This window comes from Thalassophryne amazonica, chromosome 8 (assembly GCF_902500255.1).
Source record: "Thalassophryne amazonica chromosome 8, fThaAma1.1, whole genome shotgun sequence".
Taxonomy (NCBI): domain Eukaryota; kingdom Metazoa; phylum Chordata; class Actinopteri; order Batrachoidiformes; family Batrachoididae; genus Thalassophryne; species Thalassophryne amazonica.
In genome coordinates, this window is record NC_047110.1 from 34,191,797 (window position 1) to 34,335,975 (window position 144,179).

Below are 144,179 nucleotides of genomic sequence, written 5' to 3' on the forward strand. Positions count from 1 at the left end.
TTCTAACAACACTCAATAAGTGTTTCGGAATTGAGGGCACTAATTGTTGAAGCTTTGGAGGTGAATTCTTTCCCATTCTTGCTTGACGTACGGCTTCATGGAACTGTGTTCCCATGGAACACAGTGCGAGCAGCTGCTGAACCGTTGCACTCGGATCAGCACGGTGTTTCATGAGCTGTTTCACCGTGAGTTGCCCTGAGTTGTACTTATTCGCACTATGTGTGAAGGAATATAAAGTTCTTTCTTTTATATGATGAAATAAACATGGAGCATGGAAACAAATTCTGACAGAAATTCAGATACGAACAGAGGTTTTGCAGGACAGAGATGTCACAGATGGCAAGTAGTTGGAAGTACTAATGTTACAATGTCAAAATAAAGATTTATTTGTCAAATTAAAGGTTTTAAAAGTTAATCCCCAAAGTTTTCATATTAAAGGATGCACATCATCATGCCATGCACAAGCCACATCTGAAAGCTGAGGTTGATCTGACAAACAGTAATTTGTTTCATTTATAAAGCACCATATCACAACAAAGTTGCCTCAAGGCGCTTCACACAAGTAAGGTCTAACCTTACCAACCCACAGAGCAAGCAGACAGGTGAGAGTGGTAAGGAAAAACTCCCTCTGAGGAAGAAACCTCAAGTAGACCAGACTCAAAGGGGTGACCCTCTGCTTGGCCCATGCAACAGACACAAATTACAAAACAATTCACAAAACAAATATATAGTAACATACTATGCCAGTATGCTAGCCATACAAAAGGAAAATAAGTGTGTCTTAAGTCTGGTCTCTACAGAATCTGACTATTTTATTGACGCAGGGAGATCATTCCACAGAATAGGGGCATGATAATAAAAAGCTCTGTGACCTGTGTCCTGCACCCTGAGAAAGCAAAGCCAAGGCCGGTATGTAGGGTTTAATTAGGTCTGCTAAGTAGGGAGGTGCCAGTCCGTGAACAGTTTTATAGGCTAGTAACAGAACCTTAAAATCTGGCTAATAGGCTAGTAGCAGAACCTTAAAATCACCCACATAATATTGGATTTTATGTGGTTGAGATTACCAGTAGTTATTGGCATGTATAACTGAGTATCATCAGTATAGCAGTGAAAGGTAATCCCAAAATGTGGCAATATGTACCCAAGGGGTGCTATATAAATGGAGAAAAGCAGGGGGTCTAAGACGGACTCCTGTGGAACCCCAAATTTCATGTCACTAAGATGTTAGATGTAATGTTATTGTACACAACAAGAACGACTGGTCAGGTATGATGTCAACCATGCAAGGGCAGTCCCAGTAATCCCAAAATGATTCTCCAGCCTATTGAGTAGAATATGATGATCTATGCTATCAAATGCAGCACTGAGATCTAACAGCACCAGAACCATAGTGGTATCCAAATCCATTGCAAGCAGAAGATCATTCACCACTGTAGTGAGAGCTGTCTCTGTGGAATGATATTTTCTAAAAGCAGACTGCAGTGGCTCAAACATTATTCTCAGTAAAGTGGCCCACGAACTGCCATGAAACCACCTTTTTTCCAGAATTTTAGAGCAAAATGATAAATTTGATATCTGCCTATAGTTTTTCAATATACTACGGTCAAGATTAGATTTCTTAAGTAATTGTTTAATCATTGCAGATTTGAAACATTTAGGAACAGATCCAGAAGTTAATGAGAGATTAATAATTTCCAGCACAGTCAGCTCAAGAGTGGGCCACAAGTCCTTTAACAGTTTTGCTGGTATAGGATCAAATAAGCAGGTTGTGCTTTTTGTAGATGTTACTAGTTTCGTCAGCATGCTTAGTGAGATACGATCAAATTCTAGGTACAATAGTACCTCAGGAATTGCACCCACCTCAATAGCAGAGTATTGTGGCTGGGTTAAGGCATGCTGGGATATGATTAACCTAATGTGTTCTATTTTCTTCTCGAAGTAATCCAAGAAATCTTGTAAAAGGAGAGTGATTTACAGGCGGTTGTCCATGAATAAGTGTTGATACAGTGTCGAACAAAAACTTTGAGTTATGCTTGTTTTTTGTCAAACAAATCAGAGTAATAGGCCCGCTTTGTAGCCAGTAGTGCATGCTTATAGTCTAAGATAGCATCATGCCACGCAAGGTGGAATACTTCCAATTTTGAACTACACCATTTACATTCTAGACCTCTCGTCTTATGCTTGAGGCCACGCAAGTAATCATTGAACCAAGGTGACTATATTTTGGGGGGCATAGTTTTAATAAAGGTGGCACAATCATGTCGAGTGAAGTTTTTAGCGCTGAGTTTAAACTATCCACAAGGCTGTCTACTGATTGGACATCTTCCAAACGTAAAGCTAAGATATCAGGCAGTCTAGCTTCAAGTTCAGTTGTAGTTGAGGAGTTGATGCATCGCTGCAGTGATAAATAAGATTGTTTTTTCACTAAACATGGCAGTGAAACTGTAAACTTAATAAGTTAGTGATCAGAGACCACTGATGCAAGAGGCATGATGTCAATATTTGTGACAGCAATACCACGTGCGAGAACCAAATTCTGGGTATTTCCAGTAATGTGCATTGAGTCCTGAATGCATTTCTGAAATCCTAACGCATCCACAAATTCCATAAATGATTTGCAGACGGGATCAGAAGGTTTATTTATATGAATGTTGAAGTCACCAATAATCAGAATGTTATCTGCACTAGTTGACAAGTTAGAGATGAATGCACCAAATTCATCTAAGAATTCAGGAGGGAGTCAACCTAGCTAGCGCATGCTACCTGCTAGCAAAATGCTAGCCACTCCTAAGATTTACACAGGAGTAAAATAATGACCTAAAATTTCACTGAAATACTAACACAAGTATTAGACTAGTAAAAACAGTCATAAAAGAAATGTCATGGGGGGGGGGGGGGTTGACCTAGCTAATGCAAGCTAACCACTAGGGAAAGCTAACCGCTAATGATTCACAACAGGGGGAGTGTAGTTAAATAAGATTCAGCAACACACTTAAAAACAAACAAAAAAAAGAATTGTTAAACAAAAATAAAAGAAATTAATACAACCTCGTAGGGGTTGGAGAGAGTCACAACAGCCAACAATCCCTCAGAATCAAGTTGCCAGATCTGTGAGCCAGCATGAGCATCAGTCAGAGAGATATGCAAGCCCTACACCCACACACAGACATGTCTTGCTTTACAGCTAGATAATCTTATCATGAGCAATTTAATGGCTGCCCACCACATTTGTCTGTGCAGCTGCTTACACCTTTTTTTCAGCAGAAACATTATTACAACTTTTTCGACCTTCGCTGTGCTTAATTTTGTAGGAAACTTTCAGAGAGTCTGTAGTGCCCTCTGAGCATATTTTGCTAAGCAAGCATCAACACAAATGTAAAGGACATATGGACGGACATGTGTGTGCAGTGAGAGTTTGAAACGCATTTGACTTTTCAATCCCATGGACAGAATTATGGAGCATGGTGTGTGAACAGAGTCACTGACCCTTTCCCTGTTTGTTTGAGATGAATTATGGGTCAAAATCAGTTCAGTGTTTGCATGGACTGGGTGTTTGGTAAGGTTGTGGAGTGCAGTGAACAAGGTCAGATTTCCACATACTGGTTTTGTGTTATTTCATGTATCCATCACATCTTTGTTGTGTTTTTGGTCCGTCTTGTTTGTTGCAGTGCATGTGGGGAATCATTGGGAGAAGAGTAAGATAGAACTTGTGTGTGTGTGTGTGTGTGTGTGTGTGTGTGTGTGTGTGTGTGTGTGTGTGTGTGTGTGTGTGTGTGTGTGTGTGTGTGTGTGTGTGTGTGTGAGTGCATGCATTTGTTTGTGGAAGGTGAGATATGAATGTTTTTTGCAGTAAAGAAGGGAGTGTAGCTGGAATTTTAAGCAGGGAAAGTGGTTTTAGGTTGGCAGTCAAATAAAGAAGCAGCAGAGGGGAAGCCTAAGACACCTCCTGAATGGTTTGATTGATGACGTCACAGACCATTAGAGTTGAGTCTGAACTTAACTTCTTCCAGTTAGTTCCAGCCTGGCCATGTAAAAAACTTCTGCTCCAACCTGCCAAATATCTTGCTTATGTGCACATCCACATCTGATTCGACCATGAACGGCACTGCCAGTGTCGCAGAATGAACGGTCCCCCCCTAAAAATCAGTCCGCCTGCCTTCACTGTGCATGCGTCATTTCTGACCACAGCAGCACATCTGAGATGGAGTCTCTTCACCCAAAGCTATCAAATGGATTACTGGGATTATTAACCATCAGATAACAAGGTAAAACCTCTTAAATCTTAATTCTAAACCCAGTTTTAGGCAGAAACTAGGCCGTTTTAAGCAGAAACTCTGCAAAACTCTGTGACGCTTGAAATGACCAAGGCGCAGTAAACGCATCATCTAGCAGCTCGTCTAGCCATGGCGCTCTGATCGCTTCTTCCGTCTTTTATGATAATGCTGAAAATATGTGGAAATGATTGTTGTACAAAAGCTTCAGATATCTGTCACTGAGATGGATGATGACTGTGCAGTTTGAAGCAGAAATGAGGTGTTAATCCGTGAACCACGGCTAATGACGGATGTGCAGTGAAGGCAGGACGGACTTTTAGGGGAGGCATTCGGTCAGTGACACCGGTTTAGGCATATAAAACATTTCTGATTTGGCCAAATGGGGCACTTCCGGCGACACCCAACTCTGGTTTAATGATCCTGTTGTTAAGCTCTGATGTTACGCATCACGTGATTAATCTGTTTCTGTGACCAAAGACCTGCAAGTTTACAATTAAAGTTACATCTGTATGATCCTTTTAAGGATCTACAGTTTAAGTTTAGTTTGTGTTTATAGTGTGCGCAAACCTCCGTACCTCCCTTCTCCACCTCCACCTCCGTTAACCACATTTGTCTGTTTCTAAGGTAAGAACACTTAATAAAACCTTTTTTCTTTTATTTTATATATTTTATTATGAACAGGTAAAATATACATGTCTGTTTGTTAATAAAAAAAATATTTATTACAATAAACAGGACATTAAATCCCAGCTCACGGCAGCTCCCATTTAAAATAATGGAGAAAACGACCTGCACTTCTGGCATTTTTACATAAACAAATCCAATACCAGCGTCTAAAAACCCAGTTAATATATCCAGGAGAGTTTTAGGCACAATATAAAAGAGTTTTATGTTGCAATGTTCATGTTGTTGTCCGGGTGCATCGGTTTAAGTGCAACCTTATCACGGCATCTCATTGCAGTTCTTAATGTTAATGACAGCGCGCCTTTTTTAGTTTGGACCCGGAAGTTAAAAATCACATGATGCGTTACATCACACTTAACAACTGGATTTATGACAGTTTTGAGCTGCCCATTTCCAGTTTTGCCCAAATAAGGTACTTCCTACCCCACCCATTTCTGGGTTCAGGTATATGTGGCACTTCTGGCTCCACCCACTTTGAGCATAACCAAATGTAGTGTTTCTGGTCTGTGTTCCTGAGAAATGTCTTTATCTCTCTTCTTTCTGCCCGTGTGTGAGCTCTTCCATGTGATCACTCTAATATGCTGTAGGCTAAAGAATACGGTTTAGAGTGGAAAGACAGCATTGAGGATATCCTGTCACCTTTATGGTCCGCCCTTTCCTTTGAATATTGTATGGTGTATGTTGTCCCATCCCCATCCTTCCTCTGTCCAAAAATAGGAATTGTTGTTGTGTATAATGCTCTTCCGGCCTAACCATATTTGGTCTTTCCAGTCCCTGACCTTTCAAATCAAATCAAATCAATTTTATTTATATAGCGTCAAATCACAACAAACAGTTGCCCCAAGGCGCCTTATATTGTAAGGCAAGGCCATACAATAATTACGGAAAAACCCCAACGGTCAAAACGACCACCTGTAAGCAAGCACTTGGCAACAGTGGGAAGGAAGAACTCCCTTTTAACAGGAAGAAACCTCCAGCACAACCAGGCTCAGGGAGGGGCAGTCTTCTGCTGGACTGGTTGGGGCTGAGGGAGAGAACCAGGAAAAAGACATGCTGTGGAGGGGAGCAGAGATCAATCACTAATGATTAAATGCAGAGTGGTGCATACAGAGCAAAAAGAGAAAGAAACACTCAGTGCATCAAGACCTTTCTAATTTTAGAGATATTGCGCAAATGCAAAAAAAGCAGTCCTACATATTTCTTTAATGTGCACATTGAATGACATATCTTGATCAAAAATGACTCCAAGATTTCTCACAGTATTACTAGAGGTCAGGGTAATGCCATCCAGAGTAAAGATCTGGTTAGACACCATGTTTCTAAGATTTGTGGGGCCAAGTACAATAACTTCAGTTTTATCTGAGTTTAAAAGCAAGAAATTAGAGGTCATCCATGTCTTTATGTCTGTAAGACAATCCTGCAGTTTAGCTAATTGGTGTGTGTCCTCTGGCTTCATGGATAGATAAAGCTGGGTATCATCTGCGTAACAATGAAAATTTAAGCAGTGCCGTCTAATAATACTGCCTAAGGGAAACATGTATAAAGTGAATAAAATTGGTCCTAGCACCAGAACCTTGTGGAACTCCATAATTAACCTTAGTCTGTGAAGAAGATTCCCCATTTACATGAACAAATTGTAATCTATTAGATAAATATGATTCAAACCACCGCAGCGCAGTGCCTTTAATACCTATGGCATGCTCTAATCTCTGTAATAAAATTTTATGGTCAACAGTATCAAAAGCAGCACTGAGGTCTAACAGAACAAGCACAGAGATGAGTCCACTGTCTGAGGCCATAAGAAGATCATTTGTAACCTTCACTAATGATGTTTCTGTACTATGATGAATTCTAAAACCTGACTGAAACTCTTCAAATAGACCATTCCTCTGCAGATGATCAGTTAGCTGTTTTACAACTACCCTTCAAGAATTTTTGAGAGAAAAGGAAGGTTGGAGATTGGCCTATAATTAGCTAAGATAGCTGGGTCAAGTGATGGCTTTTAAGTAATGGTTTAATTACTGCCACCTTAAAAGCCTGTGGTACATAGCCAACTAATAAAGATAGATTGATTATATTTAAGATCGAAGCATTAATTAATGGTAGGGCTTCCTTGAGCAGCCTGGTAGGAATGGGGTCTAATAGACATGTTGATGGTTTGGAGGAAGTAACTAATGAAAATAACTCAGACAGAACAATCGGAGAGAAAGAGTGTAACCAAATACCTGTTGGGAAAGTGTAGTGACACGGACCCACAACAGGGGGCGCAAATGAACGGTCAATAGATGAGCCAAAAAGTAACAATTTAATGTTGTGAATGTGCACAACGAACATACAGACAATCACAGAATATCATAACAGTCAATACACAGGAGGTGACGTGTGGGCAGGCTCGAGGATAGAAGACGTCTGTCCTGAGAAGAGCCGGAACCACACGATTTCCGCCGCCCCAGAACCTGGTGAATACTGGGAGCCGCCAAGTCCGAATTCCCAGGTGATCACCGTCCCCGACTGTCGGATCTGGTACTGCTGGCGAAGAACAAAGACAGTCAAGTGTGGGTGTGTGTACACCCAGTAACAACTACGGTGGGAATGCCACCTCCACCTCTCATTCAATATGTTGCAGCGGTCTCAGCTGAAAAGGAGCGCCGTCTTGCACAGCCTCCTCACAAACGACCGGTTCTCCTGCAAATTCTCAAAATAACAGAGTTACAAATCTCACAAAAAGGCTGAGAGTGTTACCTCCTATGAAGTATGATATCTCGGCAACGACGTGGAGATGACGTCTGGTCTTTATGGAGTGAGATGATGTTGAGTAGATGGGTGACAGCTGTCAAGAGGTAATGAGCGACAGCTGTCACCCCGGCTGTGTCCATGGCGGCAGCGCCCTCCTCGTGCCTGAAGCCCGCACTTCAGGCAGGGCGCCCTCTGGTGGTGGGCCAGCAGTACCTCCTCTTCTGGCGGCCCACACAACAGGACCCCCCCCCTCAACGGGCACCCCCTGGCGCCCCGACCAGGTTTTGTCGGTGGTGTCGGCGGTAGAAGTCGGCCAGGAGGGCCGGATCCAGGATGAAGCTCCTCTTCACCCAGGAGCGTTCTTCGGGTCCATACCCCTCCAGTCCACCAAGTACTGGAACCCCCGGCCCATCCGACGGACGTCAGGCGCCGCGCACCGTCCAAGCCGGCTCCCCGTCGATGATCCGAGCAGGAGGCGGCGCCGGTCGGGGAGCACAGAGGGTGAGGTTTGGTGAGGTTTGATGCGGGACACGTGGAAAACCGGATGGATCCGCAGTGAAGCCGGGAGTGGAGCTTCACTGCAGCAGGCACTGAGGACTTTGAGAATCCGGAAGGGGCCAATTGTACCTGTCCTGACTTTCGGGGAGTCCACTGGAGGGGGATGTCCTTCGTGGAAAGCCACACCTCCTGCCCGGGCCAGTAAGCAGGGGCCAGGGATCGCCGGCGGTCTGCATGGGTCTTCGCCCTCGTCCGGGCTTTCAACAAGGCAGAACGGGCGGAGCGCCACACCCGACGGCACTTCCACAGGTGGGCCTGGACCGAGGGCACACTGACCTCTCCCTCCACCACGGGAAACAACGGGGGCTGATACCCCAAACACACCTCAAATGGGGAGAGGCCGGTGGCAGAAGACACCTGGCTGTTATGCGCATACTCGATCCAGGCCAGATGGTTACTCCAGGCCGTCGGGTGCGCGGATGTGACGCAGCGGAGGGTCTGTTCCAATTCCTGGTTGGCCCGCTCTGCCTGTCCGTTCGTCTGTGGATGGTACCCCGGACGAGAGGCTCACGGTGGCCCCCAGTTCCCTGCAGAAGCTCCTCCAGACGTGTGAGGAGAAACTGGGGGCCACGATCAGAGACGATGTCGGAGGGTATCCCATGCAGACGGACGACGTGGTGGAACAGGAGGTCTGCTGTCTCCTGGGCTGTTGGGAGCTTCGGGAGGGCCACGAAGTGGGCCGCCTTGGAGAATCGGTCCACTATCGTGAAGATGGTGGTGTTGCCCTGGGACGGCGGGAGGCCCGTGACAAAATCCAGGCCGATGTGGGACCAGGGGCGATGAGGCACCGGCAGCGGCTGGAGGAGTCCTTGGGCCTTCTTATGTACTGCCTTGCCCCTGGCACAGGTGGTGCAGGCCTGGATATATTCCTGGACGTCGGCCTCCATGGACGCCCACCAGAAGCGCTGCCGGACAACTGCCAGGGTCCTTCGCACCCCTGGATGACAGGAGAGCTTGGAACCGTGACAGAAGTCCAAGACTGCAGCTCTGGCCTCTGGTGGGACGTACTGACGGTTCTTCGGACCGGTTCCGGGGTCCGGGCTCTGTGCCAGGGCCTCCCGGATGGTCTTCTCCACGTCCCAGGTGAGGGTGGCCACGATAGTGGACTCCGGGATGATGGGCTCCGGTGGATCCGACAGCTCTGTTTTGACTTCGTCTTCGTGTACCCGGGACAAGGCATCCGATCTCTGGTTCTTGGTCCCGGGGCGATAGGTGATCCGGAAGTCAAAACGCCCGAAGAACAGTGACCAGCGGGCTTGCCTGGGGTTCAGCCGCTTGGCGGTCCTGATATACTCCAGTTCCGATGGGTCAGTGAAAACCGTGAATGGCACAGACGCTCACCTCCACAGGTGTCTCCACTCCTCAAAGAGCCTCTTTCACCGCAAGGAGTTCTCGATTGCCGACGTCATAGTTCCGTTCAGCCGGGGTCAACCTGCGGGAAAAGTAGGCACACGGGTGAAGAACCTTATCGGTCTCTCCGCTCTGGGACAGCACGGCTCCTATCCCTGAGTCAGAGGCATCCACTTCAACCCTGAACTGGCGGCTAGGGTCGGGCTGCACCAAAACTGGTGCAGTAGAGAACCGTCGTTTCAACTCCTTGAACGCGGCTTCGCACCGATCCGACCAGGTGAAGGGGACTTTTGGAGAGGTCAGGGCTGTCAGGGGGCTAATACCTGACTGTAGCCCTTAATGAACCTCCTATAGAAATTAGCAAAGCCGAGGAACTGTTGCAGCTTCCTACGGCTTGTTGGTTGGGGCCAATCTCTCACCGCCGCAACCTTGGCCGGATCAGGGGCGACGGAGTTGGAGGAGATTATAAACCCCAGGAAAGACAAAGATGCACGGTGAAACTCGCACTTCTCGCCCTTCACAAACAGTCGGTTCTCTAACAACCGCTGCAGGACCTGACGTACATGCTGGACATGGGTCTCAGGATCCGGAAAAAAAGATGAGAATATCGTCCAGATATACGAAGACGAATCGGTGCAGGAAATTCCCGCAAGACGTCGTTAACCAAGGCTTGGAACGTCGCGGGGGCGTTGGTGAGGCCGAACGGCATGACCAGGTACTCAAAGTGACCTAATGGGGTGTAAAATGCCGTCTTCCATTCATCTCCCTTCCGGATCCGAATCAGGTGATACGCATTTCTAAGATCCAGCTTAGTAAAGATTTTGGCTCCATGCAGGGGGGTGAACACGGAATCTAACAATGGCAACGGGTATCGGTTGCGAACCGTAATCTCATTCAGCCCCCTGTAATCAATACATGGACGAAGTCCGCCATCTTTCTTGCCCACAAAAAAGAAACCTGCCCCCATCGGGGAGGTGGAGTTCCGGATCAGCCCGGCAGCTAATGAGACCCAGATGTAGGTCTCCATTGATTCGCGCTCAGGTCGTGAGAGGTTGTACAGCCTGCTGGACGGGAACTCAGCGCCTGGAACCAAATCAATGGCACAATCGTACGGACGGTGCGGGGGAAGGGTGAGTGCCAGATCCTTGCTGAAGACGTCAGCAAGATCGTGGTACTCAACCGGCACTGCCGTCAGATTGGGAGGGACTTTGAACTCCTCCTTAGCCTGTGAACCGGGAGGGACCGAGGATCCTAAACACCCCCGATGGCAGGTTTCGCTCCACTGAACCACCACCCCAGACGGCCAATCAATCCGGGGATTGTGCTTCAACATCCATGGGATGCCCAAAATCACGCGGGAGGTAGAAGGAGTTACAAAAAACTCAATCTCCTCCCGATGGTTTCCAGACACTACCAGAGTTACTGGTTGTGTCTTGTGTGTGAGTAAAGGGAGGAGGGTGCCATCTAGTGCCCGCACCTGCAATGGCGAAGGAAGCGCCACCAGAGGGAGCCCTACCTCCCTTGCCCATCTGCTGTCTAGCAGATTCCCTTCTGACCCCGTGTCCACCAGTGCTCTGGCTTGAAGGGTTAAATCCCCACTCAGGATTGTGACTGGGAGTCGTGTGGCAATTTGTGTGTGTCTCACTTGAATGGTTTGACCCCTCCTTAGCCCAGTCTCTAAGGGCGGTTGTTGTCGTTTTGGCCGTTTGGGGCAGTTTCTCTGTGTGTGCTCAGTTGAGCTGCAGAGAAAACACTCTCCCCGGATCAGCCTCCCCATTTTGGCCCTGTGCGTTTCCCTAACAACGTCAGCAGGGGGAGCTGTTGCCCCACAAAGCGCTACGGCTGTGGAGCGTGGGGAGGGCGGCGCCTTATCGAACCCGGAAGGGAGAGGGGCGGCGCGTATCCGGTCACGTCCTTCGCCTCGCTCCCGACGGCGTTCCTCCAACCGATTGTCTAACCGTATAACGAGATCGATAAGCCCATCTAAATCCTGCGGTTCCTCCTTAGCTACCAGCTGCTCCTTCAGAACCAACGACAGTCCGTTTACGAAGGCGGCGCGGAGCGCAACGTTATTCCAGCCGGACCTCGCAGCCGCGATGTGGAAGTTGACTGCATAAGCGGCTGCGCTCTCGCGTCCCTGTCTCATTGACAGCAGCACAGTTGAAGCGGTCTCTCCTCTGTTAGGGTGATCAAACACTGTTCTGAACTCCCCCACAAACCCAGTGTATGCTGATAACAACCGTGAGTTCTGTTCCCAGAGCGCCGTAGCCCAGGCGCGTGCTTTACCCCGAAGCAGAGCAATCACATAAGCTATTTTACTAGCATCTGACGCGTACATGACGGGACGTTGTGCGAAGACGAGCGAACACTGCATAAGAAAGTCCACGCACGTCTCCACACAACCTCCATACGGCTCAGGAGGGCTTATGTATGCTTCAGGGGATGGTGGGAGGGGTTGTTGAACCACCACTGGAACATTTATATCCTGCACAGGGTCGACAGGAGGACGAGCTGCAGCAGCGCCCTGAGCGCTCGCCGCCATCTGTGCGGAGAGAGCCTCCACCCTGCGGTTCAGGAAGATGTTTTGCTCAGTCATTTGATCCAACCGAGCCGTAAAGGCGGTGAGAATGTGCTGCAGCTCACCAATCACGTCTCCTGCAGACGCCTGCGCTCCCTGCTCTCCCATTGGTCGTTCAACAGCCGGGTGACGCCCCTCGGAGTCCATGACGCTGGCCGAGATATCCTGTTGGGAAAGTGTAGTGACACGGACCCACAACAGGGGGCGCAAATGAACGGTCAATAGATGAGCCAAAAAGTAACAATTTAATGTTGTGAATGTGCACAACAAACATACAGACAATCACAGAATATCATAACAGTCAATACACAGGAGGTGACGTGTGGGCAGGCTCGAGGATAGAAGACGTCTGTCCTGAGAAGAGCCGGAACCACACGATTTCCGCCGCCCCAGAACCTGGTGAATACTGGAGCCGCCAAGTCCCGAATTCCCAGGTGATCACCGTCCCTGACTGTCGGATCTGGTACTGCTGGCGAAGAACAAAGACAGTCAAGTGTGGGTGTGTGTACACCCAGTAACAACTACGGTGGGAATGCCACCTCCACCTCTCATTCAATATGTTGCAGCGGTCTCAGCTGAAAAGGAGCGCCGTCTTGCACAGCCTCCTCACAAACGACCGGTTCTCCTGCAAATTCTCAAAATAACAGAGTTACAAATCTCACAAAAAGGCTGAGAGTGTTACCTCTATGAAGTATGATATCTCGGCAACAAGGTGGAGATGACGTCTGGTCTTTATGGAGTGAGATGATGTTGAGTAGATGGGTGACAGCTGTCAAGAGGTAATGAGCGACAGCTGTCACCCCCGGCTGTGTCCATGGCGGCAGCGCCCTCTCGTGCCTGAAGCCCGCACTTCAGGCAGGGCGCCCTCTGGTGGTGGGCCAGCAGTACCTCCTCTTCTGGCAGCCCACACAACAATACCAGCGTCACTGAAAGCAGCCAAAGATAACAATACGTCTTTGGGATGGTTATGAGTAATTTTTTCTCTAATAAGTTAAAATTTTATTAGCAAAGAAAGTCATGAAGTCATTACTAGTTAAAGTTAAAGGAATATTCGGCTCAATAGAGCTCTGACTCTTTGTCAGCCTGGCTACAGTGCTGAAAAGAAATCTGGGGTTGTTCTCGTTTTCTTCAATTAGTGATGAGTAGTAAGATGTCCTAGCTTTACGGAGGGCTTTTTTATAGATCAACAGACTCTTTTTCCAGGCTAAGTGAAGATCTTCTAAATTAGTGAGATGCCATTTCCTCTCCAACTTACGGGTTATCTGCTTTAAGCTGCAAGTTTGTGAGTTATACCATGGAGTCAGGCACTTCTGATTTAAAGCTCTCTTTTTCAGAGGAGCTACACCATCCAAAGTTGTCTTCAATGAGGATGTAAAAACTATTGATGGAGATACTCTATCTGAATTACAGAGTTTAGGTAGCTTACTCTGCACTGTGTTGGTATATGGCATTAGAGAACATAAAGAAAGGAAGCATATCCTAAACCTAGTTACAGCGCTTTCTGAAAGACTTCTAGTGTAATGAAACTTATTCCCCACTGCTGGGTAGTCCATCAGAGTAAATTGTAAATGTTATTAAGAAATTGATCAGACAGAAGGGAGTTTTCAGGGAATACTGTTAAGTCTTTCAATTTCCATACCATAAGTCAGAACAAGATCTAAGATATGATTAAAGTGGTGGGTGGACTCATTTACATTTTGAGCAAAGCCAATTGAGTCTAATAATAGATTAAATGCAGTGTTGAGGCTGTCATTCTCAGCATCTGTGTGGATGTTAAAATCGCCCACTATAATTATCTTATCTGAGCTAAGCACTAAGTCAGACAAAAGGTCTGAAAATTCACAGAGAAACTCACAGTAACGACCAGGTGGACGATAGATAATAACAAATAAAACTGGTTTTTGGGACTTCCAATTTGGATGGACAAGACTAAGAGTCAAGTTTTCAAATGAATTAAAGCTCTGTCTGGGTTTTTGATTAATTAATAAGCTGAAATGGAAGATTGCTGCTAATCGTCCGCCTCGGCCCGTGGTACGAGCATTCTGGCAGTTAGTGTGACTCGGGGGTGTTGACTCATTTAAACTAACATATTCATTCTGCTGTAACCAGGTATCTGTAAGGCAGAATAAATCAATATCTTGATCAATTATTATATCATTTACTAACATGGACTTAGAAGAGAGAGACCTAATGTTTAATAGACCACATTTAACTGTTTTAGTCTGTGGTGCAGTTGAAGGTGCTATATTATTTTTTCTTTTTGAATTTTTATGCTTAAATATATTTTTACTGGTTATTGGTAGTCTGGGAGCAGGCACCGTCTCTACGGGGATGGGGTAATGAGGGGATGGCAGGGGGAGAGAATCTGCAGAGTGGTGTGTAAGACTACAACTCTGCTTCCTGGTCCCAACCCTGGATAGTCACGGTTTGGAGGATTTAAGAAAATTGGCCAGATTTCTAGAAATGAGAGCTGCTCCATCCAAAGTGGGATGGATGCCGTCTCTCCTAACAAGACCAGGTTTTCCCCAGAAGCTTTGCCAATTATCTATGAAGCCCACCCCATTTTTTGGACACCACTCAGACAGCCAGTAATTCAAGGAAAACATGCGGCTAAACGTGTCACTCCCGGTCCGATTGGGGAGGGGCCCAGAGAAAACTACAGAGTCCGACATTGTTTTTGCAATGTTACGCACCGATTCAATGTTAATTTTAGTGTTTATTTTACGCTTAGCCTTAGCCAGCAGTTTCAAATTTCCTTCAATGTCGCCTGCTCTGGCCCCCAGAAGACAATTGACTATGGTTGCTGGTGTCGCTAACTTCACATTTCTCAAAACAGAGTCGCCAATAACCAGAGTTTGATCATTGGTGGGTGTGTCGCCGAGTGGGGAAAAACGGTTAGAAATGTGAACAAGGTGTACAAGGGGCTTCTGTTTAGAACTACGCTTCCTCCTCAGTCACCCAGTCGGCCTGCTTTCTCGGCTGCTCGGGATCTGCTGGAAGGGAACTAACGGCGGCTAAGCTACCTTGGTCCGCACCGACTACAGGGGCCTGGCTAGCTGTAGAATTTTCCACGGTGCGGAGCCGAGGTCTCCAATTCGCCCAGCCTGGCCTCCAAAGCTACGAATAAGCTACACTTATTACAAGTACCATTACTCCTAAAGGAGGCAGAGGAATAACTAAACATTTGGGACCTTTGGGAATGATTGTGTCTATCTCTCCTCCCACCCCACTCTTCTGGCCTCATCATATTTGAGCATTTTCCAGCCACTGACCTAGAGACAGCCCCTGTCCCTGCCCTAGCTCCTCCTCTTTGACATCCCATTTCGCAGATGTGATCTGGGTGATACCTCTTAGGACAGCTGATGTTAGAGAGGATCGCTTAGTGGCCATTTGTAGAGATATTTGGCTTAAAAGTTCCATGTGATTTAATTTTTTTTAATCACACCAAGATGCTGATGAGGCATTGAAGAATTTGGTGTGAGGCTTCATTTAAGACACCCAGTGACCACAGCAGAGGCTACTCCCTAATCAAGGGAAGTCATTGTGACACTCGGTAAATAGTGGTCAAATGGCTTCCCCAGAAGAACCCTGTAAAAAGCCAGTCCAGCTCTGTAGTGGTCAAAACGATAGCCTAGTTTCCCTCTTTATTGAAAATGCAGCTCAACAGTGAGTTGTTACAGGGGAGAGGCAGCTGAATATGGGCTATATACACACTATTTCTTCAAAGCCCCCAGATCACCACACACAGCTGTTATGTAAATGAGGGCTTCAGCTGTGGAGCATGTCATTAATGTAGGCCTTTATTTTTCTGATTGTTCTCACTGGCCTTCCAGTTTGACAGGAAAGACATAGACCTTAAAAGGAATGTCAACTAGGTGGATATAATAAGTGTGTGTGTGTGGGGGGGGGCTTGAGGTCTAGGAGCTGGGAAAATGCCAAATATAGTTAGGCCATAAGGAGTGGGGTCAGAAGAGAGGTAAACAACAATTCTCAAAGATTTGGACAAGAAGGACCAGATTGGTTAGGCTGGAAGGGCTGGGATTGGAAGACAGACAGACATAATTCTCAAAGTTCAGGGGCTGGAATGACCAAATATGGGAGGTTGTGGATGGACCAGGTGTTTGCCACCTAGGACCACATCATTTTTTTTAGCATCGTGATTGCACAACCAGTGACACAAATGACTAGATCTGATCCAAGTGTAGACTCATAGGAGGTCCCCTTGTGTATTGTAATTGTGAATTCAGTGTTACTGAATTCTGTTTAGTTTCAACAACCATTAAGTATCCAGTAGTTTCAACTCATCAACAATTATCAAACCCCTGACAATATCTGCTGATTTAAAGTCATTATTAAAGTAATTAGTTAAATGTCATTGATATTTCTTGTTTCTTCCAAAGACACATCAAGGTTTCAAAGTCACAATCCCTGGGGTCCTGCATCCTGGACCCATTTCCGTCCTTGGCATGCACCGGCCGTATGGCTTCTGACGTGCCAGAGTGGTCCACGTCATACGGTAAGGTATGGTAAGGCCACAGTAGTGATCGGATATTTTAGCTGTGATTTGGGTGTCTGTGCATGGATGGTTAGGTTTGTTGCCGTTACTACAATTCGGTTTTGGGTGCTCTCAAGGGGGTCGAGACTCTGGTGTCTAGATTAAGGTATGGATGCTCACTAATTAGGCAACAGATTGTTGCTGTCACTGTTGGTTCATGTTGGATTGTTTGTCCTGGTAAGTTGTATTGTTGGGGGCCCGTCTCCTTGGTGTCTCACTTCTCATCACTTCACAGTTATTGCCTTCACCACTTGTCTTCGTTCTTGTCTGTCTTTGTGTTTGTTTGGTGGCCGGCCCTTCCTGATAGAAGCTGTCAGTTGGCATTTGAGTAGGATCGTGTAGGCTGATGGGAAGGGCGGATGGGGGTCACACACGCACACCACGTTCACATCACACACTACATACCTTCTGTCTTGCAAGAATACAATGCATATATGTGTGTGAATGTACATAAATGGTTTCTGCCAGTGTAGCATTTATCATTACTATATATGCAGACGGGGGGAGGAAAAAAAAAATTCTGGGCATGTTTAAACTTTCCCAACTGATCATTACATTATGCAATGCTACCTTTACCATAAATTACACCCATTTTCATGCTATGATTTTTTTTTCAGCCAAAAATGTACACAATAAGTGGTCAAAAATTGGGAGACTGGCAGAAATCTACATCACTGTGATTTCTCTGAACAAAAAAATGTATCTGCTTCTTTGTGAATTCATTTTGGAAATGTTCCAAAAAACACACTATAACATTTTTGTTAACTATATATTAAAAGCCAAGTGGCCTCTGTATACATGTATGTGTGCATGTGTGTGCATGTGTATAGCTTCCATCACAGAGAAACTGGGGATAGCTGACATTTACCATCTGGTATGCTTATGTATTTTGGTCAGGATGAATGCCAGGAAAATGTAAAGTTGATAAGACAAACGTTTTGGAGAAATTGGGGATAATAGCTAATAACAGTGAACAATGGACGTTGATAATTAAATTCTGGACTCACATGCCATTCCAGCAGGGGGCGGTAAAACATCTATATATCAAAAGTCAAGTGGCCTCTGTGTACGTGCATACATGTGTGCGTGTCTATGACTTCGATCACGGACAAATTGGGGAGAGCTGACATTTGCCGTTTGGTATACTTACGAATTTTGAGTCAAGGATGAATGCTGCCAAAATGTAACATTGATAGGACTAACATTTTTTGAGAAATTACAGATATTACATAACAACACAACAATGGACATTGAAAGTATGTTCTGTACTCACACGCCATTCCATCTGTACTCACAGGCCATTCCAAACCATTATATAAACTTTGCATCATTACCAACTTTGAAAAATGTCAGCTACCTATTTTATAAACATTACCCAATCCAGAGCCCATGGATCCCAATGGGCAATGTGATAGTTCACTTTATTTCACTTTTCATCATGCCTGTCATCTTATGTCGGTAAAAAGGTGCTCTGTTGCACCTAATACTGCAATGGCACAAGCTGGCTCCTTCTTTGAACTGGCTTTCAGAAACGTATTCCTCTCAGATGTGCAAGTCCTTTGCTTGTGCATGCTATAGGACATCTACATTTTTAAAGCTTAACATGGAGATCACCCCAATATACTGTATTCCTCACCCCAATATACTGTATTCCTCAACAAGTAGAGAGAGTCCGTAAAGCATGAAAGATCTATCTATTCAGCAGAGCTTTTCAAAACTGTTAAACTTTTTCTTGTCTCCAGAGGATTGTTTGGTGCACCTTCCCTGATGAATGTGTTAAGTATCCTTAATTCCTTTGAGAGTGATGAAAGGTCTCAATTATTAATTTCACAAAGATGAAGTCCCGGTTGACTGAAGATTTTTTTCCAATTTCAGAGAGGCTTATTTTGCTCTTGTCATGCCCCGCCCAGTTCCAGGCTCAGCCCTTATTTTTCCTCTTTATTTAGTTCTGTTCCTTTTGCCCCAGCCTTGTTTTATTAATTGCCTTCTTCATCATGTGTTTATTCTATGTTCTATTTTTGCTTTGGCACATTCTTTTGTTACTTTTATACTTCAGCCATGTTCCAGTTCCATTCTAGGTTTGTTCTATCAGTCTGTGTTTTCATGGTTTATCATTTGGTTATTGTTTGCCTATTGTTTTTGCTGTTCTCATTTCTATTATGTAGTACTGTTATGCCAGGTTTTGTTATCACTTAGTTTCTGTTTTTCTTATAGTTTTGTCTGTCTGTTCCACTTGGTTTTGTCACAATGTGTTATTTCCCATGATTCTGTTTATCATGTTCTGGTATGCTTTTCAGTCCTGATCAAGTTTAGATTGTGCTCATGTTTTCTTTGTATGATCTTTAGTTGTCATGTCCAGTTTCATTGTTATCACAGTCTCTTTTCTTCACCGCTCACTTGCACCTGCCTGTTATTCTCTCTTTGTCTGCACTCCTCTCAGGTCTCTAAGTTGTCATGTTCAGTTTCATTGTTATCACAGTCTCTTTCTGATCACTCATGTCCCACACCTGCACTTTGTCATCACTGTTGGCCCACGCCCCATTCATCTGTCATTACTTGCCCATTTGTCACCGACCGCCTTTCTGCATCTCTTTTGCCTAGTTGTCACCTGACCACGCCCCCTTCCAGGCCCTTCCTCCTCCACGTGCACCTCATTATCTTATTAACAGCTGTTCTTATTTAAACTGCTACAGTTCACTTCCTCCCTGCTCGTTTGTTGATTCATTCACTCACCAGCACTTTGTTTCAGTCCTGTTTTGCCAAGCCATGTTTTTTTTTTACTCTGCTCTGTGTACCGGATCCTGCCTTTTGCCTCAGCCCTGACAACTCTGTTTGCTCGTGTACTGACCCTGCTTGTTTTTGACCACGTCCTCTGTCTTGTCCCTGCCCGGTACTTTTGCTCCGCGGACTGCCTTCCTGTTACTGAACCCAGGTCTGAATTAAACCATCCTTTACGCATACGTCCTGTGGTGAGCCTGCATTTGTGTCCAGCCTCTGTCTGTGTCTCGCCTCCGCTCAGTCCTGTCAGAACAAACGAGCCAGACATGGACGCAGCGGGCTCGAACCCGGTCGACAGGAACCAGGACCCTGACGCCATCAAAGGATTTTTGATGACATTCAATTTTTCTTTGTGTGTTTCCCAGACTGCTACTCTCCAAAGGAAAAATTTGATTTTCTAGAGCAGGCATGGGAACGTTTGGAAGCTAATGTTTGGCGTTATGAGCTCTTCCCTGATCTGCAGGACCTGGACGCAATTTTTTCTGGCCAAAGACTTCCCGACTGGATAAAACATCCAGAGGCCCACCTGTATTCTCAACACCTGCCCTCTGATGACGACGCTGAGTGGAGCGACTGTGATGAAGATGACGATGACTATTCGTCAGAGACAGAGAAGTTTGCAGTCCAGGACACGGTAAATGTGTTATTTAAGATACAGGACCTATTTTTTGAATATCAGGACAATCTGAGTCCACAGAACCGATGTCGCGTTCTGTCGGCCCTTGATCAGCTTTTACAAGCCGAGCCAGACGTGGTCCACTCTTTTCCTGAACTGAAGAACATAAAATCTCATTTTAAGCAGAGCCAGGTTCCTCCATGCATTGAAGATCCGATTGAGTTTTTGTTTGAATCGGACATCACCGCTGCCTGTTCAACCGCACCTCAGTACATAACAATTTCGGACGCAGCCTGGTGCGCATCAGTGCAAAAACTGGCCGCACCATCTCAGCTGGTGAAACCGGGATCACAGCCACGCTCAGCACCCATTCTGGCCCCTTCACGGGCACCACCTAAGCCTGCGCCGCATAAGACATGTGGATTCCATATGCCCGCCAGAGGCCGCAGTGGAGCCGGTCTCCACCGTGTTGACGCCATCAGCGCGTTGGCACCAGGAAGCCCCAACCGTGCTCACGTCTTGGACTTTCTCATGCCTGACTTCTCAGCTTCTCCATGAAATGACAACAGCTGTTCCAAGCCTACCACCTGTACCAGCCCTTCGTAAGCCTCGTGCAGCTGTGCCACGAAAGACCACTCGCACCGCGCCTGCGGCTGAACCAGTCTCCACGCTAGCGGCACCTGCGGCACCAGCGGCTGAACCAGCTTCCATGCGCACCGCGCCTGCGGCTGAACCAGTCTCCGCACCTATGGCACCTCCAGCCGAACCAGTCTCCGCGCGCAATGTGCCAGCGGCTGAACCAGACTCCGCACCTGCGGCACCTGCAGCACCTCCAGCACCTCCAGCTGAACCAGACTCTGCGCACCGCACCAGCGGCTGAACCAGACTCCGCGCGCACCGCGCCAGTAGCTGAACCAGTCTCCGCGTGCACCGCGCCAGCGGCACCTGCGGCTGAACCAGTCTCCGCGCGCAATGCGCCAGCGGCACCTGCGGCTGAACCAGTCTCCGAGCACACTGCTTCTGCGGCACCAGCTGCCGGACCGGCCTCAGTGCATGCCGCGCCGCAGCCTGTTGCGACGCCTGACGGTGCGTCGGTCGTATGCACGCTGTCTGAACCTTCCTCTCCAGAGCCTCCTCATCCTGCTCCTGCTTTAGTGTCAGCTCAGATGACAACGCTTGAGGACACAAACCAAGGGACGGTTAGTGACTTTTCATTTGAACTCTGTTTTTTATGGGTTTATTTTGTGCTTTCTTTATGTGCCTCATTGAATAGTCTGTTAAAGGCCCCACTCCCACTCCTGGGGTGGCCCATGAATGACCATGACACACAATTATTGAAGGTCTTGACTTTAATACTTGAAAAAATAATTTTGTTCCTTGGGATCTCTCCAGGGTTTGGTTGTGGGATTCTGGAAATTAATTCCACCCAACATCTGTTAAAGTCCTCTTTCTGGTCCCTGATTACATCGGGTAATCCTGATTACCCACAGGGTTTGATTAATCATTTTTCGCAATACATTCGGCACTCCGAGAAAGCACAGGTTATTCTGGTTGGTTCTTTTGTTGGTCTGCTCTTGGTTTTAGTTTTCTGTCTGCATCATAGCTCATTAATGTGGGTTCTCTGCTTTTTATGGTTTTTGTTCAAATCCATTTATTCTGCATATGAGTGTTCTTTTTGGTCTCTTTTTAGTTATTTTCTTAGGGTGCTATGCATATACCTGGCTATCATGTGTTATGGGGTCTTACGTTGGTTTGATTTGGTTTGTACCTGGGATGTTGAAGCACTTTGTTTTTCTTTTTATGGGCTGTTCGGCATGGCACTTATCCTTTTTGCCCAGTGGCTTCTCTATTCTGTGGGACTCCTCCTTAGGAGGTTAGTTACTTCACTATGTTGTTTTTGGGTAAATCATCCCACATCTGGCCCAGATTGTCCCTCTGGCACCGCCCTAGGGGTCAGTTCGTCCCATAATTGAATTTCTGATATGTCCTTACAAGATGTTACTTCCCAGGTCCGCCCTCCTGACCCAGTGGTTGATCACGACCCAGTTGTATGTCACGTGCCCAGGCCCTGTGTTACGCCGCATGGTCACCCTCCTGAGCCGCCAAGAGGTCTATTTCCTACCATGGCTATGCACTATTTTGGATCCCACGGCCGCCTGCCAGGTTTTTGTTGTTCGGGTTTCCCTCTGCCTGTATTTCTGGGGCCTGTTCTTGGTCATCCTTGGGGCCTCCTGTTTTTTGGGCCCTGTTATGGCTCTCCTACCTCGGTTTGCCCACCATCCTGGGCCCCGGCCGCCCGCCCGGTGTCGGGTCGTTTTTGGGCGGGTGCCCTGGGGCACCCGCTTGGGGGAGGGGTACTGTCATGCCCCGCCCAGTTCCAGGCTTCAACCCTTATTTTTCCTCTTTATTAGTTCTGTTCCTTTTGCCCCAGCCTTGTTTTATTAATTGCCTTCTTCATCATGTGTTTTATTCTATGTTCTATTTTTGCTTTGGCACATTCTTCTGTTACTTTTATACTTCAGCCATGTTCCAGTTCCGTTCTAGGTTTGTTCTATCAGTCTGTGTTTTCATGGTTTATCATTTGGTTATTGTTTGCCTATTGTTTTTGCTGTTCTCATTTCTATTATGTAGTACTGTTATGCCAGGTTTGTTATCACTTAGTTTCTGTTTTTCTTATAGTTTTGTCTGTCTGTTCCACTTGGTTTTGTCACAATGTGTTATTTCCCATGATTCTGTTTATCATGTTCTGGTATGCTTTTCAGTCCTGATCAAGTTTAGATTTGTGCTCATGTTTTCTTTGTATGATCTTTAGTTGTCATGTCGTTTCATTGTTATCACAGTCTCTTCACCGCTCACTTGCACCTGCCTGTTATTCTCTCTTTGTCTGCACTCCTCTCAGGTCTCTAAGTTGTCATGTTCAGTTTCATTGTTATCACAGTCTCTTTCTGATCACTCATGTCCCACACCTGCACTTTGTCATCACTGTTGGCCACGCCCCATTCATCTGTCATTTACTTGCCCATTTGTCACCGCCTTTCTGCATCTCTTTTGTCTCTTAGTTGTCACCTGACCACGCCCCCTTCCAGGCCCTTCCTCCTCCACGTGCACCTCATTATCTTATTAACACCTGTTCTTATTTAAACTGCTACAGTTCACTTCCTCCCTGCTCGTTTGTTGATTCATTCACTCACCAGCACTTTGTTTCAGTCCTGTTTTGCCAAGCCATGTTTTTTTTTACTCTGCTCTGTGTACCGGATCCTGCCTTTTGCCTCAGCCCTGACAACTCTGTTTGCTCGTGTACTGACCCTGCTTGTTTTTGACCACATCCTCTGTCTTGTCCCTGCCCGGTACGTTTGCTAGGCAGACTGCCTTCCTGTTACTGAACCCAGGTCTGAATTAAACCATCCTTTACGCATACGTCCTGTGGTGAGCCTGCATTTGTGTCCAGCCTCTGTGTCTCGCCTCCGCTCAGTCCTGTCAGCTCTCCCTTCAAATCATCTATCCGCTCTGGTCCAAGTGGGCATTTTGTTGTCCTCAAAAGTGTAACCCTCACCTTTCAAATGAAGGTAAAGTGTAATGTTCTGAGGTGTTGCTTCTTCTCTGCTAACCAATACATTTATACAGTGGCTGTTTAATGCCTTCGCTGTAAGAGTTGGAGTAGTCTTCACTACCCCAAACAGCAGAAACAACATTACTCTGTCTGAAATATGTAATCTGGGCATTAGGGTGTGCAAGAATCTGTGACAGTCTCTGAATGGGTTGGAGAAGAAGACTGACAGGTGTGTTGTCCACACAGTAGATCATAAGATTCTATCCTTTGTCTTGAACTGATCTGTCCAGTGTTGCTTTGGGAGATCTAGATATGAACTTGACAAAGGCGAAGTCTGCATATACGCATCTTCAGAGCCTTCTTTAGATTGTGACCTTCTTTTGTTTTGTATTCTACACTCACGCAAACCTTTTCAGTCTATGTATCCTGACCATTCCAAGCTTATGTGTAGTGGATGGTTGGACTCAAATCACAGATATTGGCCTGTATTTGTGGATTTGCTGTAGATTTCAATATTTTGGTTGCCACTATGATTTAAGTGCACTACGCAGTCCAGGAATGCCAAAATGTCACAACCTTCAAGAGTAATTATAGAATTGTTTCATTGGTTAAACAGATTGATCCTTTGTTTTATAATAAAGCTTCTCCAACTTAAGGGGATACCATACCATCTTACTAAAAAAATGAAGAAGTCACTTCGACGGGAAGGTGAACATCTTGTAGTAGTCCAGTTGATGTATACTTCCAGATATCAGAGGGGTCAAATCCAGCTTCAGAAAGTAAAAGTCCAGCCACACATTTGTTCTATCTTCCCAATAAACCAGCTGATTGTAATTAGTTCAGCTCTTCAGGCAGGTGGATGAGCTAATTATTGAGATCACCTGTTTTAGGTGCACAGGTAGAAGCAACACATGGGATTGTTTTTACTTTCTGAAGCTGGATTTGACACCTCTGCCAGATAGTGTTGGGTTAAAAAAAAAGTATTTAGTCAGTCCCTGATTGTGCAAGCTCTCCTACTTAGAAGGATGAGAGAGGTCTGTAATTTTCATCATAGGTACACTTCTATGAGAGACAAAATGAGAAAAAAAATTCCAGAAAATCACGTAGGATTTTTAAATAATTTATTTGTAAATTATGGTGGACAATAAGTATTTGGTCAATAACAAAAGTTCAACTCAATACTTTGTAACATAATCTTTGCTGCAATGACATAGGTCAAACATTTCCTGTAAGTCTTTACCAGGTTTGCACACACTGTAGCTGGTATTTTGGCCCATTCCTCCATGCAGATCTCCTCTAGAACAGTGATGTTTTGGGGCTGTCGCTGGGCAACACGGATTTTCAACTCCCTCCAAAAGTTTCTATGGGGTTGAGGTCTGGAGACTGGCTAGGCCACTCCAGGACCTTGAAATGCTTTTTACGGAGCCACGCCTTCGTTGCCCAAGCGGTGTGTTTGGGATCATTGTCATGCTGGAAGACCCAGCCACGTTGCATCTTCAATGCACTCACTGAAGGAAGGAGGTTTTGGCTTAAAATCTCATGATACATGGCCCCATTCATTCTTCCCTTAACACAGATCAGTCACCCTGTCTCCTTTGCAGAAAAAGAGCCCCAAACCATGATGTTTCTAGCATGATGCAACTCAGCATTTGTCTTCCTCCAAACATAACTAGTTGAGTTTTTACTAAAAAGTTGTATTTTGGTTTCATCTGACCACATTATATTCTTCCAATCCTCTTCTGGATCATCCATATGCTCTCTGGCAAACTTCAGACGGGCTTGGACACGTACTGGCGTAAGCAGGGGGACACGCCTGGCACTGCAGGATTTGAGTCCATCTCTGCGTAATGTGTAGCCTTTGTTACTTTGGTCCCAGCTCTCTGGAGGTCATTCAGCAGGTCCCTCCATGTAGTTCTGGGATTTTTGTTCACTGTTCTCATGATCATTTTGACCCCACAGGATGAGATCTTGCGTGGAGACCCAGATCGAGGTAGATTATCAATGGTCTTGTATGTCTTCCATTTCTTACAATTGCTCCCACAGGTGATTATTCACACCAACCTGCTTGACTATTGTAGATTTCACTCTTCCCAGCCTGGTGCACATCTACATTTTTCTTCCTGGTGTCCTTTGACAGCTCTTGGTCTTGGCCATGGCTGAGTTTGGAGTCTGACTGTTTGAGGCTGTGGATAGGTGTCTTTTATATGGAAAATGAGTTCCAACAGTTGTCATTAATACAGGAGGACAGAAGTGCTTCTTAACACTCTGGGGTCCGAGGGCATTTTTGGACAGTTCACTCGCCTGGCATAAATGTTTTATTATTGCTGTTAACAGCTCTCTCTGCATCCCACAATCAAGTTTTGTGTCTCTTTTTTTTCAGAACAACCTGTTCTTCCATAATATATATGGTTCTGTTGTAATAAAGGTTTACAATCAGAAATAACAAAGGAAAAAAAGTAAAGTGGAAAATAATTTTCCACAACCATTTATTCAAAACACACAGCAAACTATAATAAACAACTGTTATGACACTTTATAAAGGTAATTTGAGGTCTTGTGTGAAAGACGGTACAACAAAAAGTTCAAACAATAAACAGAAACGCACATTTTGAACAATATGTACAAAACTGTCTATGCGTTTTTGTTTGTCTTCAACTCAAAGCAATTTCTGCCTGCTATTACACAAAGGTCACATCACAAATTTCTATTTCTGCTGTGTTTTGGAGCCTTCTGTCTGACTCTACAAGCAGCTTTCATTTCACACTTTGGGTTCCTTACAGTCTGAGGAGCGGCCCCTCTCCCTCACCTCATTGATATGGTAAACAGTGCTTTACGCCAGAGAGAGAGAGCCACAGAGTATCCAGTAACATTCAAATGCAAGCTAGTGGAGCAATCCTGATAGTTACACACTTTTGTTTGAGCATGTGAGATTGTCATGCGAGGCTCTCCGTCTGCTTTCACTTTCACTGTGCGTAATGGTGCAGGGGCGCATTGGAGGAGTTAGGGGGCTATTCAAACGGGCCAACTAGTAAGATATCACTCCTGAAAATGATCTTTGGTTTATCACGTGAGGTAAATCTGCCCTATGATTGGATTTTGGAAAACCATGTGAGATGGTGAACCAACATTCCGATTGGACACTCGCTTTGCGCACGTCATCACACAGCTTCTATGAAGAGAAGATGGCTGACGGTGGGATCGAAAGTCTGGGGAGTTAACTTTAAGCAAAAAAGAATACGTTTCTATCTCATATCATTAAAAGGTTATTTATAATTTAGTAAAGCTTGGTCCCAGCCGTGATATACAACAGTTTTGGCCCCAGAGGGTTAAAGAAGTTAGAAGTCTGTGAGAGCCAGAAATCTTGCTTGTTTGTGGGTGATCAAATATTTATGTTTCCACCATAATTTAATTTTTTAGGTGTTTTTGAACATTCATCAACTTTCCCAGTCTTTTGTTGCCCCATCCCAAGTTTTTGAAATGTGTTGCAGGCATCCATTTCAACATGAGCAAATATTTGCACAAAAACAATGTTTATCAGTTTGAACATTAAATATCTTGTCTTTGTGGTGTATTCAATTGAACATAGGTTGAAGAAGATTTGCAAAATCACATCAAGTCAGTGGACTCCAATATCAAGTTCACACGTGAGGATGCCAGAAACAACCATTTAGCCTTCTTGGACTGTGATGTTACGATTGGAGAGAACAGGCAGCTCCAGACAGGGGTTTACAGAAAACCCACTCACACTGACCAATATCTGCTCTTTGGCTCAAACCACCCCCTTGAACACTAGCTCGGGGTGATCAGGACTCTTCACACAGAGCCCTACAGGTGCCCACAACTACAGAGGGAAGGGCTAAGAACATAAACATGTCTGGAAAGCCCTCACAGTATGTGGGGTACCCACGATGGTCCCTGGATAAAGTGCAGAAGATCCCATAGAACAAAGAGACCAGACAGACAGCAGACAGAGCCAGAAGAAGAGTGTATCTCCCTTATTTAACAGGAGTAGGGAAAAACTACAGAGGATCTTCAGACAGCAAAAAATCCCAGTTTAGTTTAAGCCTGTTAACACCTTGAGACAGAAATTAGTTCACCCTAAGGACAGGATCCCTAGTTACAAACAGAGCAATGTAGTGTATTCTATCAGATGTCAGGAAAACTGTAACAAACACCACATAGGAGAGACTAAGCAGCCGTTACACAAAAGGCTATACCAGCAATGCAGAGAGGGCACTAGTGGACCTCAGTCTGCAGATCATCTCCACCTTAAAGACACTAACCACACGTTTGAGGATAAGGAAGTTAAAACCTTAGCCAGAGAAAAGAAATGTTTTGAGAGAGGAGTGAAGGAGGCATTGTATGTGAAACAGTTGAAACCCAGCCTTAACCGGAGAGGGGGTCTGAGACACGCTTTGTCTTTTGTTTACAATGGGGTACTCAGGTCTAAGCAGTTTCAGTCTTTTGTTCATGGTAATGAGTCATTTACTTCTCAGGAGAGCCGTCAGGAGAGCCATCAGTCCCCATTGTTAGGAGGGACAGCTACCCTGTCAGTAGGAGGGTGCTAACTAGAGCATCAATAGGTGCCAAACAGAGCATTGTTTAGGTCACTAGCCAATAGCGTCTGCCTCTCGGTAGGAGGGGTCTGGTTAGGTTTAAAACTCCAGCTTTTGTGTCTTGTTATTCTTCTCTACAAGAGACAAGACAGAAGTCGATTACAAGAGCAAGAAGTTAGCTGAGGAAACTTCTGCAATTTGAAGTGAAACATCCTCGCATTAAGCAAAACCCAGTCCAGTCGAAGAGCTTTCACAGAAACACCCCAAATATACAGCAGGTTCATCCTCATTTCTGGACAATAGCCACCTGCCACAGCCAGGTGAAATGTGGGCGTCCCCTTGTTCTTTTCCAGTTGCCTGGGTCCTTAACACTGAGGGGCTACATTGTGGTTCATAGTGATAGTCTTCAGCTGTGACTCAAAAAGGAAGCATTTGTTTCACACAAACTGATTCCAGTGATACTCAAGGGTTCTCTGAAGAGACCTAGTATCAAAGACATCTAGTCATTACATTAGTTAACTAATTATTGTCCAAGTCTCACAAAACATATAGTGACACTGTAAGGACGAGGTCCCTAAGGACTTGTACCTTTATTTTCCCTCCATATTTCTAATACCTCTGTCCTGATGGCTTCTTACACGCTTTCCAGATGTCTCTCAACCTCAAAGACCAAGGACCAAGATACAGGTACTTCAGTTAGTCTCTCTATAGGCTAAACACCATTACTTCACACAGCAACAGTTATGATTACATTAGACTTGATTAGATAGAACTTTATTGATCGCTTGGGAAGACTCTCTCAAAGAAAACTGAGATTCCAGCAGCATTGTATACAAGCCACAAGGTACGTAAGAAGCACACAGAGTATCAAAAGTGAAAGTAAAAAAACAAATAAATGAAAATGAAAACATATATTCCTGGTTCTCACTGTCTCAGTGTAAACTTCCCTTTTGTTTCATTTGAGATATTTCTATTATTCTCGTTTCATCCCAGACAGCAAATGGATCCAGGCCGGATGTAGTCCAACATCTGGTACCATTCCTGAAAGCGGATCCGGTCCAGACAATTTTTGCACCCTGGCCCAGATCCAGCACGGCTCCACTTTACAGTTCAGTCCAGATCTGAACCGGATCCGGAAAAAACAAGAATTTACATCCACATCTGTCCACATCTGACCACATCTGTCCCAGATCTGTGCCAGATATGGTCCACACCATGGCACCATGACAGGAACATGGGTTAGCATAATGAATAAGTAATTTATCTGCACTTGGCAGAAACTATCCATTAGCGGTTATAAACTCAGGGCTGTGAAAAGTCTGTGGGATGCATGGATTCGCGGACAGGTACATCCCTTACAGTGAAGCATGGTGGTGGCAGCATCATGCTGTGGAGATGTTTTTCTTTGGGAGGAACTGGGAGACTCATCAGGATTACAGGAAAGATGAATACAGCAATGTACAGAGACATCCTGGAAGAAAACCTGTTTTATACCTGGAGAAACACACACAGCCGCTGGTGTTCCAAAGAGGTCTCCCATTCAAGTACTAACCAGATCCTGCTCTACTTAGCTTCTGAGATCTGACGGGATCAGGCCTTACACAGAGCAGACCGGCTGCAATATTATATATATATATATATATATATATATATATATATATATATATATATATATATATATATATATATATATATATAATTTTGCCCAAAAAAAAATAATATTCCATTAATTAATTTATTTTATATTATTTTATTTATAAATTAATTTACTCCATTTCAGAATAAGGCTGCAACATAACAAAATGAGGAAAAAAATGAAACGCTGTGAATACTGGACATATGCACTTGTCTTGCTGGAGCTTATCTGTTCTTTTCCAAGATGCAATAAGTCAGTGTCTGCCAGAAAGAAAGGTCTGTTTTCCAGACTTCTAGGATGTAGCCCAGCAATCAACAAGCTACTTTTAATTTTATTATTTATTCTTGTAAACCAGATCTGTTCTGAAGTCATTGTTGTATGCTCTAATTTTCTGCATTGTATTTTTGATTCACAGCACAATGTTCCCGTTGGAATGACCTAAGCAGTGGGTCACCCCTTTCAGTCTGTTCTGCTTAAGGGTTACCCCCCCCCCCCCCCAAAAAAAAAAAAAATAGATCACCCTGCTCATAGAACGCAAACCTCCAACACTCATTTCCAATTCCACAAAATTTTACCTTGGAAAAAAAAATTCTAATTCAAAGTCCTGTTAGAAGTGACTTTTTATGGGATAAATTAGATTTGATCAAATGTCAGTAGTATATAGTTCATGCATGTGAATCAAAGTTTTTGTTTGTTGTGTTGTCAGGTTTTTTGTTTGTTTTGTTTTTTACAGCTTTTTCAGTTTCTGAATTCTATTTCAGGACATTTTCACAGACATCGGTTATCTCTGGTGTGCACAATTTCTCATTGCTTTGGCACTTTGTTTCCGACTGATAACTGGAAGATAGATAAACAGGCATAAAATTGGAACCTGCATCCATTTTTGGTGGTGTAAGTAAATCCATAACAGAAAAATGAGTGCATGGGGCACTTTTGAGTCAGATATAATGCAAAATGTACAGCAAATGGGCTTCTCAATATTAAATTCAAATGTCCACAAAATCCACAATCTGGATCAGAGCTGGATCAAACTTTGACAGGTCACAGTGAGTGCCAGTCTGCACCTTGTTTTCAAATATGAGAGTGATTGGGGCTTGTTTGATTAAGATATAATGTAAAATATACATTAAATGGGGTATTCAATGTTACATTTAAATGGCCACAAAATGTGTAATCTGGATCAGATCTGTACCATCCTACATAACACTGTACAATAAGAAAGACATTTTTTGATAGAGATATGAATTTTTGAAAATTGTTCAGTTATAAACATTGGGATATTTCCATATTCCAAGAATTTTGCTGACTTTGACCTTTGACCTATGACTTTGAACATTGTGTCACTTCTTGCCTATCAGGATATGAATTTTCAGTAAAAATGTCATGATAATATATGAAAAATTGTGGGCCCCAGGCTGTTCACCATCAGACAAACAAACAAGGGCAACAACATAACCTTCTTCAACTTCGCTGGTGGAGGTAAAAATGCCAGAGAGAATTTTCATAACCACTGTTGCTCAGGGGGTTGTAAGATTAGCCCTAACCCATGTGAAGTGGTCTTGAGGAAACCTTGTTGTGATTTGGCTCTATATAATTAAAATAAAACTGAATTGAATTATTAATTTGTTTCTGAATTGGGAAGAGTACCTTGTTCTCTTTATTTGGATGCATCAATATATAGCTACAGTGAAAATGAATAAAAAAAGAAATAAATGATTCCTTAACATTGTTTTCATGACCCTGTCTAGGTCAAGATGACAGAATGTTGATGACTTGAGCTTTTCTGTTATAAAAAATTTAAATACTTTAAATTCTATAATATATTCTTAATAGGAGAGAGTGCATGAAAATGTATGCCCCAGTGCCCCTTTCCCTTCAAAAACCATTCAAATAGGGTTCATTTCCATTATGCATTATTCAAGTGCAGTAATTATTTTTTTCCTCTCCAGAAAATGTAACTGTAAATATTGCAGGTCAACATAGTAACACAAAAGTCAGTTGGGATTGCGTTGTACAGTAAACTGAATTACTTTCACATACTGGTGAGTGGTGATGAAAGGATCAATAAGCAACGTTCTCTTTAAAAGCTGTTATAAAGTTATATGAAGCTGTACATCACAAAACTTCAGTTCACCTATACCTGAAATTGTTCTCCCAGAGTGTCAACAAAAAGCAGGGCTATATTGAAAAAGGAAGGACTTACGGTGGGCTTAGTGAGCTCATTTCCCAGCATTTATCAGTCACTGAGAGAATCCAGCCTCGGCCCTGTTCTGAGTCTTATCCAAATCCACAACAGAATAATATATGCATTTTATAGGTGAATCGCACACTTATTGCAATCATCACATTTCATAGTTCATATTTATGTTACTTTATGTTTCCTACAGCCCAAAAGGAACTGAAAATCAATTTAACTTCTTGAAAGAACATCCAGTTGGCTTTTTTACATATAAAGGATAGACACAAAAAGAGATAGAAATAGCAGTTCTTAGCAGTAGTATTTCAATTGACTGGAAGTTTGTCAATGGACAGTGTAAACTGCATCCTCACAGTACTTGTGCATGCACAAACAACATACTTGCTGTAAAGTAACTGCCCAAATCGTCAAACGCACCTTGCAGTGTAGTGGGGCCAAGAGCAATATAATCTCAGCTTACCCGCAAACTCCAGCAGCCCTACACCATTTATGGGGGCCCTGATGTATTTCAAGCATGCAGGCACACAGGGCACCCCAACTAGCCAACAAAGGACAAAGCTTCTGGGGGAAAATAGGTAAGCTAGACAGATACCACCCCAGTGACTGCCCAAACTCATAAATGGCCTGTTGGTCGTACATGCCCCCAAAAGGATCCTGGCTTGTGGACTTTTCCTGCAGTCAATGCATCTTTCCCAGAGTTATTCCAAGACAGGGTTTTGTAATCTTCAAATCCATCTTGCAGTGCCAGAGTACCATCTCTAGTAGGTATCATCTCACAAGGTCAGCTAAGACAGACAAGTTGAACATTTGAGTCAGTCATGTATGGAACATTAACAGTGTCTTAACACTTGTACCAATTTGATGCCCACAACAGCACACAGTGTGGCATGCTAGTGAGTAAACTTGTACACTGTGCAGTTTACAATAGTTTACAACAGTTTACAGCAGTGCATGAGCTGAGTATGGCTGCATGCCAGTGCACAACAAAACTTTGAAATGTTCAAAACTTCTGGCATGCATTAATTTTGTGAACTAGTCATGAATAGGGATGGATATTGATAAGATTTTATCGATATTGATGCCATTATCGATTCTGCTTATCGATCCAATTCCTTATCGATTCCCTTATTGATACCTCTTGTGAATTTTCTGTGTACTAAACGTAGGCTTTACAGGTTTTCTATGTCAACAACATTTTAAATTGGTCACTGGATCCTTGATCGCTGGACATAAAGAAAAATAAATAAAATCTGTAGTTTTTGTCAAAAGCATTTCCTTTCAGACATTTTGGCATGAATGTCTCTCCATACCTCTGAGCTGAGCTCAGCCAGCTGCTGCACGTCGCAGGACATCTTGTTTTGGGAGGAAAAAAACCTTTTGATCAATTGCAGTTGAACAGAACGATTCTCGTTTCTTTCTCGCAACAAGACAGGAGTCCCAGTTAGTGACTTTAATCTGCACAAAAGTGACTCACGATTGACATATTCAGGGATGAAAGTGGTGAAAACAAAAAAAAAAAGCTGTAACCCAAAATTACCCCCCAACACCACCCACATGAAAATGTTTGAATTGTAGAAGCTCTGAAATGCAATCTGGGACTATTTCAGACAATAAACTGCAGTGAGTGCAGCATCCATTTTGGTGAGAAAAAAAAAAAGCAACTTTATTCCCAACCCAACCTTATTCAAATTCATTCCAGTAGAATTCTGCTCTTACTAGGATGCAGCAGTTTTCTAGCTTGGCAGATACACTCAACAAAAATATAAACGCAACACTTCTGGTTTTGCTTCCATTTTGTATGAGATGAACTCAAAGATCTAAAACTTTTTCCACATACACAATATCACCATTTCCCTCAAATATTGTTCACAAACCAGTCTAAATCTGTGATAGTGAGCACTTCTCCTTTGCTGAGATAATCCATCCCACCTCACAGGTGTGCCATATCAAGATGCTGATTAGACAACATGATTAGTGCACAGGTGTGCCTTAGACTGTCCACAATAAAAGGCCACTCTGAAGGTGCAGTTTTGTTTTATTGGGGGGATACCAGTCAGTATCTGGTGTGACCACCATTTGCCTCATGCAGTGCAACACATCTCGTTCGCATAGAGTTGAAGAGAACACCTCTCCAACGTGCCAAATGCCAGCAAATGTGAGCATTTGCCCACTCAAGTCGGTTATGACGACAAACTGGAGTCAGGTCGAGACCCCGATGAGGACGACGAGCATGCAGATGAGCTTCCCTGAGATGGTTTCTGACAGTTTGTGCAGAAATTCTTTGGTTATGCAAACCGATTGTTTCAGCAGCTGTCCGAGTGGCTGGTCTCAGATGATCTTGGAGTTGAACATGCTGGATGTGGAGGTCCTGGGCTGGTGTGGTTACACGTGGTCTGCAGTTGTGAGGCTGGTTGGATGTACTGCCAAATTCTCTGAAACACCTTTGGAGACAGCTTATGGTAGAGACATGAACATTCAATACACGAGCAACAGCTCTGGTTGACATTCCTGCTGTCAGCTTGCCAATTGCACGCTCCCTCAAATCTTGCGACATTTGTGGCATTGTGCTGTGTGATAAAACTGCACCTTTCAGAGTGGCCTTTTATTGTGGGCAGTCTAAGGCACACCTGTGCACTAATCATGGTGTCTAATCAGCATCTTGATATGGCACACCTGTGAGGTGGGATGGATTATCTCAGCAAAGGAGAAGTGCTCACTATCACAGATTTAGACTGGTTTGTGAACAATATTTGAGGGAAATGGTGATATTGTGTATGTGGAAAACGTTTTAGATCTTTGAGTTCATCTCATACAAAATGGGAGCAAAACCAAAAGTGTTGCGTTTATATTTTTGTTGAGTATAGTTCTGGAGGAAAATCACTGAAGTAATTAACAAATTGAAAATGGTTTGACTGAAACAAATTGTCATTAAATTTAAATAAAGCAGGAGGTTTAAGAGTCACTAGGTTTTCACAGGAAAAAGTTATTTATTTCTATATGTATTTATTTATTTTCATTGTGAATTGGTTTTATCTTTTCTGTTGTGTTTTGTTTTATCAGGTTGTATTTGTCTCTTTCTCTAATATTGTACTGTCGCATTATCACAAAAGGTCCCAACTTGGAATTGGGGTTGTATATACAGTGGGGAAAATGAGTATTTGACCCCCTGTCAGTTTTACAGGTTTTCCCCACATAGAAATAATGGAGAGGTCTGTCATTTTTATTGTAGGTACACTTCAACTGTGAGAGACAGAATTTTTAAATAATTAATTTGCATTTTATTGCATAAAATAAGTATTTGACCCCCTACCAACCAGCAAGAATTCTGGCTCACACAGACTTGTTCATTTTTCTTTAAGAAGCCCTCTTATTCTGCACTTTACCTGTACTTTCTACTCTTTACCTGTATTAATTGCACCTGTTTGAACTTGTTAACTGTATAAAAGACACCTGTTCACGCACTCAATCAGTCACACTCCAACCTGTCCACCATAGCCAAGACCAAAGAGCTGTCTAAAGACACCAGGGACAAAACTGTAGACCTGCACAAGGCTGGGGTGAACTACAGGACAACAGGCAAGCAGCTTGGTAGAAGACAACAACTGTTATGATTATTTATTACAAAGTGGAAGAAACACAAGATGACTGTCAATCTCCCTTGGTCTGGGATTCCATGCAAGATCTCACTTGGTGGGGTAAGGATGATTCTGAGAAAGCTCAGAACTACACAGGAGGACCTGGTCAATGACCTGAAGAGAGCTGGGACCACATTCACAAAGATTAAATTAGTAACACATGATGCTGTCATGGTTTAAAATCCTGCAGGGCAGCAAGGTCCCCCTGCTCAAGCCAGCACATGTCCAGGCCCGTTTGAAGTTCACCGGTGACCATCTGGATGATCCAGAGGAGGCATGGGAGAAGGTCATGTGGTCAGATGACACCAAAATAGAGCTTTTTGGAATCAACTCCACTTACCATGTTTAGAGGGTGAAAAAGAGGAAGAAAAACATCCCAACCGTGAAGCATGGGGGTGGAAACATCATACTCTGAGGGTGCTCTTCTGCAAAGGGGACAGGACGACTGCACCATATTGAAGTGAGGATGGATGGGGTCATGTATTGCGAGATTCTGGCAAACGACCTCCTTCCCTCAGTAAGAGCATTGAAGATGGGTCATGGCTGGGTCTTCCAGCATGACAATGACCCCAAACACACAGCCAGCACAACTAAGGAGGGGCTCCGTAAGAAGCATTTCAAGGTCCTGGAGTGGCCTGCCCAGTCTCCGGACCTGAACTCAATAGAAAATCTTTGGAGGGAGCTGAAACTCCAAACCTGAAAGATTTGGAGAAGATCTGTATGGAGGACTGGACCAACATCCCTGCTGCAGTGTGTGAAAACTTGGTCAAGAACTACAGGAAACATCTGACTTCTGTAATGGCAGACAAATGTTTCTGTACCAGTTGTTAAACTCTGTTTTTTTCGAATAAAATGTAAATTAATTATTTAAAAATCATACAATGTGATTTAGTGGATTTTTTTTAGATTCTGTCTCTCACAGTTGAAGTGTACCTACGATAAAAAATTACAGACCTCTCCATTCTTTGTAGGTGGGAAAACCTGTAAAACTGAGAGGGGGTCAAATACTTATTTTCCCTACTGTACTGCTCAAACAGCTAAAGGGATTTTTTTTACCGGACTAGCAGTAGGCGATCACTGACAGCTGTCAAGCTGTTTGTGCACTCTCTGGATGCGGAGTGGCTGGTACAGTGTTTATGAACACATACACATGCAGCTGAGTGAACATTTCGGCCACACACTCTCACACTGCTTTGATCACCTGTTCTCCACACGCAGGCACAAGGGGCTCATTCAGCCATTGTGAACACACTTGGATCACCTGTACACACTTACACGTGCACACTCCGTCATGTGAGACACACACTGATAAGAGGTCAGTTTAGCAAATGTTTCACCGGCTCTGAAATTATCATTTTATTTTTATATAGCGTGGCATCAAGTGAGACAAAAGCGGGTCACATTGGCATGACAAATTGCACAGCAGTGCAGGGATCAAATTTGTGCAAGTGTCAAGCTTAAGTATTGCCCTTCTTCCTTGTTATCTTAATGATTTTAAGTGTTTTTTAATGACAATTATTGCTGTTCTTCTTCTTCTGCTTCTTCTTATTATTATTAATAATAATGTGTGTTGTGTGTTGTTATCTCGGCTGCTCCAGTTTTTCCGTTCGGGATCGCCGCGGTGGATACAGCCAGATCCACATTGGTATTTTGGCACAAGTGTTACGCTGGATGCCCTTCCTAATGCACCTCCAATTTTACCTGGAGAAACACACACAGCCTCTGGTGTTCCAAAGAGGTCTCCCATCCAAGTACTAAACCAGATGCCACACTGCTTAGCTTCTGAGATCTGACAGGACCAGCTGCATTATAATAATAATAATAATAATAATAATCATAATAATAGTAATAATGACAGATTAAACTATTTGTTTAGGATCTACTGGAGAATAGATCCTAAACAAATAGTTCAGAATACTGTTAATCTCCACACGTGCTTTGTCAGTATTTCATTTGCACCATGGACAGTACAGAGAATTGTTAACCCATATGGACTGTCTTGAGCTGACTAATGACTGCTTGCATCACAGCATGGTAAGTTTTGATAGGCTTAAATTAGCACGAGGTGGAAACACAAAGACTCACAAAATAATCAAACCTGGCAGATTACGGCTCCCCACATCTGTCTGTCTTTTGCATGTTTGTGTGATAAGATTCATTCATTTGTTGAAAGAGATAGATGACTTAGATTAGGCTCCGTTCATCAACATTCTCCCCACCTGCATTACTGAAGATTCCAAGAGTAAATTGGGTCAGGCCTTCTTAATTAGATTGTTTCTCACTGCATTCCTAATATGTGACGAATTAGAGGATGAAAAAAGAAAGCAGTTGCAAAACCTTGCAACAGAAGTGATTCTGAGGAGACAGCCAGTAAGTCAGTCAGCAGTTGTTGAATTCAGATCAATCAATCAATTCAATCAATTTTTTTATATAGCGCCAAATCACAACAAACAGTTGCCCCAAGGCGCTTTATATTGTAAGGCAAGGCCATACAATAATTATGTAAAACCCCAACGGTCAAAACGACCCCCTGTGAGCAAGCACTTGGCTACAGTGGGAAGGAAAAACTCCCTTTTAACAGGAAGAAACCTCCAGCAGAACCAGGCTCAGGGTGGGGCAGTCTTCTGCTGGGACTGGTTGGGGCTGAGGGAGAGAACCAGGAAAAAGACATGCTGTGGAGGGGAGCAGAGATCGATCACTAATGATTAAATGCAGAGTGGTGCATACAGAGCAAAAAGAGAAAGAAACAATGCATCATGGGAACCCCCCAGCAGTCTACGTCTATAGCAGCATAACTAAGGGATGGTTCAGGGTCACCTGATCCAGCCCTAACTATAAGCTTTAGCAAAAAGGAAAGTTTTAAGCCTAATCTTAAAAGTAGAGAGGGTGTCTGTCTCCCTGATCTGAATTGGGAGCTGGTTCCACAGGAGAGGAGCCTGAAAGCTGAAGGCTCTGCCTCCCATTCTACTCTTACAAACCCTAGGAACTACAAGTAAGCCTGCAGTCTGAGAGCGAAGCGCTCTATTGGGGCGATATGGTACTACGAGGTCCCTAAGATAAGATGGGACCTGATTATTCAAAACCTTATAAGTAAGAAGAAGAATTTTAAATTCTATTCTAGAATTAACAGGAAGCCAATGAAGAGAGGCCAATATGGGTGAGATATGCTCTCTCCTTCTAGTCCCCGTCAGTACTCTAGCTGCAGCATTTTGAATTAACTGAAGGCTTTTTAGGGAACTTTAGGACAACCTGATAATAATGAATTACAATAGTCCAGCCTAGAGGAAATAAATGCATGAATTAGTTTTTCAGCATCACTCTGAGACAAGACCTTTCTGATTTTAGCAAAAAAAAAAGCAGTCCTACATATTTGTTTAATATGCGCTTTGAATGACATATCCTGATCAAAAATGACTCCAAGATTTCTCACAGTATTACTAGAGGTCAGGGTAATGCCATCCAGAGTAAGGATCTGGTTAGACACCATGTTTCTAAGATTTGTGGGGCCAAGTACAATAACTTCAGTTTTATCTGAGTTTAAAAGCAAGAAATTAGAGATCATCCATGTCTTTATGTCTGTAAGACAATCCTGCAGTTTAGCTAATTGGTGTGTGTCCTCTGGCTTCATGGATAGATAAAGCTGGGTATCATCTGCGTAACAATGAAAATTTAAGCAATACCGTCTAATAATACTGCCTAAGGGAAGCATGTATAAAGTGAATAAAATTGGTCCTAGCACAGAACCTTGTGGAACTCCATAATTAACTTTAGTCTGTGAAGAAGATTCCCCATTTACATGAACAAATTGTAATCTATTAGACAAATATGATTCAAACCACCGCAGCGCAGTGCCTTTAATACCTATGGCATGCTCTAATCTCTGTAATAAAATTTTATGGTCAACAGTATCAAAAGCAGCACTAAGGTCTAACAGAACAAGCACAGAGATGAGTCCACTGTCCGAGGCCATAAGAAGATCATTTGTAACCTTCACTAATGCTGTTTCTGTACTATGATGAATTCTAAAACCTGACTGAAACTCTTCAAATAGACCAGTCCTCTGCAGATGATCAGTTAGCTGTTTTACAACTACCCTTTCAAGAATTTTTGAGAGAAAAGGAAGGTTGGAGATTGGCCTATAATTAGCTAAGATAGCTGGGTCAAGTGATGGCTTTTTAAGTAATGGTTTAATTACTGCCACCTTAAAAGCCTGTGGTACATAGCCAACTAACAAAGATAGATTGATCATATTTAAGATCGAAGCATTAAATAATGGTAGGGCTTCCTTGAGCAGCCTGGTAGGAATGGGGTCTAATAAACATGTTGATGGTTTGGATGAAGCAACTAATGAAAATAACTCAGAACAATCGGAGAGAAAGAGTCTAACCAAATACCGGCATCACTGAAAGCAGCCAAAGATAACGATACGTCTTTGGGATGGTTATGAGTAATTTTTTCTCTAATAGTTAAAATTTTGTTAGCAACGAAAGTCATGAAGTCATTACTAGTTAAAGTTAATGGAATACTCAGCTCAGTAGAGCTCTGACTCTTTGTCAGCCTGGCTACAGTGCTGAAAAGAAACCTGGGGTTGTTCTTATTTTCTTCAATTAGTGATGAGTAGAAAGATGTCCTAGCTTTACGGAGGGCTTTTTTATAGAGCAACAGACTCTTTTTCCAGGCTAAGTGAAGATCTTCTAAATTAGTGAGACGCCATTTCCTCTCCAACTTACGGGTTATCTGCTTTAAACTACGAGTTTGTGAGTTATACCACGGAGTCAGGCACTTCTGATTTAAAGCTCTCTTTTTCAGAGGAGCTACAGCATCCAAAGTTGTCTTCAATGAGGATGTAAAACTATTGACGAGATACTCTATCTCACTTACAGAGTTTAGGTAGCTACTCTGCACTGTGTTGGTATATGGCATTAGAGAACATAAAGAAGGAATCATATCCTTAAACCTAGTTACAGCGCTTTCTGAAAGACTTCTAGTGTAATGAAACTTATTCCCCACTGCTGGGTAGTCCATCAGAGTAAATGTAAATGTTATTAAGAAATGATCAGACAGAAGGGAGTTTTCAGGGAATACTGTTAAGTCTTCTATTTCCATACCATAAGTCAGAACAAGATCTAAGATATGATTAAAGTGGTGGGTGGACTCATTTACTTTTTGAGCAAAGCCAACAGAGTCTAATAATACATTAAATGCAGTGTTGAGGCTGTCATTCTCAGCATCTGTGTGGATGTTAAAATCGCCCACTATAATTATCTTATCTGAGCTAAGCACTAAGTCAGACAAAAGGTCTGAAAATTCACAGAGAAACTCACAGTAACGACCAGGTGGACGATAGATAATAACAAATAAAACTGGTTTTTGGGACTTCCAATTTGGATGGACAAGACTAAGAGTCAAGCTTTCAAATGAATTAAAGCTCTGTCTGGGTTTTTGATTAATTAATAAGCTGGAATGGAAGATTGCTGCTAATCCTCCGCCCCGGCCCGTGCTACGAGCATTCTGACAGTTAGTGTGACTCGGGGGTGTTGACTCATTTAAACTAACATATTCATCCTGCTGTAACCAGGTTTCTGTAAGGCAGAATAAATCAATATGTTGATCAATTATTATATCATTTACCAACAGGGACTTAGAAGAGAGAGACCTAATGTTTAATAGACCACATTTCACTGTTTTAGTCTGTGGTGCAGTTGAAGGTGCTATATTATTTTTTCTTTTTGAATTTTTATGCTTAAATAGATTTTTGCTGGTTATTGGTGGTCTGGGAGCAGGCACCGTCTCTACGGGGATGGGGTAATGAGGGGATGGCAGGGGGAGAGAAGCTGCAGAGAGGTGTGTAAGACTACAACTCTGCTTCCTGGTCCCAACCCTGGATAGTCACGGTTTGGAGGATTTAAGAAAATTGGCCAGATTTCTAGAAATGAGAGCTGCTCCATCCAAAGTGGGATGGATTGTTATGTGTCGGACGCAGCTCGGAGAACCGACCAGCGTTTGAAGGACCCAGTATGAAATAAGCAGAGCACGGTACAAAGGCTAACTGAATTTAATACATAACTGTGATACAAAAATAACAGAAAGTGCGGTTTGGCGTGGTGCGCTCCCAGCAGCGCTAACGGTCCGGAGCCAGAAGCTGTTCGGACCCAAGGACCCCGCCGACACCCCCCAGGTGGCCGCAACAAACCGAGTCTGTGAAAGAAGGAACCATTATGTGAGTCCACACTCTACACACAGAGAGAACACTTAAAGGTGTACAAACAGCAAACACTTCCTGGCTTGATTACTAATCAGCTTCCCAACCTGCAGGCATGGAACATCCAGTTCACAAAACTCCTCTGCAGTGGAAGCCGATACATGACTAACATACAGCTCAATATAAAAAGGTGTGAGGGACACCACATTTACTGACTGTATAAATGTTAGTCACAAAATCTAATGTACCTCAGGAAGTGTGCTGACGAGCGTGAGACCTCACCCCCTCTTCTTTCACAGACCGTGCATCAAACCCTGGACGTTCTCTGCATCCACTGATGATGAGATGGCTCCCGAGACGACGATCTCACCCGTCTGGTCACAAGGTCGAGTCTCTGGCAAATACACACTGTATACTCCAGTCTTAAATGCCACCATGTTCCAATCCATATAGATGCACCTCAGCTGTGAGTCCTGACGAGCCGCAGGTGATCAGGGTGAGGTCCTGATAACCTCAGCAACACAGCCACTCAGTCCCAAATGCAAGCCACCTGGAAGGAGAAACAAAGGACAGAAACAAAAAGGCAGCCAGCCCCCCCCAGCCATATAACAGTACCCCACCCTCATGGGAAGCCTCCCGGCGACCACACAAACCTGGCCCAGGAGAAACACCCCCCTCCAGGGACCATGGCTGGAAACCGCATCTGCATTCGTCTTCCAACAGAATGGTTGATGTCCTCTCCTCTGGCTGCATCCTTGCCTTTGTTTCAGTCAGTCCCTTAGCACAGGTGTGGCCAGGAGTTCTTAAACCTGTGCAGTCAGCCTTTATTTAACCATGTTCGGTCTTTAGTCATAAAACAAAAAAGACAAACACAAACAACCAAAACATCCCCCCTCCCCAGGGGACCGTCCCATCAAACCCCGGGAAGAGGAGAAAAGAAAAACCCCAAACTTAAGCTTACAAATAAAAGTGCTAAAACACCCCCCCCCCCCCCCCCCCCCCCCCGACCGACATGTAGGGACCAACACCCCCCAGAGGACTTCCCACCAGCTCCAGGAGTAATAACCACAGCCGAGGTCCCTCTGGGATCCAACATCACCCACGGGGACTCCCAGCGCCTCCCAGAGGACCACTCGTCAACCCCAGGAGACGCCTCCCCTCATGACCAACGGACCCAGCCTCGGCCGACTATGGCTAGATGGACCCACAGCCCTTTCCCCCCAGAGGACACCACAGTCAACCCTGAGGGCGGAAACTGGGGGGAAAAAAAAAAAGGAGAAAAAGACCCCCCCCCCCCCCCCCCCGGTGCAGAGGTTACCTGGGAAACGCCCAGCATAACCAAACTGCACCACTCCAGCAATGCCGACACTACGGCTCACCCAGCTGGAGTCAGAGGAGAAGAGAGGGAACAAAAAGAACCCCCCCCCCCCCCCCCAGGTGCAGAGGTTACCTGGGAAACGCCCAGCATAACCAAACTGCACCACTCCAGCAACGCCGACACTATGGCTCACCTGGCTGGAGTCAGAGGAGAAGAGAGGGAACAAAAAGAAAACACCCCCCCCCCCCCCAGGTGCAGAGGTTACCCGGGAAACGCCCAGCATAACCAAACTGCACCACTCCAGCAACGCCGACTCTACGGCTCACCCGGCTGGAGTCAGAGGAGAAGAGAGGGCACAACGAAAAACAAAACAAAAAAAAGAGAAAAAAAAAAAACAACCCAATTACCCCCCCATGACCCCCCAGGGGACCGTCCCATCAAACCCTGGGAGTTGAAACTGAAAGAAATAAAAAGAAAGACTAACAGACTAACATACAGTTGCTCGGGTCCTTTTTTTTTTTTTTTTTTCTTGGCAGAACTGCAGGGTCACGACCCCAGACACTAAATAGTGAAAAACAAAAAATACAATCCCACACAAAAACCAACTCAAAAAACACCCACACAAAATGAACTAACACAAAACAAATAAGTGATTTATACCGTCAAGCTCCAACAAATGGAACACACCTGTTCCAACTTAAGAGCTTGACGGTAATGTGACTCAGTCACCAAAAGAGGGAGCCAAAGTGCTAAAAATGAAAAACCCCCTTTGGTGACAAAAAACAAACGAGTGCATCTCCGTGCGCAGCTGTGTGCAACACACAACCAAAATGTGCTCAACTAAATAACGCCGGAGCTGATACAACAGACGCAGTAGTTATCTTTATCCGGGGAAACGGGGCTACAACTGTAACACAGGAAGCTCAGCGACCCGTGCCACAGAGCTCCGCCGTGCGCGTGCACCCATTACAGACACACTCTTGCAGCTCCCGTTTAAACCTCTTATCCGGTCGGAGCGTGACGCGAAGCCGTCGCCAGTCACACTCCACCACGACCCACGGATAAGGCACAAACACAGGAACACGGCTGCAAGAGAGCACGAATCAGTATTCAGTAATGGGTCTCAAACACGCACCATCCGGGCGGAGAGCACCCGCAACTGATCCGGATAACTACTGAACGTCTGCTGCTGCCTTCCCGGCGCGTTACCGTCTCTGCTACCGCTGGGTCCGTGATGTTTGGCCAGAGACTACTGTTATGTGTCGGACGCAGCTCGGAGAACCGACCAGCGTTTGAAGGACCCAGTATGAAATAAGCAGAGCACGGTACAAAGGCTAACTGAATTTAATACATAACAGTGATACAAAAATAACAGAAAGTGCGGTCTGGCGTGGTGCGCTCCCAGCAGCGCTAACGGTCCGGAGCCAGAAGCTGTTCGGACCCAAGGACCCCGCCGACACCCCCCAGGTGGCCGCAACAAACTGAGTCTGTGAAAGAAGGAACCATTATGTGAGTCCACACTCTACACACAGAGAGAACACTTAAAGGTGTACAAACAGCAAACACTTCCTGGCTTGATTACTAATCAGCTTCCCAACCTGCAGGCATGGAACATCCAGTTCACAAAACTCCACTGCAGTGGAAGCCGATACATGACTAACATACAGCTCAATATAAAAAGGTGTGAGGGACACCACATTTACTGACTGTATAATTGTTAGTCACAAAATCTAACGTACCTCAGGAAGTGTGCTGACGAGCGTGAGAGCTCACCCCCTCCTCTTTCACAGACCGTGCATCAAACCCTGGATGTTCTCTGCATCCACTGATGATGAGATGGCTCCCGAGACGACGATCTCACCCGTCTGGTCACAAGGTCGAGTCTCTGGCAAATACACACTGTATACTCCAGTCTTAAATGCCATCATGTTCCAATCCATATAGTTGCACCTCAGCTGTGAGTCCTGACGAGCCGCAGGTGATCAGGGTGAGGTCCTGATAACCTCAGCAACACAGCCACTCAGTCCCAAATGCAAGCCACCTGGAAGGAGAAACAAAGGACAGAAACAAAAAGGCAGCCAGGCCCCCCAGCCATATAACATGGATGCCGTCTCTCCTAACAAGACCAGGTTTTCCCCAGAAGCTTTGCCAATTATCTATGAAGCCCACCTCATTTTTTGGACACCACTCAGACAGCCAGCAATTCAAGGAGAACATGCGGCTAAACATGTCACTCCCGGTCCGATTGGGGAGGGGCCCAGAGAAAACTACAGAGTCCGACATTGTTTTTGCAAAGTTACACACCGATTTAATGTTAATTTTAGTGACCTCCGATTGGCGTAACCGGGTGTCATTACTGCTGACATGAATTACAATCTTACCAAATTTACGCTTAGCCTTAGCCAGCAGTTTCAAATTTCCTTCAATGTCGCCTGCTCTGGCCCCCGGAAGACAATTGACTATGGTTGCTGGTGTCGCTAACTTCACATTTCTCAAAACAGAGTCGCCAATAACCAGAGTTTGATCCTCGGCGGGTGTGTCGTCGAGTGGGGAAAAATGGTTAGAGATGTGAACGGGTTGGCGGTGTACACGGGGCTTCTGTTTAGGGCTACGCTTCCTCCTCACAGTCACCCAGTCAGCCTGCTTTCCCGGCTGCTCGGGATCTGCCAGGGGGTAACTAACGGCGGCTAAGCTACCTTGGTCCGCACCGACTACAGGGGCCTGGCTAGCTGTAGAATTTTCCACGGTGCGGAGCCGAGTCTCCAATTCGCCCAGCCTGGCCTCCAAAGCTACGAATAAGCTACACTTATTAAAAGTACCGTTACTGCTAAAGGAGGCCGAGGAATAACCAAACATTTCACACCCAGAGCAGAAAAGTGCGGGAGAAACAGGAGAAGCCGCCATGCTAAATCGGCTAAGAGCTAGTAGCTACGCTAAGCTAGCGGATTCCTAAAAACACGCAAAGTGAATAATGTGTAAATAATTTAGAGGTGATTCAGCAGAAGGAGTGCTTTAGTTAAGGCACGTAAAGATTACACTGGGAAACAAATCGTAATCTAGATAACTAGATCAATCTAACTGCGCAGATTAAACAGCTAACAGATACAGAAAAACACCGCTGTGCTCCGGAACAGGAAGTGATACAATACCGCAGTGAGAGCCAACCACCAGTAGAGGCAAGCGACACTATAGCAACCATTCGGGAATTCCCGTGGGTCACGTGATCCCTGCGGGATTCCCGCGGGATGGGAGTCAAAATTTTATCAATCCTGTGATTGGGATGGGACAGGAATAAAAATGAATGGGAGCGGGCAGGAGCGGGAATGCTAAAAATAGATGATGATTTTCATCTATTTAATGCCTCGTTCACACCGTGCGTGATCAGACGCTACAAATTTGTGGGGTCGCATGGCGACGGACGCGCCTCCTTCGCCCGGTGTGTCGCTCTGTTTTTGCTATGAAAATTCACCCTGGTGCGTCATCAAATAGGATGAGCTTCCATTCCGCTCACCGGCTCCGGTTGTCAGTCAAGTTAACATGAGGGACCTTGATCACACGGAGTGAGTTGTTGTGAAAAGCTCCCAATACAGAGAGTATCATTATTTGCTGCAGGAGCTGCATCTGGATGATGGCCGCTTTCAGCGGTCCTTCCACCTCTGCAGGACCCAGTTTGAGGACCAACTGTCCAGTTCACGCGCGCACATGTAAACAGTTTAAAAAAAAAAAACTCCGCTGCTTGCTGCAGCTCGCTCCTCCACCAAAATACTCTGTCATATTTGTGTTTAGAAACCAGTCACCATTTGTTTTATTATACATCTGTGAAGATAATAAGTAAAATAATCTCCATGAACGATTCGCTTGCGCGTGCACGTAGCATAAAAAGAAAAAAACACCTGCTACCAGGCTGCTACCAGATACAGGACATGTTCACATCTTCAGTCAAAATCCAGACATCTCCACGTCACTACATATTCAGTCCCTGATTGATCATCACGGCGCGAGACATACGTGAGTGGGATGGGAGTGGGACTGATTTTGAGTGGGAGCGGGATGAGATTGGGAGTCATCTTTACTGGAGTGGGACGGGATGGGATTTTTTTTTTTTACTCCAGTCCAGGATTGGGACAGGATGGGATTTTTTTTGTGGGAGCAGGATGGGACGGGAGTGAAAATCCACTCCCGTGTCATGCTCTAGTCTGCATGTGCGACATACCATTTGTGACTGTGATGTGGCCGTGCTGGGCATGCATCATATCTGTTTTGCACGCTGTCCCGGTCCGCCGCCAAGCCGCGCCAACCCGTCGGTTGCGGATATCAGTGGATGACAGAGGATATGCGGCGCGTTGGTTGTGTATGTCCTGCGTATGTCTTCAGTATGTGTTCAGGCAGTGATGCGGATCTCATCAGCAGCAGGAGCAGCAGGATTTTTGGGCCGCTTAAAAATCCTGCTGCGGACATGCGTGCCTCTGCGGATGATCACGGACGTGTTTGGATGGCGGCCAACTCATACAGGAATGTTACACGGTTATTGCGGTTCTTTGGCGGATGTGGGCCACTTTTGTACAGGGCCCTAAGGTACAGTAGTGTTCAGAATAATAGTAGTGCTATGTGACTATAAAGATTAATCCAGGTTTTGAGTATATTTCTTATTGTTACATGCATACATAATAAAATAGTTGCTGTTCAAAGAGCCTTTTATTTAGAAGCAGGTGATGTTCTGAGCTTGCCCACTGCCGCACTGACAAGCGCAACACTCAACCTATCAAATCGCTTGAACACAGACACACGCCATATCCGTTTGTTTTAAAATTAATTACTTTAGTTAATTAATTTGGTTTATTTGTTAAACACGTGGTATTATTGAATAACTAATATTTTGCTATATTTTTTTTGATAACTCTAACATCCAAGAGGGCGAGGTTGATGACGTGAGGGGGGCGTCGCCCTCAAACGCCCCTTGTGGCGCCGGGTCCGACAGTGAAGTGGAACTTACAGCTCAGACAACAGAATGGACAACGGGTGTGACTGGGCACAAGACCTGATTTTGAAATAAACAACCAGAAACTGAACTGAGACAAATGTGTGGCTTAAAAGAAACTAAACAAATGAATACAGGTGAAACAAATCAAGGGAGGAGTGAATGCAGCACATGAAAACTGTTTAGCCACAAGAGGAGCAACAACTAAAATGGATATAAAAGGGCAACTACAAAATAACCAGGTGATAATAGAATGCAACAGAGGAGGTGACAAAAACCCACATAAGAGCTGCATGCAGTCATTTACAGAAACTAACAAGGTCATGAAAACGTGAACAATCACAAATATCAGAAAACATTACCATGGAGAAAACCAAAGCTGGACAGAAATCCAGCAACATAAACACAAAACTCACACGAGTAGGGCACCATGTACGGTCGTCAGGCATAACCATGACAACCATACACAGCCGACGGATGGGGAAACAAGAATGAGAGAAAAAGAGGCTGGGTCGAGGTAATGAAGACATGACAGGAGATGGGGCGACGGCTGCATACACGCAGACAGGAGAACAGATGGACAGGTACAGGCACCAAAACACACACATACCCACACAGACACACAACTGACAACAGAAGGGGCGTGCCACACTTACAAAAGACAGACATGCCCCAATGCATACACAGAAACAGGAAAACCAAGGCTGAGATACTGGATGACCCATGTGCATACATGCAGGGTGACAGGGGAGCACAACACTTCATACACGCGCGCGAGTGCACACACACACACACACACACACACACACACACACAGGACATGGGAGGAGGTGGCATGCTCACCTACAGACAGGCACACACACACACACACACACACACGCTCCACATCCACATGCATTCATACCCAACTCACAGACCATGGGGAGACAGGAAAGGACATAAAAGACACAGAGACACTTGAAACCTTGGCCATAAACAAAACCCCAACACCAATGGGACAATTCCTGTATAAAAAAAATGCTGTTTGAAAAGTACACTGACAAATTCATTACAGGACACATTTTTCTGAATAAAAATATAACAGCAAATATAAATATTTGGCAGGATGACAAATGTCCCCACTCTCTTGCTTTAGTGTGAATTGAATCACACACACTGGGGAACATTGCTGGTTAGCATCCAACATTTCACTTCTGAGTATTGAAAGAAAACAACAGAGCAGTTTGTTGTCTCTCTGAGTAACTGGAAAATGTCCATTCCAGCCATGCTACAATTTCAGTGAAAGCAATCACAGCTGAAAAGAAACACATAGCAATTTATCTTAAAAACTGTCATGTCTCCCAAGTTGTGGATACGGTTGTTCTTGTTCTTAAAAAATAAATAAATAAATAAAATAAAATCACTGAGTTTTGCTCCATGAAATTACAAACATGAATACCTAGAGTCTAATGGCCTGGTCACACAGCATACGGCGATTCCTGAATGTTGGGAAAAAGTAAAAAAGTCACAAATCGTAGGAAAAGGTCGACGAATTAGCTTTTGATTTTTCCATCACCAAATAGCCTGCATATCAAGAGTGCAAAAGGAATGACCAAAACAAAGCCGAAGCTAATGTTGATCTTGACGCTTTAAATGAAACACGCCTGGAACCACTGCTGGAGCAGTATGTGTCTGCATCCTGCTCTGCATTCCAGGACTCAGCGTTGGGATGGAGCTCTGTAGCGCCTGAGTCCTGGAGAAGCTGCAAAGAGAAGTGTGTGATCCGACTCACTGTATAGATCTGTGCGCAGGTCGGTGGATCCACCTGTTCTGGTTGCTCGTGCAGAACAAAAGAGGGATCATCTCCTTCATCATTAGAATCCTCACTGTCTGGTTCAATCTGTGACGACGCGCTGCGCTCTCCGTCTTACTCCAATTAAAAAAAAACACTGAAGCGGTTACTCAGCATTCACAAGATGCCTCATTTTTATAAAACTAAAACAAACAAAAAACACCACCACACTAACAACACACGCTAAATACTCCACCAAAATAATACACACTCCAAACACGCCCAATATTTCTCAAATCTCTCAAATACCAAAACTCTAATCCCTGTCTGTACACCTGAAATGCGTGTTTTGCTATGTCAAATAACACAAATGAATACCTAGCGTGTAATGGACCGGTCACAAGGCATATGACGATTCCTGCACAAATGTAAAAAAGTAAAAAAGTCACCAATCGTCGAGAAAAGGTGCACAAATGAGCTTTTGACTTTTCCCATTACCGAATAGCCTGCGAATTAAGAGCGCAAAAGGAACAAAAGAGGAACAAAACAAAACTGAACTGTTGATCTCAACACTTTAAACACTGGATGACCCACGTGCATACATGCAGCGTGACAGGGTGCACAACACTTCATACACACACACACACACACACACACACACACACACACACACACACACACACACACACACACACACACACACACACACACACACACACACACACACATCACAATTTGGCCCCTGGCAATGTCTCTTAAATCTTTGTGTCTCCATTTTTCTTGCTTTCAACAAATCACCATCAACAACAAAATGTTAATTTATGGGACAGTTTATCCCACACCCTATGACTTCTGGTATAAGCTCCAACACCCAATACCCTTAGCTGACGTAAGCAGCTATAGAAAATGGATGGCTATATCCTGCCCACTGAGAGGTACCATTCTAATTAGATAATCAATGGTATTCACTCCACCTGTCAGTGGTCACAGTGGTTTGGTTCATCAGTGTATACTGATGCATAATAAAGTTTGTGTTGTGTGGGCCGCTGAACAGGAGGTACTGCTGGCCCACCACCAGAGGGCGCCCTGCCTGAAGTGCAGGCTTCAGACACGAGAGGGCACTGCCACCTCACAGGAACAGCCGGGAGTGACAGCTGTCATTCATCAACTCATGACAGCTGTCACCTATCATCATCTCATCAACCACTCCTTAAAGGCCGGACGACATCTCCACCCCACTGCCGAGATATCACCTACCATTGGAGGTAATAATCCTCAGCCATTTCTGTTCCGTATTGCACACCAACAGTTTTGTCTGTCTATTACAGGAGTACCTGATTACTTGTGTCAGCTGGAGGCTGAGCTGGTCAGTGACGGCAGGGTGACGGATCGCACCCTTCACGATCAGTGAGACAAGTGTCTGTTTCAGGTTCTGTAAAAGACTGTGTGTTTCGTAATTGCGGAGGTGGAGGAGTAATTCCCACCTGGATTGCTGACTGTTACTGGGTGTGCACACCCCCACACCTAACTGTTTCTGCTTCCTGCCAGCAGTACCAGATCTGACAGCCGGAGACGGTGGCCACCTGAGGACTCGGGACTTGGCGGCTCCAGTATCTTCCGGGTTCGGTGGCAGTGGAAATCGTGTGGGATCCGGTTCTTGTCTGGACAGATGTCTTCTATCCTCGAGCCTGCCCACACGTCACCTCTGTGGATTGACTGCATATAAATTCTGTAATTGTCTGTATTTCATTGTGTACATTCACAACAGTAAAGTGTTGTATTTTGGCTCATTCATTGTCCATTCATTTACACCCCCTGTTGTGGGTCCGTGTCACTACACTTTCACAACAGTTTGTAAATTTGAGATGTTGTGTCAGTACCACTTTGCCCCCACACTGCAGATGAACCCTCTTAGTCACAGTGGGATAGGACATGTGCAGTGAGAGGACAGGTGGCTTGGTTGTTATTACCTCACACCACAAGGAGGCCAAGTGTAACCTTCATGAATGGGGACCAGCAACATCACACATGAACACAACAAAGCATCCCACAAGTAGGAGCAGCCCTGTTGCAGACAGAGATCAAGAGGAATCTCCAGCTTGTTACCAAGAGAATATGATCAATTTTCTTAGCATCACCAGTACTGGAGTATAGAGTCAAGCTGTGCCACTGTGAATGCTGAAACCCGGATCCAGGAAATTGTAGCCTCCAACTTTTTTGTTTGAGTCTCACAGTCCCCACGGTCAAAAAAACTGACTAATTGTATTTGATCAAATAGATATATGTAACCCCAACTAAATTAAACTATTTTGCATGGATGTGCTTTATTTGAGTTGGGGCGACATATATTTACTGTATTAGATGAAAATGCTCATAATTGAATTTAGTTCATCCAATGAGTCTTTTTTTTTTTTTTTTTTGCGCAAATATGTGGGGACCAAAAGACCTCATAAACAGCCCAGTAAATGGCTGTGGTCACACTGTAGTCCACTGGCAGGTACTTTTGACAATAGTCAGTTAACCTGTGTGTACACAATAAATACACAATTAGATATGCACATGAACATGCATTACTAAGATTATGAAGATATAATTGCAAGCAGCCACAATTCAATAGAGAAATAGAAAAATATAAGTGTTTACTGGTTCAGTTTTGTCAGTACACCCTTTATTGAGGATATTCAACCATTTGGGAATCCCTGGAACTACCAAAATCATTTTTGAGCTGATCTGATGCAAAGACTTGATATTGGCTTTTTTGAGTGACCCCTCACTTACAAAAGGCTGTTGTCAAAAGTACCTGTCGGTTTGTGCAAATGACAAGTGAACATGTGATCTATATTATCAGCAAAGGTACAAGGCTGTGCAGCAAACTCAATAACTAGAGCATTATTTTGATTGGTGTACTGAAATCACCCATGACCAAGAGGAGTTATCAATTAAATAGTGTGAGTAAAAAGTTGTAACCTAATATTATATTAAAGTTCATGTCTATCAGCGTGCACAGTGAGTGAAATCAGGTGGGGGGAGACTGAACGCATATGCGCGTGCAGGCACACACAGCAGACAGCAACGTGATTCACGAGAAGACGGTAAAAAAAGAAAACAAACATTCATAACAGGTGTTGGTACTTACACTGTTGTATAAATAAACTATACTTCATACGGAGTCTTACAGCTGTGCTCATTTGTCATAAATCCTGTTGTCTGCTGTGTGTGTGTGTGTGTGTGCGCGCGTGCATATACGTCTCCCCCACGATTCCACTCACTGTGCGCGCTGATAGGCATGAACTTTAATATATTAGGTTATTGCGAGGGAACGCAATAAAAAAAAAAACACAAGACTTTACATGAGATCACTGTTTGCTCTCTCCGGTGTTTGCACATGCACAGTGCACAAGGTAATCAGCACGTAGACGCTTGTAGCGCTGCTTTAACAGTGCAGAACCCTCATGAGTCACGACGGCCGACCAAAATATCAAACAGGTTTGATTTTTATCCGACCATATGATTCCCCATCAGGAGGTGGTCGTGTGATGTTAAACGCAGCTCGTTACTCCATGTAGACTGCACGACGCAGGACGCACAATTAAGCTGAAACTCGGCGAGATCCAAAAAATTCTCGCACGAGTGAAAAATCGGCTGAAAAAGGGCCAAAAATTGCACAACGTAAGCCCAGCCTTAGTTAAAACAAGAATGCTATTGTTAACTCACCAGTACACCATCTAAGGCTGGTGTACAGTGTGAGACCATGAATCATGTGCTCTGAACTTTTAAACCCTGCAGTTTTGTCGCACAGTTTGAGCTGGAGCCAAGTACAATGATTAAAAATATCGTACAGTGTCTGCTCAGCTTAAGTCAGTGAAGTCTGTAAGTAGCTGGAAGAGGTGGTACTGTACTACAAATGTTGATACGGCTGACATCCGGGCATCAACAGGCATGTAGCCTGTTATGCTCAGCCCCATTCACATTTCCCTCTTCTCTTTGTCTTCTTGAAAAAATATCTGTGAGCTTTGCACACTTGGCAGCATCTTCCTCCAAAGCTTTTCTTTTTCTTAATCTAGCTTTTGCAGCTCCACCTGGCTTTTTTCTGTCCATCTTTTCACTCACGGGCCACTCGTCCTATACTTGCTAGTAGCGCAAGTCCCATCTGAGCGCACAGGGCTTGATTGGACTGAACTAACTGTAATGAATGCATAGGGGTGTTAAACGTGTAATAGTATGTCCCTACCTTAGGCTTTGGAAAAGATAACAGCGTTGCAAAAGAAGCAGTCTTGAGTTATTTTCTTGTGAATTTTCGTGATTGGAAAACATTTATAACACTTAATGTCTTCTCTTTAAGATACAGCAGCCCAAGTGTCTTGCTGTGTAGCCTAACAGTTACTGGTGGTCATATATGTATGCATATATATTAACACCCCCTCACAATGGCCAAAGGTTGGACCAGCCCACCGGGAAAACTCCTGACTCTCCCGATTACCCAGCACGTGGTAGAACATGGATCATCTACAGAGGAACAAAAGGTTCATACTTGTGTAGTCCACACCATAAGACGGATTCAATAAATTGCGGTGTTTTTTATGGTGAGTGTGTTTTTTTTTTTTTTTTTTTTTTATGTTTTTGTTTTTCTCCACAGCAGAGGCACGATGTGGTGCAACATGTTCCAGCTGCTCACACTAATCTGTCACTGGTGTCTCTCCTGACAGCAGGTGGAATGTTTTGTGGTTCCCCATTTCCTTTTTTGTTTGCGGAGTTTCTTCTGGTTTCTGCATCTTTCGTGTTATGTGTGAAGGGGCCCTTAGGTGTAGCCAGCCAACCAGAATAGGCCACTTCAGTTCTGCATAAGTGCTGCCACTGCACTGGTGGTTTCGATACTCCCTTGACAGAAATGGAAGCTGGATATTCTTACTGAGAGAAATATGTTGGATGCCCACCTGTGTAAGGTGTCTCAGGTTTTGACCTAGGCACTGGTGTGCAGTCTGAAAACTCTCAGTACTGCACCAGTTATGACCAGGGGTGCCACCAGGGATTTTGGGCTCCATGAAAAGAAATCTAACTGGGCCACCCTGCATATTATTTTGTCAGTATTATAATTGTATTAGGGGCCTGTCAATCATGAGCCCCTACAATCCTTCTCCTTATTCTCCCCTTTCCGGCACCCCTGGTTACCACCCTCAAGAAAAAAAGAAGCCATGGTCCTGTCTGGTGTTTTGTTCTTTTCCAGTGCTCCAGGAATAAGGATTGAAACAGCTTTGCCAATCCCACTGATAATGTATAACATGCTCAAATTGCCCCAGTACTGTTTTTTTATTATTTATTTTTTCAGAGTTAAGGAAATGTTTATTAATGACATGAATAGTAAATACAACTTATTCATTCATTCCCCCATTCTCTATACTTGCTTCCTCCAACCTTGGGACACTGCAATCAAACACGTCTCAATGGATGAACTCAATTCAGTTATATACAGACTTCCATCTAATAAATATATGCAGCCCCAACTCAAAAAAGAACATCCTTGCAAGATAATTGAATTCAATTTAGTTGGGGCTACATATATGTATTACATAGATGGAAATCCAATCCAATGAGTCAGTTTTTTGAGTTTGGGCGCTGGGTCCTATCAAAGCAGTCATGGGGTGTGAGGCAGGGTACATGCTGGACAGGATGCCAGTCTGTTGCAAGGCCACATATGGGCAGACAAACCCATTCACATTCTCACTAAACCTACGGTCAACTTAAAGTTTCAAATTCACCTACACTCAAAAAAATGACTCATTGGATGAACTAAATTAAATTATGTACAGGATTTCCATCTAATAAATATATGTAGCCCAAACTCAACGAAAGCACATCCATGCAAGATAATTTAATTTAGTTTAGATGGGACTGCATATATTTATTAGATGGAAATCCAATCCAATGAGTCAGTTTTTGAGTGTAACTTGCATGTCTTTGGAAATGAGAGGAAGCGGGAGCGCTTCAAAGGAACCCACCTGGACACATGAACAACATGCAAACTACACACACAAATGACCAGGTGGGAAGCAATCCCAGGAACTTCTTGATGTGAGGCAACAGTGCTAACCACAAGGACACAGTGCCACCCTTGTAGAGTGTAGAAAAAAAAGGGGGGAAAATACACTATTAATATTGTTGGCAGTTTCCTCGCTTGTGAGGATAGTGGTTATTTTTATTATTTTATAATAATTATTGTTATTATTATTTTAAATTAAAACTTCGTCATATGGAGTAGTCCGGAAATCAAAATTTTCCTTGAAGGCTGTCCTATATGAAGACAGAATCATTGGTGTATGTTTCCCAAATAGGTCTGTGTCAATTTATTTCATTCCTTATTTCATCACAGCACTGCTGTGTGATGTCAGTGTGGGAACGTCCCATTCTCAATTGCTTTTGCTTCCAATGGTGGACGATACAAACAACGATTTGGAAGGGCTTCTTGTCTGATATTTCTCTGAATGATGATGATGAAACACAGTAAATTTTTCAGAGTAAAATATACTCTGCCAGGATAACATTTGGTCTCAGTCCAAATAGAGTTAAATACACTCTATTATAGAGTGAAATCAGCTCTACCGTCTTGTCAAATCCCATTTTTCAACTCCAATGAGAGTCATTCACAGCATGATAGAATAGGTTTTACTATGTGATAGAGTTAATTTTGCACTGTGATAGAGTATATTTAACTCTGTTTGGACTAGGACCAACTGCTATCCTGGCAGAGTATATTTTACTCTGAAAACGTACTGTGAATGAACCAATCTGAAGAGATTTTGATGGTGAAGTCCCCAGGTGGTGTACAGCACAGGTTCAAGCCTAAACAATCAGAAGGAGAAGATTCAGACAACCTGAGCGAAACAAGAAAGGTGACAACAAACATGGTGAGGAAGCACTTGGAAGATCTGCATTCGTCAGTAATTTGGTTGTTTAATCGTAAATGTTATTTTCCTTACCACAATTTTAAATCACTAACACATTGGACCTTGGGGCTTTGAGGTTTCATGTCGAAAAAAACAAACAAACTGTATAATCAAATAAAGCATTTGACAGACTGCATCTACAATACAGGGCCTAAAAGATGTCACTGTATTATGTGGCGTGTACACTGAAACAAAAGTGTGTTGGATTTATAAGTACATCGGTTGCACCTGATTAGAATGTTTCAAAATACTTGTACCTTAGGGGAAAATGCTGAGGGGTGGCATCTGTCTTCACCTCCATGTCGTACAGCAGCTTGTTTATGTAGCAGTCCTCAGTGAAATGGCAACTACATATGTTGGAGTTTTTTGTGGGATCATCCCAGTCATTTCATGTCCTTTTGATAAATCATGCCCGTGTGTCTTGTTTCTTCTTTTCTGGAGGAAATTCACAAAGACAACTCCAGTTTTGGGCACATTGCGGCACAAAAACACAATACAGCAATTCACCATGTCCCAATTTATAGTCCACAATTTATAGTCCACATATGTTAATGATTCAAAAATATCTGAATTGTTACTTCCATATAAGCTATGTAATGAGCAGAATGTAAAACAAAGCAAAACAAACAAACAAAATGTAAAACAAACAAAATGTAAAACATAAACCAGTCTATCGAATTACGGACTGTTGCAGACTGCGCTCGACACACGCTTGTTGACCTACTATTTGTTGACTGCCAAGAAGAGGGCATGCCAATTTTAAATGCTTGAAGTGACCACTCATACTCATTTACAACTTTTAATGAATGTACACCTTCCAAATACTTACAAAATGCATCGATTCGCAGTGGTTTGAGTGAATGTTTCAATTTTACTGTGTCTGGCCTTTAAGTAATTTTTAAAATTATACTTCATTTTCCTGAACTAGATTAACATATTGTATATTTGCTTAATTTTCACTTTCACTTTATTTGTGTCCCCCATGGGGCAACCAGTTCTGCAGCCTGAGAATACATCAAAAGCACATGACACACAGAACACACACCAGTACCATTACCTACAAGTCACGTCTGCGAGCATTGGTGGTGCTATGCTTCGCAGCATCTATAAAACTGTGGAACTGCAATAGGTCATGAATGGCAACTACCCAGTCAGAAATGTTTCACCACATTACACCCATTTTGGCATCTCTTCACTGGCTTCCTGTCTCTGTGAGATCAGATTTTAAGGTTCTGTTATAAAACTAAAATTATTCACAGACTAGCATCTCCCTACTTAGCTGACCTACTTAAACCCTACGTACCAGCCGGACCTGTGCGTTGTCAGGGTGCAGGACTACTTTGTGTCCCTAGGGTGAGTAAAAGGTCAGTGGGTCACAGTGCTTTTTTATTTAATCGTGCACCTGCTTTGATCTCCCTCCATCAATAAAACAGTCAGATTCTGTAGAAACTTTCAAGTCCAGACTTAAGATGCACTTATTTTCCCTTTTGTATGGCTAGCATACTGGCATAGTATGTAATTATGCTTTTTACCCTTTTAAATTCATTTTAATTGTATAACCAGTCCATCCCCTTCGTTTGATGAGTCCCATCTTTCTGCTGCAGTAACCTGAAGTGTAGGTGTCCCCTTGTTCTTCTGCAGCCCTCAGGCACTTGTCTGCTGGTCATGCAAAGACAAACATATAACAGGCATGCACGACACATCGGTGACAGTTTCATGCACACTTGAGCACATGCACAATAACACTGTGAGCAGCTGGAGCGTGTGGAGCCCCATCGTGTGCTGCTAGGGAGAAACAAAAAAATTAAAAATACACGCCACCCGCAGGATTTGAACCTGTAATTTACAAAATCTCTGATTAACAGACGGAAACTTTACCACTGCACTACTATCGCTGACCTATAACAGGAGCATAAAATGCCTGAAATCAACAGAGATTAATGTATTAAAAAAAGAGAAATTAGACGATGCAGATGAAGAGGAAGTCTTTAATTATGGTGAAAAAAAGTGCCGTGACGCCACACTTGTGTTGCACTTTGACAATTTCCACAGACAGGTCGAATGTGATTGCCTGCTGTCTACTATCATACCAGGTGTGCGAATCGCCCCGCCTTTTCTAAGTGTGCAGCAAGCGCTGTTGGATGTTTGTGTGTGACATTGCTGAGAGAGGGATCGAATGCGCACATGCATTCACTGTCTTTCCACTTCTTGTGTGCACAAATGGTTGTAGCGAACACTGTACGAGGCATTTGAGGTGGCTCCGATTTTTCACGTATGGCTTGCAATTCCTCCTTCATGCGCTATTCAGCTTCAATTATGTTATGTGTGAAGGGGCCCTTAAGCACATCGCATGGAACATAATCCTCCGGTCAATAACGAGATGTACTCTGCCAGATTTGCAATCTTGATGTGATTACAAGACTCAGGCATGGAAGATATTTGATTGGAAGAGATGGAAGAGATTTTTTTTGTCCCCTAACTAGAAAATTCTATACTTGTCATCATGAAATCCACCATGTCAAAATAATATTTTTTAAAAACATGCAATCTAACAGCAACATACTGTGAGGCATTAAGCAGGATGACATCGTTAAATAGGTGGCTGGCGCAATTTTGTAGACAGAAAGGCTTTAGCTTTATTGATAACTGGACTTCGTTTTGGGGCCACCATGGCTTGCTGATACCAGACGGCCTCCACCCTACTGGGGAAGGTGCCACCATCTTGTCTGCGAACATAGATAGAGCTCTACAGGGAGGATAACATTAGGAATTTACAGCAGGCCACGGAGCAGTTGATTTGAGACCCTGCAAGGCTTATAACAAATGTGAGTGTGGAATCCATTAGCTTAGCGGGGAAATTAGTGCAGAAAATCCACTATGGTGATAGTGCAGTTTATCTGCCAGGGAGGGAAATTCAACAGGTTGAGACTGTGGCCTGCTTCCGTAGACATGTTAATAAAAATCATAGAGGGGTATGCTTTGCAAACTTAATACCCATTACTACATTGGATGATGTTGAAATTGAGGATGCCCAATGGTTGTTCCAGCAATATCAAAGATTTCGTGTCTGCTACCTACAATATGCGTGGAATGTCTCAAACGTAAACCTACTTTTAGGCATCTTATATATGTTACTCTGGAACCACCCAAACGCAAACAGTTCAACTGTCAACCCCACTGAGGTCCTGAGTCTGGGTCTCATTAACATAAGATCACTGTCCTCAAGATGATTGTTGATTAATAATCTAATTATTGATCATCACTTAGATATGATTGGGTTATGTGAAACCTTGCTTAAACCTACAGCTATGCTCCCCTTAAATGAGGCATGCCCACCAGTATATACATTTAGCCACATCCCTCGTGATGCAAAGCAAGGCAGGTGTGTTGCTCTTATTTATAAATCTAGGTTTAGCTTATTAGCTGTTGGGGGTCACAAATATAACTGGTTTGAGCAACTGATTCTCCGGTCTGCTCAGGATATTATGCATTGCCAAGGTCAGAAGAATAAAAATCAGCCGTATTACTTTGTCACTGTATATAGGCCTCCTGGCCCATATTCTGAATTCTTAGATGAATTTGGTGCATTCATCTCTAACTTGTCAACTAGTGCAGATAACATTCTGATCATTGGTGACTTTAACGTTCATATAAATAATCCTTCTGATCCCATCTGCAAATCATTTATGGAAATTGTGGATGCATTAGGATTTCGGCAATGCATTCGGGACTCGACGCACATGAGTGGAAATGCCCTGGTTCTCACACGTGGTATTGCTGTCACCAATATTGACATTATGCCTCTTACATCAGTGGTCTCTGATCACTCACTTATTAAGTTTACAGTTTTTACATCCTCATATATCACTACGGCGATGCATCAACTCCTCAACTAAGACTGAACTCGATGCTCGACTGCCTGATGTCTTAGCTTCACATTTGGCATATACCCAATCAGTAGACAGTCTTGTGGATATTTTAAACTCAGTGCTCAAAACTACACTCGACATGATTGTGTCACCTGTGTTAAAACAGTGCTCCCCCAAAACACAGTCACCTTGGTTCATTGATTACCTGCGTGACCTAGTATAAGGCTAAAGGTCTAGAACGGAAATGGCGTAGTTCAAAATTAGAAGTATGCCACCTTGCGTGGCATGATGCTATCTTAGACTATAAGCATGCATTACTGGTGGACCTAATACTCTGATTTGATCAACTAAAACAAGCATAACTCAAAGTTTTTGTTCGACACAGTGGCAACACTTTTTCATGGACAACCAAACTGTAGTTTGCTCTCCTTTTACAGCACAAGATTTCCTGGATTATTTTGAGAATAAAATAGAAGACATTAGGTTAAACATATCCCAGCATGCCTTACCCCAGCCACTACACTCTGCTATTGAGGTGGGTGCCATTACTGAGGTATTACCTATATTTACAGAATTTGACAGTGTCTCTCTAGGCATGCTAACGAAACTCGTAATGTCAACAAAAAGCACAACCTGTTTATTTGATTCGATACCAACAAAACTGTTGGACCTGTGGCCCACTCTTGGGCCGACTGTACTGGAAGTTATTAATTATTATTAATAGTTATTAATTTCTTTACCTTCTGGATCTGTTCCTAAATGTTTCAAATCTGCAGTGATTAAACCATTACTTAAGAAACCTAATCTTGACCCTAGTGTATTGAAAAACTATTGGCCAATATCAAATCTATCATTTTGCTTTAAAATTCTGGAAAAAGTGGTGTCACAGCAGCTCGTGGACTATCTTACTGAGAATAATCTCTTTGAGCCACTGCAGTCTGCTTTTAGAAAATATCATTCCACAGAGACGGCTCTCACTAAAGTGGTGAATGATCGTCTGCTTGCAATGAATTCGGACACCACTATGGTTCTAGTGCTGTTAGATCTCAGTGCTGCATTTGATACTGTTGATCATCATATTCTGCTTGATAGACTGGAAAATCATTCAATCAATCAATCAAACTTTATTTCAGACACTATTGGTCCATATGAAAAATTTTAAAAATTTAAAATAAAATGAAAATATAAAAAAAACAAAAAACAACAGACAATATATAGAAATAGAGAGTACATACTCTATAAACACTATAGTCCATACAGACACATCCTCCATTGTCTCCAATAACAGGAGGTGTATCTGATGCTGCTCTTTTGTGGCATTATTAAAACAACAATTATTTTATTTTTGGAGTCCTCCAATCACAATAAAAACTTGTACACAAGATTTCTGATCACAACATTTAGAATAGGAACATTATTTTGCATAAACAACTGGCTGGCACTCGTCCAACGAGGGCCCTTCAACAGGATCCGTAGTGCATCATTATATGCCACTTGTAACTTCTGCATCTTGGCCTTACTATAACTGCACCACAAGTGGGCAGTATACAGTGATGTACAGTAGGCTTTAAACAAAGCAACTTTAACAAAATCTGAACACGTGGAATTTACGTGCCACCATCCATGTTAGCTTGTGCATACACTTCACAATACTGTCTCTGTATATCATCATCATCACATAGGTCATTTTTAATAATATGACCAAGATATTTGACCTTGTCCACAACAGTTAATACTTTGTCTGACAGTGTGAAAAGGGGAAATATCTTTGTTCTATCCTCCTTTGTCCTAACAGCCATTACCTCAGTCTTTTTTGGGTTAAAGTTAATGTCAAATTATTGACCATATTCTGCGCAAACTCTGAGCAACTGCTACTCTGCTGCAGTCCAGCAGAGTAGGGAGATATGATGACTAAATCTAAGACCAAGACTTTTAACAACACACTTGCTAGTGCAATGGGCCTATAGTTTTCTATACGAGACAATCACTTTGGGATTACTGGGAGTGCACTTACATGGTTGATGTCATACTTGACCAGTCGTTCTCACTGTGTTTTGTACAGTAACACTACCTCTAACCTTAGTGAAATTAAATTTGGGGTTCCACAGGGGTCCATCTTAGGCCCCCTGCTTTTTTTTCCCTTTATATAGCACCCCTTGGGCACATATTGTGGCATTTTGGGATTACCTTTCACTGCTATGCTGATGATACTCAGTTATACATGTCGATAACTGCTGGTAATCTCATTCACATAAAATCCTTAGAAGATTGCCTTGCATCAGTGAGAAGTTGGATGTCTAGAAACGTCCTGCTTTTAAGATGATTTAGGAACTGACATGATAAAGTTAAAGAGATGGTTTGATATTAACAAATTATCATTAAATTTGTCAAAAACTAAATTAATATTATTTGGAAATTATAAAAAACATACAAATACAGTTAAATATACAAGGGGTAAACATAGAAGGTGTCAAAGAAAATAATTTTTAGGTGTCATTATTGATGAAAAAATTAATTGCAAAGCTCATATTCAACATGTTCAAGTGAAGGTATCAAAGCATATTGCAGTAGTAAATAAAGCAAAGCATGTTCTTGATTGCAGAGCACTTCATACTCTGTATTGTTCATTGGTTGCACCCTACCTGACTTACTGTGCTGAAGTTTGGGGCAACAGTTATAAAACTACAGTGCAACATTATTCAGTCTTCAAAAAAGAGCATTAAGAACAATTCATAACGCAGGTTATCGAGACCACACCAACCCATTGTTCATTAAATCTCAAATATTAAAACTACACAATATGATTTGGTTCAAGACTGTTCAATTAATGTACAAATTGAAAAATAAACAAGTGGCCTTTAGAATTCAAGATTTTTTTACTGAGAGAGAGGGAAAATATAATTTACGGGGCTTGTATCATTTAAAATTTGCTGGCGCTCGGACAACCAGGAAAGGTTTCTGTGTCTCCATGTGTGACCCTAGACTATGGAATAACCTGACGGATGAACTCAAATATACAAATATCAATCAGTTTAAAAAGCAATATGAAGACATGATGTTTTCAAGATATGTATCTGCTGAAGAAGGATTAGTTTTGTGTGTTGCCAATCGTAAATGTAAATTTGTAAATGTAAATTTGTTTGGTACCATTTGGATTGTGTCCCTTAAGCTGAAGAGTTTTATGTGTTTGAAAATGGGAGTGGGAATAGATGGGTTCCCCCCCCCCCCCCACACACACACACACACACACTCCTTTTGGTCTAGATCACTTTATTTTTGGTTAAAGGGGTAGGCTTTAATAAGCTTTGCTTCTGCCTATACCCTTTCAGGCACACGGATGCATTGTTAATCCATTTTCTTTCTTCACTTTAAGTTTTGTTGTTGTTGTTTTGGACTGTGTGTGTGCTGAATAAATTCATTCATTCATTCATTCAAACTCTGATAACACTGAAATGATGGTTCTTAGTCCAGTGAGACATTGGCATCAATTTAACCAGTTAACTCTTAGCCTCGGCTTGTGTGTCATACATCACACTGACTAAGAACCTTGGGGTAGTTTTTGATCCGACATTGTCCTTTGACCTCCACATTAGAAATATTACTAGGACTGCTTTCTTCCACCTGCGAAATATAGCGACGCTTCGTCCCATTCTGTCTATGGCTAATGCTGAGACCCTAACCCATGTGTTTATCTCTTCTAGATTGGACTACTGCAATGTTCTATTTTCTGGTTTACCGCAGTCCAGCATTAGGGCTCTCCAATTGGTTCAAATGCTGCAGCCAGACTTTTGACACGACGCAGAAAATTCAACCACATTACACCCATTTTGGCATCCCTTCACTGGCTTCCTGTCCCAGTGAGATCAGATTTCTCCTACTAGTCTATAAAATTGTTCACGGACTGGCACCTCCCTACCTAGCTGACCTAAGTAAACCTTACATACCGGCCCGTGCTTTGCGTTTTCAGGGTGCAGGACTACTTTGTGTCCCTAGGGTGAAAAAGAAGTCTACAGGTCATAGAGCTTTCTCTTGCCATGCCCATGTTCTGTGGAATGATCTCCCTGCGTCAATAAAACAGTCAGATTCTGTGGATACTTTCAAGTCCAGACGTAAGACGCACTTATTTTCCCATATGGTTAGCATACTGGCATAGTATAGTTTTAATTAATTTATTAGGAAATGGAGCATGCCACAGCCTCAACTTTACCTAAGTTCTGGGTCTTTTAGTGAAGCTTCGGGCTAGTGGCCGGTGATCACCTTTGTATTTCCTGTATTTCTAGTTGTTTAATGGTGGCAAATTATATATTTCTTGCCTTTCTGATGCCTGATTCTGTTTTTTCTCTCTGTTTAAGGTGCAGCTCCATCCAGAGATGGCTGTGGTATTTGTGCTGGAGACCCTCCTGTCCTGTGCACCACCAGCATTTCCTGTACATTTGTTTTGTGAATTGTTCTGTAATTTGTGTCTGTAGCATGGCCCAAGCAGAGGGTCCCCCCTTTGAGTCTGGTCTGCTTGAGGTTTCTTCCTCAGAGGGAGTTTTTCCTTACCACTGCTGCTCTGGGGGTTAGTAAGGTTAGACCTTACTTGTGTGAAGCACCTTGAGGCATCTCTGTTGTGATTTGGCGCTATATAATTGAAAATAAATTTAAATTGGCTATGTGTACTATTGTGGCATTTTGTTCGGACATTGTAGCATATGGCTGCCAGGTTTGATATGATTTTCACACTCTCTTGTTTGTCATGTTTTTCTCTACCTGCAGTCCTTCTTTCATAATGCTGGTTTACTAAAAATAAATGTGAAGAAAGGGATTTGGTGTATAGACAGATGTTGCCCAGTGTGAGACTGACAGCTTGCAGTATCCTGAGGCAGCACAATTTAATTGATGCTGAGTCAGTTGGATGGGACTTGTGTTTTTCATGGTTACAGGCTTATTAAAGATGCTGAGGCATTGTTTTTAGTGTAGAATATATTGGAAGGAACCAACTTATTGACATGAAATATGTGTGCAGCAAAGGATGTTAACACGGTGACTGTAAAATATGGGAAGGTTTTGCAGTGTTTTCTATCTATCTATCTATCTATTGACCTATCTTTGCCATTTTTCAGAGAATATGAATGATAACAGAAAAACATTTTTTCACTAATAGTCAGTGGTTGGGTGAAGGCCATTTATTGTCAAACAACTGTTTACTCTTTTTAAACCATAATAACAGAAACTACCCAAATTACCCTGATCAAACATTTACATACCCCTGTTCTTATATCCAGTAGGAGACCATTGATGTGTTCAGTGAATTTGGTGACACCTCACTGAATGAATTGAATATTTTTTTTCTGGTGTCTTGTTTTTGCAGTTTGTAGACAGTCCTGAAGTTTTCATTTTTGAGCCAACTGCTCGTTCGGGTCATTATTTTTCTGGCGCAGAGGACGGTTCGTACAGATAAAACAGCCCAGTCGCACTTTTTTTTTTTTGTGGTCCCATCACAAAATGAGTCAAATTATCATGATGTTTTTGTTTTTTTTAACTCACTACTGCTAACCCTACTCCTTCCCCCAACCCTAACGATAACCCCACCCCCCCGCTTCACTTTTAATTTCGTGCAGCCATCATGGAATGAATTAGAATGAATTTGTGCTGCCGTGACGAAATGAGGTGCTTTTCCTCACAATATCACAAACCAATAATTAATGTATATTTTGTGCTGCTGAATCATGACATGCCGTGAGACTGGGTTGGGTTAAAAATAAGATTGTAGCTCATTGTCTACCTTCCTGAGGTTAGAAACTAGTGTAGTTTGTTTTTCTACGTTTCTCATTAGATTATTGAGCCGTTTACCGGAGAGGGAGGTTTCTGTCCTCTGTGAGTTTGACAGGTGGACTGTCCCAGTCAAACTCCTCACCTGACACTGTCCCTGGAGTGGGACAGACTTGGGACCATCACACCAGATGCAGAGCTGCTTGGATCACCTCCTCAGGCTGCAGTGACCCCCGCCAAAAAAAAAAAAAAAAAAGTCATTTTTGCAGTGATTAGGTTTGTGATCAAGACCTCCTGCAATAACTGACCCATAAACTGGATATATATATTATATATATATATATATATACACACATACAGTGAGGAAAATAAGTATTTGAACACCCTACAATTTTGCATGTTCTTCCACTGTGAGAGACATAATCTAAAAAAAAAAAAAAAAAAACCATCTGAAAATCACAATGTATGATTTTTTAATAATTTATTTATATGTTACTGCTGCAAATACGTATTTCAACACCTGTGAAAATCAATGTTAATATCTGGTACAGTAGCCTTTGTTTGCAATTACAGAGGTCAAATGTTTCCTGTAGTTTTTCACCAGGTTTGCACACACTGCAGCAGGGATTTTGGTCCACTCCTCCATACAGATCTTCTCCAAATCTTTCAGGTTTGGAGTTTCAGCTCCCTCCAAAGATTTTCTATTGAGTTCAGGTCTGGAGACTAGCCAGGCCACTCCAGGACCTTGAAATGCTTCTTACGGAGCCCCTCGTTAGTTGCCCTGGCTGTGTGTTTGGGGTCATTGTCATGCTGGAAGACCCAGCCATGACCCATCTTCAATGCTCTTACTGAGGGAAGGAGGTTGCTTGCCAAAATCTCACAATACATGACCCCACCCATCCTCCCTTCAATACGGTGCAGTCGTCCTGTCCCCTTTGCAGAAGAGCACCCCCAGAGTATGATGTTTCCACCCCCCATGCTTCACAGTTGGGATGGTTTTATTGGGGTTGTTCTCATCTTCTAAACATGGCAAGTGCAGTTGATTCCAAAAAGCTCTATTCTGGTCACATCTGACTACATGACCTTCTCCCATGCCTCCTCTGGATCATCCAGATGGTCACTGGTGAACTTCAAACGGGCCTGGACATGTGATGGCTTGAGCCTGCTGGACATCCGGGCCAGCAGATGTGGACATGATAACAGCGCACTGCTTCATTCATGTCATTTCATGACTGTACGTCTGTGTCCACGGGTCATCGATAGAGGAACAGACGGTTCATACTTGTATTGTCTGCTCTATAAGAGGGATTTAATAAAATGCTGTGTTTTTATTTATGGTGTGTGTTTTTATTTTGTTTTCTCCACAACAGAGGCGCAATGTGGTGCAACATGTTCCAGCTGTTTTTTTTTGTTTTTTTTTGCAGGCATTGTAAAACAATACATTGAAGTCCCAGAATCTACTTTAATAAACTGTATTGCTCTTTGGAAACTTGTTTTCAGCCCTCCTGTGGTGGGCTTAGTGGAAAATGGTAAAAATGTTAAAATTCAGTATATTCTCCTCAAACCATTCATTTCATATATTGTTTTTATCACTTGTTAAACTACATCTGGGACTGTATGTGGTCAGCCAGGCTGATCACTTCAAACTCCATAACAGGCTTTGCAAAGATTATTGTTTGACACATGTAGAAAAATCTTTTGTAACTCTGCTGCCACCTTCCATCTGAGGTTGACACACATACTGTATTAAACAAGTTGGGTGAAACTGTTTGGTTTACTGGACAAGAAGATACCACTAGAGAGCAAAGTGTCTCTGGAGATGGACATATGGTGCCATGTTGACGGATTGCTCATTGCACTGGATAGCTGTTTCAGTATCCACAGTGGCAATGCTAGAAATGTGAGTCCAGTACTGCGGTGAAGTTGAGGAGATTGATCATATTCTTCTGGAAAGTTGTTGGACAATCTTATAGTGATACAGGCTCAATGGACTATATGACCACCAACCACAAACTTGTTGCACCTTTTGTAAGTCCTTTTTGCATAGTTTGATCCAGTCTGGATCAATGTTGTGATCTGTGTCCTATATCTTGTGCTCACAGGCCTAGTCTGCTCCTGAGATAGTATGGTGCATCCCTGTTGTTATTGTTCTTCTTCTTCATCATCATCATCTACTTCTTCTTCTTCTTATTATTATTATTATTATTTGTAGTAGTAGTAGTAGTAGTAATATTAGTAGCAATATATACTAGATTTACTGTGATTTACATGCACAATGGGTTGTATTATTAAAATTTTTAAAAAGTGAGAATTCAGACCTGAATATGTCTTGTCAGCAAAATGAATCATTTGCTCTGTGTAATGTATGTTGATGTCAACATATTGCAAAATTAAGTTTTCCAACCACCATCAGCAACCTCTTGCAGCAACAGCATTCTGTTTTGAAAGGTGCATGATATTCAGATGACTGTCATTCATTACCAAAATTCAAACATATCTGATGCACAGCTTCTCAGCTCATCTGCTGAGAACCATAATGGTTGCACACCATTGGAAGGAATGTGTGAGTACAAAAATACATCATTAGTTATTATTGCAGCAATTACTTGAAATGTATTCTGTAGTGTAATTATTGGCATGACATTGATGTAATAAGTAGAAGTCATAGCCAAATATGTAATTATCCAGTCAATGATCATTAGATGCAAATAGTGCTGTGCAGTTCGACACACTGAGCACCATTTATGCACAGCAGCATGGAAACAGTGCTACTGTGTGCAGGAAACTCTGAAGTGGATGACGAATAAGACTACAAAGAGTGATGACAGCAATAGAAAGAAATATAATGCAGTGCTAAAATATCCTCAGCTGTATAACATAAAAATAGGAAACAGAATGTTACATTGTGATCTCTTCCACCCCAATTCCAATGAAGCTGAGACGCTGTGTAAAATGTAAATAAAAACAGAATACAATGATTTTCAAATCCTCTTCAATTTGTGCAAATATTTGCTCATTTTGAAATGGATGCCTGCAACACGTTTCAAAAAAGTTGGGACAGTGGTATGTTTACCACTGTGTTACATCACCTTTCCTTCTAACAACACTCAATAAGCATTTGGGAACTGAAGACACTAATTGCTGAAGCGTTGTAGGTGGAATTCTTTCCCCTTCTTGCTTGATATATGACTTTAATTGTTCAACAGTCCGTGGTCTTCATTGTCATATTTTGCGCTTCATAATGCGCCACACATTTTCAATGGGTGACAGGTCTGGACTGCAGGCAGGCCAGTTTAGTACCCGCACTCTTTTACTACGAAGCCACACTGTTGTAACATGTGCAGAATGTGGCTTGGCATTATCTTGCTGAAATAAGCAGGGACGTCCCTGAAAAAGACGTTGCTTGGATGGCAGCATGTGTTGCTCCAAAACCTGGATGTACCTTTCAGAATTGTTGGTGCGATCACAGATGTGTAAGTTGCCCATGGCATGGGCACTAACACACCCCATACCATCACAGATGCTGGCTTTTGAGCTTTGTGCTGGTAACAATCTGGATGGTCTTTTTCTTCTTTTGTCCAGAGGACACAACATCCATGATTTCCAAAAACAATTTGAAATGTGGACTCATCAGACCACAGCACAGTTTTCCACACTGCGTCTGTCCATTTCATATGAGCTCGGGCCCAGAGAAGGTGGCAGCATTTCTGGATGTTGTTGATGTGTGGCTTTCTTGTTGTATGGTGGAGTTTTAACTTGTACTTGTATAGATGTAGCAACGAACTGTGTTAACTGACAGTGGTTTTCTGAAGTGTTCCTCAGCCCACGCGGCAAGATCCTTTACACAATGATATTAGTTTTTAATGCAGTGCTGCCTGAGTGATCGAAGGTCATGGGCATTCAATGTTGGTTTTCGGCCTTGCCACTTATGTGCAGAAAGTTCTCCAGATTCTCTGAATCTTCTGATTATATTATGGACTGTAGATGATGGAATCCCTAAATTCCTTGCAATTTAACATTGAGAAACATTGTTCTTAAACTGTTGAACTATTTTTTCACACAGTTGTTCACAAAGTGGTGATCCTCATGCCATCTTTCCTTGTGAATGGCTGAACCTTTTGGGGAAGCTCCTTTTATACCCAATCATAACACTCACCTGTTTCCAGTTAGGTGTTCTTTGAACATTCATCGACTTTCCCAGTCTTTTGTTGCCACGTCCCAACTTTTTTGAAATGTGTTTTGAAAATAGATTTCAAAATGAGCAAATATTTGCCCCAAAACAACAAAGTTTATCTGTTTGAACATTAAATATCTTGTCTTGGTGGATTATTCAATTAAATATAGGTTAAGGAGGATTTGCAAATCATTGTTTTCTATTTTATTTACATTTTACACGTCTCAACTTCATTGGAATTGTGATTGTAAAAGAGATCAACTTTAGCCATCTTTGAACTTGTCCAAGGTCTGTGTCCCAAGAATGTTCCCTGTGAATTTGAAGATGTGGCAGTAATAGGAATGGACATATGCTAAGCACAGACAGAAAGACGGATGGACAGATGGACACTAAGTCTTTGTAATACCTGATGGCCATGTCTGGGACCATTTGCCCCAGGAAAATTTTTAAATTTATAACTCCCTGAAACACTGTTGCCTGCATTTTGAGGGCCACATTTTGTGAAATAAAGCCATAGTTTTTTTTGTTGTTGTTTGTTTGTTTTGTTTGTTTGTTTTTTTCATTATCTTTTTTACAGCCTTACGTTAAACCCAAAAGAAATGAGGCATCAGGCCAAAACATGGAAGCCTGTAGAAATGAACCTGTGTCTGCGCCAATGAACCAGGTATTTCGTTTGGCTGCCATTCAGCCTGTTTGTAAAATAAAAATATTACTCTATCATTCTGGGAGGGGGATTGGTGCGTGCCATCAGTCTTATAGCCATCATTACTTACTACCAATACTTCATTAATTTGCTGTCAAATGTCAATATAATACAAGTATTATATGTTGCATAATTAGACGATAAGGCAACAGCTCGAAAACGGTTTTAATAACACTAACCCGAATCGAAATAATCAATTCTGAATCTTAAGAATTGGAATCAAATCGATTTTTGAAATTTGAATAGATTCTCAGCTCTAGCTGTCAGTGCCACATAAGTCAGGAGAATAAATATCTTTTATTGTGTAAACATCACTTTTTGAATGAAATTACCAGCCTCTGAAGAGTATTATTAAAATAATACTGTCCAGTTGAATCTCCCATTTTTTTACAGTATTTCAATCAAACAACTTCAATATTTTTCCATAGAGAAAAACTCTGCTCAGTCAAAGGCATTTCCTTCATTATATTCATTATAACTTTTTATTAATGATATGAGATAGAAACTTACTTTTTTTGCTGAAAGGTTAACTCTGTGGACTTTCAAGCCACCGTCCTCCATCTTTGTACTCCTCATAGAAGCTGTGTGATGGCGTGAGCAATGTGATTGTCCAATCGGAATTGGTTCACCATCAGATGGTTTTACAAAATCCAATCGTAGGGTAGATTCACCTCACGTGACACACCAAAGATTGTTTGTAGGAGTGATGTGTTACTAGTTTATTATAGTTTGCTGTGTGTTTTGAATAAATGTGTGTGGAATATTATTTTCCGCTTTACTTTTTCCTTCCTTATTACCTCCGCCAAGGAGGTTATGTTTTTGATCGTGTCCGTTTGTTTGTTGGTTAGCAGGATTACTCAAAAAGTTCTCAATGGAGTTCAGTGAAATTTTTACCAGAGGTGTATTTTGGTCTAACTTAGAGGTGATTAAATTTTGGTGATGATCCAGAAGAGAATCTAGATCCAGGATTTTTTTGATTTTTCATGTATTTTATGTATTTACTGTACTCAGCATTTGTCATAACACTTAATGTGTGTATGGACACAGAATATGTCTGGTTGTATTTCATATAAACCTGTATTATTTAATTCACTGATTATTGTACCTGTTATGCTCTATGGTAAATATACAGGACTAAATTGAAAACATGTCTTCCATCATTTATGTTTATTTTTTACATTAATTGTATATGAAAACGTGCATTATGTGATGATATTTAGTAAATGACATCAGATAGGTCACTTTGCCTTTGGGGGATCGCTTTGGCATCATTGACCCTATGGCCTTGGCAGAGGTTTGCACTCTCTGAGTGCTTCTAGTTATTATTATTTTAATTCCTGGTGTGCCTCATTTGGAACCATGGAAGCTTACCCCTTGATCATAATACAGCTTTAAGCAAAATCGAAGATAACTTTCTTCCTAGTATCAAATGTGTCATTCTCTGTCATGACTTTTCTGCAGATTGTACCACATTAAATCATATCTCCCTCCATAAAGTTGCTTTATAAGCTGTCAAAGCTGATAAAAATCAGTAGCTTTATAAAAGTACATCTAATCCCTCCTAATTACTTGTTTCTCTGGAATAATGCATGATACTTGTGGTAAGGTTCAAATTCACTTGTAAAAGAAGCCTGAAGTGGTTTGATAGCCTGCCTGAAGTTTTGTTTCGTTTTGTAATCCAGTAATTATAAACTACCATATCTGGTTCCATTTCTGAAAGTTTTTTTTCTCATATCTCCTCCCATTTTCTCTGGCTCATGACATATCTGCATGCTGCTCAATTGTATCAGAACTTGGAATACAATGAAAAAGAGGCCCATTAATCACCCTCAAATTTCTGTGTGAGCACCTCCAAATAGTTATTTTTCAGGTTTCTCTTCCTCAGAACTAAATCACATTTGCCTTTTTGTCTGCAATTTTATCTCATTCGGTACTGTTCAACATACAGACTCTTCATTGGGAAACTTAAATGGCCCACGCGTACCATTATACAAGGTTGTTCCTTCATCTCCCACCAAATCGCACTACCATTTTCCACACCATCACATTTACACTCTGATATCATTCATTCATTCATTCATCTTCTACCGCTTAATCCAGTTATGGGTCGCAGGGGACTGGAGCCTATCCCAGCAGTCATAGGGCGTGAGGCAGGGTACACCCAGGACAGGACGCCAGTCTGTTGCAGGGCCACAAACAGACAAACAAACACAGACCCACCCACACACACACCTATGGACAATTTAAAGAGTCCAATCCACCTAACCCGCATGTCTTTGGATGTGGGAGGAAACCGGAGCACCTGGAGGAAACCCACGCAAACACGGGGAGAACATGCAAACTCCACACAGAAAGGCCACAGGAATTGAACCCACAACCTTCTCACTGTGAGGCAACAGTGCTAACCACTAAGCCACAGTGCTGCCCACTCTGATATCATAATAAACATAAAATGCTAGTGGAAATTTCTCCTTCCTTACAGGAATGAGGTAACTTGTTTCTATTGTGACCACCTGGCACTCTCAGAAAACATCCAACTCTGTTCAAATATCATCTCTGCCATTGTGGATGGATTTTACAGCGCACAGTGGTTGACTGAATGGCCTCCTGAATCCACCCTGTTTATCTGACATTTCTTTCAGATGTTGCTTCTTTCTATCTATGTTTCTATGGAATGGATGGAGCACAAGATTAAGCACTCTTCAGAGTTGAGTGTTTTAGAGGATTTTATATATATATATATATGTTATCACTGTTAAACATTTGTACCTTTTGTCTTCTTTCTGATGAGAACGGTGTTGTGCTGTTTGCACTTAACCCCGAGAATGTACGTGTTATTCAACCTTGTTTTAGCATGCTGGGGTCAGGCTGAACTGGGAGTAAAAGAACTGAAGGTTGTTTTGACTGTTATGACGTGATGCTTAGTGTGAAGACCAGGACACTCCAGGCAGATGCAGAACAGCTGATAACTGCAACAGATGAACGAGATGTGCTGACCTTCGACGAGTAAAAGAAAGAAACTGTTTTTGCTTACAGCTGCACTTATTGACGTGTGTGTTTATGTTACGGGAAGAAACTTGTCTTGCGTCATTCCCCCACCCTTAGGACAAGTTTTTGTTCATGTGATGAGGGATTCACTAATAAAAAGAGCGAAGCGCAGGCCAGACTTTAGTGTAGCTTTGGTGTATAGCCTGACTGCACTCCGCGCGTAAAATTTGACTTTCTGTCTCACTGGTGGTTCTTGACTCTGTTTGTCTTATCAAAGGTTTTAAGAATGTTTGGAGGAGAAAATACCCAACATTGACTGGGGGCTACGTCCGGGATCTCAACAACACCGGAGGTGTCCAGCGGAGGTCGTCAAGTCCAGACGTAAATCCTTGGCCAAGGTCCGATCGATTGATCGTGTCTGCAATTGTCGACCACCGTTGGCATCGTCTGGTTGACGAGATTTTCCCGAAGAAGACAGACAGGAAGTCGAGTCAGTGAGTAGAATTTCTTTGTAAATAGTACTGAGTGAGTGGTGATCAGATCACATAAACAGTTAAATTCCGCAAGCGATGATACAGAATCGTCTGTTAATGCAAAGCAGTTAAACTCTGTAAGGAGGGTGCGGACTCCTCTGTTTATATACGCGTACCGGTAGGGGATAAAAGTGATCACATAAAACAGTTAAACTCCGTAAGCGATGGCGTGGAATCGTCTGTTAATGCAAAGCAGTTAAACTCCGCGAGGAGGGCGGACTCCTCTACGGTTGCGAGGGACGCCCGTAGTTAAATTCCGGAAGGAGGATACGGACTCCTCTGTTTTAATACGTAAAGGAAATCCCGGGTAGAAATACGTGCACTGTAAAAAAGCAGTTAAATTTGGCAGGGACGGCGGAGTCCCCTAATGCAGGACATTAGTTAAATTTCACGGGAGGGCGAGCTCCCCTGGCATAAGAATACGCGTACGATTATTAAAAGTGTTTCTATGTGTAAATAGTGTTTTGTGTAAGTGTAAATAACTGTGTGAAAGTGTAATACTTTGGACAACGTTAGTGACAACCGTGCGTGTGGAAGCAGCAGGCAAGTGATTCCGCTTCCTACGGGGAGGTGAAAGGAATCAACCACACGACGGCAAATTAATTGTCACGTCCAAAGAAAGTGTGAAAACTTCAGATTTAGAACACCCTAGGTGTGCCCCCGTCTGAAGTCCAAATTATAACAAGGGATAATAAAAATGGGGGGTAAGACGTCTATAAATAAGGGAAATTTATCAACTGACGACTGGAAATTTATGGAAGCAAAAAATCCAAAAACAACAAAAAATTGGAGACCTGGATTAATAAACATGACTTTGACGGACGACTGAACCTGATCAGCATACAGAAGCTAAAGAAGGAGTTAGAACAGAAACATAAAGGTGATGAGAAAAAGATGCAGAAAGTAGGGGCAGATTTAGTGGCATTTTGGGAGGAGGAAGCAGAGAACAGACAGAAGGGAGCAGAGAAGCGACAATTAGAGAAAGCAAGGAAAAAGAAAGCTGTAGGTAAGGCAGAAGAAGATGTGATAATTCAGCACAGAGAACCAGAACAACCTCAGCAACCACCGCCGGCTGGATCGTCGGTGACAACAACACCTTTATCTCCTCTACCAGAGGATGACGATGTACCGCCACCACAGTATGATTTAGCAGTAAAACCTAAGGTAAAAAGTGAAAAACCAGAAAAACCACAAACACGCAGTCAAGCGAAAGTGCCCACAGCCCCTCCCATGGTGGAACACAGTGACCAGGGAGGTGCCTATCCTATGATAGAAGTACCAAATCCTCGTGCAGGAACAGCAGGACAGCGATCAACCATGCTCGTATATCGAACATGGAATGCTGATAATATCAAAGCAGCAGTCGACATGATACATCGCCACATGTCGACATTGAGGGATTTATGCAGGATATAGAAAACATTAGAAGTTCTTACCACCTTAGTGGACCTGAAGTCCAACAGGTGTGGATGAAAGCATGTGGCCCTAAAATGGAGTCAGATACGCGGAGACTGGAATCCTGCAGACCAGGATGGCGTACCATTGCCACGATGATCCAGTCTTGAAAACAAGAGTGGAAGCTATGATTACACGGGCAAAAGGTGTGTTAGGACCAAAGATAAATTATACTGAAATTACCAGGACAACTCAGAAAGAAGGAGAACCATGGATAGAGTTTAGATGCAGATTTGAGAGTGTATTTAGAGTCCATAGTGGCATATTGCCAGGAACACCAGTGTATGAAAACAAATTGAAAAATGTTTCACCTGTGAAGCTGACAATGACCGATTTGATTCATGATGGCAACTCAACAGCTGTCATAACAGTAACAGGTGCCACTGAAGATGTTTTAAAATTGAGATTCACAGGTATGCCATTACATGTGTCACTTTGTAAACCATATTTGACAGAATGGCAAGAATTGGGACTGACAGTCATAACAGCTTTGTCAGCCACTGATTGGAGCAGAGTTGGACCACGAACGGAGTTCAGTCCATCAACTAAATTGTATAAAGTGCCAGTTAATGTCTCATTGGTGCTGACAGCTGGAACACACATTGATGTGTCCACTTCACAATCCTGAGTGTTTCAGTTGAGTCCTGAAGAGGATGATCTTCTCTCTTCTGTACCATCAGGATTGTGGACAACAGGTCCTTCAGACGTAGGACTGCAAAGGCGGCAACAGCTCTTTCTATTTTTCTCCTATATGACACCCCTCCGGATATGACCACAAAAGAAACCCATATTGCCAAAAAATATGTTTAAATGGGCAGCTATTATGAGCCATGGCGTGACGCATGTCTCATCAGGGGGTATGATATCGCAATTGCAATCTATTTTTTGTCTTTATGGGTTCGATGCATATGCAAAACAGCATTGTAGAGCATGCATGACATGTGCAAAACACAACTCACAAGGCAATTTGAGACCCCAAAGAGGCAAATTTCCAACACCACAATATCCCTTTCAAGTGATTCATATGGATTATATACAGCTGAGTAAACATGAAGGGAAGGAATTTTGTTTAGTCATAATTGATGCCTTCTCAAAATGGGTAGAATTGTTCCCTACAAAACATGCAGATGCACTTACAGTGGCTAAGGCATTGTGCAAAGACATCATTCCACGATTTGGAATACCAGAAACAGTTTATTCAGATAATGGAGCGCATTTGTTAATACAATAGTGCAATACGTAGGAGAAGCGCTACAGGTCAATCTCAAAAATCATTGTGCTTATCAACCACACAGTGCCGGATTAGTGGAAAGGACAAAGGGCACAATAAAAATAAGATTAAGGAAATGTATAGAAGAGACAAAACAAACCTGGATTGAATGTTGGACCTAGTAAAATTGTATATGAGAATAACACCAACACCATCAGGGTTAACACCATTTGAGATACTTTATGGACGACCATATCGTCTACCAATTTTGACATGGATACTAAAACAGCAGATGAGGCACAAACATTAGCAAATTTTATGAAAAAGACATTAACACAGAAAGAGATAACTTAAACACATTTACTGCCGAATAATTTTGATCTTCCACAGGACGGCCTTCCAGTAGTCTAGCCAGGAGACTGGGTGTTCATCAGAGTCCAGTCCTCGTTGGGAAGGTCTATACCAAGTGCTGTTAACAACACCAACTGCAGTAAAGATAGCGGAGAAATCAACGTGGATACATCTAAGTCACTGTAAGATACAGCGTGTGTTGGCTGCCTCCACAGTGTAAGGGGAAGTCTGGCTACAAAGGGAGTCTATTTAATTAGCAATAGATTGTCTCAATGCCAGTGAAGCAGGGAGATCCTTGCACTATTAGGTGAGGTGGTTAACAACACTGTATCCTAGCAATCATGACTGAACTACAGCAGACCCCGGAGCGGCGTGCTCAGCGCCGCCGCTGCCGGACTGTTGGTAGGGCAGCCGGTTGCGTTGTGATCTTAGTGTGTTTCGTGCTCCTCGGATTCCTGGCCTGGTGGTTGACCCAAGAATTGCAGCTCACTGTGGACCGAGCCAGAGAACAACGCAAGCAACGTCAGAAGAGGTTTATTCATAATGTGAACGAGACAGATGGACACCCTCATATATACCATACTAATATGTGGTACAGACATGTTCATTTATTGGCTATGGAATTACGTTACTAATTGTTATGTTTGTTCGCAAATACCTATATCCTCAACACACCCAGCTCTGACGGCTAAACCGTACCCTGCTAGGGTGACAGAATGTCTTATCATACGGATGCATAATCAAACTGTATTTCGGGGGCAGCAGTTCTCAGCAAATCTGATAAGATGTAACACCACTTGCCTCAGTGCAACCACTTATATGATAGGGATTTCAACAGAGGACGTACAAGCGTGCCCAAGTGCTGCTCCATTGACTAGACTGAAGGGAAACGCAAAAATATCATCACGTTAAATTGTCATCACAACGGCCATTCCCAATTTGCTTTTACGGGACAGGGAATAAAAATGTAGGTAAAATTAAGAAACGTCTGTGTACCCAAACGTATGTTTTATCAAATAATTTAAGCCTAACCAAAACATAATATGTGGATGGTACTTATCTTCATCACATTGGACGGGGATGTAATTATACAGGCTCCTGTCCATGGGGAACGGATGAATCATGTGCTTATGTTAGTAAGTTTTTGCTACCACCTGTAAATGGTACTCCGGTGTATGATGACATCTATTGGCTTTATGGTTCCAGACTGTACATGAGTCTCCCACCAAATTGGGGTGGTGTGTGTGCACCTACCCAGGTGACTGACCATACATATGTGGTAGGACCTCCACAGAGAAGAATGGCAGCACCAGACGGAGGAGATTGATATACCCAGATGTGTTACCACATGATCACATGTGGGGCTCGGATGTACTAAAGGACCAAAAAATTGTGGTCTGTAGGAGATAAAATAGCACATTCATTGTTCCCCTGGATAGGAGTGGAAAAAAAAAAATTCATTAATGATTGAAACTCTGAATTATCGATTGGGTCTGTTCATGAATGTAACTAAAAAAATAGTAGCAGCTCAAAACACTGAAATAGATGCTTTACGTACCATGGTGATGCAAAATCGCATGGTTTTAGACTTGCTTACTGGTTCACAGGGAGGAGTTTGTGCTCTGCTGAACACAACATGCTGTACTTTCATCCCAGACTCCATTCATTCAGTGGATATGCAGGACGCATTGGAAGAGCTGAATAAACTTCGTGATGCAATGCATAAAGACACCCTAGCCGTGAACCGGTGGAATCCCTGGTCCTGGTTGACTTCAGGACCATGTTGGCAGTTACTATTGAAAATGGTGACACCAGTTATTATAGTCCTAATTCTGATTGGACTTTGCATGTGTTGTGTGATCCCTTATATCAAAACAATGGTTGGCAAAATGGTGTCAAATACATTTGTACAGTGTAATCTGGCCTTCCAACAAACTATGCCAAAATATCAAGCATTGAAACAGTCAGACCTTAGTGGAGAAAACTGTAATGACTGTACTGAGAATTATGATGATATTGAAAAGCTCACAACTCCAGTTCAAGCTTGAACTGTTGACGTGATGAGTTAACACACTCTTAGCCTATGAAGCTTTAGCTGAAAAAGTAATAAGACAAGTGGTGTAGTCGAATAATACAGAAAAAACAGTTCATTTATACCAGTCGGTAGGAGTGATGTATGGTGGTGGTGTGGTGATAACAGAATCTTTGACAGACTGCCACGAAATGTGTCAGGTTATTGTGCATTAATATCATTATTGTTACCCATGACCCCTGAAGACGTTACGACATATGCAGCCTCTCTTATTCCTGAGGATTGGCAGAAAGGCATAGCCAGACATAGAGTAAAAAGAGATTGGAAAGGAGTAGGAAATCCAACATATATTGACGCAATAGGAGTCCCCAGAGGAGTGCCTAACGAGTATAAACTGGTTGATCAAATAGCAGCTGGATTCGAATCTTCCATCTGTTGGTGGTGTTCAATTAATAAAAACGTGGACAGAATAAACTAAGTTAATAAACTAACTAACTAAGCTGGGTGATGCCTACTATATGTTTAACAGGTGATAAACAGGTGGGAAATGTTAAGGATTTTATATATATATATATATATATATGTTATCACTGTTAAACATTTGTACCTTTTGTCTTCTTTCTGATGAGAACGGTGTTGTGCTGTTTGCACTTAACCCCGAGAATGTACGTGTTATTCAACCTTGTTTTAGCATGCTGGGGTCAGGCTGAACTGGGAGTAAAAGAACTGAAGGTTGTTTTGACTGTTATGACGTGATGCTTAGTGTGAAGACCAGGACACTCCAGGCAGATGCAGAACAGCTGATAACTGCAACAGATGAATGAGATGTGCTGACCTTCGACGAGTAAAAGAAATAAACTGTTTTTGCTTACAGCTGCACTTATTGACGTGTGTGTTTATGTTACGGGAAGAAACTTGTCTTGCGTCATTCCCCCACCCTTAGGACAAGTTTTTGTTCATGTGATGAGGGATTCACTAATAAAAAGAGCGAAGCGCAGGCCAGACTTTAGTGTAGCTTTGGTGTATAGCCTGACTGCACTCCGCGCGTAAAATTTGACTTTCTGTCTCACTGGTGGTTCTTGACTCTGTTTGTCTTATCAAAGGTTTTAAGAATGTTTGGAGGAGAAAATACCCAACAGGCCCCTTCACACATAATGCGAATATGTGCAACTCAGGGGAACTCCCGTCGGAACAGCTCGTATGAGCGCACAACGAAACATCGTGCTGACGGGCAGGAGTGCACGATGCTGGTGTGATGGTTCGTGCATGCGGGAACACAGTGTCATCAGCTGCGCAGCTGCTGTGAGGAAAAAAAAAAGAAATACATGTTGCAATGGTTTTGTGCACGTGGGAACACAGTGCAAGTAGCAGTGCAATGTGCAACCACATCGCGCAACTGCTGTGAAAAAAAAAAAAGTTACCCAAGGGATTCCGCGCTTTCCAAAAGTTATGCTTGACAGCCAGAAACTTTACCACTGAGCTACCACTGCGGGCCTGTGAAAGGTGCAGGAAACTGCCTGATAGCAGGAAGGACATGGATGTATTAAAAAAAATAAAACCACACACCATATAAAAACAAAAACATCGCATTATATTGAATCCCTCTTTTAAAGCGGGCAAAACAAATATGACCCATCTGTTCCTCTGTAGGTGACCAATGGTCACAGACATACATTCATGAAGTGACATGAATGAGAAGTAGTTTGCTCGTCTCATCATGTCCATATCTGCTGGTGCATGTCCACCCAGCTTGCACGTGTCCTGCCGGCCCGCACTCGAACTGACATGAATGAGAAGCAGTTCGCTCGTCTCATCATGTTCACATCTGCCGGCGCTTGTCCAGCCAGCCTGCATATGTCCTACCAGCCTGCACCTGTCCTGCCGGCACACCGCAGGACTAACACCACATCGTGTGGAACAGAGCTCACGTGGGTGACGTGACAGTCAGATCGCCCACTGCGTATTATGATCTGATGGTCCATTTCAACCTAGGGGCAGCCTGCCAATGGGCTGCAGCGTGCGCGCGCCCTCACTGCAGCCCTTCACCACAGCGATATATGTTTTTATTTATGTCCATGTGATGACAGCAAGCAGACACACTCGCATCACAGTGGGCAGTTGTTATTCCATGTCTGTCCAAACACAATATGTGTTGTCCAGCTGGGATGCCCATAACTACAGATCTCCACAGCCGCTTCTGTCTGCAGCCACACCTCCTGTCAGTTCAGCGCCCAGACCAAAGCCACACTCATGGGGCACTTAGACAAATTTCACTGCCAGCATGACAGTGATTGTCTGGTGACTGTTGTCATGATAATAGTGCAAATGGCCATACATTTTCTAAGTGCCATGTGAGCAGTGTTAGATGTGCATGCATGTCACTTGGAATTTGGCCGACATCTGCCGCGAGAGGGTACGACGAGCTCGCACACTGGACACTCTGTCTTTCAGCAGCATATGATTCCTGCTTCATGCATACTTTATGCGCAAATCAACCAAATTCACACTATGTGTGAAGGGGCCCTTAAGAATGAACACTTCAACAAACCTGGAAATTGTCAGTTAATACATAACCAACAAGAGCAATCACATACAACTCCTGGCAAAAATTATGGAATCACTGGCCTCGGAGGATGTTCATTCAGTTGTTTAATTTTGTAGAATAAAAGCAGATCACAGACATGACACAAAACTAAAGTAATTTCAAATGGCAACTTTCTGGCTTTAAGAAACACTATAAGAAATTGTGGCAGTCAGTAACGGTTACTTTTTTAGACCAAGCAGAGGGAAAGAAATATGGAATCACTCAATTCTGAGGAAAAAAATTTGGAATCATGAAAAACAAAAGAATGCTCCAACACATCACTAGTATTTTGTTGCACCACCTCTGGCTTTTATAACAGCTTGCAGTCTCTGAGGCATGGACTTAATGAGTGACAAACAGTACTCTTCATCAATCTGGCTCCAACTTTCTCTGATTGCTGTTGCCAGATCAGCTTTGCAGGTTGGAGCCTTGTCATGGACCATTTTCTTCAACTTCCACCAAAGATTTTCAATTGGATTAAGATCCGGACTATTTGCAGGCCATGACATTGGGCCTCATGTATCAACGTGCGTACAGCGATATTTGAGCGTATATGGGGTGTACGCCAAAATGGCTGCACTACTTGGCATTTATCAATGTGGTCGTTGGCGTACGCTGCACTGAAAATATACACCAATTCGAGGGGTGGTGTAAATTATACACCAAAATGAACCAGCGCTGGAATCCACATAAAAATGAAAATGATAAACATGATAAACAGTGCCATTATACAAATCAATGCATATGTTACATAAATAACACTTTCCTGATTATACTACATAATAATCAATACAAATCCCGCTTTTGCGGGATTGTTGGTCTATCGAGCACGATCCGTGGTCACAGCGCTGACTACAAAGAAAGCGCTGCTCGCCTTTTTCTCCAGACTTCGAGCCTGGAGCCAGAGCAGCGCTGCGCTTAACTTTATGTGGTGTGATCATTTTAGACAATGAAATTGATAATTACAACTGTAGTGTTGTCATTCCCTTCACCCGTGCTGCAATCAGGTTTTGTCTTCTCCATTCGTTTGTCACAATAAAATAAATAAAGAAATACATTTTAAGAATAAAGAAATCTGAAAAATTAGGCGTGTCTTATTAATTGAGTGAACAAATATCCACATGTCAAGAATTATTGACATGTGAAAACAGAATACATTGGTCCCTCCCTATAACACGGTTCACCTTTCGCGGCCTCGCCGTTTTGCAGAGTTTTTAGTCCAATTTTGCATGCCTTTTTTTTACAGTGTTCTGTGTTCTGCGGGTCTGTTTATAAGAATCTTCTCGCCCAGAAGAAAAAAGAGTGCCAACAACTACCCATAACTGTGTTTGTCACTCGGAAACAGACACCTGCAGTGAGGTGTGAGTGGAAAAAGGCGCGGCGTCAGGACGAGGAGGCGCAATCTGTGAAATACTGGTCAGTCACTATTAATAATTTCTTATGTGTCCAACCTCATACGTTGATCGTTAAAATTAAATTGATTAGTTCTAAAAGCCATCATAATTATTTATAGGAAAATGTTCTATTTTTATTTCTCAAACAAATGTTTGGGCCTGAAAACAGTTTGGTCTTATTTCTCTACAAAGATTTGAACTTTGAGAGTGTTTACACATGAGAGAAAATGAGAAAATGTTCATGCCTGATTCAGAAAGTGTATAAAGTGGTTTTACAGCTTTGAAACGTTTATAATAATTTTAAAAAATAATGCTGACTACGTCGCAGTTTCGCGTATTACGGGCTATTTTTAGAACGTAACTCCCGCGATAAACGAGGGACCACTGTAACACTTTTTTGATTATAATACAAAACAATTGATACGACGGCCGCTTTTGACGCTCTATTGGTACGCATCGTGATTGGTGGAGTTCTTTTTCTTTGCCGTCTTCCTGGCTTCCATGTCGTAAAATAAGGGTGTGTCTGAAGCGGAGTCTGAATATTTATGGGCGTGTTTATTATAATTACGATTGTTTTCACCCGCCGCATTTATCAAGGTCACGTCAGGCGTACGCTGGAACTGGGCAGGTGCGCACTGCTTGATACATGTCACGGCAACTTTGGTGTACTTCAAATTTACACCGTAAATTTATGCCACAGGTGCGCAACTTTGACACATGAGGCCCATTGACCCTATGTGACTTTTTGCAAGGAATGATTTCACAGTATTTGCTCTATGGCTATCATCTTGAAAAATGATTTCATCATCCCCAAACATCCTTTCAATTGATGGGATAAGAAAAGTGTCCAAAATATCAACGTAAACTTGTGCATTTATTGATGATGTAATGACAGCCATCTCCCCAGTGCCTTTACCTAACATGCAGCCCCATATCATCAATGACTGTGGAAATTTAGATGTTCTCTTCAGGCAGTCATCTTTATAAATCTCATTGGAACGGCACCAAACAAACGTTCCAGGATGATCACCTTGCCCAATGCAGATTCGAGATTCATCACTGAATATGACTTTCATTCTGTCATCCACAGTCTACGATTGCTTTTCCTTAGCCCATTGTAACCTTGTTTTTTTCTGTTTAGGTGTTAATGATGGCTTTCGTTTAGCTTTTCTGTATGTAAATCCCATTTCCTTTAGGCGGTTTCTTACAGTTCGGTCACAGACGTTGACTCCAGTTTCCTCCCATTCGTTTCTCATTTGTTTTGTTGTGCATTTTTGATTTTTGAGAGATATTGCTTTAAGTTTTCTGTCTTGATGCTTTGATGTCTTCCTTGGTCTACCAGTATGTTTGCCTTTAACAACCTTCCCATGTTGTTTGTATTTGGTCCAGAGTTTAGACACAGCTGACTGTGAACAACCAACATCTTTTGCAACATTGCATGATGATTTACCCTCTTTTAAGAGTTTGATAATCCTCTCCTTTGTTTCAATTGACATCTCTCGTGTTGGAGCCATGATTCATGTCAGTCCACTTGGTGCAACAGCTCTCCAAGGTGTGATCACTCCTTTTTAGATGCAGACTAATGAGCAGATCTGATTTGATGCAGGTGTTAGTTTTGGGGATGAAAATTTACAGGGTGATTCCATAATTTATTCCTCAGAATTGAGTGAGTCCATATTTTTTTCCCTCTGCTTGGTCTAAAAAAGTAACCGTTACTGACTGCCACAATTTTTTTTCTTGATTTCCTGTAGTGTTTCTTAAAGCCAGAAAGTTGCCATTTGAAATGACTTGAGTTTTGTGTCATGTCTGTGATCTGCTTTTATTCTACAAAATTAAACAACTGAATGAACATCCTCCGAGGCCGGTGATTCCATAATTATTGCCAGGGGTTGTATTTCTGACGTCCGCAAATCCGGATCTGGATCACCTCCAAAATTCAATCTTCCATGCCCTAGTATCTATCTGCAACTCAGTCTCATGGATTGTCATGATTCAGCAGCACAAAATATACATTCATCTATTGGGTCATCATATTGTCATGAAAAGTGCAAAATTTTCATCATGGGAGCACAAATTCATTCTAATTCATTCTGTAATGGTTGCACGTAATTAAAAGTGCAGCGGGGGTCGCTTGTTTATGGTTAGGGTTAGGGGAAGGAGTAGGGTTAGGTTATGGTTAAGGTTAGCGTTGGGGGTAGGAGTAGGGTTAGTAATAGTGAGTTAAAAAAGAAACCCTGTCACAAAAATCTGAATAATTTTGTGACCAAAAAATGTGAGACTATTAGTTTTGAAGAAATCCTACAAAGCCTATATAAAGAGAAATCCTGATCCAGAATCCATATCTGGATCTTGATCACCTCCAAAATTCAGTGGAGTCTTCTATGGCCTAACATGTATCTGTGGTGAAAATTTGGTGAGAATCCTTGAAGTAGTTTTGATGTAATCCTTTAAACCCTATATAATGTGAAACTTGATCCAGAATCTGGATATGGATCCAGATCACCACCAAAATTTAATGGAGTCTTCCATGGCTTAATATCTAACTGTGTTGAAAATGTTATCAAAATCCATGCAGTAGTTTTGACTTAATCCTGCTAACAGTAATCCTTCAAAGCCCATATAAAGTGAAACTTGAGCCAGACTCCAGATCCGGATCACCTCCAAAATTTAATGGGTTCTTCCATGGTCAAATATGTATCTGTGGTGATAATTTTGTCAAAATCTGTGCAGTAGTTTTGACATAATCTTGCTAACACACTGACAGATAGACAGACAAATAAATAAACACCAATGATGATTTTATTACGTCCTTGGTGGATGTACTAATATTGCCTGGTCTCTAGACATCTTTCTACTCATCACTGCTGCTCTCTTCATGTCAAAATTACCGATCCTGATCTACTCAACCTCACCTTTAATCTTTATCATCAGTGTAATGGGCCTTTCACACTGAATACGTCAGGCCAATCCGTCAACATGTCCCAATCCGTCGGACGCATCCAACGCATGACGTTAGACGCGTCGCTTCGGAAGCGGCAAGGGGGCGGAGATTGCGGCTACGTCACACTCTGGCTGTTTCCACAACCTGAAAAAAGTTCAGCGATCGCCATCTTGAATTTGGGTCGCCTGAACCACAAAAAAAGCTTTAAAAAACAGCAGTAGAACGATTCTCCCATCACCCTGCTGGGAGAAGCTTTTTCTCAGCTACTTTTCGGAGTGACACTGACCGAGGGAGGACTGACGACTTGGTGGGATATCGATCGAACCGCGACAGCGGGCTGACCTGCACGAAGAAGCCGGCCTTTAGGCATCATCACTGGGCAGAGCGAGGCAGGCAGCCGGGGTGATGGAGCAAACCCACTCAGTCCGAAATCTCCCACTTTTTGGATATATGCGAAGTCCCAGTTTGCCCAACAGAGTTTAGTTCTGCAGCTTTATCGAGGTGAGAATAATGTAAAAATAAAACGTGACGTTTACTGAACTGCTGTGAAGGTTTATTGATCAGCTAACATTAGTGTAGCCTTTTAGCACAGTTGATCTGAGTGAACGCTTTAATTTGTAATTGGTTCAGTCTTTTTTATTTTTACCAAATAAAGTTACAGCTTTTTTCAGACACCACAAAAGCTCAACTTTAAATAACTTATTTTTTCGGGTGTTTTTGTTCCATCGTTTTTTTCCTGTTTTTTTTCCTTTTTTATATATAAACTGTTTAGTGTTTCTTTATATTTAAAGACATATTTTTATTTGTCCCAAGGAACATTTGCTGTGCAGACAACCAAACTTCCATTGATGAGCTGAACACCACGAAGTCCAGTCGAAAGAAAACATCTCTGCTCTTCAAAATAGGACAAAAGTGTCTTCAGCAACACAACCAGAGTTCAAAGCTGCAGAAGAGACCTTCATCTGGTCCAGACAATCCAACATAAAATCACCTGCTTCTAAATAAAAGGCTCTTTCAACAGCAAGTATTTTATTATTTTTTAAAAAGCTGCTTCATTTTATATTTTAACAATAAATGAACGGCTCATTAAAAATGTCCATGAATCAAAGTCCAAAGACATTTGCACAGATAGAAGCTCTCCACTTACTGTGCTCAAATTCATATTTTAGAAATGACTCTGTCCTGATAAATTAAAGGCACTTGCGTACATATTTTGGTGAAATTACAAGTTGAAATGACCATTAAAAAAATTCATCATGAGGTTTATGTCACAGAAATCCTACTTTACAATCACGCTGCAGTCATTGTTAAATTATTTCCTGTTGCATTTATAATAAACATTTGTATTTATTTACAGTCTGTTTTTCTAGTTGCATTGAGATAATCTACCAGACATAAAAAAATGCACAAATTTCCATGTTATTTTGTCTAAAAATAAATGTCCGAGGTTCCTTATGTTAAACAAGAAATTATCTAATCTGAAATAACAGGTGGTTTTAATTTACAGATGAAAGGTTTCTATAGATCCATTATCGATTTATTTAGCTATTTTAATTACAAGTGTTCTAAACTTTTTTAACAGTAATCAGAAATTCTAAGGTAAAAAAAAAAACAACAAAAAACATTTCGAAGGATTTTTCTTCAGAAAACTGCTCCATAAATGAGCAGTCCTGTGACACTTATGTTTTTGCACAGATCAGTGGTATCTGTACCAATCCATTTTGTAGAGATCAGTGGTTTCTGCCACTAGTCTTCTGTATTTTGGCCCAACGCGTCGTTCCTATTGGACAACACAAAGGTACGTCACAGCTCAGAGCATTGAAAGTTGGATTGGATTGAACTTTGACTGCGTCAGCCTGCTGACAAGCGGCAATGCGCACTCCCATCAGAAGCGTCGGTTTAGGTCGGCTTTTGACGCAATGCTTCTGACGCGTCTAAAAAGCAACACGTCTCATTGAAAATAATGCTTTTTAGACCGGTTTTTGACACATTTGACGCATCTGACGTATTCAGTGTGAAAGGCCCATAAGGGACTGAACAAGGATTTTACTTTAGGCTTGTTAGTTCATATGGCAAGCTGAACATTTTGCTGAACATCTCGGCATAATTGCTGATCTCTCTTGGTTATTCTTTACGATATTTAGAAAACATCCTGCATGCAGTCAGAGGTCATTGTTTGAGACAGTATTCAACATTTAAATCCTGCCACTACTGAGTTACTTACTCCTTTGACTGTATTGGAAAAACAAGGCCATGTATTTATTTATTTATTTGCTATACATACACTTATTCAAATCATTCAATCAAGTACTTTCAGTATTTGATTGTACTATCAGTTTTTTTTTTTTTTTTTTTTTTTGCAGCTGTGCATTACTGATAATCTTATCTCACTCTTTACCAATAAAAAGTAAGTCCCTTCGGCTGCTCCCTTGTTTGCACTCGGGGTCGCCACAGCAAATCCAAGGTGGATCTGCATGTTGATTTGGCACAGGTTTTACGCCGGATGCCCTAACAGCTTAAAATGACGACTGCACATTTCATGCCATGTTTATCCAGTTTTACCTTTTCTGACATGGCTACAGCACACCATGTCTCTATTATGTAAGAATACTGATTATTTAAAATAACTCTGTCAAATTGGTTATATTTTGGACAAAAGGGAAGATCATACTTGACTTTTAAAATTATATTGTATTTTAAATAATTAACAGACAATAATTAACTGTGTGTGTGTGTGTGTGTGTGTGTGTGTGTTGGGGGGGGGGGGGGGTGTTAAGACATTTCACCTGCATGCAGCAGATAGATCTTTTCAGCACTACATGCGCTACATGACTTACTGATCAGAACTTTAAAAAAGAAATGATCTAACTAATATCCTGTCAATCCTCTTCATATGCAAGATTTTTTGTTACAGTGTTGTTCACATACAGGATGTCAGCAGATCCTTGGCACTTCTTGGATTAACCTTTTATTTCTTCAACTTGAATGTCCTTTTACTTTCATCCTGCAGCTGCTCCTCTTTTTCTTTACCAGTTTTTGAATTTTATGACTTTTTCATTCGTTGCCTTTGCTTTTCTTCTTTTTTTTTCTTCTTCCTTTTCTTCAGCTGATAACATTTTTCTCCTTTAAGTGCTCAACATACTTTCCTTTGATATTCCTATTAATGTAGTTTTTCTTGTCATTTTGAATGTCTGTAATGAAGTCATTCTATATATTAATAGCCAAGTGGCCTTTGTGTACATGTGTCTATGATCGCGGAGAAACTGGGGAGAGCTGACATTTGCCATTGTGTATGCTTATGTATTTTTGGTCAAGTATGAACACTGCAAAAACAGGAAGTTGATAGGACAAATCTTTTTTTGGAGATATTGGGGAAATTAGCGAACATCAATGACCACTAGACATTGTGCTGCAATGCACCATGGGAGTTTGGGGTTTTAAATGTTATTGTGCTTCATGGTAGTGTTGTTAGTGTTATTGATTTATTGTGTTTGGTAGTTCAATTGGTTTAATCAGTATACGAGGTCTGTGATAAAAGTAACGGACCTTATTATTTTTTCAAAAACCATATGGATTTGAATCACGTGTGATTACATCAGACATGCTTGAACCCTCGTGGGCATGCGAGAGTTTTTCTCACGCCTGTCGGTTACGTCATTCGCCTGTGGGCAGTCTTTGAGTGAGGAGTCGCCCACCCTCTTGTCGTTTTTTCATTGTTTAGGAATGGCTTAGAGACTGCTGCTTTGTTTGATCAAAATTTTTTCAAAAACTGTAAGGCACAACTGAGTGGACACCATTCGATAAATTCAGCTGGTTTTCGGTAAAAATTTTAACGGCTGATGAGAGATTTTGGTCTGGTAGTGTCGCCGTAAGGACGGCCCATGGCGCCTGATGGCGAGCTGCGCTTCGAGGCGGCAGCGTCTCGCCGTTTCAAGTTGAAAACTTCCACATTTCAGGCTCTGTTGACCCAGGAAGTCGTCAGAGAACAGAGAACTTTCAGAAGAAGTCGGCATGAGGAGTTTATTCGGACATTCCATTGTTAATGGACATTTTGTAATGAAAGAACGTGCGGGCAGAGTCGCATGTCGGGCCGGACCCGACCGCGGGGGGTCGCGACAGGAAAAGCACCTCCGTTGGAAACCTTAATGGGCAAGTTGGAACATGCCCAAGCTGTTAAACAATTTCTCAGTTACTCACTTGTTGAAAGCCATCAAAAGCCGCCTGAATTTTACAAATGGTTTTCAACACGGAGGTGTTTTTCCTGTTGCGGCGCACACAGATTCGCGGAGTCATCACGGAAATGACTCTGCGAATTTGCGCGCACGTCTTTCATTACAAAATGTCCTTAAACAGTGGAATGTCCGCATAAACTCCTCATGCCGGCCTGTTCTGAATCTTCTCTGTTCTCTCACAACGTCCTGGGTGAATTAAGCCTTAAATTAGGATGTTTTCAGCTCGAAACAGGCCGACGACGGCGCCTGGAAGTGCTGCGCGACATCCCGCTCCGTGGGAAGTCCTTACAGCGACAGAAACACCCCATAATCTCTCATCAGCCGTTAAACTTTTCACCGAAAACCAGCTTAATTTCTCGAATAGTGTCCACTCGGATATCCCTCACAGGTCCAGAAAAAAAGTGGATAAAGCAACGAGCGCCGTCCGCAGCGGCTATTCAGACAAAGAGATTCCGACGGGCGGGGTGGAGCACTCCTCACTCAAGGCCTGCCCACAGGCGAATGACGTCACCGACACGCATGAAAAAACTCACGCATGTGCACGAGGGTTCAAGCTTGTCTGACGTAAAAACATATGAATCAAATCCATTTATTTTTTGAAAAAAATAAAAAGGACCGCTTTTTTCATCACAGACCTTGTAGATAAGTATCATGTGCGTTTGATGTCAATGCCACTGTCTCTGAATAAGGGTGTGTAAAAATATGCACCTGCTTGGGGCAGAATGCAGAAAAGACAAAAAGCTCTTCCTCAGTTTTCATTCTTCCACGCAGCTTGACACTGTATTTTTAATCTCTGGGGACGGCTAAGACCAAGCTTTACTAAATTATAAATAACTTTTGAATGATATGAGATAGAAACTTACTTTTTTTTTGCTGAAAAGTTCACTCTGTGGATGAGCCAGCCATCGGCCATCTTTGTACTCCTCATAGAAGCTGTGTGATGACGTGCGCAATGTCAGTGTCCAGTCGGAATTGGTTCACCGTCACATGGTTTTTCAAAATCCAATCATTGGTTTTACCTCACGTGAAAAACCAAAGATCATTTTCAGGAGTGATATGTTACTAGTTGGCCCATTTGAATAGCCCCTGGGTACTCCAGTGAGTACATACTATTAGTACATACTCAGTGTGCCCTGCGCCATTACACACAGTGATCAGTGAAGCACACGGAGAGCCTCTGATGACCCACTAGTTTGCATGTGAATGTTACTGGATAATTCTATTGCTTTCTCTGCATAAAGCACTGTTTACCATATCAATGGACAACAAAACACATAGACCATTTTGTATATATTGTTCAAAATGTGCATTTGTGTTTATTGTTTGAACCTTATTGTTGTACAGTCTTTCACACAAGACCTCAAATGACCTTTATAAAGTGTCAAAACAATTGTTTATTATAGTTTGCTGTGTGTTTTGAATAAATGTGTGTGGAAAATTTTCACTTTAGTTTTTCCTTGCCTATTTTGGATTGTAAACCTTTATTACACTTATAAAACACAACAAAAAACATATATATTCTGAAAGCACAGGTTGTCCTGAAAAAAAAAAGAGACCTAAAACTTGATTGTGGGATGCAGGGAGAACTGTTAACAGCAATAATAATACATTTATGCCAGGTGAGTGAAATGTCCAAAAAATGCCCTCAGACCCCAGAGGGTTAAATACTTATATTATGAACACATTTTGTTACTGATGAGAGGTTCAAAGAAAGCAGTGAAATAATGTTTAAGGAATTAAGTGAATAAATCTGATTGGAATTTAGTGAAGAATTTTGGGTCACCAATTATTATTATTAGGATGATTATATATATATAAAAAATAAAAACTGTATGAAGCCACCTTCTACCACTTAACAAAGCCCTGATGGGTCACTTAGCTGGTTCTGATGATAATGAATGATCAGTCTCACTGGCTGCTGAAGGGCTGGGTTCGGCCTGAGCTTGCCTGGTTCTGCGGTTGAACCACTGGTTTTCCTTGGTGATACCTGACACAGTTTCAGCTTGGTTTGCCGGCATTGCAGACTGATGGTTCTGTCAGTTGGTTCACTTGACCCACGGATGAAGGTTTAGGTGATTGTTACAAATGGTACTTGGGTGTCCTCACAAAGTTGTGGGACCGAATTAAAAGTCTTTGTAGACTGAGAAAAAGTTAAGCCTTTGTACATGTGTGTTTGCATGCATGCGTGCGTTTGTGTGTTTAACTTTGATTACAGACAAAGTGAGGAGAATTGATTTGCTGTTTGTTATGCTGATGTGTTTTGGGTCAAGGATGAATGCTGCCAAAATGGAACGTTGATAGGTCTAATAATTTTGGCGAAACTACAGATGTTAGCTAACAACACTGAACAATGGATGTTGATAATTACATTCTGCACTCACATGCCATTACAGCAGGGGGCGGTAAATCATCCATATAGTCAAAGCGATGTGACATCTCGGGATGAACGTGTACACCACTATCTGTATCTGTATCTGTTCAACCATCTAAATTATCTGTATCTGAACTTGTAGTGGGCAGGGCCTAAACCAGAAGTGGGTGTGGTTTAACCCAAAATAGCTGGAGCTTAAATCAGTACATTATTTTAAGTCTGAAATTGATATGGATTGATAAGAAGTTGCAATATTTATTGTTTATTTGAAAACTATTTACAGAACAGCCTCAAAATTGAGATTCAAATTAATGTTTTTGATCACAAAAGTAAGAGGACTATTTACAGTACAAGTTTTTTTTTTTTTTTTTTTTTTTTATGAAGTCAGAACATGAATATTCTTAAGTGTTTGAATGAATAACAGAACAGTCTCAGAATTGACATTCACTGTAGTAGGCAATTGGGAAATTGTCACTCGGGAGATGCTCGGAGTCAAGCCGCTGCTCCTCCACATCGAAAGGAGTCAGTTGAGGTGGCTCGGGCATCTTTTCCAGATGCCCCCTGGACGCCTCGCTGGAGAGGTGTTCTGGGCACGTCCCATTGGGAGGAGGCCCCGGGGAAGACCCAGGACACGCTGGAGGGACTACATCTCTCAGCTGGCTTGGGAACGCCTTGGGGTTCCCCCGGAGGAGCTGGAGGAGGTGTGTGTGGATCGGGAGGTCTGGGCGGCTTTGCTTGAGCTGCTGCCCTCGCGACCCGACTCCGGATAAAGCGGAGGAAAATGGATGGATGGATGGATGGATGGATGGATGGATGTAGTAGGAAATTATGAACTACTAAGTATGCATGAACAAGAGTTGTCATACTCTCAACACAACTTTCTTTTTTTAGTTTTATGATCAAACTGTGATTTTTTTCAATTATTTATTTTTACTACGTAACATTCTTGGTTTTTGTTTTTTTGACACAAGAGTTAAACAATATTGACTAAGGGGTGTGTGTGTGTCTGTGTGTGAGTGTGTGTGTGACTGTGTGACAGGGAGAGAGAGAGTTTGTTCGACTGACCAATTTATTTTTATGAACTGCAGTGAGAAAGTGTCAGATACTGCATGAAGCCATATACAATAAAAATATTAATATAGGCTACTTTGTGTGTTCAGCTATATGTGTGTATGTGTGTAGGTGGTCTGTATGACTGTTTATTTTTTAGTGATCTGTGTGAACTTGGTGATTCATGCAATCATCCAGTGATGGCAAACAGGGAAATAATATGTCAGCCTTGTTCTTCTCAAAAGCACCGTGTTCAGTAGGAGCAACGTTTTCCAACTGACTTTATATCACCAACAAAACGAAGAGCAAACAAACAGTTAAAATAAATGAATAAATAAATAACGCAAGTGGAGGCAGTGACCAACATGACAGGAGCCATTTCAGCTCTGTCTTGTCAAAAGCACCGTGTACGATACGAAACAAGTTCACTAAGTAATTTTAAATATCAGACAAATCGAAAAAGAGGCGAGCTGAAGAAAACTGACAGCTTCACACTGACAGAGCAACGTGAAGCAGAATCCAGCCAAGCACAGAGAGCGATCCTGTGTGTGTGTGAGAAGCTGCAGAAAGACGTGTCTGCGTAGGGAGAGGCGGGCGCTGTGTGTGACTAGCCAATCAGAGAGCGTGAAGACAGTCAGTTAGCCAATGAGAATTTTCCTTCAGCACAAGCACATATATTGATGAATTTTATTTGTATCATGCTCATGCTCATCAAAAATGCTTTATCCGTACCGGATACTCATCTGAAACGAGTATCCGGCTCAACCCTAGTGGCATCTGTGTATGTGTATCCATATGTGGGTGCATGCATACGTATGTGTGTGTGTGTGATTTTATTCAGTAAGTTCAATGTAAGTACATAATATATTTGTAAATACATTAAAAATACATGGATGCCACAAGAATGTGAAAACAGTTATTTCCATTGTGGTCCATTTAATAATAAGTGACAAAATAGAAGTAACAATATTCAAGGGTGGTAATAAATTATGCAACGTTTCTATAATGAATTGGAATGATGTGTGAGTACAGAATGTTTTTAGAACATTATACTTTAGACCTCAATAGATTTTAGAGAAATAACTCAACCTTTTTATGTCCTTTTAATCATGTCATTTTTTTAAGATTACTTTACTGTCACAAACGGGACATCTTTTGATTTCTTTTGTTATAACAGTGCCATTCTTAATATTAAATAAAACAGCTTTTTATAGTTATTTTCAAAATTCACATTTTCTTTTAATAATTATCATGCTAAACAAATTCACTAAATATAAATTGCCACTGCAGGCCATGCATTCAAACTGAAAGTATGACGTAAGCGTATAGGATAATGTGTTTACAATGCATCACGAAGCCATAAGCTCTGAACCTCTTTCACTTCTTACATGGAAGGCAAACATAGTAATTGAGCTTTTTTTTTTTGCTTTAGTGGGTCATGGGATTTACTTTCGTTGCGGGAAGAGCCAACTAATGTGATATATGTTGAGATGACATGAATGAATGACGTGCTGTGACTCTTTCAACTTTTAAAATAAGTTTATTTTCTTGTTGCGGCATTCAATGGTTCAGGATGAAAACACAGAGGGACTTCTTTTAAAATGCTACATTTCATCAGCCATGAAATGGAACTATTTTTAGATTCGTTTTAAAAAATCAGGATGCTTTATGCGGATGTTTTCATCAGGCTGTGATGATGAACCCAACTGTAACGACATATCAGGTAAGATTAATACCCCCGTCACACATACCCGGAATCACGCAGAGTGGCGTCAGACTTATGAATTGGTGCACATCTGAAAAGTGTCGGATTTCAGTTACAAACGTTCTGACAGCCATCTGCAGAAGTCCACACGGTCAAAATCGCCCCGATTGTGACACACACGTTCAGAACTCTTCGGGCACGGTCGAGATGGGACACCTATCTGATGGCGGTCCATGACTTATCTGAGGACCATCTGACCGCAATTTACATATTCTGATGGTGGAAAAAAAAGGGATCCTTTTGACAAATGTCAGCTACTTATTTTATAAACACTACCTAATCTAGAGCCCGTGGATCCTCGTGGGATACCTGCTAATGTTTATTTTAAAGCACATGTAACATGTGCTTTTAAAAAATCCATCCATCCATCCATTTTCTTCCGCTTTATCCGGAGTCGGGTCGCGGGGGCAGCAGCTCAAGCAAAGCCACCCAGACCTCCCGATCCACACACACCTCCCCCAGCTCCTCCGGGGGAACCCCAACGAGTTCCCAAGCCAGCCGAGAGATGTAGTCCCTCCAGCGTGTCCTGGATCTTCCCCGGGATGCTGATGCTGCACCGATCCGTCTATCGATCTCACGTTCCATCCGTCCTTCACTCGTGAACAAGACCCCGAGATACTTAAACTCCTCCACTTGAGGCAAGGACACTCCACCGACCTGAAGAGGGCAAAGCATCTTTTTCCAGTCGAGAACCATGGCCTCGGATTTGGAGGTGCTGATTTTCATCCCGGATGCTTCACACTCTGCTGCAAACCGCCCCAGTGCACGCTGAAGGTCCTGATTTGACGAAGCCAACAGAACCACATCATCCGCACACAGCAGAGACGAGATTCTGTGGTTCCCAAACCAGACCCCCTCTACACCCTGGCTGCACCTAGAAATTCTGTCCATAAAAATAATGAACAGAACCGGTGACAAAGGGCAGCCCTGGCGGAGGCCAACATGCACTGGAAACAGGTTTGACTTACTACCGGCGATGCGAACCGAGCTCCTGCTGCGGTCGTACAGGGACTGGATAGCCCTTAGCAAAAGACCCCGGACCCCGTACTCCTGGAGCACCCTCCACAGGGTGCCCCGAGGGACATGGTCGAACGCCTTCTCCAGATACACAAAACACATGTGGACTGGTTGGGCGAACTCCCATGAACCCTCGAGCACCCGATGGAGCGTGTAGAGCTGGTCCAGTGTGCCGCGACCAGGACGAAAACCACACTGCTTCTCCTGAATCCGAGGTTTGACCATCGGTTGAATTCTCCACTCCAGTACTCTGGAATAGACCTTACCGGGGAGGCTGAGGAGTGTGATCCCCCTATAGTTGGAACACACCCTCCGGTCCCCCTTCTTAAACAGAGGGACCACCACCCCAGTCTGCCAATCCAGAGGCACTGTCCCCTATCGCCACGCAATGTTGCAGAGGCGTGTCAGCCAAGACAGTCCCACAACATCCAGAGACTTAAGGTACTCAGGACGGATTTCATCCACCCCAGGAGCCTTGCCACCGAAGAGCTTTCTAACCACCTCGGTGACTTCGGCCTGGGTAATGGATGAGTCCGCCTCTGAGTCCACAGTCTCTGCTTCCTCTTCGGAAGCCGTGACGATGGGATTGAGGAGATCCTCAAAGTATTCCTTCCACCGCCCGACAACGTCCCCAGTCAGGGTCAACAGCTCCCCACCTGCACCGTAAACAGTGCTGGTGGAGAGCTGCTTCCACCTCCCGAGGCGTCGGACAGTTTGCCAGAATCTCTTCGAGGCCGACCGATAGTCCTCCTCCATGGTCTCCCCGAACTCCTCCCAGACCTGAGTTTTTGCCTCTGTGACTGCACAGGCTGTGGCACGCTTGGCCTGCCGGTACCTGTCAGCTGCCTCCAGGGTCCCACCTACCAACACAGATATGTAGGACTCCTTCTTCAGCTTGACGGCATCCCATTTTAAAAAAATCAATAAAAAATAAAGGAGTTTTAGCATTGGTAGAAAAGTAATTTTATTTACTTTGGGATGCAGTATGTAAACAATGGACACATATTTATGCTGGAACACTCTTCAAAGGATCAACAAAGCCTTCACCTTGGAAATGATCTGGTTGTTTCAGCGGAGTTTGAGCCTGTCAATCGGCGCTCGGAGCGTTGGCGCTCTTAGCAGCTGTGGGCGGTCTTTAAACCGGCTGGAGCACTCCTTAATCTGTGTAATCCCCATAAAATCGTCGCTGAAAGCCATCTAAATTTTCCGAATGATGTCCAGCTGGAGGTCTCTCACAGTTTCTGGAAAAATTTGATGCAGCAAAGCTCCAAATCGTTCAGACATTTATTCGCAATAAAAATCCGACGAGAGGGGTGGACCACTGCTCACACAACGCCTGCTCACCGGTGAATGACGTAACCGACAGGCATGAAAAAACTCACGCATGCGCACGAAGGTTCAAGCTTGGGTGATGCAATCACACGTGATTCAAATCCATATGGTTTTTGCAAAAAATAAAAAGGTCCGATACTTTTTGGACAGACCTCGTACGTTCATGTCTGACTTGGTTTTACTAATCGTATGTATAGCATCCTGGTTTGTAACAAAAATATGCATTGCGGACTGATTGTCATGGTAATCGGCCCGATATGAGAAAATAGCTGACCGATAATCCACCAATCAGAGAGCATGTATCATCACAGCCATATAATAATAAATGTTATTTACTGCAACATTATTTTAACCTCCACCAATGAAGTTGGAGGAGGGTATGCTGCTGTTTGTTTGTTTGTCTGTTTGTCTCATTGTGAACAGCCTGGAGCACACAATTTTTTTATGAAATTTTTACTGAAGATTCATATCCTGATAGACAAGAACTGATTAAATGGTCAAGGTCATAGGTCAAAGGGCAAAGTCAGGAAAAATCATGGAATATTGGAAAAATCCCTTTCTTTAACATACTGTACCTCTCAATAAAGATCAAATTTCTTTAATATTTGACAGAATTATGTAGGATGTTATCCTTTATCTGCTTTGATCCAGATCTGATAAAGAGATTAAAGACCCTGCAAGGCCTATGACAAATGTGGGTGTTGAATCCATGACTTTAGCGGGGATTTAGTGCAGAAAATCCACTATGGTGATAGTGCAGTTTATGTGGCAGGGAGGGAAATTCGTCCAGTTGAGACTGTAGCCTGTTTCCCGCAGACATGTCCATAAAAATCATAGAGGTATATGCTTTGCAAACTTAATACCCATTACTACACTGGATGAAGTTGAAATTGAGGATGGCCCGTTGGCTGTTCCAGTAATATCAAATATTTTGTGTCTGCAACCTACAAACCGCGTGAAATGTCTCAAATCCAAACCCAATACCAGGCATCTTATATATGCTACTCTGGAACCACCCCGACATCCAAACAGTGCAACTGTCAACCCCATTGAGGTCCTGAGCCTGGGTCTCATTGACATAAGATCACTGTCCTCAAAATCATTGCTGATTAATGATCTAATTATGGATCATCACAGATATGACTGGGTTATGTGAAATCTGGCTTAAACCTACAGCAGGCCTGCCCACCGGCATACACATTTAGTCATGTTCCTCGTGATGCGAAGCAAGGTGGAGGTGTTGCTCTTATTTATAATTCTAGGTTTAGTTTATTAGCTGTTGGGGGTCACAAATATAAGCCATTTGAACATCTAATTCTCCGCTCTGCCCCAATGCTATGTATTGTCAAGGTCAGAAGAATAAAAAGCACCTCCACATTACTGAGAATAATCTCTCTGAGCCACTGCAGTCTACTATTAGAAAATATCATTCCACAGAGATGGCTCTCACTAAAGTGGTGAATGATCTTCTGCTTGCAATGGATTCGGACACCACTATCGTTCTTGTGCTGTTAGATCTCAGTGCTGCATTTGATACTGTGGATCATGGTATTCTACTTGATAGGCTGGAAAATCATTTTGTGATTACTGCAAAATTCTCTGCTGTGACAAGACAAAGATCGAATTCACTGGCATGAATGAAGTTTTGTTTTTCCAAACAAGGCAGCGAGGGAGCAGGGCACACTCTCGGGGCACTTAGAAAATGCGGGCCATTCGCACAGCTACCTCAACAGTGGTCTGCCTGCTCTCTATTTTCATGCTGGCAGCGGGAATGGCCCCACATTTTCTAATTGCCCCGCAAGTGATGTTGGATGTTCATGGGTGGAACCTGGACTCTGGCCGAGATCAGGTCAAATGGCCGTTCGTCCAGCATTTACCGACATTTGGGCGCTGGTGTGAAGGCCATTTGGTCATGGTTCGACATGGCTAATGACTTTGTGCAGCTTCTTGGCCGTGGCACGATATGTCCGACCTGCGTACAACATGCCGTGTGAATGTTGTGAGCATGATCAGATGGTAGTGCAACCTCATCTTGCCTGCCATTTGAATGGGTTTCCGGTGCGAGTGGCACGTGAATGTAAGGTGCATGTGCTGTGCCTGAATAGATGTGGCAAATGCTTTACAAGGCACTGAAGTGCAGCTCAGATTATCCACAATTGCCATTTGAATCTTCCTTTGTGTGCAATTCTGCCTCAATTGTGTGATGTGTGAAGCTGCCCTTAACAGAACAGTGAAAAGAATTATCAGAGTTGTACAAGAGCCATGAGCCACTTGTGGAGAGCTTCAGAATGACCTGGAATTAGCAGGTACAATTTTTTCAGTGAAAACAATAACTAATGCACTAAACTGCTGTGGCCTGTATGCATGCTCACCACCCAAGATTCTTTGACTTTAGAAAAAGCATGTTGAAGCTCATTTAAAGTTTGCTGCACAACATTTAGACAAGACTGTGAGGTACTGGGAGAATATGGTCTGGTTAGATGAGACTAGAATTGAACTCATTGGATGCCATAATATAACCCCAATTCCAATGAATTTGGAATTGGGGTTGTACACAACATGATTGGAAGTCAAATTACACTGCACATCACCTCAAACACCCCATACCAGAAGTGAAATTTGGAGGTGGAAACATCATGGTGTGACACTGTTTTTCAGCATAAGGCACTGGCAAACTTCATAAAAATGAAGGAAGGATGAATGGATGAAATCTGTTGCCATCTACCAGGATAATGAATATGAAATGAGTAGGGCCATTTCAGCAACACAATGATTCCAAACACCCAGCCAAGTAAACTCCCAATTGTTTTCAGAGAAGGGGAGGTGATGGTCTATTGGTTAAGTGTTGGGCTTGAGACCAGAGGATCCTTGGTTCAAATCCCAGCCTGACCAGAAAATCACTGAGGGCCCTTGGGCAAGGTCCTTAATCCCCTAGTTGCTCCCAGTGTGTCGTGAGTACTTTGTATGGCTCACATTCACCCCGATGTGAGGGTGCTGCCAAAATGTGCCTTAAAACAAGACAGAATTCTTATATGAAGATTAGCCTCTATCGTAAAATAAGGAAAATAATCTTGTTCCTTTGCTTGGATGATTTGAAATCCATTGCCTTTCCTTGTTACTGGTTAAATAAAGCTTGATATTAGCTAGCAAACATATTAACAAAAACTCAGATACATTTTCACAAAAATTAAGTCAATTTTTCTTTAAACAAGTGTTTTGTTTTTTACGATCTTTGATATCTGCAGCCGATCTGCTCTGTGTTAGCCTAATCCCATCAGATCTCAGAAGCTAAGCAGTACGGGACCTGGTTGGTACTTGGATGGGAGACCTCTTTGGAACACCAGCGGCTGTGTGTGTGTTTCTCCAGGTAAAACTGGAGTTGCGTCAAGAAGGGCATCCAGTGTAAAACTTGTGCCAACTACACGGCTGGATCCAGAGTGAAAATCTGACAGATGCATTTCTGCCCAATGATAAAATAAAAATCATATGCATCTTGTTATTCAATGATCTTCATTCTTTTATTCGTCTGCAACATACACTGTCACACTTCTTTTAATATATTTCTTATACTTCATAGACCATAGTGAACACTGTTTATTTGTATAAATATGATATCCTAAAAAAAACAACACTATAACAAAAATTGACATGGTGGATCCTTGATCTCTGGACATAAATTGGAATAAAAAAAAATCTGTAGTTTTTGTCAAAAGCATTTATTTTCAGACATTATTGGCATGAATGTCTTTCCATATATCTGAGCTGAGCTCTTGCAGCTGCTGTGCTGCACGTCAGGATGTAATTTGTAAAGAAATACGAGGTCTGTTAGAAAAGTATCCGACCTTTTTATTTTTTCAAAAACCATATGGATTTGAATCACGTGTGACTGCATCAGCCAAGCTTGAACCTTCGTGCGCATGCGTGAGTTTTTTCACGCCTGTTGGTTGCGTCATTCACCTGTGAGCAGGGTTTGTGTGAGCAGTGGTCCACCCCTCTCGTCGGATTTTTTTGGCGAATAAATGTCTGAACGATTTGGAGCTTTGCTGCATCAATTTTTTCCAGAAACTGTGAGAGACCTCCAGGTGGACTCCATTCGGAAAATTCAGATGGCTTTCAGGGACGATTTTATGGGGATTACACAGATTAAGGAGTGCTCCAGCTGGTTTAAAGACCGCCCACAGCTGCTGAGAGCGCGCCACGCTCTGAGCGCCGATCGACAGGCTGAATCAACCAGATAATTTCCAACGTGAAGGCTTTGTTGATCCGGGACGTCGTCTGACTTACACAAAAATGGCAGGAGACGTGGATATCAGTACTTTGTCGGCACATTCCACTGTTACAGGAGTTTTTTCATGGAAAGAGAAGCAGAGGGATGCGCCACGGAGCCGTTCATGGCGCGGCACAAAACCACCTCCGTGTTGGTCTCACAGGACGGCTTTGAGATGGCTTTCAGATGGCTTTCAGTGGTTTTTCAGTCGTGTGACTATCCAAGAAATTGTGGATGAGCCTGGACATGCCAGAACATGTCCTGTGAGGCTACATCACGGCGTTGCTTTGCGCCATGCGGCACCGCCGCGATGCGCGGAATTCCTCCACACGTCTGTCTCAATGTGCCGAAAAAGTGCTGACGTCCACGTCTTCCACAATTCCTGTGCTAGTCAGACGACGTCCCAGATAAAAAACAGCATCCAGTTTGGAAATGAACGGCACATTCCACTGTTACAGGAGTTTTTGTCATGGAAAGAGGAGCGGAGGAATTCCGCGCGTCATGGCGGTGTCATTTAATTTAAAGTGGCACTTCATTTTGGAGTTATTAATTCTGACTGGACTCTGTCTCAGCAGAGAGCCGCGCAGCGTTTGTAGCTGTGCCAACAGAACGGAGGACGATTCTCGTTTCTTGACTGCAACAAGACAAGAGTCCCAGTTAGTGACTTTAATCCACACAAAAGTGACTCACGGTACTTTGATGGCTTTGAGAGGGGTGAAGAAGTGGAGTTGCCATTTCTGAAGAGCAGCGAATCAAAGAACCAACGAACTAGTGGATCGAAGCATTGCTTCAATGGTTCACGCTTCAAAGTGGAGTCGCGCTGCAGAAACTGTTGATTACAGACCCACTGCAGACAAAACCCTGAATATCCGACCTTATTTGTACGTCCGTATGACTCTCGTCCGTATGAAACTCGGAAAAATCCGTATAATTTACGGACAATCCATATAGGTTGACATGTATGGTCAGAAAACCACTGAAAAATGTCATTTCAGTCATCATAGAATGCCTTTCAAACACACTATTATTGTCTGAAAACTATTTATAAACCACTCACCATTTCTTGCTGAAATAAGAGCCCAACTTTTTTCCTGGATGCCATGATCATCGACTCAGCTGGACCGACGCTATGTTTGTTTGATCCAGTTTGAATTTTCCTGTGTACACCTGCATGGTGCATTGTGGGCTCAAATCAAAAGCTGTGTTCACTGCAGGGACACATTCGGCAGTACTCGAGGTCTATTAGAAAAGTATCCGACCTTATTATTTTTTCAAAAACCATATGGATTTGAATCACGTGTGATTGACTCAGTTAAGCTTGAACCCGCGTGCGCATGCGTGAGTTTTTCCACGCCTGTCGGTTGCATCATTCACCTGTGAGCAGGCTTTGAGTGAGGAGTGGTCCACCCCCTCGGCGGATTTTCATTGTCAGGAAATGGCGGAATGATTTGGGCTTTTTTTCCATCAGAATTTTTTCAGAAACTGTTAGAGAATGGCAGCTGGAAACCATTCGAAAAATTTATCTGGCTTTCGATGAAAATTTTACGGGCTTCACAGAGAATAAGGACTGTTACTACAGCTTTAAGGATGGAATTAAAGACACTCGGTGCGCCGCGCTCCGTGCTGCCATCGAGAGCCACAAACCACCGGATCATTTCTATATGGATGGCTCTGTGGAGCCGGGACCGTCGTGTGCACTTTCTCTGGTTATCACAAGAGCTGGACATTAACCATTTTCCGGCAGATTTCTCTTTTAACAAGAGATTTTGTCATGGAAAGCCGAGCGGAGGCTTCGCACGTCACGATGGATTCGCTACTGGAGCGAGACAAAACCAAATCCATTTTGGTCTCACAGGACGGCTTTGAGATGGTGTTCAGAGTGTTTGAGTGATTATCCGAGAAATTGTGGATGTACCTGGACCTGCCAGAACATGTCCTGTGAGGCTTCATCACGGTGTTGCTTTGCGCCATGCGGCACCACCGCGATGCACGAAGCCTCCGCTCCTCTTTCCATGACAAAAACTCCTGTAACAGTGGAATGTGCCGTTCATTTCCAAACTGGATGCTGTGTTTTATCTGGGACGTCGTCTGACTAGCACAGGAATTGTGAAAAGACGTGGACATCAGCACTTTTTCGGCACATTGAGACAGACGTGCAGAGGAATTCTGCATATCGCGGCGGTGCCGCATGGCCCAAAGCAACGCCGTGATGAAGCCTCACGGGACATGTTCTGGCAGGTCCAGGTACAGCCACAATTTCTCGGATAATCACTCGATGGAAAAACCACCGACAGCTGTCTGAACGCCACCTCAAAGCCGTCCTGTGAGACCAGAACGGAGGTGGTTTTGTCTCACTCCAGTAGCGAATCCATCGTGATGCGGGAAGCCTCCGCTCGGCTTTCCATGACAAAATCTCTTGTTAAAAGTGAAATCTGCCAGAAAATGGTTGATGTCCAGCTCTTGTGATAACCAGAGAAAGTGCACACGACGGTCCCGGCTCCACAGAGCCATCCGTTTAGAAATGGTCTGTGGCTCTCGATGCCGTCCTTAAAGCTGTCCTTAAAGCTGTAGTAACAGTCCTTATTCTCTGTGAAGCCCGTAAAATTTTCACCGATAGCCAGATAAATTTTTCGAATGGTTTCCAGTTGCCAGTCTCTAACAGTTTCTGAACAAAATTCTGATGGAAAAAAAGCCCAAATCATTCCGCCATTTCTTGACAATGAAAAATCCGCCGATGGGGTGGACCACTCCTCACTCAAGCCTGCTCACAGGCGATGACGCAACCGACAGGCGTGGAAAAACTAACGCATGCGCACGAGGGTTCAAGCTTGTCTAACACAATCACACGTGATTCAAATCCATATGGTTTTTGAAAAAAATAATAAGGTCGGATACTTTTCTAATAGACCTCGTATATATATATATATATACACTCAACAAAAATATAAACTCAACACTTTTGGTTTTGCTCCCATTTTCTATGAGATGAACTCAAAGATCTAAAACTTTTTCCACATACACAATATCACCATTTCCCTCAAATATTGTTCCCAACCAGTCTAAATCTGTGATAGTGAGCACTTCTCCTTTGCTGAGATAATCCATCCCACCTCACAGGTGTGCCATACCAAGATGCTGATTAGACACCATGATTAGTGCACAGGTGTGCCTTAGACTGTCCACAATAAAAGGCCACTCTGAAAGGTGCAGTTTTGTTTTATTGGGAGGGATACCAGTCAGTATCTGGTGTGACCATCATTTGCCTCATGCAGTGCAACACATCTCCTTCGCATAGAGTTGATCAGGTTGTCAATTGTGGCCTGTGGAATGTTGGTCCACTCCTCTTCAATGGCTGTGCGAAGTTGCTGGATATTGGCAGGAACTGGTACACGCTGTCGTATATGCTGGACCAGAGCATCCCAAACATGCCCATACAAGAACTGGGACATTTTCAGCTTCCAAGAATTGTGTACAGATCCTTGCAACATGGGGCCATGCATTATCCTGCTGCAACATGAGGTGATGTTCTTGGATGTATGGCACAACAATGGGCCTCAGGATCTCGTCACGGTATCTCTGTGTATTCAAAATGCCATCAATAAAATGCACCTGTGTTCTTTGTCCATAACAGACACCTGCCCATACCATAACCCCACAACCACCATGGGCCACTTGATCCACAACATTGACATTGACATCACGCAGCGAATGTGAGCATTTGCCCACTCAAGTCGGTTACGACGACGAACTGGAGTCAGGTCGAGACCCCGATGAGGATGACAAGCATGCAGATGAGCTTCCCTGAGATGGTTTCTGACAGTTTGTGCAGAAATTCTTTGGTTATGCAAACCAATTGTTTCAGCAGCTGTCCGAGTGGCTGGTCTCAGACGATCTTGGAGGTGAGCATGCTGGCTGTGGAGGTCCTGGGCTGGTGTGGTTACACGTGGTCTGCGGTTGTGAGGCTGGTTGGATGTACTGCCAAATTCTCTGAAACACCTTTGGAGATGGCTTATGGTACAGAAATGAACACGAGCAACAGCTCTGGTTGACATTCCTGCTGTCAGCATGCCAATTGCACGCTCCCTCAAATCTTGCGACATTGTGCTGTGTGATAAAACTGCACCTTTCAGAGTGGCCTTTTATTGTGGGCAGTCTAAGGCACACCTGTGCACTAATCATGGTGTCTAATCAGCATCTTGATATGGCACACCTGTGAGGTGGGATGGATTATCTCAGCAAAGGAGAAGTGCTCACTGTCACAGATTTAGACTGGTTTGTGAACAATATTTGAGGGAAATGGTGATATTGTTGGGGAAGTGTAATGACACAGACCCACAACAGGGGCGCAAATGAACGGTCAATGGGTAGTCAAATAAATACAATTTATTGTGGCAGGTCGAATACTATTTTTAGACAATTACAAATGTCAACAGGTAACGTGTGGGCAGGTCCGAGGGTAGGAGACGCCTATCAGGAGAAGAGCCGGGGCCCACAAGGTTCCGCCGCCAACGAAGACCTGCAGCAAACCGAAGCCGCCAAGTCCCGAGTCCCCAGGTGGCCTCTACTTCAGCTGTCAGATCCGGTACTGCTGGCAGGAACAGAAGACAGGTTAATGGTGGGTGTGTGCACACCCAGCAGAACAATCAGCAATTCAGTTCAGTTCCTTTTGTGGGAGAATCTCCACCTCCGACACAAAAACACAGTAGTGCAGAGCCTGAGAGCTACTTATCCGTTTTGGCGTGAGGGGTGAAGAACGTCACTCCTACACGGACCACAAAACTCAGCACCAGCTGAAAGCAGTCACCAGGATCTCCTGCAAACACTCAGAAAAAGATCACGTGCGTACGGCACAGTCAAACGGCTGAGAGTTTACCTGAGTGGTAAACTGATATCTCGGCAGAGATGTGGTGTCTCCTCCAGTCTTATATGGGATGGGATGATGATGAGATGATTTCTGACAGCTGGTAGTCCTGGCTCCTGGGTGGTGACTGCGCCCTCTGGTGCCTGAAACCCGACTACAGGCAGGGCGCCCTCTGGTATTGGCCAGCAGTACCTCCTCTTCGGGTGGCCCACATAACAGATATTGTGTATGTGGAAAAAGTTTTAGATCTTTGAGTTCATCTCATACAAAATGGGAGCAAAACCAAAAGTGTTGCGTTTATATTTTTGTTGAGTGTGTGTATATATATATACACACACATATATATATATATATATATATATATATATATATATATATATATATATATTTTTTTTTTTTTTACCGATGATGAGCAATGCGTAAAAAAAATCGATGCGTAAAAAAATCTGACCGGTCTGGTTCTGGGCCTGAACTACCAATGCGGATCTGGCTGTATCCACTGTGGAGACCCCGAACACAAAACGGGAGCAGCCGAATGGACAACAACAAGTATCTTCGATATCTGTTTTTGCAGTGTGGTGTGAACAGAGAGGAGAGAATGTGGCTCAGAACACATCCATGTGTACTACCAGTATTGATGATTAATGGGGAGGAGGTGATTCTGCCATTATGCACATGCTGTGTGCCAGTGAGGAAATGCAAAATCTAATTACACAGAGTAGCACTGAAAGTCAGTTCTCGTAACAACTAGATTAACTTGGATGGAATAAGTCATTCCATCTGTTCATGCTTCATGGTGAAGTAGAAGAGAGAGAGATTTTATTCAAAGGTGTGACATTTTACCTCCAATTTACAGATGCCCCATGGGAGACCTGAGCCTAGATTTGTTATTTCTTGTCTGAAAATTCTTCGCTGTCATGGCTTCATGGCAAGTTTGTCTGTCTGCTATGAAACCGACAGACAGGCTATTACAATAGCCATGTTTTGCTTTGAGGCAAGGCTAATTAATTTGTTCGTAATACTAGCCATCACAGGAGCGTTTTGGATGTTCCGCGGTTGGACAGCAAGAGAAAATGTGGGGACCAAAAAAGAAACAACATTAGACATTACACATATAACCCTCCATTTATGCATTCAACATCTTTTGAAAATGCACATCTATTTCCATTGTCAGCGAATCCCAGGGAAATACATTATGCATTAAATGTGTACTCTTGGGGTTGGCAGTATATTCAAAGAAATAAACTGATATTCTCATGGCTTATTACTGTCAGAATCCTTCCCGAGCAAAGCCTTTGAATTCATTTTTATGTCTTTCAAAACAAGACACTCCCTACGGACAGAGACTTCAAATGGGGAAAGATTGCACAAGCCACTAATGGGACATCGTGGTCATTTCAGTGAATATATTTCTTTTCACAGCGTGATAAGACGGACTGCAATTACCTGGGATATAATTACATTCATGGGAGACAGACATTAGCAAATATCAAATGTTCTTTTTTGTACAATGTTTCTAAAATATAATTTCTGAATTGTCTAGAGGTGTCAATATGAAGGACAAATGAAGTAAATATTATTACTCTCAATAAACATGAAATACTAGACAACTGAGAGACAGATTTGAAATTAAATTGCTTTCCCTTATCTCACTAATAAATAATAATCGATCTGTATCTGGAGCAGTGTCAGGTTGCAGAGGATTTTTTTTTTTTTTTGCCGTGCAGCAGTCAATGCATAACAGCAATGAACACCGAAGCTGCAATGATGTTAGATTTACAGTTTATAATCTGTATACAAAAAAAAAAAAATGGTTAAATATGTAATGTTTCACATCTCAGGTAAGGACTGGGACCGAGTGCAAGTGCTGCACATTACTGTGTCTACCACACTAAGAAAATTAATATCTGCCATAAATATAAGCAGGTCAGAACAGTGGCGGCGCCATGAAATTTTGGGGGGGATGGGGTAAAAGTTGGAGGGGCTTGGAGTTAATTGCTTTATAAATACCAAGGTATATGTTTTAGTCACCCGTGCTCCTCTAAAATGTATCAATGCACACACACACATCACTTACAATGACTGCAAGTTCAGTAAACGTGCACATAGGCATACAAACTGAATTAATTGAAATGGTGCTCAAGACACTGCATGGAATCAACCTTACACAAATCGTCTATATCAAAGATTTATTGCCAATTCACATTATTGGCAGAATTATTGGGGGGGAGCTGAGGGGGGCTTGGTTCATTATTGGGGGGGTTAAGCCCCCCAAGCCCCCCCCCCTTGGCACCGCCACTGGGTCAGAAAAAGAAGTTCCCAGAAGAAGTTATAGGCTTCTGAGCTGTGACTGGAGAAATTGTGCATAGAGCATGCTTTGCATTTTTGTATCACCAGTTACATATACAGCTTCATGGTGAAGTGGAGCAGAGAAGGATCACGCAGCCACTAACCATGAGTGAAAAAAAGCGTTTTGTGTTATCACTTCAGTTTAATTTTCAATTAAACTGAAATTGATTGAGCCTCTTACTTCTTCTGGTGTTTCTGTGTCTTTCTTCACTCCCCACTTTCCTCACAGTTTTTGAGAACAGTCTTGGCCACACAGATTTACTATAGAGTGCCATACTATTTGTATTTCTTCATAAATGATGTAAATAAAGTCCAAGACATAGTCAGTGACTTGGAAATGTTTGTGTAGACATCCCTTGACTTGTCTGAAGAAAACTGGCAATAAAAGTGAATATTTAACAGGTGTTATACCAAAAGGGCCCATTCCTTATTCAACCCATCATCTTGGCTTTTATAGTTTTAATTAATGTATATCAAGCTGTAGAGATTTGCTTTGAGTTTGAATTTAAGGAAGATAATTTTATAAATTTTTGAGAAACCTGATTGGCTTAAACAGAGTAAATTGTGTGAAATACCAAGGGGCCCAATACTTTTTCAGGGCACTGCATATTATCATGGCAAAAAATACTTACAGTTCTGATGTAATATTCATACAGTGAGGAAAATAAGTATTTGAACACCCTGCGGTTTTGCAAGTTCTCCCACTTAGAAATCATGGAGGGGTCTGAAATTTTCATCTTTGGTGCATGTCCACTGTGAGAGACATAATCTAAAAAAAAAAAAAAAAAAAATCCGGAAATCACAATGTATGATTTTTTTGTTAATAATTTATTTGTATGCTGCTGCTGAAAATAAGTATTTGAACACCTACCAACCAGCAAGAATCCTGGCTCACACAGACCTGTTAATTTTTCTTTAAGAAGCTCTCTTATTCTGCACTCTTTACCTGTATTAATTGCACCTGTTTTAACTTGTTACCTGTATGAAAGACACCTGTTCACACACTCAATCAATCACAATCCAACCTGTCCACCATAGCCAAGACCAAAGAGCTGTCTAAGGACACCAGGGATAAAACTGTAGACCTGCACAAGGCTGGGATGGACGACAGGACAACATTTAAGCAGCTTGGTAGAAGACAACTGTTATGATTATTTATTGAAAAGTGGAAGAAACAAAAGATGACTGTCAATCTCCCTCGGTCTGGGATTCCATGCAAGATCTCACTTTGTGGGGTAAGGATGATTCTGAGAAAGGTCAGAACTACACAGGAGGATCTGGTCAATGACCTGAGTGCTGGGACCACAGTCACAAAAATTACATTAGTAACACATGATGCTGCCATGGTTTAAAACCTGCAGGGCAGCAAGGACCCCCTGCTCAAGCCAGCACATGTCCAGGCCCATTTGAAGTTCACCAGTGACCATCTGGATGATCCAGGGGAGGCATAGGAGAAGGTCATGTGGTCAGATGAGCATTTCAAGGTCCTGGAGTGGCCTGGCCAGTCTCCAGACCTGAACTCAATAGAAAATCTTTGGAGGGAGTTGAAACTCCAAACCTGTTTGATCTAGAGAAGATCTGTATGGAGGAGTGGACCAAAATCCCTGCTGCAGTGTGTGCAAATCTGGCAAAAAACTACAGGAAAGGTTTAACCTCTGTAATTGCAAATAAAGGCTACTGTACCAAATACTAACATTGATTTTCACAGGTGTTCAAATACTTATTTGCAGCAGTAACATACAAATAAATTATTAAACAAAAATCATACATTGTGATTTCTGGATTTTTTTTTTTTTTTTTTTTTTCTCTCTCACAGATGACATGCACCTAAGATGAAAATTTCAGACCCCTTCATGATTTGTTAGTGGGAGAAGTTGCAAAATCGCAGGATGTTCAAATACTTATTTTCCTCACTGTAAATTGGTCAAATTTATGATCAATTTTCACCTTTATAACCAAATTTGAAATTATTATTATTGATGAGAGGTCACTGGCAATTGTGTTTTCACATTATACTTTGTAAACCTAAAAATAAATCAATGTTTTGTGACTTGATTTAGGGCCCCTTCACACATAGTGTGAAGTGCGCATAAAGTGCACATGAAGCAGGAATTGTGTGCAAAATGTGTAAAATCATAGCTGCCTTGTACAACTGTTGTTACATCTACGCACACCAGCGGCTGAAACCCAGAGTGTGCGCTGTGGGGGCCCATCAAACCCTTGTGTGGCAGGTGTCGGCCAAATTCGAGGTGACACACATGAACATCTAACACCGTCGTTTGGCACTTAGAAAATGTATGGCCATTTGCACTATTAAGATGACAACAGCAGAAAATCACTGTCATGCTGGCAGTGAAATTTGTCTAAGTGCCCCACGATTGTAGCTTTAGTCTGTGCACTGAACTGACAGGAGGTGTGGCCACCAACAGAAGCAGCTGTGGAGAGCTGTGGATCTGGATGTCTCAGCTGGACAACACATACTGTGTTTGGACGGACATGGACTAACAACTGCCCACTGTGATGCACATGTGTCTGCTTACTGTCATCATGTGGACATAAATAAAAACACATATCGCGCGCGCTGAAGCCCATAGACAGGCTGCCTCCAGGTTGAAACGGATCATCAGACTATAACACGCAGCGGCCGATCTGACTGTCACACCACCCACGTGAACTCTGTTCCACATGACACGGTGTCAGTCCTGTGGCGCAGCATCCACAAGACATGCATGTTGGGCAGAACACACACGTGGCCGGCAGGATGCACCGGACCAGTATATGTGAACATGAGAAGAACGAAGTGCTTCATCATTCATGTAATTTCAAGATTGTATGTCTGTGATCATGGGTCTTCTACAAAAGAACAGACAGATCATATTTGTATTGTCCGCTTGATAAGGGGTATTCAATAAAATGTGGTGTTTTATATGTTGTGCATTTTTTTTTTATACATCCATGTCCTTCCTGATATGAGGCAGTTTTCTGCAGCTTTTATAGGACAGCAATCATCGCTCAGTCATAAAGTTTCTGACTGGTAATCACAGCTTTTGGTGTGGGTTCGATTGTCATGGGTGGCATGTAATTTTTTTTTTATTTTCACAGCAGCTGTGATGTGTAACCACATTGCACAGCTGCTGTGAAAAACTGCTACGAAAAGCTGCTGTGTTGTCGCGTGCACAAAACCAATGCAGCATATGTATTTAATTTTTTTTATTATTTTTCTTCACAGCAGCTGCATGACGTGTACCCACATCGTACAGCTGGTGGCACTGTGTTCCCACATCCAGGAACCGTCGCACCAGCATCGTGCACGCTTGCCCATCAGCGCAATGTTTTGAGGTTCGCTCATATGAGCTGCTCCGGCAGATGTCGCCCTGAGTTGTACATATTCGCACTATGTGTGAAGGGGCCCTTACTTTTGTGACAATGAGAATAAAGGTCTCCTTTGATCTTTGTTGGGATATGAATGACAGGACATTTTTTACTTGAATTCCTATTCAGACAATGGTTTTTTTTATTGTTTTTTTTGTGAGTCACGTTTATCATCTCTGTCTCATTGCTGAAGTAGTTTTTATCAGTATTGTTTTCCCCCTGATGAAATTAGACTGAAAATGCAGAAAAATTGCAGAAAGAGATCTCAATATTGCCCTGACCTGAATCATCACAGTGGATCATTACTTTCATCATTCGTTACTTGGGCCATTTTATTTTATAACACTGGAATTAGGGAGGGGTGTTATTTAAAAAAAAAAAAAAAAATTGGAAATCCATAACTGTTTGCATGGAATATGGAAATATACACAGAATAAACCATAGCAGGATAACTTTTGGGTCATTTGGTTCCAAAAACCCATATGGATGGAGCCAGTGAAGATATCGGGTTCAAAAATCGCCAAAAATATCGATGAAAATGTCATATCTTGAGAACCGCTGCACCTAGAGACTTGAAATTTGGCTACAAATGTTGCTTTACCCCAAGTTTATATTCAACTTCTATAGTAAGAATAAGCCTATCTGGTGTTTTTAAGAGGAATTCACAAAAAACCTAATTTCAGTACATATGTTACGGGTTCAAATCCCACCCCTGCCACCGTCAGGAAGGGCATCCGGCGTAAAACTTGTGCCAATTCAACATGCAGATCCACCTTGGATTTGCTGTGGCGACCCCAAGTGCAAACAAGGGAGCAGCCGAAAGGACTTACTTATGTTACGATCAGTTGTAACAAAGAAAATCTATGTAGTTTTTATTTCAGGAACATCAGTTGAGTATGATCATCACATGTAAAGAATGACATGGCCACAATGAATTAATTATAAGCAACAGTGGTTTTCTACATCAATAGCACATATGACACACGCGTTACTTGAAATTTGGAAACGCTCAATCCATATGGGTTTTTGGAACCAAATGACCCAAAATTTATCCTGCTATGGTTTATTCCATGTATAGTTCCATATTCCATGCAAACATTTATAGATTTCCAAATTTTTTGAAATAACACCCCTCCCTACTGGAATATTGATTATTGTGTAAAAGCTGTTGTTGGGAAGGTGTCGTAGCACGGACCCACAACAGGGGGCGCAAATGAACGGACAATGAGTAAGCCAAAAGGTAACAGTTTAATGTTGTGATAATACACAACGAAATGGGTCGTAATTTTCACAGTCAATAAACACCAGGTGACGTGTGGGCAGGCTCGAAGATAGAAGACGCCCGACGAGAGAGAAGCCGCGTCCCACACGGCTTCCACCACCAACGGTCTGAAGAACACCGGAGCCGCCAAGTCCCGAGTCCCCAGGTGGCCTCTGTCTTCGGCTGTCGACCCTGGTACTGCTGGCAGAAAGCAGAAATATGATGTGTGAGTGTGAGTCCGCACACTCAGCAATTCACAGTCCAGACACCGCTAGGAGGAAGCACCTCCACCTCCAAATCACACACACTCGTGCAGCTCCTGATCAACCACTTATCTGGGATGGGGTGCGAGGTGAAGCTGTCACTGTCACACCAAACGCCAATCCTCCAGACAAGGCAACACTTCAGGAAAACGGCTGCAACAGAAGTTCAGATTGTTACACAATGTGTCAGTCAGCAGAGAAATTACCTTGGTACTGGTAGTCGATTTCTCGGCGGGGAGGTGGAGTTGCAGTCCGGCTTATATAGTGGTGTAGATGAGTGACAGCTGGAGTGATGAGTGACAGCTGTCACTTCCTCTAGGTCTGGCGCCCTCTCGTGCTTGGAGCCCGCACTCCAAGCAGGGCGCCCTCTGGTGGTAGTGGGCCAGCAGTACCTCCTCTTCAGCGGCCCACACAACAGCTGTGGGATGTCAAAGGCTGATGGCTTTCATCTGCAGACTTTCACATAAGTCCAATTCACTTGAAAACGTTTTTTTTTTTTTTTGTGCAAAGTGAAGATTACTTTGGACGCCATCTGGCACTGGCATATACACTCAACAAAAATATAAACGCAACACTTTTGGTTTTGCTCCCATTTTGAATGAGATGAACTCAAAGATCTAAAACTTTTTCCACATACACAATATCACCATTTCCCTCAAATATTGTTCACAAACCAGTCGAAATCTGTGATAGTGAGCACTTCTCCTTTGCTGAGATAATCCATCCCACCTCACAGGTGTGCCATATCAAGATGCTGATTAGACACCACGATTAGTGCACAGGTGTGCCTTAGACTGCCCACAACAAAAGGCCACTCTGAAAGGTGCAGTTTTGTTTTATTGGGGGGGATACCAGTCAGTATCTGTGTGACCACCATTTGCCTCATGCAGTGCAACACATCTCCTTCGCATCATCCGTGAAGAGAACACCTCTCCAACGTGCCAAACGGCAGCGAATGTGAGCATTTGCCCACTCAAGTCGGTTACAACGATGAACTGGAGTCAGGTCGAGACCCCGATGAGGACGACGAGCATGCAGATGAGCTTCCCTGAGACGGTTTCTGACAATTTGTGCAGAAATTCTTTGGTTATGCAAACCGATTGTTCCAGCAGCTGTCCGAGTGGCTGGTCTCAGACGATCTTGGAGGTGAACATGCTGGATGTGGACGTCCTGGGCTGGTGTGGTTACACGTGGTCTGCGGTTGTGAGGCTGGTTGGATGTACTGACAAATTCTCTGAAACACCTTTGGAGATGGCTTATGGTAGAGAAATGAACATTCAATACACGCGCAACAGCTCTGGTTGACATTCCTGCTGTCAGCATGCCAATTGCACGCTCCATCAAATCTTGCAACATCTGTGGCATTGTGCTGTGAGATAAAACTGCACCTTTCAGAGTGGCCTTTTATTGTGGGCAGTCTAAGGCACACCTGTGCACTAATCATGGTGTCTAATCAGCATCTTGATATGGCACACCTGTGAGGTGGGATGGATTATCTCAGCAAAGGATAAGTGCTCACTATCACAGATTTCGACTGGTTTGTGAACAATATTTGAGAGAAATGGTGATATTGCATATGTGGAAAAAGTTTTAGATCTTTGAGTTCATCTCATACAAAATGGGAGCAAAACCAAAAGTGTTGCGTTTATATTTTTGTTGAGTGTATGTACAAGTCTCTTACTTAGTGCAAATGTCCACAGGCATTCTTTACACTGTGAGCCAGACTGTCCCAGTCACTTCCATGTCCCCTTCTTTTCACACTGTGACCCAAAGACACACACAACACAACATTCTGCCTCTGATCTGACAGCCCCACCCGTCTCAATGCTGTCCTTTGTCCTTTGGGGCAATGTACGTGTTTGATATTCTTACAGACAACATATGTGAGCCTTATGAGCATATGGCTGTGGGTCACTGTATTTAAAACTCACAGCAGGACACAGCAGAGAAAGCTACAGCGACAAGTCTAATTGATTCCGAATACATGCTCCCTAAAGCATGCTTGTGACAGAAGACTGAGTTTGGATATATTTAATGTATCAGGTTTTTTTTTTTTCTTTTCTTTTTGCACTTGCGGTTTTTCAATGATGCCACAGACACAGCATGCTGGAAAATAATTAATGAATTCCAGTCACAATGTGCTAATTTACAGGAATGAGAAAGTGTGGTCACAGTATTCCAGTTTGTGGGACTGCTATACAGTGCATCTGTAAAGTATTTGCGGTCCATAATTTTTTCTACATTTTGTTATGTTACAGCCTTATTCCATCAATAAGGAACATGCAGATTGAAAAATTAAAAAAAAGTGATGTGGTAGAGGAAATCTGAGCTCAGATTCGGATTCAAAACCGAAAATTACTAAATCAGTTTTCAAAGTCCATTCAAGAAAATAGCATTGATGACATCTGTAGATTCAATGATCAGTGCAATTTCCTTCAGACTGGCACCAATCTAAACATATTTAATGCCTCATATTGTCATTGTGGTTGATGAACTGCCTGGACAGAGATTTTTCAGACAATGCTGTCTGTTTTTAAATCTCTTTTGAAACCCATCTCTTCTCTTTGGCCCTTGACCCTTAGACATTGTAAATAAAAATAATAATTATTTGCAGTTGTTAAACTTGAAACTTTGGCCACACACGGCAGCCACAAAATATGTAGCAAGTTTAAATACTGAATAATTATTAAAGTCAAAATTGGGTTAAATTAGACTGGGCCTAACCAGTGGGCACCAAAATAATTCATTTTAAGACTTAATAAATATTTGGAATGATATTATTTGCCTCAGACTTACCAGGGCACCATCTATGTTTTAAAGCCATAGGAACTTTAATTTAAACATTATTAATTAATCAGTCATCATTAATCAATAACCCTTAATCAGTCTTAAATCATTAATCAGTCTTGAATCTAAAAGTCGTAACTTCTACACTACGACTGACCAACATTGTTTCCACCTGAACACAATAAAAACCATGGCAGGAATATTTCCATTTTATTTACAAACATACCAAGAAATGAACAGTTTACTGGCATTTTGAGGACATGGACAATGATTAAATAGTTTTATTATGGACACATTTTGTTACTCATGAGACATTGGAAGAAAGCAGTGAAATAAAGTTAAAGAAATTAAGAACGTAAATCTGATTTGACTTTAGTGATGAATTTTGAATCCAGTTATTATTATTTAGAAAATTCTAAAACAATTTGTATGAAGCCATTTTGTTCCATTTAACAATGCTCTGCTGGACCCTTTGATGGGTCACTTAGCTGATTCTTGGAAGACGTTGAACGATCCAATCTCATCAGTTGCTGATTGCCGGGTTTGGCCTGAGTTTGCCTGGTACTGGGGTTGAACCTCTGGTTTTCCCGTGGTGATACCAGCCGTGGTGTCGGCTTGGTTTGCCAGCAGGATGGCCTGATGTCCTAAGCAGGTCCATCTTGACTTGCAAACAACCTCTGCCCACCTTTGTTTGCAGATGTAGAAAGTGATGCTCTAACCAAGAAATCCCAGTGATTAGATTTAACGCAGGAAAAAAGTACATGAACAGAAATAGAACATGGCTATGGGTACATACTGTGCCCTCCAAAAGTATTGCAGCACTTGGTATTTCACACAAATCAGTTTTTTTTTACTCAATTTCTAGTATATATATATATGTGTGTGTGTGTGTGTGTGTGTGTGTGTGTGTGTGTGTGTGTGTGTGTGTGTGTGTGTGTGTACTGTAAATAAATTTGTCTTCCTTGACCTAAACCTGAAAGCAAATCTCTACAATCTGATGAACATTAATTAAAAAAAATATAAAAGCCAAGATGAAAGGTTGCACAAGTAATTGAATGCTTTGGTATAACACCTGATTAAAAAACAAAATCAGTTTTATTGCCAGTTTTCTTCAGACAAGTCACAGGATGGATACATGAACATTTCCACATCACTGAATATGTCTTGGACATTACATACAACAATTGTGAAGAAATACCATCAGTATGGCACTCTATGGTAAATCCCCCATGCTTCATGGTTGGCACAAGTGTTCTTGGGGTTGTTGTCATCTTCCAAACATGGCGAGTGAAGTTGATACCAAAACACTCTATTTTTGTTCTCATTTAACCACATAACATTCTCCCATGCAGTGGTTCATCCAGATGCTCACTGGTGAATTTAAACGGGCCTGGACATGTGCTGGCGTGAACAGGGGGACCTTGCTGCCCTGCAGGATTTTAAACCATAACGGTGTAGAGTGTTACTAATGTAATCTTCGTGACTGTGGTCTCAGCTCTCTTCAGCTCATTGACCAGGTCCTCATGTGTAGTTCTGAGCGTTCTCAGAATCATCCTTACCTCACGAGGCAACATCTTGCATGGAGCCACAGACCGAGGAAGATTGACAGTCATCTTGTCTTTCTTCCATTTTCTAATAATTATGCCAACACTTGTTGTCTTCTCACCAAGCTGTTTGTCTATTGTCCTGTAGCCCATTCCAGCCTTGTGCAGGTCTACAATTTTATCCCTGTGTCAGGACGGGCGGCTGCCCGGTACCCAGAGTGGCTGGACCCGCAATACAAACTCCCAGACTAGGCTTTGGTGGAAGAGAAATCATGGTCTTTATTCTAGGCTTGGCTTCGGTACATATGTGGACAGTCAGTGCAGCAGAAGTACGAGCAGGATTAGGCAGAGACGCAGTCATGTACAACGGGGGGTCAGAGGCACAAGTAAACACCGACATCTGGGATGAGGCAAGAGGCATGGTTGAGGTAACACAGAGTAGTAGTTTGATACATGGCTTGACAAAAACAGGACTGATAAACGGGCACTGGAAAGTGTACAGAGACAACAATGTGGCAGGGAAGTGAAGGACTGTGAGGTTTAAATACAGGTGAGCTAATCAGGATGTGAGATGAAGAACAGGTGGTGTTAACGAAGTGCACGTGAAGAGAAGGATCTAGAAAGGGGGCATGGATTCTGGACAAAAAATATGGATGGGCAAGATTGTGAGGAGGGGAGTGCACAAAGTGGAGTGGTGTAATAGAAAAGACACGTGAGCTGGTGCCAAGAGTGTGAGTGAAAGAAACGAGGCAGGTGCAGTGAATCACAATCAAATATGAGTGAGGGATGAAGACATGATGGGAGGTGCCGGGGTGTGGAGTGGAAACAAATGGCAAAAAATAGAACAGAGCTAAAACAGAAATCAAGGGCAGAATATAATACAACAACAAACCAGGCATGAACATGAGAACTGAATGAAAACAAACACCAAGACAAAACTAAAGTGGAACTAACTAAGAAAACAAAGTGGTTAAACTAATTAAAAATAAAAGGGTGATTCTTTAACTACAGGCACTATTGGCCTTGTAAATGTAATTTCCACCACACCATTGCCTTACAATATAAAGCACCTTGGGGCAACTGTTTGTTGTGATTTGGCGCTATATACATGTGTTCTGATGTCACTGTTTATCTCCATAGAAACTACCCAAACAATATTTCATACAAACTGTGGGACATTACAGTGTTGTGGTGGAAATTACGGCAATAGTGTGGGACAACTACATTTTGTTTAAAAAAATCACAACAGTTGTATGACAGTGAATACCCCAATTATGTTTTGATTATTTTACTGATATGTTATTCAGAGATATTTTAAAACATTAGAAAAAACATTTCTTTACCATTCATTTTTATCATTGAAGATCAAAAGTCTGGGTGTGGGACAAGCACAAAACGGCAATATTTGCATATAATGATGCTGAAAAAAGGTGAAAAAGTCATCATAGACTACTAGAACAAATTTCTTAACACACTTTCATTGTAAAGGTAACTATAAAAGTGTGAAATTTCCCCTTTTTTCTGTTTTTCATACAATATGATCAAAGGACATAATAAGTGCCCGTAGTCTAAGAATCACCCAAAACAGAGACTGTGATTAACAAAACCTGACACTAAAGCACGTCAGATAATATAACAAATGAGAAGTACAAAATACATAAGTGATAAACAATGAAAACACAAACTGGCTGAACAAAACAAGAATGGAACTGGAACATGGCTATGAAAAGTAACAAAACAAAGTAACACAGCAAAACTAAAACAGAGAATAAACCAGGATGAAAACAAACAACTAATAACTCAAAACTGGGGAAGAAAGAGAACAGAAAGGGGGAAAATGGGGAAAAACAGTTGTCTTTTATACAGGTAATGAGTTCAAACAGGTTCAATTAATAAAGGTAAAGAGTGCAGAATAGGAGGGTTTCTTAAAGAAAAAAAACTTACAGGTCTGTGACAGCAAGAATTGTTGTTGGTTGATACTTATTTCATGCAATAAAATACAAATTTATTATTTAAAAATCATACAATGTCATTTTCTGTTTTTTTTTTTTTTTTTTTTTTAGATTCACCATTTCGGTACGGGACGTTCGGTTCAGAACAGGGCTGTGCACGGGTGAGTTTGTGTTGTGTGCATTTACCGTAATTTCTGGACTATAGAGCGCTCCTGAATATTAGCTGCACCCACCAATATTAAAAAGAAAAAAAGAAATTGTACATAAATAAGCCACACTTGTCTATAAGACGTGGGTCGCCACGTCGTAACATGAGATATTTACACAGAAAGATGTTAGACAGAAAGATTGGTTAACCTTTTATTAATACATACCATAAATGGTGTTTTTTTTTTTTTTTTTTACCCTTAAGTGTTAAGTATTCACACGCATATCATCCAGCACACGCACACGGTGTCCCTGCTCCACATGGAGAACTGAGTAATTTTATAATTTTTCTTAAGATTTCATGGCATGTGCAGCCAGGATCGCATTGGTGGCTGTGGTAAATGAGATGTTATTGAGGCGCTGTGACTTTTTTGAGTTGTTGTGCCAAGACAGAGAATCGCTGTGGAAGGGTGGGGGTAGAAGACTCCACTCCGCTAACTGATCTGACAGTGCAAAGTGCCGCAGAGTGATTTTTCTTCACTATAATGCACAGGTAAGACCTTAGATTTACATTGTGTGAGTGTGTATGTGTGTGTGTGTCTGAATTCACACTGCATGAGGAGGGCAGCTTTCAGGAAATCAGTTGACAGGATCAATTGACATATTTGTTGTTTATTTTGAGAACATTTTATTTAACTCATTACCAGGCAACACTTTGCAATTATTTCATTTTCCTGTTTGTATGTTACAATAAATTGTTGGTTTAAACAACAAGCAAATTTAGGTTTTGCATTTTGCTCCCATACTGTACCAAACCGTGTCCTCAAAACCAAGGTATGTATATATATATTCAGATGCCTAACAGAGGTGATTCAGATGCCTAACTCCTCGACTGATAGCATTGGAAACTCACGATATTGGACTCTGCCTGGTTTTTGGATTCCTGTTCTGCTTCACCCCTCAGACAGACTGTTACTGTTGTGTCTGTATTGGAGTGATTACCATGTGTCAGACTTGAGCCTGTTTTTGATCATTCCTACTGCCTGCCATTTTGATTCTGCCAGCTGTTCATATAATTACTGAGAACAATAAAGCATGTTCTAATCATCTTTCATTATGGTTCTTGGCAATGTGGCCTGTACTCTTTACATGAATTAATGACAGATTTTTTTGTTTGTCTTGTTTTCTTTTGGTATCACCATAAATGTAACAGCAATCAAACTTTATGAAAAAAAATGTATTAATAATTTGCTTGTCTGCCTTCTTTTCAGGCTACAAACACTGGAACATGTTGAGATGAAAAAACAGATGTGGTTCATGTCATAATTAATTGCTTACGTCTATTTACCTTTAAATCAGTATGTATGTATTTAGACGTATATGGGCCTGATTTACTGAACGTTTCCATGTGTGAAAAGGTACATAAATGCCATTGCATTCACACCTGGATGCTGATTTTCTAAGAGTGCACAATGAGGAGTGCATCTTTCAAATGGACAAAAATAGCAGGTATTGGCAATTTAGCATGTTTGCTGTCAAGAATATGTATTTAGGGTTTGTCCACCCACAAGCACAAAATTGTGGGACAAAAAAAATGCAAACAGATATGTCTGCTGATATGTGAATGAAAGTGGTGTGTTTACTTGCCTCTACTGGTGGTTGGCTCTCACTGCGGTATTGTATCACTTCCTGTTCCAGAGCACAGCGGTGTTTTGCTGTATCTGTTACCTGTTTAATCTGCGCAGTTAGATTGATCTAGTTACCTAGATAACTATTTGCTTCACAGTGTAATCTTCACGTGCCTTAACTAAAGCACTCCCTCTGCTGAATCACCTCTAAATTATTTACACATTATTCACTTTGTGTGTTTTTAGGAATCCGCTAGCTTAGTGCAGCTACTAGCTCTTAGCCAGTTTAGCATGGCGGCTTCTCCTGTCTCTCCCGCACTTTTCTGCTCTGGGTGTGAAATGTTTAGTTATTCCTCGGCCTCCTTTAGCAGTAATGGTACTTGTAATAAGTGTAGCTTATTCGTAGCTTTGGAGGCCTGGCTGGGCGAATTGGAGACTCGGCTCCGCACCATGGAAAATTCTACAGCTAGCCAGGCCCCTGTAGTCGGTGCAGACCAAGGTAGCTTAGCCGCCGTTAGTTTCCCTCTGGCAGATCCCGAGCAGCCGGGAAAGCAGGCTGACTGGGCATGGGCATGTTTCTACTACTATGGTGTTGGACCTATATATCGCATACCAGGTATCATGGATCAGTTTGGATATGTCAAAATACTTGAAGAGGTCATGTTGCCTTATGCTGAAGAGGACATGCCCTTGAAATGGGTGTTTCAACAAGACAATGACCCCAAGCACACTAATAAACAAGCAAAATCTCGGTTCCAAACCAACAAAAGTAATGCCCGCAGATGTGAAGAAATCATGAAAAACTGTGGTTATACAACTAAATACTAGTTTAGTGATTCACAGGATTGCTAATAAAGCAGTTTGAACATAATAATTTTGAGTTTGTAGCGTCAGTATATTGGGGTGTTCACAAAAATAGTAGCATCTGCTACTATTATTGTGAACACCCCCTTTTCTTCTTTTTTTACTAATAGCCCAATTTCATAGCCTTAAGAGTGTGCATATCATGAATGCTTCATCTTGTTGGATTTGTGAGAATCTACTGAATCTACTGGTACCTTGTTTTCCATGTAACAATAAGAAATATACACAAAACCAAGATTAATCTTTTTAGTCACATAGCACTACTATTATTCTGAACACTACTGTATTTATCTGGGGGGAATTCCATAGCAAATATTCTCCTTTCCTTCTAACACCATTGTGCAGACAAACTGCAGGACAAAGCGCGTGCATGAATGTGTGAGGATTTGAGATTACCTGTGACCTGTCCCACTTGCTTGATGTGTGTTCCCAGGCTGTGCACACTGATGCACACATGATGCACAGCACACACATCTGTAAGATGTCTTTAAAATCCCTTCAGAGGTGTTAAATGGTTTCAAAAACAGCATTTTTAGATTTTAGAAGTGTTTATTTCTTGCTAACCTTTACAAAATATGTGAGGAACATATTTGATTTATAGACATAAGCTGTTTCAGAGTGTTTTTTGCTATCTTCTTTTTCCTTGTTTGAGCAAGCAGCCAGCTGACATCATGCTGCCCTTCTTTTCTCCTATTGCCAGTTCAGTGTACTTCGCAGCATCCTCATGCAGGTCAGCGGAAGCTCCCATGTGATCTATGATGTCATTACCAAATGAATGTCAATGTCATCTGATTGCTGGAATTTCAACCCTTCAGGGCTAACAATTCGAACTTGTTTCCAGACAATGCAAATTTTGATCACATTGGCAATATTATATTATGAATCCCTTATTTAAATTGTAAGAAATAAAATTATAGTAGTGCTAAAGAAAACTATTTTCATGATTTAAAACATAAAAAAAAAAACAAAAAACAAAAGCTGTTGAGCTTTAAGTTACTGGATGCAGGTGCGAGGCACTTCTTTATCCAGATCTAATACACATGTAAAGGCCTGGTCCCACTGGGGAGGGGATTAATTGCGCATGAATTGAGTATACAAATGTTGGGCATTCGCTGTCGCCCCCAACAAAAGTGGCCAAAAATGACAGATGTCTCAGTATGAATTACAGATACATTATTAATAATGTACAGCGAATATATGACAGTCATGAATGTATAACGCATGTATTGAAGAAACGGATCAGACGCAGTGCAATTATCACGGAGGTATTACAGATATATTGACAATGCATTGTGCACGTGTTGCGCATGCATGGCAAGTGCATTGCGGTCATAAATGAAGTGCACTCGAGCCTTTCGGCATCACTATTCACACCAACACCACAGCCTCTGGAGCAATTGCTGGACTTGAAGAAGTTGATTGGAGTAAACAAGCAGTGAACAGGGTGAGTGGTGACATCAGCGGAACGCATCAGAGTGCAGCTCATCTGAACGATTATAACAAGAAGTTAAATCTGTTATAAACATAGGAATAAATACTGTAACAGCTGCAGACAAGAAGGAAAGCCTTGACAATGTAAACAAGTCAAATAATTACCTTTTTACACTGAAAAAAAGTGAAACAGTGCACTTCATTCAAAGTACTTATTTACATTTGTCTAATGGAAAATTGTGGTTTCAAGTTTAAATATGCTGGAATCACTTTACAAAATCATAAATATACATTGTGAGAAACTAAAAAAAATAGCTGTAACAAATTACATCAATTTTTTAAAGTTGATCCAAAGTAGCATTTTTGTTTTCAGTGTAGACAGCTCAAAATGCTTTCTGCAGCTTGTTAGGTGCACGCTTGCGCACACAAACGGCTCAGGCTGCAGCCTCCTCTGTGATTCAGGAAGTGATTAGAGCCGTTTTCAATGGTGAATTTGCAGAAAACATGATTAATCCGCCACAAAATAATTATTTTATATATGCAGTGTCCAGCGCAGAGCGTGACAGCCAGTTGAACAAAGAAAGGCGTCCAGCTGTGAACACAGTGGGTGGGATCATCAGGACACAGGTCGTGCTGCTGCGTGAAGCAAAACATGCGCGTCAGTGCGCCTTTATGTTGTCGGATGGTGTTTTTGGGGATCACATGGGAAAATGTGGCAGGATTAAGGGCCCCTTCACACATAGTGTGAATTTGGTCGATGTGCGCATGAAGCAGGAATCGTATGCAAAACGTGTAAATTCGTAGCTGCCTCGAACGCCTCGTACACCTGTTTCCACAATTATTTGCGCACACCAGAGGCTGAAAGACCAAGTGTGCGCTGTGCAAGCCCATCAAACCCTCTCACGGCAGGTGTCGGCCAAATTCAAGATGACACATGAATATCTAACACCGCTTGCTTGGCATTCAAAAATGTGTGGCCATTCATACTATCATCACGAAAACAGTCAGCAGATAATCATTGTTGAGCTGGATGTGAAATTTGTGTAAGTGCCCGATGACTGTGGAGTTGCCAAGTGCATATGTGATGTGCCAGAGTGTCGGCTCCCACACAACACATGTGAGTGTGTCGCGTGCTTCTCCCCGCTCTCCCCGCCCCCCTACACATACATGTGTGTGGTTCACCCCCCCCCACGCAGGTGAGGCGCCTCTCATCTGATCACAGAGTGACACCTTAGTCTGTGCTCTAAACGGACTGGGGCGTGGCAGCTGTTGACAATTTTGGTCCTGGACATCAGAGCTGCAGAACATGCACTGTGTTTTGATGGACATGCTCGTGTGTATGCTTGCTGTCCTTACATCGAAATACATAAAAACATATGTCGCTTCTGTGATGGGCTGGAGAGTGTGCACATTGACAGGCTGTTCCAGCTGGACTGGACCGCCAGTTCATGTGGACATGCAGCAGGCGATCTGAACGTCACGTCTGTCTGACAGGACAGTGAGCGGCATGCCACAGGACCACATGACAGGCCAACAGTACGACAAATATCAATTTCAATTTATTTATCAATTTTGTTTATATAGCGCCAAATCACAACAAACAGTTGCCCCAAGGCGCTTTATATTGTAAGGCAAGGCCATACAATAATTACGTAAAAACCCCAACGGTCAAAACGACCCCCTGTGAGCAAGCACTTGGCGACAGTGGGAAGGAAAAACTCCCTTTTAACAGGAAGAAACCTCCAGCAGAACCAGGCTCAGGGAGGGGCAGTCTTCTGCTGGGACTGGTTGGGGCTGAGGGAGAGAACCAAGAAAAAGACATGCTATGGAGGGGAGCAGAGATCAATCACTAATGATTAAATGCAGAGTGGTGCATACAGAGCAAAAAGAGAAAGAAACACTCAGTGCATCATGGGAACCCCCCAGCAGTCTAAGTCTATAGCAGCATAACTAAGGGATGGTTCAGGGTCACCTGATCCAGCCCTAACTATAAGCTTTAGCAAAAAGGAAAGTTTTAAGCCTAATCTTAAAAGTAGAGAGGGTGTCTGTCTCCCTGATCTGAATTGGGAGCTGGTTCCACAGGAGAGGAGCCTGAAAGCTGAAGGCTCTGCCTCCCATTCTACTCTTACAAACCCTAGGAACTACAAGTAAGCCTGCAGTCTGAGAGCGAACCGCTCTATTGGGGTGATATGGTACTATGAGGTCCCTAAGATAAGATGGGACCTGATTATTCAAAACCTTATAAGTAAGAAGAAGAATTTTAAATTCTATTCTAGAATTAACAGGAAGCCAATGAAGAGAGGCCAATATGGGTGAGATATGCTCTCTCCTTCTAGTCCCCGTTAGTACTCTAGCTGCAGCATTTTGAATTAACTGAAGGCTTTTCAGGGAACTTTTAGGACAACCTGATAATAATGAATTACAGTAGTCCAGCCTAGAGGAAATAAATGCATGAATTAGTTTTTCAGCATCACTCTGAGACAAGACCTTTCTAATTTTAGAGATATTGTGTAAATGCAAAAAAGCAGTCCTACATATTTGTTTAATATGCACTTTGAATGACATATCCTGATCAAAAATGACTCCAAGATTTCTCACAGTATTACTAGAGGTCAGGGTAATGCCATCCAGAGTAAGGATCTGGTTAGACACCATGTTTCTAAGATTTGTGGGGCCAAGTACAATAACTTCAGTTTTATCTGAGTTTAAAAGCAGGAAATTAGAGGTCATCCATGTCTTTATGTCTGTACGACAATCATGCAGTTTAGCTAATTGGTGTGTGTCCTCTGGCTTCATGGATAGATAAAGCTGGGTATCATCTGCGTAACAATGAAAATTTAAGCAATACCGTCTAATAATACTGCCTAAGGGAAGCATGTATAAAGTGAATAAAATTGGTCCTAGCACAGAACCTTGTGGAACTCCATAATTAACCTTAGTCTGTGAAGAAGATTCCCCATTTACATGAACAAATTGTAATCTATTAGATACATATGATTCAAACCACCTCAGCGCAGTGCCTTTAATACCTATGGCATGCTCTAATCTCTGTAATAAAATTTTATGGTCAACAGTATCAAAAGCAGCACTGAGGTCTAACAGAACAAGCACAGAGATGAGTCCACTGTCTGAGGCCATAAGAAGATCATTTGTAACCTTCACTAATGCTGTTTCTGTACTATGATGAATTCTAAAACCTGACTGAAACTCTTCAAATAGACCATTCCTCTGCAGATGATCAATTAGCTGTTTTACAACTACCCTTTCAAGAATTTTTGAGAGAAAAGGAAGGTTGGAGATTGGCCTATAATTAGCTAAGATAGCTGGGTCAAGTGATGGCTTTTTAAGTAATGGTTTAATTACTACCACCTTAAAAGCCTGTGGTACATAGCCAACTAATAAAGATAGATTGATATTTAAGATCAAAGCATTAAATAATGGTAGGGCTTCCTTGAGCAGCCTGGTAGGAATGGGGTCTAATAAACATGTTGATGGTTTGGATGAAGTAACTAATGAAAATAACTCAGACAGAACAATCTGAGAGAAAGAGTCTAACCAAATACCGGCATCACTGAAAGCAGCCAAAGATAACGATACGTCTTTGGGATGGCTTTGAGTAATTTTTTCTCTAATAGTTAAAATTTTATTAGCAAAGAAAGTCATGAAGTCATTACTAGTTAAAGTTAAAGGAATACTCGGCTCAATAGAGCTCTGACTCTTTGTCAGCCTGGCTACAGTGCTGAAAAGAAACCTGGGGTTGTTCTTATTTTCTTCAATTAGTGATGAGTAGTAAGATGTCCTAGCTTTATGGAGGGCTTTTTTTATAGAGCAACAGACTCTTTTTCCAGGCTAAGTGAAGATCTTCTAAATTAGTGAGACGCCATTTCCTCTCCAACTTACGGGTTATCTGCTTTAAGCTGCGAGTTTGTGAGTTATACCATGGAGTCAGGCACTTCTGATTTAAAGCTCTCTTTTTCAGAGGAGCTACAGCATCCAAAGTTATCTTCAATGAGGATGTAAAACTACTGACGAGATACTCTATCTCACTTACAGAGTTTAGGTAGCTACTCTGCACTGTGTTGGTATATGGCATTAGAGAACATAAAGAAGGAATCATATCCTTAAACCTAGTTACAGCGCTTTCTGAAAGACTTCTAGTGTAATGAAACTTATTCCCCACTGCTGGGTAGTCCATCAGAGTAAATGTAAATGTTATTAAGAAATGATCAGACAGAAGGGAGTTTTCAGGGAATACTGTTAAGTCTTCAATTTCCATACCATAAGTCAGAACAAGATCTAAGATATGATTAAAGTGGTGGGTGGACTCATTTACATTTTGAGCAAAGCCAATTGAGTCTAATAATAGATTAAATGCAGTGTTGAGGCTGTCATTCTCAGCATCTGTGTGGATGTTAAAATCGCCCACTATAATTATCTTATCTGAGCTAAGCACTAAGTCAGACAAAAGGTCTGAAAATTCACAGAGAAACTCACAGTAACGACCAGGAGGACAATAGATAACAACAAATAAAACTGTTTTTTGGGACTTCCAATTTGGATGGACAAGACTAATAGTCAAGCTTTCAAATGAATTAAAGCTCTGTCTGGGTTTTTGATTAATTAATAAGCTGGAATGGAAGATTGCTGCTAATCCTCCGCCTCGGCCCGTGCTACGAGCATTCTGGCAGTTAGTGTGACTCGAGGGTGTTGACTCATTTAAACTAACATATTCATCCTGCTGTAACCAGGTTTCTGTAAGGCAGAATAAATCAATATGTTGATCAATTATTATATCATTTACTAACAGGGACTTAGAAGAGAGAGACCTAATGTTTAATAGACCACATTTAACTGTTTTAGTCTGTGGTGCAGTTGAAGGTGCTATATTATTTTTTCTTTTTGAATTTTTATGCTTAAATAGATTTTTGCTGGTTATTGGTGGTCTGGGAGCAGGCACCGTCTCTACGGGGATGGGGTAATGAGGGGATGGCAGGGGGAGAGAAGCTGCAGAGAGGTGTGTAAGACTACAACTCTGCTTCCTGGTCCCAACCCTGGATAGTCACGGTTTGGAGGATTTAAGAAAATTGGCCAGATTTCTAGAAATGAGAGCTGCTCCATCCAAAGTGGGATGGATGCCGTCTCTCCTAACAAGACTAGGTTTTCCCCAGAAGCTTTGCCAATTATCTATGAAGCCCACCTCATTTTTTGGACACCACTCAGACAGCCAGCAATTCAAGGAGAACATGCGGCTAAACATGTCACTCCCGGTCCGATTGGGGAGGGGCCCAGAGAAAACTACAGAGTCCGACATTGTTTTTGCAAAGTTACACACCGATTCAATGTTAATTTTAGTGACGTCCGATTGGCGTAACCGGGTGTCATTACTGCCGACGTGAATTACAATCTTACCAAATTTACGCTTAGCCTTAGCCAGCAGTTTCAAATTTCCTTCAATGTCGCCTGCTCTGGCCCCCGGAAGACAATTGACTATGGTTGCTGGTGTCGCTAACTTCACATTTCTCAAAACAGAGTCGCCAATAACCAGAGTTTGATCCTCGGCGGGCATCCATGATACCTGGTATGCGATATATAGGCCCAACACCATAGTAGTAGAAACATGCCCATATCATGATGCTTGCACCACCATGCTTCATTGTCTTCACTGTGAACTGTGGCTGGAATTCAGAGTTTGGGGGTCGTCTCACAAACTGTCTGCGGCCTTTGGACCCAAAAAGAACAATTTTACTCTCATCAGTCCACAAAATATTCCTCCATTTCTCTTCAGGCCAGTTGATGTGTTCTTTGGCAAATTGTAACCTCTTCTGCACATGTCTTTTATTTAACAGACGGACTTTGCGGAGGATTCTTGCAAATAAATTAGCTTCACACAGGCGTCTTCTAACTGTCACGGCACTTACAGGTAACTCCAGAATGTCTTTGATCATCCTGGAGCTGATCAATGGATGAGCCTTTGCCATTCTGGTTATTCTTCTATCCATTTTGATGGTTGTTTTCCATTTTCTTCCACGCATCTCTGGTTTTTTATCCATTTTAAAGCATTGGAGATCATTGTAGATGAACAGCCTATAATTTTTGCACCTGCGTATAAGTTTTCCCCTCTCCAATCAACTTTTTAATCAAACTACGCTGTTCTTCTGAACATTGTCTTCAATGTCCCATTTTCCTCAGGCTTTCAAAGAGAAAAGCATGTTCAACAGGTGCTGGCTTCATCCTTAAATAGGGGACACCTGATTCACACCTGTTTGTTCCACAAAATTGACGAACTCACTGACTGAATGCCACACTACTATTATTGTGAACACCCCCTTTTCTACTTTTTTTTTTACTAATAGCCCAGTTTCATAGCCTTAAGAGTGTGCATATCATGAATGCTTGGTCTTAATAAGTTACATAATTAAACTGCCTCAATGTTTCTCTACATAAATAAGACATGAGATCAAATGTATTATGGAGATCAAATGTATTATAACATCTTAAATATCACATAGTAACAAATAGCACAGATCACATGATGCCTGAATTAATAATTGCTCAATTGAGTCGTTGGTTGTGAATATATTGTAATACTGAATGAAGTAGTAATAAATTCATGGAAAGCACACAGTGTATGTAGCACATTTTATGTTATTTGTAATTTATACTCAGACAAAATAATATTAATGATAGTGTTGCCATCTTCATAAATATTGATAAATAAATAAATATAATAAATAAATAATTAAATAAATATTTATAAATAAATAAATATAATCTGCATAAATATTTTACAATATATACATCTTGTATACAGCTTAACTGAACATGAGATCTAATGAAGAGATCAGTTACCTTTTTTTAAAACTCAAAATCACATGTATTATACAGTTGTACATTTAAAATGGCACAACTGCCAGCACTATAGATAAAAAATTAGATCAGTTGCAACTAAGATGTCATTGTGGAAAACAACTAAACTATGAAAAAGTAAGACCCACAATACAAATACAAATGAAAACAACAGCAAATATCCCATACATTACATTGTGACTGCAAATATGACAAAGCCATGAAGGAATGACCAAGACCTAACAGAAATGTTGCAGAACATACTCATGTAGTACTTTGTACACTTAAACTGTCAATATGAAAAATTTATATAAAATTTGTAACATGAAGAATATTTGCAAGCGCAAAGAAAGCACAACAACTTGCCATTTAGTTCACCATTATTTAGCACCGTTAGCTACCAAAGCTACTATGTACAGGTACCTTACGGATTACGCATGACATTATTTTACCAATGTAACTGGCATCAACCGTCGTGGAACTCTCATCGTGAAGTATTCAGGAATGAGAATATTGTGATGAAAGTCAATCAGTTTGCGTTTCATTTCATCCCAGAAAATATCGTCCCTTTTTGAACATTACAAATGGCCATTTGCATCTATATATACCTGAAAATAGTAACCATGCATCCGTTTCAGTTTAATAGTGCCATCTTGAACAGTGTAGCACAAGTTGTGCGCTTGGGTTTTTGAAAGATGTCCCAAGTCCAGAGGGCTGGATGGTTCAAGAAGAAGAGGCCACTTCACCTCAACGACACCACACAAGGAACCGTCTTTTTTAATGAGCAAGCCATCAGGACTCGCACCAAGCTCTGGCCATTCTGGGTTAACCCAGAAACCACTAGGTGAGAAGGTGACGTCTGATTTCATGTGGAGCTCCTAATAGGCTTTGATAGCATCTGTTTCATGTTCGCGCCCATACCGAAGTGACTTAAGTTCAAGTTCCTGACTTGTGCCCCACAAATATTTCTTGAGGTAATTGTACTGTGCCCGTTTTGATGTCATGTTTGCAACTGTTTTTGCATTTGATGCTGTTACTCGAAGCCGCCTGTGGATGAACAAATCACTGGAGTCTACCTGTCCCCGGGTGTTCTCCAATTCTTGTGGGCTGGAACCACACTGTGCCTTCATCTCTGAAATGGCCATGGTTGTTAAGGCTGTCAAATGTTCCAAGTCTGCATCGTACTCAGCATATTTAATTTCCACAAGCTTTTGGAACATAGAGTCTTCACTAGCAGATGGAAGGCTGGTCACAAAGCGGTTGAAAAATGACTCAGAGTCATCTTTGGTATAGTCAGGTCGGGCGAATGACGTCACCGACAGGCGTGGAAAAACTCATGCATGCGCACGAGGGTTCAAGCATGTCTGATGTAAAAACATTTGAATGAAATCCATATAGTTTTTGAAAAAAATAAAAAGGACCTATACTTTATTGACAGACCTCATATGTAAAAAAGATGTCGAACAGCTGTGCAATTTATTCCATTGATTTTATCAACTAATTCATGAATGTGTTCAAATTTACTAATTACAAATGTCATGCATGGGTATTAGCAGCAGCAAACTACTACAAAACTGCACTTGCAAATAGTAATGAGTCATCAACATCAACAACAATAAATCACAGAACAAGAGTCAAGTGCTGTGTACAAGAAACAAGATTCTTTATTTTGAGTCGGCTATTTGCAACAATAAACATTAGCCTAAGTCTCTTTTCCGACTAAAACAAAGTATCATACAACAACATAGTTTAAGACCTGTAAAAAAACTTTGTACGGTTAAAACAGTTGTAGTTATATATTATCAGTTGATAGCGTGGTTTGTTTGAAGTGGAATAAGACCTTTAAATAAAACCTCATAGGATTAAAACAGTACAGTAATGACCTATAATTGTAAAGATGAGTTAGTTACATATAAGATAGCTCTGAAAGTTTTATATAATTAATTAAAAAGCCCACTCTGTGAAATAATTGTCAGAAAATTCAAATTTTTTGAAACAAGTGTCTTTATTGGACCTTTTAACAAACCCACCCAAAAAACAAACAAACAAACAAAAAAAAAAAACCTTTTTTGCATATATGAGTTTCTATTTGTATATATTTGCTACATTGGGCATTCTAGCGTAACAACATCCATTTTAAATACAGAGCAAACATAACATTTCAAACCTATAAAATGCTGCAGTTTCTCAGGGAAATTACTGTGGATCACTTGTTTCAGGCAGACATTATGAATGTCTCATCTGAAGGCCCTCTGATGCATAAGATACTGACATCTGGTGGTTTGTCTGTGCAGTAGAAGTATCTAATTGCATACGATGGGTTTTTTGGGGGAAAAAATATCACACTGATGAAGCAGACATCTCAGAAAATCCTGTATCAAATATGATACACTTGGCATTATAGGGTTAAAATCTGTACTATCAACAGCATTATATGCTATTTACAGTTTTACAGGTTACAAAATAATAATGACAATATAATTGACAGCAACTGGTCTCCGGCTTAATATTCTTATGTACAATTGCTGTTGCAGAGCCAAACAATTCACATTGCTACTCTATTTCACAAGTGGACTTTGGTAGTTCACCAAAAAAAATCACATTCACAATCTGTGTAGCAACAGGCTTCAGGCTCAGTGGTAATTGTGTCCCAATAATTCTGAATGCTTTCATTCTGTTGATGGCCCGTTCAACATGTATCCTTACGCTGGCGATCCATTTCGTGAGAATTTCTTCTTGGGGAGTCAATCTCTCTCTTCCTTTCAGAAACGGAGGAATGCTGAGTTCTACTTGGCTGGCCTGCAATATGTCACGAATTAGAAAGCCTCGATCCGCTATCACCAGATCCCCAGGTTCTAGAAATTCGTCCAGTCCAGACTTCTGAAAAAGTTCTCGATCAGAGATGCTGCCCTCATAGACCTCTGACATAAATGAGATGCCTCCATTCGGTGAAATTCCCACTAAACACTTAAATGTCATGTCGTTTTTGTATGCCGAGTACATGCTCTCCAAAGTCTCCTGACGACTCGGCAAATATTTCGAAGCAGTCAATAATAACCCGAACATTCTTAAAGCTTCAGAAGCAGGCAGGCAGATTGTCTTTTATGTGTTCACGCGATGGGAACATGCATTTTCTAATGCATTCAGTTTGGTGGAACAGAAACTGAATCCACGTGATGACAGTTTCGGAAACTGTGCTGATGGATAAGTCAAATTTGTATGCGAGATCTCGATAGGGAAAGTTCTGCCTTAATTTCATTAACGTCAGAAGCATTTGATTCTTGGCACTTAATTTTTTTACAAATGGTTTTCTAACTGTTTTGCTTTTGCGTGTTTTGCTTCCCCTCCAGTAAATAAGATTATCGACAACATCTCCGAATGAGTAAAATAAATGCTCAAACTGGGCAACAGTTAGTCCAGTGTAAAACTTGAAGACTTCTTCCTCTTGTTTTAATGTTTCAAACAGAAATCTTGAGGCATGTTTTTGTGGTCTACTTTGTATACAGTCATTCCTTGCCAGTAAAGTATTGATTTTGAATGCAACTTCCTCCTTGCAAACATACTGTGTCTGACAGCCTACTGATTCTGTTGGTGTCTTCAAAGATGGCTCTACAGGCTCTCCCACCCTGATGTCTGGCATAGGATCCAAACAGCTGGTGGCCTCTGGTCGCGCGCCATCCATGACGTCTGCCATTGGATCCGACGAGCTGGTGGCCTGTGGTCCCTCGTCCACCCTGACCTCCGCCATTGGATTCGATGAGCTGGTGGCCTGTGGTCCCTCGTCCACCCTGACCTCCGCCATTGGATCTGACGAGCTGGTGGCTTCAGGTTGCAACGTGCTGCTCTGAAATAAGTGAACCAGTTTTTTGTTTTTCTTTGTTACATTACACATGTATATAACAAAACCACACATAGTTAGTAATGAGATCAATCTATTTCTATGTTAGTTAAAAACAAAAATTTAGAAAATTATTTAAAAAAAACTTGAGGTTATTTAATTATGACCTAATAATAATAAATTATGAAATTTGGACAATTTCATTTCTTAGCGGCGATGTAGGTTGTTTTGGTCAGCATGCACAAAATTTGCTATAATTTGACGATCACGTTTTCCAACTTTGCATTACATAAACTGTACTATAGGCATGCAAGGAAGGCCAAAAGAGTTTAAAGGGAAACATTATGGATGGCGTAGGTGGCCATAAATTTCAATTTAATATTCCAAAAATACTAATGTACTGGTAACTGGATGCTTAAAACTACATCAAAACAGTTGATTAAGGCTCACATGTTTACAAATTTTGCTAAACATATACACGAAAACAGATATCCGAAACATTATCAGTTACATATTAATTGTTTTACTTAAAGTGAAAGTAATTGTGTCCGGATGTTTATATCCGCTGCACAACAGATACATGCATCTTATTTCGAACGACTTTCAAAGGTGGCGAATTCTCAGAAAAATCTTACTTGTCCACGGAAAAATGAATATAATTTTGAAACATTTTACAACTGTATGTGTTTATCTTTTTTCAGGGAAATATAAAGCTTTCTTCAGATTCATATTTTATTTGTTTAAGGTATAATAATTTTACAGAATAAAACTATTGCTTACATCTTACAGTACTTGAATATAGTAAGGATCCTAAAGACTAGTCAGTATTAAATATATAATGTTCATAAATGAAGATAATTTTAATATCTTTATAATAACCTGCATTTAACACCTTAGCAGATACATGTAGCAGATGAAACACTGTCACATCAGATCAAAACTCACAAACATTATTTATCAATATTTATGGAAATTCTCATGTCATAATTTACGTTTGTATACCATTGTCAACAATAAATGCTATAACATTTGACCTAAAAAGTCCAGTGAGAAAGTCCCGGCTTATGTCATTTCCGCACACGAATATACTACTGTGTTTACTATGGGATTACTTTTTAGAATGACTTGACAAATGAAAAGGAATTGGACCAGTGGGCATTACTCAACTCTATTTATAGAATGACACAAAATCTGGATAAGCCAAAACTAGAACGAACGACAGCGAAAGTGTATTTATGAATCGCATTTCCTATTAAACTATGGTTGTCCACGGACAAGTTACTTGCAAACGGACAGTTTTCCAACTGACAAATGGACAGCTCGGGCAGTTCATTTCACCACCCGACTTTTTTATCGTTATCAAGGGTTCCCAGTGGACACCCAATGTTGAATCAATGTTGATAACATGTTGAGTCAGGTCGTGACGTTGAGCAATGCAATATCTATGTATATTCAAGGTCTAATCACGACGTTGGCTCAACATCTGGAATCAACGTTGATTCCACGTTGTTCTACAGTCATTTTCCAACCCCACTTCTTCTTCTTCCCTCCTTTGATTGGCGGGTGGCAACCATCACCTTAGGTCCATACCGCCACTTACTGTACCGGATGTGTCACTGGATGTATAGATACTTCAGGTTACATTCTGGTGTGTGTTGAGTGCAGAAAAAAAATAGCAATAAAACAAAAATAACAACGCCTACACTATAATAGACTGTGTATAGATCTATATTTAGTGGTGTGCTTTAGTATAAACCCTGAGCCTAAAACTAAGTAGGGTATAATTATACCCTACTTATTTTTAAGGTTTGTAAGTTCAGCACTCAGCACTCATGACACCAGCACAAAAGGAAAGTACTGTGCTTACTAGTAGCTATTTGTATCAATGTACAATGATAATACTTGTCACCGGTATTTTAAATTAAAATTTTAAAACAAGTAAAAGACCATCTATGAAATAGACAATCAAATGTATGAACAACACTTTAATTACAGTTTTTTTCATAACAATAAAACAAGCATTGCATTACATGTCAAGGCAAACCCACGTCCTTATAAAATTGGTGCAAAAATCCATAAAGCAAAGCGTGGGTGCGTCAAATTTTAGTGACATACCATAAAGACTACTGTATGTAGCACCCTATTTATATACGTAAAATATCAGAATAAAATGAACGAACAAATTGCAAAATGCATTTGTTTACAGTAGGACACTTATGTCTATAAAGTACATGTAAATGGTTTCCAATATTTCATAATTTGTAAACATTTTCTAACAAAACACGAAAAGATTCGGTTTACACGTATAAACGTGAGAGACTTATGTGATCTATTTTAGTACTAAAAATTGTTTGATGTTAACTTAGCCGACTTACTTAGAACAACTATACTGCACCCACGGATTTAACTGGCTACATTAGTGCATTAGTGCTAGCTAAAAGCATAAGATGACAGTTGCAGTGATCATGCAATTACCTGTGTAACATCCATCAGCTGCAGAAGTGCCTTGGATGCCTCTCTGTCACGAGCGCTTTGCAGTAGTAACAGCCCCTCAGATGCCTCGAAGAGGAGCTTCCGGGACACTGGCACAGCTCTGGGTGTCGGGGCCTTTCTCGCCTTGCAAAAACGCTCTACCTGAAAGTTAGAAATAGTTGAAACAGATTTCAATACTATGTAGTTTTGTACAAGTAAATGACTCGACTAAAGACTAGACTAGAGACTGGTTGTGACCGAGACTGGTCCTGGTGCATCATGATCTATAGATAACTAGTAGTAGTATGAGATCATATTTAAATCTGCATATATACATTCTTTATTTAGAAATAATAGACAGATGCACCAAATGAGCTAAATAACATAGCCACAAGAGTCACATCCCAACGTTGATTTTGTTATAAAAAGTAAAATGTCATAAATGAACAGCTAGATCGGTCCAGCTAGATATATGAACACTTATTGAACTTACTTGTGCAGGTGTATATGATGCGGGAATCGGGTCTGGGTGTTGCTCGATCAAATGTATGTCCAATTGTTGATACGATCAACACTGTCGAAGTCTTTGCGTCCGCATGCACGAATCCACCGCAGACATTTGTCTCTGTTTTTTCCGTTCTTTCCGGGTTTGGGAAACGGAATCCACGTAAGTCCTGCCATACGAGGCTGATGTTTATATCTAGAGTCACTATTACAAGTCCCAAAACAGCAGTGTCTGGTCGCTCCCTTGGTTTTTGTTGGTACATTCTCTTTGTTTTCCTCGTCCGCCATTGTTTATCTGCAGTCTGAGCGCGCAATCTTGTCCTACCTTTTCTTCGACCAATCAGCGCAGAGATCTATTTTTAGCAATATTGAGCACTGTTCGAAAGCTCCTATTGAATACACCACAAAGACAAGATATTAATGTTCAAACTGATAAACTTTATTGTTTTTGTGCAAATATTTGCTCATTTTGAAATGGATGCCTGCAACACATTTCAAAAAAGCTGGGACAGTGGTTTGTTTACAACTGTGTTACATTACCTTTCCTTCTAACAACACTCAATAAGTATTTGGGAACTGAGGACACTAATTGTTGAAGCTTTGCAGATGGAATTCTTTCCCATTCTTGCTTGATGTACGGCTTCAGTTGTTCAACAGTCCGGGGTCTCTGTTGTCATATTTTGCACTTCACAATGCGCCACACATTTTCAATGGGCGACAGGTCTGGACTGCAGGCAGGCCAGTCTCGTACCAGCACTCTTTTACTACGAAGCCACACTGTTGTAACACGTGCAGAATGTGGCTTGGCATTGTTTTGCTGAAATAAGCAAGGACGTCCCTGAAAAAGACGTTGCTTGGATGGCAGCATGTGTTGCTCCAAAACCTGGATGTACCTTTCAGCATTGATGGTGCCATCACAGATGTGTAAGTTGCCCATGCCATGGGCACTAACACACCCCCATACCATCACAGATGCTGGCTTTTGAACTTTGCACTGGTAACAATATGGATGGTCTTTTCCTCTTTTGTCTGGAGGACACAACGTCCATGATTTCCAAAAACAATTTGATACTTGGACTCATCAGTCCTCAGCACACTTTTTCACTTTGAGTCTGTCCATTTCAAATGAGCTCGGGCCCAGAGAAGGCGGCGACATTTCTGGATGTTGTTGATGTATGGCTTTTGCTTTGCATGGTAGAGTTTTAACTTGCACTTGTAGATGTAACAACAAACTGTGTTAACTGACAGTGGTTTTTGTGAAGTGTTCCTGAGCCCATGGGGTAAGATCCTTTACACAATGATGTCAGTTTTTAATGCAGTGCCACCTAAGGGATTGAAGGTCATGCACATTCAATGTTGGTTTTTGGCCTTGCCACTTATGTGTAGCAAGTTCTCCAGATTCTCTGAATCTTCTGATTATATTATGGACTGTAGATGCTGGAATCCCAAAATTCCTTTCAATTGAACGTTGAGAAACATTGTTCTTAAACTGTTGGACTATTTTTTCATGCATTTGTTCACAAAGTGGTGATCCTCACCCCAACTTTGCTTGTGAATGGCTAAGACTTTTGGGGATGCTCCTTTTATACCCAATCATGACACTCACCCGTTTCCAATTAGGTGTTCTTTGAGCATTCATCAACTTTCCCAGTCTTTTGTTGCCCCGTCCCAACTTTTTTGAAATGTGTTACAGGCATTCATTTCAAAATTACCAAATATTTGCACAAAAACAACAACATTTATCAGTTTGAACATTAAATATATTGTCTTTGTGGTGTATTCAATTGCATATAGGTTGAACAGGATTTGCAAATCATTGTATTCTGTTTTTAATTACTTTTTACACAATGTCCCAACTTCACTGGAATTGGCATTGTACAAACCATTGATAAGCTATCAAGAATTAAAGAATCACATTTAACATACACCAAGTTATAAAAAGAAATGTCAAGTTAAATTGGAGGTATGCACATATTGTTTTTTACTTAATTAAGCACACAAGAAAAAACATTATAACTTTCATACGTGGATAAAATAATGTTCTTATTAAAACATGGCTGTGTCCTTCAAACTTTTGAGACCAGTTGGAGAAACTGGTTTTGTCAAGACTAACTTTACAACACGGAGTCTAAAAAGCACAACACTCAAATGACCAGCAATTCGAGAAGAGAAAACTTCACATACTGTAACATTGGTTTGAACACACACGCAACAGAGAACTTTAAATTGCCCATGCACATGTTGACATCACTGCATGGCCACGGAGTTACAGAGTTATAAGTTGTGCCCAAATCAATAAAATATCTAATTTCTTCACAAATAAAGAATAAACTACCTGTTTGTGTCTGTGTTTTTTTTCTATCCTTTTATCAGTAAATGTGGTCCTTATAAGCTGATGTCTGGTGCAGCAACAACAACAAAAAAGATGACATGCACATTTGGTTTTCAGTATTAACCACAGGCGCAATAATTTACTTCATGGAAACATTTTGCACAGTGTTTATATTAAAAAGAAAACTCTGGTTCTCATGGAAGCTTGAAAAAGTCCATATGTGTTTAAATCCTGGCAACTCTGCAGTTAAAAAAAATCTATTTATTGCTGTCTGTACAAAGATAGCCATATTATCACACAACACTTCCTGTTTCACGTCTTTCACAATAAGAGCATAGGACAAACAAATGATAAGGAAAATATAGTGAATACTCATGGTTTTTTGCTAGGGGAGGTGACGGTTTAGTGGTTAATCGGTGCATTTCAGATGAGAGAATCGTCGGCTCAAACCCCAGTTTGGCCACACAGTCACTACGAACCCATGGGCAAAGTCCTTAATCCCCAACTTGCTCTCGGTGTCTAATGAGTGCCTTGCATGGCAGCACCATGACATTGGTGTGTGAATGTGTGGAATCATTGCAAAGAACTTGACCTTCTGATATAAATGGAAAAGTGTGATATACAGTTGTGTACAAAAGTTTACATACCCTGGCAGAGGTTTGGTTGTTTTGGCCATTTTTCAGTCAGTATAAATGATAACCTCAAACTTTTTTTTCTTGTTCTGGCACTCATGGAAGATTAAAATCCAGGCAACTCTGCAGTTAAATAATCCATTTGTTGATGTTGTTGATTCTTGCTCATTGAGATAAAAGATCCAGAACTTTCCTGTTAGTCTCTCAATGAAAACAGTGGAATATCCAGATTGTCACTGCTGTGTGTGTCCTTTCTGTGTTCCACTTTCACTCTGAAAACAGCAACCAAACATCCAGGCAGCACAAAAGAGCCATCTGACCTGCCCTCAAAGTTCTGAACACACACAAAGCTAAATGACACGGACATCAGCTAACAAGAAACTAATTTTGGTGGATGGAAAAATTGCATTTGTCAGATAAAAATGAATACAAAGTAGCTCCTTCACCATGTTACTGTGGCAAAGATAAACACACATTGCACACAATACTTCCTGTTTCTTGTGCAAGAGTCTTTCACAATAAGTGCACTTGACAACCGGATAACATCATCACAATTCCGATATGGAAGCAGTGAATAACATCATGAAAGCTCATCTTTTTCTTTTTTTTTTTGTAATATACAATAAGTTTGGGATCATGGAATTAATTTATTGCAAGTGGCCTGTAAGAAAATTGGACTCTGTTGCCTCTATTCCCTGCAAATCCATTAAATTCAATGCTGACGCCTGGTATAATGCCATGACCCTCAGACAACTCTGCAGATGGGCAGAGAGAAGGTGGAAAAAGGACAAACTACAGGTGTTTCTGGGTATTCTGAGGGACAGTCTAAATGACTACCAGAAGGCCGTGAAGAAGGCAAAAGCTCAATATCTGTGTCATATTATTTCCAGCAGCTGTCATCATCCAGGAGCGTTATTTCAGGCTATAAACTCAGATGTAAACCCATGTACCTCTGCTTTGACTGATGTTACAACCATGACCTGTGAGCAGTTTATTCAGTTTTTTCATTGACAGTGTGTCAGTCGTCAGACAAGGTCAAGGTCAAGGTAAACTTTATTATCCACAAGTCGGAAATTCATGTGGTCACCATTACACACTCCTACTGCATAACTTTAAAATCATAAATACAAGACATTAAAATAAAAACAAAGACAAGACAGACAAATCAATAAAAACATAAAAACAAAACATGACAAGCATGTGTGAATAAATAAAATGGTTGAGTGCTAAAATATACAGGGTGCTCACAATTTAAAATGCCTAGTAGTCTTTAGGTCTGTTTTTGTGCAATCTAATTACTGTAGGCACTTGCTGTACTTTGTGGTCTTAATTTTCGTTTGCAGCTTCTGCCACTTGACCTGTTGCTTCTTAAGAAATTCTGATGAAGAGGATGGGTTGAATTATTTAGAGTTGTGCAATTTAGCTACAACTCCAAGGATCTTACTGGCTATTCTGATTTTTCTTTGTAGTTTCTTCTTGTCCTTAATGTACATGTTACCAAAGGCACACGTAATGCCAAATGCTAGAACACTCTGCAAGAGAGCTTTGTAAATCATCTCAAGAATACAGCTGCCTATTCTAAAATGATTGAATTTCTTTCAAAAAAGCATCCTCATCCCCAAATTTTTGGACTTTTTTGGGGACATTCATTAAGGGCCCCTTCACACATAGTGCAAAGTTGGACGAAGTGCATACTTAGTGCACATGACACAGGAATCGTGTGCAAACCGTGTAATGTCGTCCCTGTCGCCAATGCCAACTATTTGCGAATACAAGCGCCTGAAAGACAAAATGTGAGATGTGCAAAACCATCGCACATTGTCGTGGCAGGTGTCAGCCAAATTCCAGGTGACACACACGAACACCTAACACCGCTTGCATGGCACTTAGATAATGTGTGGCCAGTTGCACTCTTGGTATGATAGCAGTCTGCAGATGACCACTGTCATACTGGGAGTGAAATTTGTCCAAGTTCCACACAATTGTGGAGTTGCCGAGTTGTGCCGTGCCATCGGCTCCCCTGCTCTCCCTGCTGCCCCCCCTCCCCCAACACGTGCATGCGTGTGGTTCGCACCCCCCTCCCAGCAGGCGAGACGCATCTCATCTGATCACAGAGGGACACTTTGGTCTGTGAGCTGAACAGACGGGGGCGTGGCAATTG